Here is a 144,179-nt window from a genome sequence, read left to right on the forward strand (position 1 = left end):
AATGGGTCCCTGGCGGATTAAGGCAAAAGGCAACCATGAAACAAAAAGAAAGCAACAGGTGCTGGAAACTAAGTAACAACCAAAGCCGGCGGCGCAGAAGACAAAGATACAAAGTTGCCAAAAGGTAATTGACAAGACAACAGGAGAGGCGCACCCGAGCTGTCAAAGGGATTAAGAGCCTGATCGCCCGGCAATGAATCACTACTGTTCAGGAAGGCGATCGAGGCGACGCCCGGGGCACAGGGGGGCTGAACGACCTCTCACCTGACAAGGACAATACCGGTGGGATTCGTGGGACGCACCTGGAATAAGGTGGGGTGGAGCGCTGACCGGCGTGGGCTATTTAAATCCCGTTCCGGCGCGCTCCCCTCACTCTCAGCTTTTTAAAGGCATGCACTCTGTTTTCTCAATAAAGCCAGAACCTAAGCCTACGCTAGCATCTGTGTCTTTACTGGTTAGCAGGCAGAGCCTGACATCACAATACTGAAAAAGTGGTTGACCATAAAGAGGCTAGGATCCTGTGGGATTTCCAAATACAAACTGACAAACATTTAGCCCATAATAAGCTAGAGTTGACTGTAGTTACAAAGAAATAGAAGGGCCAATGAGAAAGAACTAGAAAAAAATAGGGAAATATAAAGGCTTTCAAATACAGATTGAGAGAATGTGGAAAAAGGAAGTAGCAGTGGTACCAATAGTGGCTGGCTCACTTAGTGCCATACCAAAAGATCTGGAAAAGCACTTGGACACAATTAGAGTGGATACAATCTCAAGTTACCAATTACAAAAAGTTGCATTACTCAGAACAGAGCATATATTACAAATATCTTTAATGGTGCTAGATCTTTGGGAAGGATCCAATAGTCAAAAGTACCAAATTCAGTCAGGACTATCTAGTACACTGTGGGTAAACAACAACAGCAGCAACAATAATAAACACACAATCATACATACATACCAGAAGGTCTCTTTTGTGCTTTTTTGGAAGACAGTGTTCCTCAGCAAGTTTCCAAATGTTCTCTTCCATGTGTTAGTACTTTTCATTAAGATGGCCAAATCATCCTCTTTATATCGGTTAAGAATTCTTTCGATCATCAGGACTAAAAAAAAAGGATGGTAGAAAACAAACCACCATCATCCTTAGCTCCACCTACAGAAGCTACCCTTGAAGCTGACCCAGAACCTACAGCTGATGTTGAATGCAACTGCCCACTTGCTGGCTGGTGTAACCCCTGTTATCATTTTATTACCTATCCTGCAGGAGGTGCATTGGCTGTCGTAGACTTCCAAGCCCAATTCAGGTTGGCTGTAGAGCTCTATATGGCTTGGGGCTTTGTTACCTTTGTGACTATGATCTCCAGGTGAAAATTGTCCTCCTGAAGGGATGTTCAGCCTCCCCCTGCCCCCCATCAAAGTTCAGGAGTTCTTGGGGGCAGCCCCCTCCCTGTGGAACAGCTTGTTCCCAAAGTCAAGTTAGCCCCCCCCACCCCCCACCTTGCTATCTTTAGAAAAGTGATTCAAGCCATCTTCTTCTGCTGGGCTTTTGGCTCTACCCAGAGTGATATCTCCTTTACTCCTTCAGCTCCAGCCACAGCTGCCCTTCACTTTGCCAGCTTCTACTATTCTTGCCTGCCTTTCTGCTCTCCTTGTGACTGAGTTCAATATCTGGTCTGCTTCATCAAGCTACTTTGCACAAGGGCTGCTGTGCAACAACCGCTGTGAGATAAGAAAGAGGACATCTTTCTCACTGCCATTTTGGGAGGCATACAGTCTATCACGAAGACCAGCAGGCCACTGCTAGGGGCACTAGAGTGTTTTCGAAAGGGGAGCAGGTTACCAGCTTTCAAGGTGTTATATATTCCAGTCAGGACTTTTTCAGTTCAGATATACTACTTATTCTCATTATAATCTAATGAATTTTTAAAGAATTATTTAAAGAATAGATTAAAAAACTAATAGATATGTATTGATTAATTGTATAGCTGCCTAGACTTACCTTGGTGATTGAAAAAAAAATCAGGAGTCTGGTAGCACCTTCTCCAAGTAACAAATTATTATTAAAAGGCATAACATTTGATGAGCTGCAGCTCCCTACATCTGATGAAGGGAGCTACAGGTCACAAAAGCTTTTGCCTATTAATAGAATTTGTTAATTGGAAAAGATACTACCAGACTTCTGATTTTTTGCCACCCTAGCCTAACATGGCTCTCCTCCTAAAGGGTCTTAGTGATTGAAGTGGCATATAACTGATAAACAAATAAATAAAGGGTGTCGAGTAAATGTGACTCAGGATTCGGTTCAATTCAGCAATCTGGTGCAGCTTACTTGACAGCATGGCTGTTGGTCAATCATGGAGACCCACAATTCTGATACACAAGAACTGTTCTAATACTCCTTTAAAAACTTGGTATGTTAGAGTGCCTATGAACCCAATTAATGACCAACATGGGCAGGTACCATTTAATTATTCAAGTGTTCAGTTAAGAATTGTTATTGAACCTCCATCCTAAATATGAACATTAAGCACTTTAGAAGTTGTCAGCTCTAGATCTTACATGCATATCTGAATATATATTATAGGATAACTATAAAGGCTGAAGGAGGTAACCAGAGAAAGTATCTCAGGAAAAAAAACCAAATGCAAAAAAAGATTGAAAGCTTGCAGCAATGACTAACCTTGACACTTTACTATGGTATTATCAGCTTCAGATGTTATTTTAAAGCCTCCTAATATTTTGGAGGAAATTAAAAAAAGAATCTGATTGTTATCTGTGTAAAAGTCATTGCTGTGGAATTACAATAATAAAATTCTTCTTGTTCATATCAGCGGAAGGCTTTCAGATTGGCAACTTTCTGATAGTCTTTGAGTCATTTAATCCTGACAGCAAGAGCCACATTTATTAGATTTGTTTTTTCTAATTATTAAAATATTTACTGTCTAGAAGTCTTTCATTGTGAAAGGAACAGAGTTCCCAACATCAAAGTATCCAATAGTGGAAGTGAGAATAGGTCTGGAAGAATATTTCTCCAGTATTCTAAAAAGGAACAGCCCCTTCGCCACACTCAACTGGATTGATCAGATTAGAAGAGTATTAATGTTGTGCCAAACATTCACCCTCACTCTTAATTCTCCTGTGTCTGAAGGGTGAAGGAAGAAATAAAATAAAATGGGGTGAACTGAATACAAGGGAGGGCAGAATTCTATAGAATTCAGACCTGGTGAAGAGGAACATTCCCAACCCTCAACAAGATCACCCCCAACAGAAGAAGACAGATCCAGCACACAAACCAAGGGCTGCAGTTTTCTACTCTCTGTTCAGAATTAGTTGGTCCACTGATTCCTCTTAAAGAAAAGATGGCAAGAGAAGGATTTGTATGTATCCTGTCAGTGGCAATAGATGAAAAGAGACAAGAGACTTTCTGTCACTGACAGTGCACATACGCAGGGTCTCCTTTTTTCTCTCCATGTTTTCTAGAAAAAAAGAGAAATGAATAAACCATATATGCATGTGTCCTCGTGTGGCTTTGTTGGTATGGACATGTCCTTAGAGTGGAATCTTCCACTGTCACCAAAATAGTTTACCATCTTAAAATCAATGGCCGGCGACCATGTGGGCGACCAAAACAGAGATGGCAAGACACCATCAATAAGGACATGCAAATCGAGGGCCTGCACCCTGAGGATGTGGACGATCAGGCAAAGTGGCATTTCTGAATCCAAAAAACAGACCCCACGATAGCGGGAAAATGCTAGAAAGAAGAAGAAGATATATGCATGTGTCCTCAGAAGCGTAGGATCTCTCCTTTCCCTCCATAGCCAGTTTGGTCTAGTGGTTATGGTGCTGGGCTAGAAACCAGGAGATTGAGAGTTCTAGTCCCGCCTTAGGCATGAAAACCAGTTGGGCGACCTTGGGCCAGTCACTCTCTCTCATCCCAACTCACCTCACAGGGTTCTTGTTCTGGGGAAAAGAGGAGGAGGAAGGAGTATTAGCTATGTTCCCCGCCTTGAGTTATTTATAAAAATAATAAAGGCGGGATAAAAATTAATTAATTAAATAAATAAATATGTTTTAATGAGAAATCAGATGATTACAGGAAGGAAGGAAGGAAGGAAGGAGCTTCTCAGGTTCTCAAGTTAGATGAATACCTACTGTTCAGTAGGAAAATGTCTTCAGAACTCAGCCTTAAACTGACTGACAAGCACCTATTAAACCTCCCCAGTCTGCTTGCTATCTGGCAACCAGCAGGTTAATATTTTTCCTGCACCCTTGCAGTAGCCTCTGCTTAGTTAGCAGGGAGCAGTCACTCAATCACCCACATGGGCAAGTGGCAAATCTCTGCATGCACCCCTGGCAATCAGGACATACAACGATCTTTTTATTCCCCCCAGTTAATAACCTCTGCTGCTACACTTCTGTTAGCTCTTCTTCCTTGATCTTTCTGGGGGTGCCAGACAACAACCATTCTTGTATTGCTTCTGCCTTCCCCTTCCTGTTTTGTTTTTCTTTACTGATCACTATTCACCTTTGACACAAGCTAATTTCCCTCTACTAGCTAAGACTGCCTGTTTTAGATTCCTTTTGCTCAGAACTTTTCACATTATCTAGCTTGCCTGCAGCCTCTCTGCCCACTTCCCCTGTGCCAGTTTCAAAGAAACTTGGGAGATCAATCTGGGGAAAGAGCTAGATGATAATACATGGCAAATGTTGTTTGGGCAGATTTCTCTTGGCTTCTACGCAAATCTTCTATTTGAAGATTTTGCACTGATGGCATGTGACCTCCATAAGAATTGCACAAATATCTCACAATTATCCAGAAAAATGTTGGATCGGTTGTAAAGAGAAGTAAATATTTTTCCACTTTTAGTGGACAAGTGAAAAAGTATCAGGTTTTTGGAAAAAGGTGTTTGATAAATTGAATGTTATAACTAAGCAAAGAATTTGTCAGCAAAATTAGGATTATTACATATATTAGGGTTAAGCAGTTAAGAATGTCAGTACCTTTTTAACTGTTGGCAGCTAAATTGTTAATTACTCAACAGTGAAAATATTTGGGTAACTTATCAATTACAAAATGTTATAATAAAATGTGGTCTACTCAAAAAAGCATTGAGAATTTAAGAGACGATTTAAAGAAATTGCAAAGAAAGGTTCTCAGTGATGCACACCTCTTATTACTGTTTTAAAACTATTTTTGGCAACTCCAGTTGGATCAAAGAAGAAATCTTCGATTTTCCCCTTTTTTCCTTACTGCTGTTCCTTTTCACTATAATTTAGCTTTCTTGTCTGGGTGATCCTGTGTTGTGGAAAATTCAGAAATACAGAGCATAACACTGAGGAGAAGGAACCATGTTTATTGAAAGGATCCTTGGGTGCCTGCTATACAAGAGACAGGGACCCCAAACAATGCGAAAGCAAAGATTTTTATAGAAGCTGAAGGCTACAGGGTGGGAAATCCTAGGAATCTGATGGGCTGGCCAGCTTTAAGGAAGCTAGGCAGGTCCTTGTCAGTGTATCTGGGGTTAGTCCTATGGTGAGGTAATTAATCAATAATATTTATTTGGTCAATGACCAGAAAAAAGGGTGAGGTAAAATGGCTCTTCCAGAAGTGGCAGCAAAGCTGGGGAAGTCCATTGTGAAGGAGACAGAATGTTGAGGGAATCAGGCTGATGGAAGATGGAAGCTTGGGGTTCCTCTAGGTTGCAGTTCTTTCCAGTGAGGCTCGCATGAATCATGAATGGCAGATTAGGTCCATGTGCTGCACTGATTAAAACTTTGCAGGAAGACTTGTGTGACACCAGAGCTCAAGTTCTCAATCGACCACGCAGCTCACTGAGTGACTTTAGGCCAACCACAGTCTCTTAGCCTCTTGTAACTTACAGGACTGTTACAGTCCTAAATTAGCATGTATGCTGCATTGAATTCCTAGAATAAAGGTTGCTAATGAATGTAATAAATAAGTATATGCAACCATTATATGTCCTCTAAGAATATACAATCAAATAGAGATTGTGCAGATTTGGGGGCCCATTCAGCTCAACATACTGATACTGAAAGCTTCAGCCCGTGTAAACTTGTTATGTTACAGTATGTTATGTTGTGGAGATAACATTTAACTTCTTTTGAGTTCTTTTGGGAGAGGATCCAGCATTATTTCTGGCCTTTGAATGCCAGCACCTTAAGTTAGATTGGCTTCTCTTCAGCATAAGGATGCAAAGGCATAGAGGTGCTCTAAAAATTACAACACTATGACTATGATAATGGCATGATTTTTTAAAAAGTTTCATGACCATAACATCAAGGAAATTTCACTTTAATTTATGGATACAATTTTATGTAACTTTAATACAAATGATACCTCTCACACAGTAGAATCTCAGGGTATCTGAACTTTGGAGTCTTAAGTAATAGTGAGGGAAGAAGAAAGTCTACTAAGAGAATTCAGGGGAACATAAAAGTACCTCGCTGAGATATCCAACAAGGATTTGTTTAAACCAAAAAAGGGAAGCAGTAAGATGGCCATATAAAAATTAATTGCACAGAGCACCAAAGCCTTTACTCAGACAGATACTCTGTATTGATATGTATTCTGGAGTTTTTTGAAATGATTAAATTAAATGAATTTCAATTGAATTTAAAAATAATTTGGTAAAATATAGATCTAAAAACTGCAGGGACTGTTTGGTGAAAATGTTGGCCAAGAGAGGTATGGGCCCACCTAGTACTACCAATTATTTTATTTATTTATTTTCTACCCCACCTTTATTATTTTTATAAATAACTCAAGGCGGTGAACATACCAAATACTCCTTCCTCCTCCTCTTTTCCCCACAACAGCAACCCTGTGAGGTGGGTTGGGCCGAGAGAGAGGGACTGGCCCAAGGTCACCCAGCTGGCTTCTATGCCTAACGTGGGACTAGAACTCACAGTCTCCTGGCTTCTGGCCCATTGCCTTAACCACTAGACCAAACTGGCTCTCATTTATTAATTATCAATTATTATCAATTATTAATATACATGAACCTCACTAGTAGTATTAGTACAGATTTCTCATATTTTATTAGTGATATATTTTATAGAGCATTCTTGCCTTCCTTTTTGCAGCTTTGTCTGCAGCATAATGGCCAGGGAATTTATTTTCTTTGCTGTTTAATTCCTCTAATGGTATGAGCTCAAAATAATACCCTGCAACTTACTGATTTCTTGATTTAAGAAAGGTATTTTACTTGTGTTTCAATTCATACACAAAAACTGGTAACTAACAGTGCTTAAAAATATTAACGCTACTCCACTTGTTCACAAATGTACAAAAAATAATAATAGATTTACATTCAACTACGAAAGCTTAATGTCCACACTAGATAATAGTTGCACTGACATTCACATATATAAGCACAGAATAAATATTTTAGGATACTTTTAAGAGCATGTTGCATACATACAGTACTTTAATTTTACATAATGAGCAATAATTGAAGGGTCAGAAATTCATAAAGTCATAGAGAAATTAAACCCAAGAAGATCATGTAGGCAAATACATCAAGACATTGCACAGAGCTAGCAGGTTAGTAGAGTTGCTTGGTGAGAAAGGATTTATTTTGACTTCCCCTGATTATTATTATTATTATTACAAAAGGTGTGTACTAAAAGTGCAGAATAAGGAAAGCAAAATGAGAGCAAGAAAATCTTGTATTTCTTAATGCATGCAAGAGGCAGCCCCCATTCCAAACTAGTGACCTGATATAATAAAGCGATGATTGGCAGATATAATACAGTGTTTCAGGCATTTTTTTTCTAAAGCACTTTATTAGCAGCAATTATATTTTCTGATGGCTGTAAATTTACTTCAGTTTGAGGGTACAGGACATCATATTTCTTCATTTACAACTATGCTCCCTTTATAAATATATTAAATCACTAATAGCATGGATAAGACTACTTCCTTCCTTCTTTATTTTTGCATATGTTTTATGGAACTACTCTGATATTTTCAGAGATGTTATGTGCAAAGGAGTGTTAAATAGAGTGGAAACAAGGACATAAAGGAAACATCACAGTCATTTACATTCCTGAGATGTCAGCCCTTAATTCCTTTGTTAAACTCTGTGAGCATGTCAGCACAGTGGTTTCATAACAGCCTCGGACATGCCCCAGAGGGACATCCAGTTGTCTGGGTTATAGAAACACTTCTGTCCACACAGCTGAACACAAGATGTGAATAAGGAATCCCCACTCTCCAAAGTTATTTGTGTTTTTTTTTCCAAGAGGGAGATTTTCCACACACCCTGTTTAGCTCTACAGTAGTGAGTCAAGGATATGGGAGGTTGCCATGCAGACGTTCCCTGAGGGACATCCTTGCTAGGAGATCAAAGGCCTTGTTGCGGCAATATGGCCAATGGCTTGGAAGCAGACATACTTCATGGTTTCTCATATGAGTTGTCTGAGTTAATCTTTCTTTTTTGCTGGAGTGTGCATATAAAATATATAAAAGCTTGCACTCACAACATACATGAATAAATCTGGTGGAATACAAAATAATCACAAATTTAAGGTAGATCCCCGGGCACACAGCTCTGCACATTAATTTAACAAGTAATTTAATTTGTTCATGTTTTGCGAGTGCTTTTGCATCATATTAATCTGACCTTGCATCACCTAGCCAACCATCAGTGCACAGGAGTTTTCAATCAGATACAGGGTGCACAATAACAAAACTGTTTAACTCCCCACTCCCATATCTGTCATCAGGATAGGGTTACAGAGTCCAATTTTGCTTGGGCTGTGTCGTGAAAAGTTTCCTCTCCAGAGTAGGAGAAAGGAAACAGGTCTGCTTTTTAGATTCTGAAAATAAGCCAGGGTGGAGAAAAACAGTTAATGTCAGGCGTGATAAAGCTTTCAAGACAAAACCTGTTAAGCAAAAGACATTGTGAATTCCCTGCAGATTTTTGAAGTCTTGCACATACAGGAAATTGGTTAACAGTAGGAAGAAGTTAGGAGTTGCTACATGGGAGAGCTCTTCCAAGATTACAAAAATTGGCTAAATCTATTGTTCAGTATAAACCCCTCACTGGTCACTGTTGTCAGTGGCGCTGTTGTTCTTTTCTTTTTTATCCTGAGCCTTGTTTCCCTTCTTCTTTTTCTTCTTTTTCTTGGTCTCTTCCTTCTTGCCAAAGGTTATGAAGTCACTTTTATCAGTTTGGCTGTTTGGTGGATCTTGACGAATGGAGATGATGGCAGGAGATCCTGGGATAATGAATTTGTCTGGCAACTCACTGGGACCGGGCTGCTTGGAATTACCAGGCCCATATTTGAAAGTCCAGCTGTTGCTGTTCACTCCAGCTCCCACTGGAGGAGACACTTCACCAGCTTCAGGTTCTAGGGGGAAAAAAAATAAAATCAAGCATTAAAATGTTTGTTCAGCCAGAAATACATACAGCTAACTTGCAGCTGTTAGTAGTATGTTCTAGTAATTCTTTCAAATAAGAATCAAAATGATGCTAGGGGTACATAACAAATCTTTCACAGGTGGGATTTATCTTTCCTAATCTAAAGAAATTAAATTTCCCTAATATTCTTTCAAAATCCTGGAAATCTACAACCTGAAATGCCAAATCATAATTAAGAGTTATTTTTTAAATATTGTATTGAAAAGCAAAAAACTCGTGCATCTATCAATATGGATTCTACTCCACAAAGGCTTGTGTCCAATAGGTTGAATATTTTGGCATATAAAATCTTCTTTATAAAGGTCAGTGCTGCTTCCTTTGAATTAGTAGTCTTGTGTAGTTGACCAGATAGAAATCAAATAAATACAAAGGGAAGTCTGAAAGAAGTACAATTATTTGCCTGAGTATAGCTCCTTGTGTTTGACAGACATGGATTAAAACAAAAAGCTAAGTAGTTGGTCTGTTATTTGTCATTAAGGACATTACTCTTGGCTAGAGATGGGGATAAATTAACTCAGATTGCATCTGTACTTCCTGAACTAATACATGACACAAATATGCCGTTATTCCCCAGTATTTATACTTCTCCAATTTTTGTGATGTGGTTCTCTGATTAAAAGAAAATGTACATATATACTATTCTGCTGGGTGACAAGAATGGAGAGTGGGAATATATTATTATTCTGCTGTATTGTACATGATTTTGCCAGATGACATGAATGGTTGGGATGGAGCAAGATGAGTACAGAAAAATGGAGCTATTTGGAGACCCAAGAATGAATGAGAATGGTAATTGTTTGACAAATATCTGCTTAGAAAAAGGAACATTTGTTTCAAAAAGTGGTTTAAGCATACACATAACAAATAAATGGAGATAAATCTAAAATCAAGATCCATTTGATTGTTCGTAATGAAAGATTGAAAAGTTACATAGGTGACGAGAGATTCTGAGTGTGGGACAAACTATTTTTTGGACTGTATGAAGAGTAGATCTTCTGGAATAAAAAAAAGACATGGAAGAAAAAAGAAACTACTGTAAAAATAGAATGACTGCAGGAAGAGAAAATACAAGTTCTGTGTGAATAAAGTATTACAGAATGAATGGAAAGTGGACATAAAGGAAGAGATATGGAAGCTGCGTGGAACAGAGTGAAAAATATGAAGTTACAGAAGTGCCACAGAAGTACATGGAGTTGCTAATGGGAAATAAGAAAAAGGATGCTTTTCTGACTATTACAAAGACATGACTAAAATATTCAAAAGTCTGCATTCCTCTTGCAACAGAATAATTTTCACTGATTCCTCTGTAACCAAACATTACCTTTCTTTTTATGTTTCAGTGTGAATTTCTACAGTAACTCTTTTTGTAATATAACATATAACTTTATTTTTTGATAATGTTGCTTTCCAGAGAGTCCAGTATTCCAGAAATGACTTTAATATACAAATTACGTCATAATATATTCAGCCTTTACTGTACTTTGTGTTAATTCAATATTTTTCCATTTAAAGATATGATTAGTGATATGCAAAAAAATCATTTTCCCTCCTTCCTTCCTTCCTTCCTTCCTTCCTTCCTTCCTTCCTTCCTTCCTTCCTCCCTCCCTCCCTCCCTCCCTCCCTCCCTCCCTCCCTCCCTCCCTTCCGCATTGAGGATAACACCCATTCAGAAGATCAAGCTGCAGATTTCCCCCCAACATAGTTTAGAAGAAGGGAGGCTTGATGAAATTGCTCATAATAGCTGAGATCCAGTCACTGCTCCTGCTTTTATGTGCCAACAACACGATTGGTTTTGATCTTTTTTATGTGGCAGATTATGGTTAACTACTGTACTTTATTCACAGAATCAGTAGAGAAGGTGAGGAAAGAAAGATAGGAGAAGGCAAGGAATTAAAAAAAAAAACAGGATAGAAGATTTGCTGTTCCAAGAAGGTAATCAAGACTGTATAGCACTCCCATTTTTCTTATTGTCAGATTTGGAGACGAGAACCAGACCACTAACACATATAATCATACTAGTTGCTTAAGATCTTTATACAGTAATATGAATATAAGAGGCTCCGTTAGGCTGTGATACGGCTGTTGCATCTACGGCAGCGTTCCATGGTGTCTTTTTGGACCTCAGCAGCAAGCTGCACAAGCATGCATCAGTATGCTTGAAAAGATTTTTCCCATCCATCCCTCCTTTGTAAAAGCATTTGCAGGAATCTTATGACCATCCTCACACCATGCAAGTAGGGGCATGGGAGAGGTTCATATGATTCTCCAAGGTGAGAAAGATAAACCAGGCAGAAAGAGCTCCGCTTCCACCTCCACTGTCTTCTCCATCGTCCTCCTGGCTTGCCTGCCGCTTGCTGACCGCAGCCGCATATCCAAGGGCAAAGCAACAGAAACTTCCTAGCCTGCACAGTGAGAACAACCCAACATTTCCCAAAGGGATCCTCCATGGAAGGCTTGCTGCCACCACATGCAGCTGCACCACGGTGTAGAAGCAGGTAGGATGGCTGCTGTACAAATCCCCTGCTCCCTCCTCTCTCTCTGAAGGGAGATGAAGACCAGCATCTTTGCCAGCATCCACAGCAACAAAAAGTTAAACTTCTATGTAGTTAAAAAACAAACAAACAAAGAAACAAAACCCTCCAGTTTTGGGATTAGTTAACAATTACCAGACAAAAAATAAAGAAAACAGCCACAATTATATTACAAAATTTAATTTCTCTGACAGCTGTGGACAATATGTCATGTTCAAATAAATATATGCAGTTTAATACATATACATTTTAAAATCTTAATGTAAAAAGTAGAGACTCCAGTAATAGTTCATACACTGAGTATTACATGGAAGTAGGATCAGAAATAGTGCCAGCTCCATTCTGAGGTGAGGACAAAACAAGATCCTCTTGCATTTTGTTCAGCCATTTTTAGGCAGAACATTAAAAAAGTAATTGTATGTCTATAAAATTGACTTTGTTCAAAGCACAAAATATATATGCTCTTTGAAAATGTATGTTGTTAATCATCTATTTTGAAAGAAGTTCAAATAGGGCAAAAATGGGCAGCAATGAGTTACAGACTTCTGTGTCTCTTTGTTGCTGTTTTATGGTATGTAGTCTGAATTTCTGTAGCCTTGGTAGCCCCACCCTCAAGATGGCTGCTTCTCAAAGAAAAAGAAAGCGACAAGCAGTTGGTTAGCATTGCAGGATTCTGGGAGCAATGCCAGAAATAGATTTTTCTTCTTCTGCCCTCCCTCCCTCCCTCCCTCCACAATCTTTTTCTTGGGAGTGGAACAGGCCATACGCTGTCATCTCTGCATAATCCTACATCCACAGTCTATCATTTCCTAAATACAGTGAGGCACAGAAGTTCTGCTTCAGGTCCCTCTCTGGTCTTCTCTGAATACATTTCTCTACTGAAAAGTGAAGACTTCCAAAATCTGAAAGACTCAGGAATCATGTAACTGCCATTCCAAGCAGATACGTTCTTTGATTGATTGACTGATTGATTAATTTCAACCCAGAATGCAGCTATTTCAAGTCTCCCCATCTTTTTCAATTCATCACATCATATTCCCCTCTTCGTCTCTTACATTGTTATGCCTTCCAAGAGGCCATTCAGCTTTTCAACAAACAAATCTAGAATTCTACTAGGTTAAACCACAATCATCTGAATATATGCTAATATAAAATGCATTTTTAAACCACAGATAGGAAGATGAGCTGGCAGGAAATTACAAGGAGAACCTGATTTTCCTATCTTTTTGTGTTGTGCTGGCTGCTGTTTTTCCCTCTGGCTGGTATGATGAATATTTATTGCTACAGAGAAGTCCTATATTCTCTATATTAATTCTGGAAAGCTCGCAGAGCACAAACATAGCTGGGAAATGTGTGTATGTGCATGTGTGTGTACATGGGCAATATGCAAGTCAGTGAACGACCTTTTCTCTCTCTACAAATACTAAGAATAGTCTTTTTCTAAGCCTTTTCTGGATTAAATTATCCATACAAATTTGTTGCATATCAAGAAAAATAGTAAACATTGGAATTGACAGAAAAGAGGCTAAATACTGCCATCTATTCATTTGCCCTTACTAAAAAAGCAAGCCGTTCTTTTAAGCAAGTGCCTTGTTCTCTGTTAGCTCATGATTTCTTGCCTGAGTGACAGATGCCCCTGAGATCATATAGCTTCTTATGGGATTACGCTGAACTTCTCCATAAGCCATCTGGGCCAGCTTTTCGTGGCATGGATGCCAAAGGTTAAAGCCTGCCATCGGTTAGGTTTTCACTGTCCTCATGAAGACTATCCATGTGATGCTTCTATTTCCATCAAGCCAAGCCTCTCCTGCCTCATTCTCTTCAGACAAAATGTTCTGCTCAGACTATTTAATATTAGAAGCGTGCACTGGATCAGAATGAAGCTTAAGGTTCAAACATAGAGTGGCTTCTTTGACATAGATTTTTGTCAGGGATCACTCCATTTCAAATCTGGGGCTACAGAAAAGTCAATCAGTTATTGCCAAGCTCTGTATGGTGTTCCTGTATAAAAAAGGGGTACAAAACAAAACAAAACCAGTTTCTCTCAATCAAACCTTCTGAAATATCTGTCAGGATTGTACAGCCAAACGAACTCAGTGCATTTGATTGCTGGTTCCCGCCAGTGCCAGGCAGAACGAGAAGCATCGATGCGTGTCAAGATTGTTTGTGCGACATGCAGGGAGGGGGGAATTCCAGCAGGAGCCAGAGCGCTGGGAATCAAGGTCACAGCAACAGCTGAAGCCAGGTGTGAGAGGGGGGAAATGGCTCACTGAGAGGGGAATGTTTTAATTAGGATTTGCGCGCCAATTTCAACAGTCACAGCTTTCTCTTGGAATGCTTACTTCATTCTTCAATTAAAAAGCTTTCCTTTTCTACAATGGAATTGTGTGAGGCTATAGTGTTTGGGATTTGAGTACAGTGATCCTTAACAATATCTGAATTATTCTCACCCTAGGAAAAATATTATTGTAGTAAATTTCATCATACTCTGTTTAATAATAATAATTATAATAATAATAGAGATGTAGATTAGACTTTTAAACCATGTGCTATAACACCTCTGCAATGATTACTATGTAATCTCACATGCTTGTTCCTCTCATAATGATCAAGTTTTCCTAAATAATTCCCATCAGATTGTGGTGAAAAACCAAAAAGACATGGCACATTTAAAAGTCAGATTGTTAAGGGCTATCTCAAATTTAGCAGAATTGGTCCCCTACAATTTGCTATCATTGCTGCAAATTTCATTCTGTTATGATGATAAAACACAGCCACTGACTTTTTCCCATGAATGAACTAGATTTCTACATTACCTACTACCAAAGTCTCTGGATAGTTACAAAATAATAGATTAGAGATTCTGATCTGGAAGCTAAGTGGTTCTGAAATACTGAAAAAATTAGTAGCTCTGAAATACTGAAAAAATGAATTCTGTATCAGCATAATTAATATACTTCAGAAACAGATAAAATATGTGTGTGAATTTTAAAAAAATAGATTTCTGATTCTTTATAATGATTTTAATTCAGAATTATTGGATTCTTTTGTTCTGCTGTTATTCATAGCTTTGAAATTTCAAGGCTTTATTTCATGACCTCATTTAGATGGTGCCATTAAATAGAGAGAACCACTGAAATCCATAAGTACAGTTTCAAAAGATGAATTGATAGCCTATTAGTAAAATGGCCTCAAAACCAAAACTAGAGCATAACAATATACTGTACATCTAACTTCCCATATTATTTCCAATTATTATTTGGCCCAAAAGGCCCAAATCAGACATTTTAGAGCAATAGTTTTTTTTTTTATAGTGCATTTTCCTGTGCAAGCTAAGACAATAGTTTAACTGTTCTTTGAAATCATTCGGCCAGTATTAATTCCAGTTTAGTAAAGAACATAAATGGTGGAAGGTGCATTTAATGAGAGACAAAGGATTGATCCACACTTCCTGCTTGTCCCAGCACAAGAACAGGCCACTTACCATTTTGGGAGAGTAGACATGGATAACATCATCCTCAGCCTGCCCCCAGTCTGCTACGAAGGCAATCTCCACTAGTTTTCTGGCTCCAGTTCAAAAACAGTGTTTTTTACCCTCTCCTGGCACAAGCAGGGCAGTTTAATCTACCCACTCTGCTTCATTCTGTCCTACACAAATGTCTCCATTCCAACTGGCTGGCCTTGAAAGGCTGTATGTTTGCGTGGTTTCATTTTGTTTTGTGTTGGTTTTTAATAGGTTCAGCAGATGGTTTTATTATTTTATTTTTAACTGAGTGAAATTGACAGGACTTCTGTCAACTTTCCCCTTCTAGCTCAAGTGGCAGGTAGAGCTGTAAAAAAACCCAGTCCTCAAAAGACATGCTCACAGAAGGGAAAGCAATTGGCACTTGCTTTCCTGGCATGGTTGGAGAGAAATCCACCAATCTGGGGAAATCCACCGATCTGGGGCTGTGTTCTCTGCACACTGGACAGAACCCCTGGCCATCACTGCGCCCACAATGGAGGAAAGGCCTGAAATCCAGAAACCCATCTCTGAAGCCAGCTTCACTTCCAGTCGGCTTACGCATGGCAGATAAACAGTTGAAGGCTGCAATGCAAAAAAGCCTAGAAAATATTTCCTGACATTTTTAGCCAAACAGCTTCCCTGTTAGCTGACTGGTTCAGTTGTTTTTCCAGAAGGCAGCTTTGATTTTATTAGCTCAGACCAAAGCTCTCCTAATAATTCTTCAAATGAAGACTACTTCCTCAAAAAGTCAAGAAGTAAAATGATTGTTTAAGATATTCTGTCTCTGACATTTTGTTCAGATGATCGAAAAGGGAAGGTTAAAAAAAAGTCCTTAGCTGGAATAACATCAGGTGACAATAAACTCAGAAACAGCAACTCGTAATCCTGATATTAAGCATTTTACTGCCAATATAAAAGGCCTAGCTATTCATTCATTCTAGCAAAAGCCGAACCATTTCCCCTCTTTTTATCATTTTAATTGTCTGGCAGAGTAACAGTTTGCCTGTCAGTGTAGAGAAAGTGAGCAGAATTTTTATTAGGGGTGGGTACAAATCATAGGATTCAATTCATAACCTGATCTAAGCTTTCAGAAATAGTCTAATTTGCTCTGTACAAAATGACAGATGTAGGTGCACACTTTTTCAGCTGGGGTTCCTTTAAAATCTGATTTTAAAAACGTCTGTAATTCTGCTTGTTTTGGAAAATAATTTGACAAAAGTACAAATTTCAGACAGATAGATTGGGAAAGTTGTGCAAAGTGTTGTGAGCCACCCAGAGTCATTGGGAGTTTGGCAGCATACTAATTTGATAATAAAATAAAATAAAATAATTCATATGGAGAGATGATTTTACTTCCTGAATGTTGTAGAGTTTATTGTCAAGAGTTGAACATGGATTTAAATCTGAATATTCAACTGATTTCTTGAGGCAATTAATATAAGACATAAACAGTGAAAGGGAAGAACTCGGAATTATTACACTCGGACTGCCTAGCTGTGGATAAGCAGGAGTTGCTGAAGAAGAGGAACTGCTTGCAAGAGTGTGAGGAAGGGAAATGAACAGCATCATGTAGAACAAATAATTAAAGGAATAGCATCCCACAGGTATGATACTGGGATTGATTAAAGCTGCCTCCTGACTACATACTGAACTGAAGAGATTCCTGCCATTTAATGAAATCTAGTCCCTGCCATCAAAGAACAGCAAATGGTTAGTAATTTAAATATATTATTACTGCATGGTCAGGACATGAGGTACGACACATTCTGAGCTCAAGAAATGTCCAGCGTAAGATCTCAAGCTCAGAATATGCCAAGTGTTCCTATATCTGCGTTCTGAGAGATTTGCTTTAAGTGCAGAAGGAAACTTGTTGAATGTTCAAGACTGTTGCCAGTGCTGTGAGTGGACTATTATTTTTGGCCACATGACTGAGTTAGTTTGTTTTCACATTTTTAGAGGCTGACAGAAAGATTTGGTCTTTTATTTATTTTATTTATGAGATCAATCTCACAAGAGAAAACAAAGCTGACAAGTGGTATGAAAACAGATTTTTTAGGTAACTGTCATATGTTCACGGCAGCAGTGGAGATTATCTATGCAATATGAAAAGTCACATGAGAAGAATTGCCTGTTACAGCAACAAACAGGGTAAGAGATCAGAAAAATCCTTTTTCAAGAGAGCTCTGCATGGCTAGAATAATTAAATGACAATTAAATATGGAAATGCCAATCGATTCCAGTCTCCTCCAAGATAGTAAGGACAGTAGGAGGTGACAGGGAGAGGACACAGCAACTCAGCTGCTACTTGACTTCAGTCTTCTCCCGAAAGTTTCATTTTCAATGCAACAGAACAAAATTTCATATTTTATCAAAATATAGCTTCAAGAATCTATTGGAACTAGTACTGTAGATAGTCAAGATGGATTCATCCATTAAGGGGTAATTTAGGACTATCAGTTCTGGCTTGCAAAAATCCAGATAAACATCTAGATAATAGCAAAGAGTTAGTGTTTTTTTCTGACTTAGCTTATATCTGAGGACTGTCCGGATGTTTGCAGTCTAGATCTGATAACCCCAAAGTAAATAGTATAAAGAACTAGCACCAGTTAAAGAATTGTACTTATAACTTCTTCTGCAAACAGAAAAAAATAGAACTTAAATTGTGGCAACACCTTTCTTCATTATTGCTTGATAGAATGGCCACAATTAAAATGATTTTTTAAATTCTATTATTTCAAAAGAGTTTCAGTTCCTCAGGCAATTACTTGGATTCCTATAGAAAAAATAATTCTGTTTTTATTTATAAGAGTAAAGTCTCCTTCAAGTTCAGCTTAATTTCTGCTCAGTTCATGGAAACAAGCATGTTGTTTTCTTGGCAACAATACAAAAGTACTTTGTAATTGGCTTCTTTCAATATACTATATATAAATTTCCCAGTCTGGTATGGTCTTCCATACTGTTTTTCTCTCCTTAATTTCATTAGCCAATGGAAGTGTAATGGAATGTGAGGGTGACCCTGGGGAACAGAGGGAAGAGATGCTGCCAAGGGAACGATCAGTTTAAAGAAAAGGGAGTCCAAGAGAGGCCTAAAGAAGACACTTAGGAAAGACCTGCCCTGACCACTCAAGCGATAAGTAGGGAGGGCGGGAGGTTTGTACTTTCAGACTTGCAAGATTGTTGTCAGCCCTTCCAGGTAAACCAGACAGGAAACATGAGTAGATGAACTAATTCTACTCTATTGTAAGGCTACATTAACAGAATCTTGCAAGTCTGAAAGTACAAATCTCCCGCCCTCCCTATTTATCACTTGAGTGGTCAGGGTGGGCAGTACTAAATGGCTCAGATACTTTTACACCAAAGCACAGAGTATGGGGAACAAGCAGGGAGAACTGGGGTGGGGGTGGGGGGGAAATATGACAGTGTTGGTATCAGCAAAACAGGGTGGGGTGGAACTCATGACTGGAATATAATACTGGAAGGATATAATCTGTTCAAGAGAAATAGATTCAACAAAAAAAAAAGGGAGGGGAGTCACATTTTACATAAGGAATACCTACAGTATACTTGTGTGGAAATTCATGACACCAAGGGTGGTAACCCTGCTGAAAGTATCTGAGTGAGAGTCAAGGGAAAAAGAAACAAAAATGATAAACTATAGGCCACCCATCCAAGCAGAAGATATAGATGATTTCTTTGTAAATCAAATGGCCAAGGTGTCCAGGAACAATTCCGCTGTAGGATTTCAACTACCTGGACACCAACTGGGAATCAAATTCTGTGGCAAGTGAGAGGGCCAACAGCCTATTGACATCACTGGCAGACACCTTCTTTGCCCAAAAAGTGGAGGGTGAACCTAGGGGATCAGCTATAGTGAACTTAATACTAATTAACAGGGAAGAAATGCAAGCAGAGAGAAATGAAGGTAGTCAGATTAGTGTTCAAGAAAGCTAACTTCAGTAAAGAAAAAATTAGAAGGATCTCATGGATGGACATCTTGAAGGGAAAAATGTTTGGGAGAGTTGGGAAGATAATTAAGGCCTGAACACAAATAATACCAAAGAGAAAAAATGGGAGATACCTGATGATATCTGGTTGCATAAAGAGCTCTTTGATAAGCCGAGAAACGAAAAGGATAAGTTTAAAAAATGGAAAGAGTGACATAAAACAAAAGAATATCAGACAATAGCATAATTCTATAAGAATGGGTCAGGAAGCTAAGGCTCAGAAAGTGCTGAGGTTTGGGCTTCCGGTGGGAATGGCGGACTGAACAGCTGTGCCTGCTGTTTCGGCAAATGGAGCGGACTGCGTGGCAGCTTTTTTTGGGCTCAGGAAGGCTTTCCTGAACCCAGAAATGTTCTCCAGTTCAAAGAGAATACCTGGAATTATCCCATTTGTCCTCTGGAAAGGTGGCTTGCAGCCAGGAGATTGCAAACAGCATTTTGTGGCCAACTGTAAGAGCACCCGGGAGGAAGGGACGTCACCATTTCCAAGCCGCGCTGTAGCCTTAAAGGGATACTAAGACCAGCCACCCCATTTCTAAATCACCCAATTTATTTTTTTTTAAGTATATATACCCCAAGAAAGGCTTTTTACAGTGAGAAGAAGCTGGTTCTCTTGGTGCTTAACGTTATTTTTGGGATTACTTTTTAATTTTTTTTTTAAGTTTTGGGTTTCATTTTCCTTCCAAAGGAAATGTTAAAGATTGAGTAAATAATTGTCTTCCTGTTATTATTTCTGTATTAAATTTGAAGATATTGGCATTCTCCTACATGTTGAATTGGCTGATTTGAACCTTCACCTTTCTGTCTTCACTTTCCCTTGAGAAGTCTGCTATTTACTCTTACTTTGTGTAAACAACTTTCGAACTTTCCTATATCTTTGACTTTCACTGATTAAGTTCCTAGGGGGTACCATAATCTACTGTGTGAGACATGGAGGATTTCAAACAGATTCTTTCTGACCCTCACCAGGACTTCAAACAAATATCTTCTGACTTTTATCAAAACTTTATGCAAGATATCCAGCACATTGTGGAAAATATGAGAGCTAAAACGTGCCATCAAGTTGGGGATGTGGTGGATGAAATTAAGGAATTTAACAGTGATAAAAATGTTTCTTTTAAGAGTGAGATTGGAATTCATATTGAGATGCTGGATGAAGATTGGATAGTGGAGTTGGAAAAATTTAAGGGAGAGAGATCTGCAAGCCATAAATAGGGTTGATCTCCTGGTGGAATGCCATGAAAAGAACCTGGAATTTTGGAGGAGGGCAACTGGGCTGTTTGATTTTCTTAAGAAGAAAGCTCTTCTTTCTTGGGAACATGTAACAGCTCTGGTTTATTTTGAAGTAGGATAAAAGTTGAAGAATGTTTATTTGGTTTGCTTTAAGGATTTGACTGATATTATTTGCATTTAAAGATTTGGATTTACTGTTTTGAATTGGCTTTGTTTTTTTGTGTTTATTAAGATTTTGTGTTTATTAAGATTGGGATTATTAAAATTGTTATACCATTAAGTATAATAGCTGACAACTTATGTGCTTTTCAGTTTGATTTTTATTATAGTAGACAGAAATGCATAGAATAGTGGTAGGAAGGGAATAATTAAATACGTTTTATCTTTTGGAGGGAAGAAAGATGTTCAGGAGGTTTATATGAATTTTTTCTTTATTTTAATATAAGGGGGAGGAGTAACTGTACTTAGTGACTTTTATTATGTGTTAAAGGGGAATGATTTATAGAAATAATGTGGTGTTTTGGTTTAATACAGAGTAAGAGATTGATTATGGAAACTTCGTACATCCTTGCTGTTAAAAGTCAGAAGCCACATCTTCCTTACACGTCTTCCTTTTAAATTTACAATTAAAAAAAATTCTTTTCTTGTGTTTCTGCACTTTTTTAGTTTTTTGTTGTTGTTTTCATTGTAGTTTTTATTCTTCCTTTGAAACTTAATAAAATTTACTATTAAAAAAATTTTACTAAAAAAAAGAAAGAAAGTGCTGAGGCTTGCAATGAATGCCAAAAATTAACAGAAAGCATTCTTTGAACATGTGGAGAATAAGAGGAAAGTTATTGAAGCTGTGGTCCACTGATTGGAGAAGATATGAGATGGTGATGGGCAACAGGGAAAAACTGAGCTGCTTAATACTTTTTTTCATCTGCCTTTTCCCTTAAAGAAAAAAAAATGTTCCAACCTGTCAGAAACCACACCATGGGGGGCAGAAGAAAAATGCAGATTAAAAGAAATAAGAAATTGGCAAGAGAACACCTAGCACTATAATGAAATCAGGTCTTTGGGACCAGATGGATTATATCTCAGGGTGCTAAAGGAACTGGCAGATGTGATCTCAGAATCTCCTAGACAAGATAATCAAGCAGAGAGTTTGCCAGCACTTAGAAAGGAAGAAGGTAATTACTAGAAGCCAGAATGGGTTTGTTGTGGGAAAAATGCCCATTTTAAATAAGGAACCAAACCATTTGGAGATAGATGCAAGAAAGTAAATGTTACTGGCCATGAACAACTTGGCTCCCAGCCAACTGCATGCAAAAGAGCCCTGAATTAAGCAAGGTTATGGGTTATATAATCAAACTGTTACACAGCAGCAATGCAAATCATAGTATGACCTTTACAACCAGAATGTAACATCTGATAATACTATGGGATGACCTTACTGTGGTCTGACCCCGTGCCTCCACATTCTACACTCTTGCAAAGGCTCCAAGCCCACCCTCTTCTACTGATACTAGCAGCTTCTAACATAAACAGTGTCCTTTATTGAACCTACATAGTGTCTCCTTTCACACCTGGGAAAGGGCAACAATCTGGTTTCTGTTATCTGTCTCCTCCCCCTTCAGGGTCGTCAGGCTGTTTCAGTTCTTCTGCTCTATCTAATATACATTTCCAAATCATAAGGAAAGGGTAGAATATTATTTGTCCCACTCAGGTTTGTTTGAAATAGATCATGCAAGCCAAATCTTACTGCTTTTTTTGATAAAGCGACTAGAGCAATAGAATGTTAATCACAGCCTCCTTCTTGATAAAACTGAATAATATGGCATGGATGATCCCACTTCCAGATGGATTTGTAGCTGGTCAAAAACAGGCATGCCCCAAGTGTGGTGCTTAATGGTACTTTTTGGCCCCAGAGTTCTTCAACATTTTCATAAATGACTTAGATGAGGGGATAAAAGGGATGCTCATCAAATCTGCAGACAATATGAGGCTGGGGGGAGATTGCTCACACCTCAGAAGACAGGCTCAAAGTTCAAAAGGATATTTCCAGACTTGAACACTGGGCCATGTACAACAAAATGCAGCTCAGTGATGAGAAATGTAAGGTTTTGCGCTTAGGTACGAAAAACCAGATACACAGGTACAATACAGATGGTTGAATTCCAGAATTTAAAAGCTGCGTTTATGCTTGACATTTCACAGTTGGGAAGAAGAAAGAAGTAAGAAAGAAAAGAAAAATTTGGGGAGTTTTCCCTGAAGATTTTGATGCTGCTGTTTTCTGAAAAAATGGAAAAATGGAAATATTTTGACAATAAGAGAAAAACACCCCAATGAAATTATTTCTTTCATATTAAATGGATGCAGTAATATCAGTTGCCCATATATTGTTATCTCTTATTCCCTCCAATGTTTTCTACTAACTTGTAATAGGAAGATTTTTATCCACAGTGTCACAGCACATTTCCTGGGCACAGACTGCTTACCTCAGGGCTCCCAGATCTAAACTGCAAAAATATGCTGAAGAATCTTCACACTAAAGCCACACTGTGCTTGAATGCATTAAGAAGCCACACCCTTCCTCTTTTTCTAGATAATTTGACTGTATTTGGAAGGGACTATTTATAAATTTATTTAAATTTAAATTTCTATGGCCATTAATAAAGGTTAAAAACAATATAACAATAAAAACAGGAACAAAATGTCCCTAATGAGGGAAGGAAACCATCACAGTTTATGCAATTATGCAATCCCAGTGGTTGATAGACATAGCTCTTAGCCAGAGCCCATGGAAAGGGCCAAGTATTCAAGGCCTTCTTGAAGGCAGGCTATGTGGATCTTGGGGAGAATGCTGATCCAGAGTACAGTGCAGCAACAGAGAAGGCATGCCTCCTGGCTGACGCAAGATGATATTACTTCATAGATGGGACCTGAAGCATGCTAACTCTGTGGGATTTTACTGGATGAGCTGACACAATAAGAGACAAACACTCCTGAAAATGCTAGGTCCTCTGTCATGTAGGGCTTTATCAATAACATCTACTACCTTGAATTGCACTCAGAAGCCCACTAGTAACCAGTGTAGTAGAAGTGTTACTTGGATATGCCATGGCATACCTCCGTAACTACATGTGCTGCCACATACTGGACCAACTGTAGCTTCCAAGTGATCTTCAAGAAGAGCCCCATGTACAGTGCATTGCACCAATCCAGACATGAGATGACTAAGGCAGGATGTAATGAGTGCCTATTCTAAAACACTATCAGACTCATGAGCAGGAATTCAAAGATATCTGATTTATTAAAGAATAGTATGCAGGATCACAGAGAAAGCTGAGAATGATAAAAGCGCGCCAAATGCAAACTAAAAACCCTCAGTGCAAATGAGATCCCTCCCCCCATAGAATCTTCCCAAGCTCACAATCCCAGGTGCTCCTAACGGCTTCTGATGGTCTGCGGGAAAAGTCCTTGAACAGAGCACATAACCCAAACACATTCCATTGTACGGAACACAGATACAGAGCTTGGTACAAGGTTTCACAGCAGTTCCCTCCCAAACAGAAACGCGCGTCAGCGCCATGGCATGTGAAACGTTATGATGTATACTGTACATAGAAACAGTGAACATGACATACTACCCCCGCAAAAGAAAGAAAAGACTAAGCAGCAGGCTTCAAAGGGTAAGCCAAGTGGAAACGGTGAACTAAATCAGGAGCATTAACGGGGCGAGCAGACACCCATTCAGGATGAGGAAAGTGTTTCCATCGGACCAGATACTGGAGGGTGCCTCGAAGCTTGCGAGAATCAACGACCTCCTTGACCTCAAAGTGCTGTTGGCCGTCAATCATGATCGGAGCAGGAGGAGGAGGTTGGGGATGCCAGCGGGAGGAGTGGTGGACAGGCTTGAGCAAGCTGCAATGGAAAACAGGGTGCAAGCGTTTCAAATTGTGAGGCAGGTCCAATTTAACAGTAACTGGCTTGATAAGACCAACAATAGGGAAAGGACCAATGAACTTGGGAGCAAGTTTTTTTGAGGGCTGTGGTGACTTGACAAATTTGGTAGATAGATACACCTGATCCCCAATCTTGAAGTTGTGTTGCAAGGAACGATGATTATCGGCTTGAAACTTGTAAGCAGCCTGGGCATCAGCCAAAGCCTGTTGAATCATCGGCCAGGAATCAGCCAGCTGAACAGTCCAGTCAGAGGCAGAACATGTTTGGGAAGAGGGTTGTGGCAACAGGGATGGGAACAAAATCATGACCAGAAACCACACGAAAAGGGGTTTGCCCGGTACTTTGATGGACAGCATTGTTGTAAGCCACCTCAGCAAAAGGCAGTAACTCCACCCAATCGTCCTGATGGTAGTTAATGTATGCTCTAAGAAATTGTTCAAGAGTGGAGTTTAAAATCTCAGTAGATCTGTCAGTCTCAGAGGTGGACAGCGCTTCTTTGGTGCCAATCGATTTTAAAAATGATTTCCAAAACTGGGAAGTAAACTGTGTCCCGCGGTTGCTGACCAAACGGGAGGGGCTACTGTGGAGACGGTAGATGTGGATGAGAAATAGGTGTGCCAATTGCGGGGTGGACGGGATGGATGCACATGGAATGAAATGTGCCTGTTTGGAAAAAAAATCTTTTACAAGCCAAATGACAGTTTTCTTCTGACTGGGAGGAAGATCCACAATAAAATCCATAGAAATCTCATCCCAGGGACGGGACGGGCTGGCCACTGGCTGTAGAAGCCCCTGTGATTTCCCCCCCTTACGTTTGGACATTGCACAAACAGGACAGGAAGCCACATAGTCTTTTACATTGCGTCTCAAGTTAGGCCACCAGAATTGACGACGAACCAAATGTAATGGTTTAACAAAACCAAAATGCCCAGCAAGTTTATCATCATGAGAACGCTGTAAAATGACAGGTCTTAAACTTTCAGGCACATAAAGGCGGTGTTCCACCCAAGCAAGACCGTCTTCAAAAGAAACATTGTCTCTATTAGCTAGCAACCAAGTGTCAGATTTCAGCGCCTGGAGAAAGTCTTTCTGTAACTGACAAGGAAGTTGCACTTTCCGCTTCCCAGACTGCGCTGGGGGCGGGGTTGCCTGCGCACGGGTCTGGCTCCGAGTGACAGCAACCAAGCCCAGTTGTGGTTCAGTGAGAACAGTCCCAACCACATCTGCCACCTGGTCAAGGTCCTGAGGTAAACGTGACAAAGCATCGGCCAGAAAGTTTTTCTTTCCCGGAATAAATTTTAACTGGAAGTTAAAGCGACTGAAAAACTGAGCCCAGCGAATTTGTTTAGGACTGAGACACCAGGGGGTGCGGAAGGCTTCCAAATTCCTGTGATCGGTCCAAACTTCGAAAGGGCATTTAGTGCCTTCCAGGAGGTGATGCCAGGCTTCCAAATCGGTTTTTACAGCAAACGCCTCCTTTTCCCAAACATGCCACCAGCGTTCAGTTTCAGAAAATTTTCTGGACAGATAAGCACAGGGTTTTAAGTGATTTTCAGAATCTCTCTGTAATAATATAGCCCCAATTGAGGAGTCAGAAGCATCAACTTGGACCACAAAGGGGCGTTCAGGATCAGGGTACTGTAGAATAGGCTCAGCAGTGAAGAGGGTTTTTAACTTCTCAAATGCTGCCTGGCATTCAGGCGTCCAATTCAGCACTGCCCCAGGGTTTTTTACTTTGCGTGTCTCCCCCAAGCCCTTGGTACGGAGTAAATCAGTGAGGGGCAAAGCAATCTCAGCGAACCCCTGGATAAATTGGCGATAGTAATTACTGAACCCGAGGAAACTTTGCAATTGCCTCCAGGTGCGGGGACATTCCCAACTTAAAATCGCCTGAATCTTTGCAGGGTCCATTTCAATGCCCTTGTCAGACACCCTATAGCCCAGATAGTCAAGTTGGGTTTTGTGAAACTCACATTTGGAAAGTTTGGCATAGAGTTAGGCATCTCTAAGCTTGTTTAACACCTGTTTGAGGAGGCGTTCGTGTTCCTCCTTGGTTTCAGTGTAAATGAGAACATCATCTAAATAAACCAGGACCCCTTTAAACAAATGATCATGTAATACTTCATTAATCAATTGCATGAAGACTCCGGGCACCCCTGCCAACCCAAAAGGGAGGACTTTGTATTGAAATGAACCCAGTGGGCAATTAAAAGCGGTTTTCCACTCATCTCCAGCTCGTATGCGGATGCGGAAATAGGCTTCATGAAGATCGAGCTTGGAGAAAATCTTGCCCTTAGACAAATGAGCTAACACGTCCTTCATGAGTGGAAGAGGGTACTTGTTGCAAATTGAGACGGAATTTAACCCTCGATAGTCTGTACAGAGTCGAAGCGTGCCATCTTTCTTTTCCCGGAATAGCACAGGGGCCCCAACTCGGGAATTTGCAGGTTCAATAAACTCCCTTGACAGATTTTTGTCAATAAAGTCCTGTAATGCCTCAAGCTCCTTCTGAGTCATTGGATAAATTTTTGTCTTGGGCAATTGAGCATTGGGAACCAACTCTATTGCACAGTCAGTTTTCCGATGGGGGGGGGGGTAGCTGATCTGCTTCCATTTCCCCAAAAATGTCTGCAAAGTCTTGGTATCAATTGGGCAAGCCTTCTAAATGTGCCAAGATAGGGCGTGGCGTGGCGGTCGCAGCCCTTCCAACCCCCGCACATGAAGCTCTCTCCGCTGTAGGGGCTTGGCAAAACCCATCTTTAAAAGTCACAGTTCTGTGTTCCCAGCTTCGATAGGTCAACCAGGGGATCCCCAGAATTACCAAGGGATTGCTAACAGGTGCTACTACAAATTTTAAAGTCTCACGGTGGCTGCCCATTTGCATTGCGACAGTTCCAGTGAAATGGGTTGCTGCCCCCCCCCCTGCCATTGACCCATCCAACTGTTTGAAGATCAAAGGCTGCTGTAGGGGGAAGCTAGGCAGGTCCAAAGCAGCAACCAGATCAGGGTGAATTAAACACCTGGAACACCCAGAGTCAACTAAAGCCCAGACCTCTGTAGTTTTTGTGTGGGAGCCCAATTTCACTTTTACTGCTAAAGTGGGACAGTCAGCACTCACCATAGCATCTTCATGCCCATCGTCCTCCACCTGCCCGCAGGCGCTCTTCAAGGCAGGTGGCTGGCGTTTCCCGCCGGCTCCTTAGAGTAATCTTCAGCCTCTCCTGAGAAGTAGAATACTTCCTCAGCATTGGCTGCACCCTTGGCTGCTGTCATCCGCCACGAGGGGGGGGGGCGATTTGGTCGGCAGCTTGCCCGCTTGATCTCCAGCCTTGGCTTTTGGGCAATCAGCTGCTCGATGCCCTTCCTTTCCGCATCATAGACACTGACCCCTTGCATAGCACCGATCTCTCTCCTCTTCCCAGGCTCTATAGCCTGGCCGGGCAGCAGTTGCAGCACTTCGGGGTCCCCTCATGGTGGCTGGTGGTTTTTCAGGTCTTCTGGTTTGCATGAAGGTATGCTGGGTGTGCTCAGTTCTTGCCGGCTAGACAGATCCATTCGTACAATGACTCTGGGACTCCCTACACAACGCCCACCGTAGGATGTCCCGGTTGAGTCCCTCTTTAAACCGTTCTATTAAGGTTGACTGAGACCAGTCGGGGATTTTCCCAGCTAAAGCCTTAAACTCCAGGGCATAATCAGCTACAGACAGTTGGCCCTGGGTAAGATCCTTCAGCGCCTTCTTAGCTCTTGCCTTGGCCAGAGGATCCTCAAAATGCAGCTTTAACACCCACATGAAGTCCTCGAAATATTCAAGTTCAGGGGAGTCAGACTCACTTAATTGAACATACCAGTCAGCCGCTCGACCTTTCAACTTGGTGGCAATGGCAGTTATCTTAGCCTCTTCGGAAAAGAAGTATGCTCCAAACTGCCTCATGTAACTTTTAGCATTGTTGAAAGAAAGATAACTTGGTTGGATCCCCATCAAACTTGACAGAAAAATCTCTCACCCCCACTCCTGTTGGAGCAGAATCGGTGGCTGCCTGAGTGGTTGGACCCCAGGTTACAGTAGTTCTCCCTCTTTGGGGTGGGGACACTGGTGGTTGACCCCTGCGGGGTGGAGATTCATCCCGGAGCCATCTCCGGCCCCGCTCCGCTGGCGGTTCAGGTGGGAGGATGGGGGATGGTTGTGTGAAGCTGGGATCTCCTCCGCGCCTCCCCTGCCCCCCCAGTGACAAAGACAGGTTTCTTAACATGTACTCCATCGATTCTATTTTGGCCTCCACCACTCTTAGCTTTTCAGGAGTTTGAGATTCCTCTCTCCCTCGCGTGTTAGGCTGTCTCTCTGTTGATACCGTGGTAGATTCTACGTCTGGGGTCAGCGGGAACCGATACTTCCAGGATGTCTGGGATGTCCCTGGCTGGGGTTCTCCTATTTCATCCCAGGCGATCAACTCTGTGGGCAATTCACTGGGTGCCGGTTGCTCTGGTTCTCCCCCATCGTCAGATTCCTCCACCTCAGGGCTGGAGCTCAATTCCTCCCGGAAATCTGAAGGTTCTGGGGTGAGGCTCAGTTCTCTGCTCTTGACCGTCGACTCGGGCATCAAGCTAGCCATCTCCTCAAGTTCCCCGGTAGTGAGCTTGGACTCGGCCATCGTTAACTATTTTCCCTCACAAGAAACTAATCTTGGTAGGAGCTAACGGTACAACTTTGGTGATTCTCAGCTTTATGTAATGAGTGCCTATTCTAAAACACTATCAGACTCATGAGCAGGAATTCAAAGATATCTGATTTATTAAAGAATAGTATGCAGGATCACAGAGAAAGCTGAGAATGATAAAAGCGCGCCAAATGCAAACTAAAAACCCTTGGTGCAAATGAGATCCCTCCCCCCATAGAATCTTCCCAAGCTCACAATCCCAGGTGCTCCTAACGGCTTCTGATGGTCTGCGGGAAAAGTCCTTGAACAGAGCACATAACCCAAACACATTCCATTGAAATGAACATAGATACAGAGCTTGATGCAAGGTCTCACAGCAGCTCCCTCCCAAACAGAAACGCACATCAGCGCCATGGCATGTGAAACGTTACGATGTATACTGTACATTGAAACAGTGAACATGACACAGGAGTAACTATGATCAGTCCCTCCTGTCCAGAAAACAACTGCTGAGACACCAAGAACACGATAGTTGCACCACTCTGATCTTGTCTCAACCATAGATCATCAACAATGCAATCAGTGCCAGGGTCTAGAGAATCGGATTCCTCCAGGACCCTCTGGAGCTGCAACATCTTCTGGGATGATGTGTTTGGAAGGCCAGGAAGGTGTTTATTTTGTGCCTCTTTGTGAGGAAACATCACTTTCCATAGCAAGACCTTCCCTTTTAGCACTTCTTCATTTTCACACCCTGAAAATGATACCCTGAGCTATCAAATAGTGTCATCTGTTGCTATAATCCAGCACTGGTCAAGACAGTACAGAGCATCCACCTCAACTAGGATGATCCTTTTCACCCTGGCCTTAAAGGCATAAGAACTTCCTTAAGGCTATGAGAACTGGGCATAAAAAGCTTGACAACCGTTAAATGGCATCACATGTGTGAAAACTTTCAGTTTTCAGAATCAGAAATATGGCAAGATCATAAAAATGAAGTTAGTACAGAAAAGAAATGAGTAAATCATCATATTGTTGATAGTTTTTAACACATATATTTTCAATGTCCTAAAGTTAATATGTTCTGTGAAGAAGTAATTACACATATTAACTAGACTTTGAGACAAAGTTTAATATTTTCAGATGCACACATTCTTTTAAATTACTATAAGTAGTATTGTGTAAGTAACTCAAACCATTGTGTCTTTAACTCAAATTGTTGTGTCTTTAACTCAAAATTTGCTACAATTGGCTCAGTTCTCAACTATGGGTCATCTGTAAACTGGACATTCTTAACCCAAGGACTACCTATACATGCCTACTGCATGGAAACTGACAACTGGACAAAGGAGATGGATTCTCAGTATCCTTATTAGGGACAAGGTAGTAGTTCTTCAACAATGTAAGGACAAATTTATGGCCCCTGGCAACCCATCCCTGGCTCTGCCCTTTGCCCAGGGAGCTTGGCTGAGGCTTGTGACTTATGAACTAGTTGCCCGTAGATGTAAATTATGCATGGATCAAATATATTTATCTTTTACTGAAACAGTTATGTAAAAAAACATAGATATGCATATATGCAGGAGAAGCCCTTATATGTACAATTATAGATGGGACCTGAAGCTGCCAACTCTGTATAAATTAAATACAATTTATCTTGTTACTACATTGTTTTTTTCTTTTAGTCTTCTTTGTGATTTTATTTTCTCTTATTTTCTGTTTTTGTTATATAAATGAAGGGGGAGAAAGATGATGAAAATGAAGTCACAGTTGAAGAAGATGAAGAAACTGCTAACAATGAAGATAGATTAGAAAATGAGACTGAACAGAGAACATAATAAAAATGTTAAGCAATACTTCTGTTTATTTTTTCAATTTCCTCAGCTTTTCTTCTACAAATGTACACCGTTGGAGGGGTTTAATTCCAAAATACATAACTGTTTTATCATGTTGATGGTTTCCTCTGCCTTCAACTTTATTTTTTGCTGACTTGTCACACCAACACAATTAAGAGATGGTAAGTTTCTTAGAGTTCTACAGCTCATTGTTTCATTTGTAAAACTTTAAACAATAAATTCTATTAATAAATACAATTAATTTGATTATATTATACTTTTGAATTAATGTACAGTATATAAAATACTAATTTTATGAGCAATCCAAGGTATGCTAACGCATTATGTTCCTAAAGCAGTGAAATGAACTTAAGGAGTGCTATGAAAATAAATATTTCAGGACGTAAAGATATTTACATTTCTGCTAACAATCTTATCAAAGTCAAGTTAAAGTGCACATTAACCCTTAACTGGAGGCCTACTTATTCTGGAACATTTAGGCTTGTTTTTTCCTAAAAAAATTCCCAGTTACTTTGTCTAGCCCCAACTGGTACAGTACTGGATCAAAACTGCTTGCAGGGTTCTTACTTCTCCCTTCTCTCTCTCTCAATCAACAGGTCACAGTGGAAGCTGCTGGCAAATGTAATGTGATTGTGGCCAAACTCCACAATCACATTACATTATGCTACAGTACAGCAAGGCTATTCAGCAGCACCTGCTCCTTGCCACACCCCCCCGAGCAGAATCACTTAGCATGTTAGGACTTTTTCTTTCCAACACCTTTCCTACAGACTACTTTATCTAACCTTTTTTTCCTATAATTTCTAAAGTAAACTGGAAAAAAAAATAGGAAGGCAAGATAAAATATTCAGGGGGATGTCTCCAGTCCCCACCTGTAGCTATAGCTCTGGAGGTCTGAATTGCTGCCTGTGGCTGCCAGAATAACCACCCAATTAAAATGCGTAATGAGACATAGATATGGAAACAGAAATGACCCGATAAAAACAAGTATTTGGCTTTAGTGTAATTGCATGAAGCAGAAAAGTTACCTGTTGCAAAACATAACCTACTGTATATTAATTTGAAGGAGAACAATTATATGAGTCCATGAACCTGGCCACCAGAGCAAAAAGGAGAAACTGAAACAGCAGGTGTTTCTGGAAACAGAAAGCTGTAAGTAGAAGGCAGGGTGACCATATTTCAAAATATGGTCCCCTTCCCCCTCCCTCTCTCTCTTGTTGAACTGCCAAGGGGCAGCTAGATAGGCATGGAACCTTTGCATCACTTGTTATGGTAATTCAGCCCCCAGCAGCTGCTTCCAGAGGTCATGGTATTTGTGGGGGGGAGGGGGACCAAGATTTTTTGACATATTTTTTCTTTTAGCTTTTTCTGGATTTTAAGAAACTTTCATTCCTATCCTATCCTTAACCCCATGGCCTGAAATCACTGCTTTTTGACTGAGTGTTTGAAAGGGATTTTAGGATTGGGATGGAAGTGATTTGCCTCACACTGGCTTCCTTTTCCTATTCCAACTCTCAAAACATCTCAGTGTTAGGACAAATTCCACCTCAGCACAGGAGGAATTTGTCCTAACATTCAACTGGAATTTGTCTTCCTGTAACTAAATCTCTTTTTCCAAGTCCTGCCTTTTCTGGGCTGAGATAGAGGCAGAATGCTACCATATTCCTACCTCGATTGTCTTTCAATGCCAAGCACAAAGCCTCATCAATAAAACTGCACTGGACCCAGTTTTCCAATTTGCTGTTCTCTGCACCCCTCCCAGTCTGCATGAATCCTCCTTAAAATGTGAGGTCCCATACTGTATACAGTACTTCTAATGGGACATGCCCAAAGCAAAATAAAGAATAATTATTATTTTCCATGATTTGGAAATTATACTTCTGCTGATGAATCCCAAAACTGCATTTGTCTTTTTTTTGCAGCTATTTCACACAGCTGATTCACATTCCATTTGATCAACCACAGTACATTTCCAGATCCTTTCCACACATCCAAACCAGTTATCCTCCATCCTATACCTGAGCATTAGATATTTTTTTAAACTAAGTGAATAACTTCAGATTTGTTTCTGTTCAATTCCATTGTGGTATTTTCAGCATAATGACCTATCAAGGCCATTTTGTTCATTGTAGAGTGTTAACTACACACCGAAGTTTGTATCATCTCCAGAAGTTGTGAAACGTAAATGGGGAACCAATGATTCTCATGTGACTGGATTCCAGCTCCTACCTTCACATGACTTGAGAATAATGGGGATGATAGCTAAACAGTATCTGTAGATCCACAAGTTCCCCACACTGTTCTAGAAGGGGTCTGGGTTAGTAAGATAGGAATGTTTAAATTGATCCAATATTTATTTGAAACAAACTAAGTTATATTTCAGTGGTAACATGACACTCCTTTGCCCTTAAATCTTTTCTAAGACAAGGGAAATGTTTCCACCTGAGCTAATAAAACAAACAAGAAAATAAATTACAAGCTGCAGTAATTATTTTGGGTCCTTTCACAAAATAATATATTCTTTTTCACATTTAAGAAATGGAAAGCTAATTTGTAATTACAGTATATGTATTGGGGAAGGTCTACAGTCAAAAAAAGTTTACCAATCATAAAAGTTCCTTCAAGCCATAATTCCTGCCCTGAATCTCCCCAAATTATCATCTAATAAGAATGTTAGATCTCACTCAGCCAGTATCTGCTACCTATTATCTCCTACCCTGTTCCTTTGCTTTAGTTATTCATTTAATGGCAAACAAGCAGATGCTTTCCAAGTCAGTCCAAGGGTGCTCTTTATAGAAACATATATGTGGTATGAAAGGTCCCCTGTCATATCTGACCCTTTGGGGGGACGCCGCTTTCGCGACGTTTTCTTGGCAGACGATGGAGCTGGGTGGTTTGCCATTGCCTTCCCCAGTCGTCACCTTCCCCAGCAAGCTGGGTACTCATTTTACCAACCTCGGAAGGAAGGATGGAAGGCTGAGTCGATCTGAGCCGGCTACCCGAGAATCCAGCTTCCACTGGGATTGAACTCAGGTTGTGGGGAGAGTTTCGGTTGCAATACTGCTGCCTACCACTCCGCACCACATGAGGCTAGAAACATATATAGCTTTTAATCCCTAACCTGTTGTTGCACTGGATACTGTTGGCCACTGCTGCTCGGGTCCTCCTGATCCAACACGTAGGCCTCCTGTCTCTTCCATGTGTACAGCACTAGACAAATCACGTAAGGTTATGATTAGATAGTTCTCAGCAAAACAAAATAGTTCCTTTTGCTATACATAACATCATCCTTCTAGTATATGTTTTCAAAATATATAATAAAGTGATTCAAAATTTGCAAATAGAGTTCTGTAATATCTGAATGGTGCTGGCAGTGAAATAATTGACAAGGCATCAAATATTTCTATTCTAAAAGTTTGTACAGGGTACATCAATTGGCCTTCATTACATATAGCATTTGCATTAGGCAGCAAATATGGGAATGTCAACTCAGGAATGTCATAATGTACAAACATCTTTATGGAATGGTCTCATTTGTTTCCATTAATGATATGTGGCATGTCTCACGTAGCTAGGAAATAACTAAATCTGGGTAATGTCTATACCTTATTGTTCAAAGAAATAATAGGACACTATCCTATCATCTTCAGTCATTCTGCAGCATGCTATTATTACTTGCAGCAAGTATTTTATTGTAATGTATAATACCATTTTGTTGCAACTTTCAACACAGAACTATAAATGTTTTTGGCTAGCTAAAAGAGAGAACAGCAGGCAACATTTCTGAGAGAACACATGATGAACATTCTGTCAATTTAGTTGCCACACAATGAATGACAAAGGACATATGTGCTCAAATAAATCAATGTCAGTATTCAATTATTTGCTTTATTTGCCAATACAGCTGTTTCCAGTTTCAAGCTGAGTTTGCTTAAAGTTAGATGATGATGATGATTAGATTTACATACCACCTTTTTAAAAATATATATTTGGTCAACTCAAGGCAGGGAACATACTTAATACTCCTGCTTCCTATTTTCTCCACAACAACAGCCCTGTGAGGTAAGTTGGGCTGAAAAAGAATAACTGGCCCAAAGTCACCCAGCTGGCTTTTATGCCTAAGGGAGGCCTAGAACTCACAGCCTCCTGGTTTCTAGGCCAGCACCTTCACCACATTACCAGACAAATGCATACAGTAACAATGGGGAGGGTGGGAGTGCAAGAATTTTATTTATTATTAAATTAATACACCGACCATCTCACTATAAAAGTGACTCTAGGTGGTTTATAAATAAAAAGTATAAAACCATTATAAAAAATAGAAAAAGTACAAAAAATGGAAGATAAAAGAGGGAAACTAAAAGCCGGAGAGCGTCCTTAAACCACCAGCCACCCCCAGGGCTGCCTACTGCTCTTGGATCCCCATGCTAGTTGGCAGAGCCAGGTCTTGACGCTCTTCCGGAAGGCCAGAAGAGTGGGGGACAAGCTCACCTCCGGGGCAAGATGTTCTACAGGGTGGGAAAACAGCAGAAAAGGCTCTCCTCCTCAACCCCGCCAGCCAAAATTCTTTAGCCGATGGGGTCCGTAGCATGCGTCTCCTGCCAGACGGGGTGGGACAGGTCGATGTAATTGGGAGGAGACAGTTCCTCAGGTAACCTGGGCCCATGCCATGAAGGGCTTTAAAGGTCATCACCAACACCTTGAATTGGACCCGGAAGCACACCGGCACCCAATGCAGCTCACGCAGAAGTGTTACATGCGCAGCCCTAGAGGTGTCCATAACTACCTGCGCCACGGCATTCTGCACCAGCTGCAGCTTCTGGATACTTTTCAAGGGTACCCCCATGTAGAGCGCATTGCAGTAGTCCATACAGGAGATGGCCAGGGTGTGAGTGACTAAGAGAAGGGCTTCCCGATCCAGGAAAGGGTGCAACTGGCGCACAACACGAAGTTGAGCAAATTTACTTTGTTTTCGTTTTGTAGAATGGAACTGAAGGATCTTTGTCAGTGCAGGACCAGCAACAGTTTAGGTTGCAGTTTCAGCATTTAAAGGATGGGAGATTCAAAGGCAATGACAGATCATCTTCAAACTGCTTTTAAGGAATTTGGAAGTGCACTAAATGGTGCTCCAATTAAACAGGCTGAATCAAGATTTCAACCTTCTCAAGCCTCATCAGAAAATTAGAAAGGCAGAGACCTAGCTAGTGTGCCTGCAGAAATAGAAACTGTCAGACCACAAAAACAAAAATCCCTAAAACTGTTTTCCATTCATTAAAACACCATAGCCTCAAACCTCTTCTGAAACATTTCAAACTTCTAGCACAAGGATATCGTTCTTGTTATTTTTATAAAAAAAATTACACAGAGAAAAACAAAGAATCACTCTTCTTTCACCAAGCTGTTGCTTGTACATTTTACAAATGTGGGTCATCTTCTGGGCTCTTTGTCATGTTTGTAACAATTGCCCAATAAAAATAGGTGCCATTTTTTTAAACACTATGTTCCATAAAACTCGCTAGAAGCTATTCATCTGAAATGTAGCAGGATTGATCCCCACAAAAAGGATAAGTATTTTTGTAGCTACTTTTGATTTAAAACTCAGAAAAAAATCACTGTTGTTCAGAAGCCATCTAGAAGCACTTCCATCTGATTTTTTGCCACTATAGACTAACAAGGCTCTCCTCCTACAGTGCTGTTAACTTCAGTGTTAGTCAGCAGGAAGCATATACTGTAGATTCAGATTTCTTAATTGTGAGTATTTTTTTTATCCATTCAATCATGCCCTTTTCTTGGAGACTGCCTGGAAAAGTCCCTGCAGCTTCCTTGGCAAGGTTCCAAATCATTGAATTTGACATCTCTACTGAATTTGATGGTTGGTACACACTTCCAGTTTTTCTAGATTTTGCAGAGAGGAAGCACAGGCAGGAGGACTGCCTGGGGATTATGTCACACCTGATTTAAAGCAACAAAAGAGCCAAAAAGTGTAGCACTAGTAGTACATACCCTTGCATTCCAGCTCTTAAAGATGCAGAATAACGCCAATCAGGATTGGGCGGTTTTGGCTGCAAAGCAAAAAGAACAAAAACATTAGTGTTAATTTGTACTTGAACATGTTTTAAAGGCCATGCATAGCAACTTCGATCTGAGGACTTGTTTCAATTTTTAATTCTTTGCCAAAGGATCAAATAAATGTACTCACTTCGTTGAATGCAGTAAAAACCTGCCATACCCTCATCCCCAATACCTTTAATAGAGAAAAATAGATGTTTGTAAGTTGCTTTTAGATTTAATTAGTAAAAAAAGAAGATGGAGAAGGAAAAGAAGCAGTTTTTTAAATTTTTTTAATTGTTTAGTTATTTAAACTATTTCCTTCTCCAAATCCATCTTGAAGTGGCTTTCAGATTAAATAAAAAGTTAATAATATTTGAAAACAGATGGAATATTTTAAAACAAGAATGATAGGACAATCAGCACCTAGTCAATTTAGCTGATCTTAGAAAAACTAATCAAGGCCAGACCTGATTAGTATTTGGATGGAGATGACCAGGAGATCCCAAAACTGTAGACTGAATGGAAAAAAGAAAAAACCCAGGCAAAGGCAAACCATTCCAGAAATATCCTGCACAAAACTAAGTTCAGCTCTGGAGCTGAGCTCAAGTGAAGGGTGCCTTTAAGTTTTTATTCCTATGCATTATGTTCTTATTTTCAGAAAGTAAGTTGTTAAGAGACCCGGGCAGATCTTTTAAAGTGCTGGTTTTGCTCACCAACAAATGAACTGGCATCAGACATACCATTGCATCTTATTTTCTTTTTTGTCTAATAAAAGAATAGGAAGTATACTGCAGGTATCTCCTATAGTTTCTCTTCTTTAAACCAGGGTCCTGTTTCACAAGTTTGATCATAAATAAGGTCATGGCATGAAAAGGATAATGAAGAATAAAGACGGAGTAATGGACTTAGAAATGTAAAGCATATAATATGTTTAGGACCACTTGGAGACACGTTTTCCTTTCTCATTAGATACAGAGGACAGAAAAATAAATCTGTTTTATCCGGACAGTACAGCTGACTATTGACCAACAATTGCAAGATGAAATGCATGGATACAGCTGATTTTCCTTTGTTTCAGTAAAGCTAAAGCAAATGTTCAGAAGCACAGATAGGTGCTGAAATGGGGCTTATATTTTTTAACCAATCCCACATCTTACTTTAGGACGCAAGCAAGTATTCAGAGTCCCAGGATATTTGTGGGATACAATACAATATAAAAATAACATTCAAGGATTATGCATTATTCTGCATTGTTTCAGTTTCTCAGGATCATTTGGAAGTGTGGTGTGTATACGCAGGACTCGAAGTGGGGTCTGACCAATGCAAAATAGAATGGAATTATCACTTCCCATGATTTGGAAACTATCTTGTCGTTGAGGCAACCTTTTTAGTAGGCATGCCACACTGCTGACTCTTACTTAGTTACCATTCCAAGATCTCTTTCACTCATACTATGAATCCTATACTGTACTTGTGGATTTAGTTTCTTTTTTCTAAGTTAGGAACTGACCCTTTATTTCTATGAATCTTCATTCTGCAACCTATCCAGATCTTTTATAATTTGTTTTTCATCCAGAGTATTAGCAATCCTGTTAGTTTGTGTCATCCACTGCTCTGATCAGTTTTGATCAGACTCCAAAAAGATTTAGTAGTAGGTCCCTCACAAATTTCAAAGGGAGAAATATTCCAGCCCCAGAATCATTGGGAGTTGGGCAGCATACAAATTTGGTGAATAAATAACTACAGAGTGCTACTCTGCCAGTCTTGGAACAATTATGTCAAATTACAGCAAGAAATTAACCTTGAAAGTGTTGGAAGTTTTGGCAAATCCAGCATGCCTTATTAACATGTAAATTAAGTTGCCCAAAATGCAACTCCGAGGAAACTGTTTGTTGCCACTCCCACTTCCTGTTTTATCTCTTTCCCTTCTTCTCCACCCAGGGGGAGGCAGCATGGATGCTGCTCTCTTCATCAGAGCCGTGTGCTTGGGCCTTGATGAGGGATTCTGCCCCTTTCTTTCATACACCTCTTGGCAGCTGTAGGGCTGAGTTTAGGGCAAACTATGTAATTAGGAAGAAAAGAAGAACAAAGGAACTTCATCTTTTTCCACCAAGATGGATATAGCAGAAGCAACAAAGAATAAAGTCAGTAAGCTTCTTTTTTACTTCTTAACCTAATGTGTCTAAGCATGTGATTGGAGGGCTGAATGTGCAAGATCCATAACCTGTGTTTCTCTGGCATGCTCACTGAAGCTATCTAAGATAATTTTCTTTTTCTGTGCCAGCTTCTAAGCTGTGTTATAAGCTCTGCTCCATTTCAGTGGTTCTAGCAAGCTGCTGAATTGGCTTCAGAAAGGTGGAAAAACTTACAGCCTTCCTGGTTAGGATCAACTGCAATTACAGGTAGTTCTCAACCTACGACTATTCATTCAGCGATTGTTTGAAGTTATGATGGCACTGAATGAATGGTGGTTATGACCTGTCCTTGGACTTCTGGCCATTCCAGCACCCCCGCGGTCACGTGATCATGATCTGGATGCTTGGCAACTGGTTCGCACTTATGACTGGTTGCAGTGCCCCATGATCATCAAGGCCATTTGCAACCTTCCTTGACAGCTTCCTCAGATAGTCGATGGGGATGCTGACAGGGAAGGTTGCAAGTCACTGGGGTAAGTCTCCCCCACCTGTGCACCCTTCCTCAGCTCCTCTGCATTTGCGCCATGCCAGCTATTTGTACACCCTCCCCGACCCGTGCCACACTTCTCATGCACCCCCTTGCATCCTCCCTGGCCCACACTGCTTCTCTCGCACATCCCCTCACACCCTCATGCACCCTCCCTGACCCACACTGTGCCTCTCACGCACCCTAGCATAGCCTCCCTGACCTTCCCCTGCACACCCCCTCACTCCCACCCACCCAGTAGCAGCCACTTACCTGCCTGCTGGCCTTGGACTCGCAACTTCCTGCCAGCTTCCCCACTGACTTTGGTTGTGGGAAGCCAGCAGAAACTTGCCTCGCCTAACAACTGTGGGATTCGGTTAAAGATGGCAACCGGGACTGCAAGGATTGCCATCAGTAAGCAGTGGGGTTGCACTTCGTGACCGCATCCCTTAGTGATAGAAACTTCAGTCCCAATTGCCGTTGTAAGGACTACCTGTATCAAAATGAATGTATTACCCAAGATAAATTATCTGCTTCAAATGGCACCAATTCTAATTCCAGAAAAAACTTTACATGGATGACAAGAAACTGTTAGCAAATTTATATGAAGCAGAAGAAAACCTAGAGTCAAACTTAAAATTTTACAAGACTCAAAAGATAGAAGTAGCCTTGCTCTTCCAAATTTCAGATTGTATGAGAGCCAGTTTGGTCTAGTGGTTAAGGCTTCAGGATAGCAAGCAGGACACTGTGAATTCTAGTCCTGCCTTAGGCATGAAAGCCGGCTTTGGGCAGTCACCCTCTCTTAGCCCACGACATCAGGCTCAGGCGACAAGCTGGTTGGTCAATTCCTGTCTCAACCAACAGTTCAACATTCGGTTGACCCGAAAAAGTGGACCCTGCACCTGCGGGAAAAACACTAGGAAAGGAAAAAAAAAATCACAGAGCAAGCCATTTGTAATGGTTAACGGAGTGGATTAAATCCCTGAACAGTAGAGTTTCAATACTGGAAGGAGCTGGCCTAGCTAATGGGCTCCACAGCTATTTATGGTACAGGGACACAAAAGAGGATAAAAACTTAAAAGGGCACATTGTAAGATGAAGCTTGATAAAAGTATGGAACTCCACAAGGAAACTAATAAGTCCAACAATTTCACCATTAGCCTCTCTCCTAAATGTCTTTCACACTGGAGACATCTACTGTAAAAAAGTATAATTACAAGCATGGTCCACCCAGACCCCACAAATATATCAAAGGCACAGCAAGAATTACTCAGTGAAGGCTGGAGTACACATTCTGCAAATTGCCACAAGAATAAAAACTGAGCTCAGAAATGAGGGAGGGGCACTAAGAAAAATGACAGAATTTGAAAAGCTTACACAGAATCAAGACCACCTCTTAGGTTGTATATATAAACTTCTACTTAGATATGATACAGAGACAGAACAAATAAAAATATGCAAGATAAATTGGATGCAAAACTTTAAAAAAACAGTTCCAATACAACAATGGGAAGAACAATGGAACAAACCTATAGAATTTACCCCAAGTTATGGTTTGAGAGAGAACTGGTATAAAATATTTTACAGATGGTATACAATTCTGTCAATGATTGGCAAAATAAACCAATAGACCAATCATAGAGAGCAATCAAAGAGAGCCAGTTTGATCTAGTGGTTAAGGCACCGGGCTAGAAACCAAGAGACTGTGAGTTCTAGTCCTGCCTTAGGCATGAAAGCCGGCTGGGTGACCTTGGGCCAGTCACGCTCTCTCAGCCCAACCCACCTCACAGGGTTGCTGTTGTGGGGAAAATAGGAGGAGGAAGGAGTGTTAGGTATGTTCACCACCTTGAGTTATTTATAAAATAATAAAGGTGGGATATAAAATAAATAAATATAGTAATAAATGCATGAAATGCCATGAGACAGAATGTCTACAATATGTGGTGGACATGAAAAACCCCCCAAAAGTTTTGGAAAGACATACACAGCACTATTCAGAGAAGTTTAGGGATTAAATTCAAAGTGAAGCTACTTTTTTTTAATTAGGTTTAATTCCAGAAAATATCAATAAAGATGCCATAATTCATTAAGATTTATGCTTATGGCTGCAAGGACAAACTTTGCACAAAACTGGAAAAAAGACATAGCACCAACGAGAATAAACTTGGAGAATATGCAGCAATGGCAAAACTAACAGTATACAATACATATAAAACAGAAGTTTAACTAAATTCAAGAAAGAGTGGCTTCCATATATATTACACACACACACACACACAACACATTATATACTGTGTGTGTGTGTGTATATATATATATATATATATAAACACATTACATGGCAAGGCAAGACAAGACAAGACAAACATTTAGAGTGTGGTCTCTAAAGTTTACACCAATAAGTACTGCAAATCAATTAGAGAACAAAAAAGGGGGAAGTAAAAAAAATCAAATATTTATCCATATTGTTTTTAGGAAAGTTTTTCTCTTCTTTCTTTCTTTTTTCTCCTTTTTTCTCTTTTTAATATTTATAAACAGTAACATAGTGGAGACTTTGCTACTAAGCTCAAAAATTTATATTTCTTTTTTTTCCTTTTTAATATTATGAAAACAACTCAATTTATTTTGCTAGGTATATTTTATTAATATTATATTGAGTATCAATTGTACAGTCATAGCAACTATCTATAGTCATTATTTTTTTTGAAAATATATCTCAGTTTTAAATTTTTTAAAAAAGTTAAAATCATAAGAGTTAATATTCCAACTCCCAAACTGCATTTCCTACAGCACGGAGTTGTAATCAATCCTTGTTAAGCCTTCTTTGAAACTCCATTAATTATGTACTACAGTACATAAAAAGAGTTCACCACTTTTTAAAAACCTGCTACTGATTTACAAGAACGTCTGTGGCTAGCCCAAAAAAATACCAAAAAATGATAAAATGTAATCTCACAATGCAAGTCATACCCTTTCTCACTTGCCACACACATTTCATCACTTGCCCTGTTAGCCCTCATGCAGATCCCATGAAAGGTCATATAAGTACATATACTTCTTCAACTTCCGATGTAGATAGTTTAAATAATAATTTCTAAATCCTTAATGAATGTGAAATCTCAGAGACAATGACAACATCAAGACCAAAGAGACCAGTTAACAGATATTTACGCTTAACAAACTGGCAAAAAGTAGTTTTTAAGTTACACATAAGTTTTAAAAATAGAACTAATGAGAGGCCTACTTTCCCCAAACAATAGTTTGGCATAGTATTTAAATAATGTATGATTTTCATTAGTAAAAGGATCAAAACTATGTTTATGATTCAATACTTTCCATACGTATGAAATTGATTAATGAACAAACAAGATTTTAATATCTGCCAAGGTTTCAGACAAATCAAATAATAACTCTCAAGCTGAACCCAAAAGAAAACTGAACTCTGAAAAGTATAAACAGGAAGCAAACCCCATACTCACTCACACTGATTATGTTACCTAGTCAGGTAATGAAATGTCTGCAAGCAAACAACCAAGCTCAGAGGCCACCATGGACTCCACAGTTCAACCCTGAGCTACATACATTCTCTTCTACTGAAAGTAATTTTGCAATAATTTATTCATTTATTTATTCAATGTGGGTTTTTACCTAAAAGGCAGTTAAAGGGCAATATTAGAAATGTGTTGAACATCTTGGAATATCAGGAGCAACATAATAAAAAACAAGCCGCATTGATTTTCTTAGATGCAGAGAAGGCCTTTGACAATTTGAACTGGGCTTTCTTGTTCAAGGTTTTGGAAGATACGAACTTTGGAGAGAACTTTATAAAATGTGTAAGGTTGATTTATACTTCACAGAAAGCACAATAATTGTTAATGGAGATCTAACAAAGCCTTGTGAGATACAAAAAGGAACAAGAGAGGGACGCCCATTGTCTCCTCTCTTGTTTATTTCGGTTCTTCAAATACTGAATAGAGATATAAGACAAGATGAGAAGATTGTGGGAGTAAAGTTTAAAAAGAAACTTATAAGTTAAGGGCTTTTGCAGATGTCTTGATACTGGTTTTGGAAGATCCTTTAAAGGGAATTGAAACATTAATGGGAAAATTAAAAGAATTTGGTATGTTAGTAGGTTTGATCAACAAACAGAAGATGAAGATGTAACAAAAAACATGAAAATAAAGGATCAAACAAAACTGATGAATAAACGGATTTCAGTATTGAAAAGAAAGTAAAATATCTGGGTATCACTATGACAAATATGAACTGTATATTATTTCAAAATAACTATGTTAAGACATGGAATGAAGTTTTAAAAGACATGTTAAGATGGGAGAAACTACAACTGTCATTGCTGGGGAGAATTTCTGTGATAAAAATGGATGTTTTGCCTAGAATGATGTTTTTGTTTCAGACAATACTTGTTTTGACAACTGATGCACCGAACAGTGGCAAAAGGATATATCTAAATTTGTGTGGCAGGGAAAAAAACCACAAGTTAAATACTGTATAAGGTGTTACAAGATGGAAAGAGAAGAGGAGGATTAGGTTTACCTGATTTGAAATCGTATTTTGCAGCTTGCCATTTGGTTTGGATGAGAGTGGATGCTGCTGAGAAATAGAAGGCTTTTGGAGTTAGAAGGACATGACCTGAGATTTGGGTGGCATGGGTATCTGTGGTACAATAAAGGTTAATGTGGATTTTTAAAATCATGATGTTAGATGTGCCATATTGAGAATATGCAACAAAAAAAAAAACCCCAGGTTTTGCCCAAAAACACCTTTGTAGCTCTCATCACAAGAAGCATTTTATAGACAAGAAATAATAGGCAAACACAAATGGCTAACTTATTGTGAGATACTAGAATTTTGTTAAGGGGAATACAAAATAAAATCAAGAGAAGAGCTTGTGGCAGAGGAATATAGTTGCCAATGGTTTTCTTATTTACAGTTATTAAAGTAGACAAAAGAGTTTATGGTCTTGAACATTGTAAGGCTTGAGTTTGAAACAGAATTGTGTATAAATGATGAACATGTAATTGCTAAAATGTATAAATTTTTACTGAAATTTGAAACAGAAGAACAAGTGAAAGAATGTATAATACAGTGGGCTAAAAAAATTGGTTATAATATACAGATAGAACAATGGGAAAATATGTTCCCATTGGATTGGAATTCACATTGTGTTATAATCTTAAAGAGAATTTTTATAAAATAATGTACCATTGATATATGACACCAGAGAAATTGACTAAAATGTACAAAGGGACTTCAAATTTATGTTGGAAATGTGAAGGGACATTTTATTATGCTTGGTGGACAGATAAAACAGCTAGAAAATTTTGGATTCGAATACATACGAGAGGATTTTAAAGATTAATATACAATTGAGACCAGAGGTCTTTCTTTTGGGACTGATGGACAGACAGTTGGAAAAAAGTCATGGAACGTTGTTTTTGTATTATGATAACTGCAGCAAGATTACTGTATGCACAAAGATGGAAAGATTTGGCATTACCCACAGTGGAGGAATGGTTGGTGAAGATAATGGAACTTGCTCAAGATGGCCAAATTGACTTCTTTGATCAGAGAAACGACAATATCTATATTTATTGCTGGCTAGAAACCCCTTATGGACTTCTTGCGTAAAACAGAAAAATATGAACTTATGATTTATGGTTTTGATGATTAGATAGGATAGATTATAGAAAGAAAAGAGTCATGATGTAATTTTAGAGAAAGAGGTAAATTTATAATTGTATTTATAATTGCTGTAAAGAAGATCAGAAGCCACTTATTTGTACTTCTTTGCATCTTTTTTCTTTCTTTTCTATTTTTCTTTTTTCTTTTTCTTGCACTTTTAGCTTTCTCTTTGGATTCTTTCTTCTTTTTTCTTTTTACTTTATATTAGTTTGTATTAGTTTTTATCTTCATTTTCAAGACTTTTAATAAAATTATATATATAAAAAAGACATTCTGATCCCAATTGCCATCATAACCCGAGTACTACCTATAACTGGTTCCACTGATGAACTGCTCTTACCATTAAGAAGATTTTCCCAACATTTAACTGGTCTTTGTCTTCTAATAACTTAGAAGTTATTCCATGTCCTACACTCTGGGAAAACAGAAAACAGGTCTTAAATTTCTTGAGTGTTATAAATTATATCCCTTGAAGTATTTTAAAAGTGCTATTATAGTCCCCCACAATCATCTTGTCTCCAGGCTAAACATACTCAGTTTATCTGTCTTTCCTTGTAAGACTTAATCACTAGTCCTGTGATCATCCTTTTTGTCCTCCTCTGAACTCACTGTAGTCCCTTCAGCTTCTTCCTTGTAGGGTCCTTTTTCAGCTGCTAGGTACACTTCATTGATATAATCAGGCTGGGTCTCCATCATCATGAGCATCTGTAGATTCCAAGTCAAAGAAACATGTTTCCTCATCATCTGCCTAGACTGTCCTCTACCATTACTATTGGATTACTAGTGACACTCATATCCTCAAATGCCCATCAGCTCAAGCCTGTCTCCCAACTCCCCACCTAGGATAGAAACCATTTCTCCACAATATACTATCCGCACAAATAGCAAACATATGAATACTGTGAGTTGGGAGAAATTTCTGCACAATATTTAAAACCATTGAAGGAACTGAAATGCAGCTATAAATTTTCCCCTCAATTTTAATGCAGCTTCAGAATTTTCCCTCCAAATTGTTTTTGATACTCTGCAACCACAACCTACAGCAGATGGCCCTTCCTAAGAAAGAGAATTGAAGATGGCAGCAAAGGGAGGCAGGAGTGGAACTGATTTTTATAATTTTGGAAAAATGTTTGATATGCTATCTGATAATATTTCACAATCCATCTTTGCAGAAAGCAACAGTGTTAAATGATTTTTTTTTGTCATAATAGTTGAGGCAAACTGAGTACAGCAGGTTAAACTGCAGCTGAGGTGAGCAAGAGATGGAAAGGATTAAAAAGCACATCAGAAGACAGTGTTACTTAAGTACGACAGCCCTTGTGAGTGGGAGGAGCAAGCCCCTTGGGCTTTTAAAGAGCTCTGAATGGAGCAAACCCACTGGTTATATGAGAAACCCAACAGTCGGAGGAAAGAAATTTCATCTTTCTTTCCCTGCAAGAGCATGACTGCAAATGATTGCAACCTCACAGTATTTCATTACAGAAGCCAAGAGAGTTTGCCAGAGCTTGTTGTCGCCTGATGTGGTTTTCCTGCCCTGACTGCTCTGTTCACCCAGCAGTGATGAATTCGAACTCTGCCATTCCTGATATCCTGAGCCTTGAGCCTCTGACTGAAGGTCACCCACAAACACTCTGCCCTCTGGTGGATATTGGCTATTAATACCTTAAAATGCCCCAAGCTTTGTGTCTCTATTTTCTTTTTTTCTTTGCAAATACTCATCATGCTCTATTTAAAACTATTGTTCACAGACAGACTAAACACTTCCAACAGCCTCAGCACTTTTTGTGTGGCGGGAGGGGGGAACCACTGAATTACACATTCGAATTCATGTCCTGAGGGATATCACCAGCAAGAATTCCTAACAAAGAAAATTATTCCTTCTGCTCTAGATGATGCTAGGATTTAGGGACAGACAAATCTAATTTGGAATTTTGCAAAACAAAAAATGCTTATTTAAATGGTTTTTAGTCCATATGCAATTATGTATTTAGGTACATATTTCTCTATTCACGTGTATATTTTACGTACTTACATTGCTGAAAAGTATAACTTAACATTCAGAGAAGTGTGAAATTTTACTGACAGCTGAATTTTGGTCTGTACCTTATTCCAAGGCAACATGGATTGATGGCATTTTCCAAGGCACATAAAAGCAATAGTTGCTCTGTTAATTTAGAAACTAGGCCAAGCCTCAAACTCAAGATGGTGCTGGTAGATGGAATTTGGCTGTTAGAATTCTGTCAGTACCTAACTCCCTCCAGCAATGAGATCACAAATACCATTAGCCCCCAATTTCTTTCTCACGACTAGCAAGGCTCAATGTAAAAGTGCTGCACTAGGAATAGTGTGCTACATTGCACTAGACAGATCAGGCCTTCTGCACTGGAATTTGCAAGATTCACTTTCACCCACACTATTTCTACTCCCCACCCCAAACTTTTAAAAACAGTATGGAAATTGCATTCACTGTTGCTGATCTAATAATGCTGACAAGAAGCAAAACAAAAACACTCCCAGGGGAATAGATTAATTGCTTGCAAATCATTTCCCCAATCAATCCCCTTGCTTTACACTGCCTGTATTCACCAGACCAGCCATCTTTCTTGAGAAGCTAGAACAACAGAAGAGCTAGGAAATGGAACTTGGGATCTGGCAATAGTTCCAGGAAGTGGGTAGATGGATTGTTCAGAAGCTCAGCAAAGTCACAGCACTGCAGAGCAAGCACTACCTGCTCCACTGGGGATAAAAAACCCTCAGCACTCAAAACCAGTGGTGGTCCTGAATTGACCCAGATTTCTTGAGAGGTGATATCAGTGGACTAAATGTTTGTCTATGGGTTTGGGTGTCTTTTGGAATTATTTGGGAACTTTAGCCTACAACCTCTATGCCCTAAAACTGCCCAGGAGCAGACTGAACGCTTGCTCTATGCCAGCCTTCTCTAGTTGCTGCTGGGTTAAAGCATCCCATGCCCAAGGTCTGGACTAAGCAAGCTGTAATGACTGGGGGAAACTTTAGCAGGGCATTCAGGCAGGGAGAACTTCCTAACAGTAGCAGTTTTTATTAACAGACTCTAATTCTCTGTTGCATATTGATCTTTCCCTAAGTAGTTACTATTACAAAAGCCCTACTCAGGCACCATAGTTAATAGAAGGTGAAGATGTAAATGGTGAACATGTCATGGCAAAGATCTGTATCCATGGAAAAACTCCTCCTCTGGGCATCTGTACATGCAACACAAGCCGCTGCAAAGAGGGAAACCGATGCAGTTGGATGCCAGTGCCAAACTGCATGAAACCCTTTCTTCAGCTGTGTACCTGAAGCTCTTTATGCAAAGATCCTCTCCCTGAAGATACTCCTGTTCTATATGCAGATATCAGAGGAGAAACCACATACAGGATTGGGGTGGGACCTACCCAGTGGTGTTACATTTATTATTAGTGCAATATCTGAATAGGGCTGATCTCAAAGGCTGCCAAAGATACTGTGGGACCAATCCCTCTCAAGCCTCAGTACTCGGTTCTTGATATTTAGCACAAATCCATATATAGCTTTTCTCAAATCCCTCAGAAGAGACATCAGAAATACCTCGCAGCAGCTTATTGCCCAGTTAATGGCTTTCTTTAATCTAAATCTGTGTTCTGATCTCTGTTTAAGCACCAATTATTTCTGACAGGTTTTCCTATCTTTCAATTACTTTGTATTCCAAGATTTCCTGAAAAATCAGAACACAGGTGATGCTGGAAGATATGCAAACTCAGGCCCCTGTACAGGTAGAATGAGGGAGGAGAAGAAAAACTGGAGCATCATAAAAGTAACGTCTCCCTCAAGTCAAGCTCAAATCTGGTGACTTCATGGACTTGTCCAAGTATGTTTCTTGGCAACCATACAGAAGTGGTTGCCCATTGCCTTCCTCTGGGGGTAGAAGGTGGGGTGGGGTTTGTTTTTTTGCTTCTGAGATACACATTTAAAACCATGATTATCACAGTATATCTCAAGCAGATTATTTCTTTTTATAGAGCTAACATGGTATACTAACCCAAACAAGAGCCTCTCTTTTACTTCTGTTGTTGTTGTTGTTGTTGTTGTTGTTGTTAATTATATCCTCCCTTTTCAAGGCAGCCAAGTGGGAATCTTCACTTGTTTTATCCTCATACTAACCTTGCAATACAATCCTGGCCCAAAGCCAGCTAATTAGCTCCATGGTTGTAGAGATTTGAACTTGAGGCTCCCAGGTCCCAGTCCAATACCATAACCAGTAAGAAACCACAGAATTCTTACATTACAGCTGCTATTTTCACAGTGTAAAAAATATACCAATATAGTGTATCTAAGGGGCTGCCCAGTCATTAAGAAGTAACTTGTCTGGTTAATAAGATCTGCAGAGAAAGCCCCTTCTGCTGCCTGGGGAATTCTGGGAGTTGAAGTCTACACATCTTAAAGTTGCGAAGGTTGAGAAACACTGATCTATTTCCTCTGCAGCCTTAGAATTAACTTGCTGGAACCATAAATTAACCAGGAATTAACCAGGAATGTTGTATTAAGTTTCATCTTTGTTTTACTGTGCTTTGCTAAAGTCTGATGTACATATTTCTTTATGCAAATTATAAAATTGAGGTTGTACTGTGCATCTCAGCCTTGCATTCCATCCTTCAGGCTGGGCAGGAGGATATTATTTTTATTTTAATCTTCTGATGGTCTGTATTTTAAATGTCATCATCTCCCATCTCACAGGGAGAATGTTTTATTATTGCAGACCAGTCCTATCTTATGTTAGAGAGCCAGTTTGGTCTACTGGTTAAGGCAACGGGCTAGAAACTAGGAGACCGTGAGTTCTAGTCCCGCCATAGGCATGAAAGCCGACTGGGTGACCTTGGGCCAGTCACTCTCTCAGCCCAACCCACCTCACAGGGTGGTTGTTGTGGGGAAAATAGGAGGAGGAAGGAGTATTAGGTATGTTCACTGCCTTGAGTTAGTTATAAAAATAATAAAGGCAGGATAGAAAATAAATAAATAAATATGTTCTGTCTGGAACACTGACTTTTTTTTTGTAATTTTCAGGACTTTTATATTTTATTTCTATTTTTTCTAACAAGGTTTGATTTTGTTTATCTTCTGTGAGATCACTATCTCACACAGGAGGAGTTGAAGGAAACTCTGTATCCTGTAGTCCTTTGCCTCTACAGTTAATCCTCGTTTAGCAACTGCCTCATTTAGCAACTGTTTGCAGTTACAATGGTGATGAAAAAGTAACTTTGCAACCAGTCCTTGCATTTACGACCTTCCCAAGTGTGTAAAGGAAAAGAAAGGTGAAGTAAGATCATAAGCACAGTCAGTTTCACTTAGCAACCGCTTTGCTTAACGATCGAGTTGCCGGTCCCAATTGTGATTGCTAAATGAGGACTACTTGTCATGCTATCTAGCCAACAGGTTGCATTATAGTGTTTTGTTTTGTTTTTTAATTACCTTTTCAATGCTGAAAAGGCAACATGAGTTGTGAGAAACCTGTCTCTGTCACACACCTACTCCTGGAAGATAGATGGTGGCAATTGGAATGACCAAGCCACAGGAGGAGATGGGGCCAGGGAATGAAGATCCAGTGGGCTTCTGGGAGAGGGAGATGGGCTGAGCCATTCTACTACTGTTGCATTGTCATTAATTCGTTTCATTTTATTTTCATGTACCATTAGTGTATTAATATTTTCTCTTTGGAAAGAACATCTAGTAAATAAAAATACAGATCAATGAAAAATGTGGATTATTTGATATATTGAAATAAACAAAATGCAGAATGTAATAAAAGCAGTTAACTAATTTAGTTATATATCTAAAGCCAATGCTTATATATATATAACCTCAATATTTTGTTCTCTTTTATTAGCAATGAACAGCGTGCACAAGATATGTATCTGCAGGGAGACATCTGCTAAAAATTATTTGGATGTTCATTGTGTTACTGCAGCATAAATTTAACAAAATGTTTTGAGATTCCAAAGGATTGATTTTCCAATACAGAACTATTAGAAATCTCTATACATTTTGAAGAAACCATGTATAACAGAATTTCCCATCCAAGTAACATTCAGAATTAAGCACGCTTAAATGTTATACTTGCAACAAAAGTTAATGCAGAGTATTCTTGTTTAGGATTTCAGCCAACCAGCCTCCAAGATACTCAATTTCACTCCCACTCCATCCTCCAGTTTTCCAGTTTTCCAGGTTTTCCCTCAGGCACTGAGTACCCTTGGGACAAAACTTCTATGTTCACTTCTCACTGTGTTGATTTGGGTTTTTGTTTTGCCCCCTAAGACGTTTCTTCAAATATTTATTGTATTTCTGCAAATCTTAAGGTTCCTCTGAGCCTCTTAGTTTTGGCTACAAGGCTATTGGCACTCAACAGCTGAATTTGCTATTAAAGAGAGTGATTGTAAGCAATGGAAATTAGGAACTGACTTGATAGGACAGCAGAGATCCATTATGCACGCTCATTAAATATTGCTAAATAGATTCTCCTGAGGTTCCAATCCAGACCAGGGACATGGAGAAGTCCTATTAAGGAAAAGTGATGTGCACTTGCAGAATTGGAAAAAAAATCATCAGGAAATTGGTGTGGAAACAAAGGTTTATCCCCACTCCTTCCACCAGCATCACGGTCTTTTGTAGGTGTTTTCTTACAGCTGCTATTTACCAAAACGTAGAGAGACAATAATCGGACAGATCTCTGATACCTCATCTAATTGAGTCTTTCTTACAATAAATGGATTTAGGATTGGAGCACCAATCAGTATTTTTATCTGGATTTAGGTCAATCTAAATAATATATATTGATTCATTTTAGAAATTTGGAAATTAGGAGGCTGTAACAATAGTTTCAATAGTTTGTCTAGCACACAAAACCCATTAAACCTGTTAATAGCATAAACTGTGTTTATCACAGTATAGATGAGGGGGAAATAAAACTATTTTTAAAAGGAAAAATTTGTTAGAAAAAGTGTAACACTAAAACAATTTCATTACGGAACATTTAGTTTGAAGATTTATAAGCATGGATGAACTTACTTTTTTGTGTACTGATTGCCAATTTTCAACTGCACTACTTTTATTGATTCTACTATTATATAAAAATATTGAAACCGAATACATGTTATTTTCTACTAGGTATGTCTGTTTAGAAAGAATGGGTTTTAAACTGATTGACTATAATCAGTTAATTCACTATAACCCTATAGTCTATTTTAAAATAAATGCCAAATATTTCAGTGAGCCTTACATTCCAATAAGTAGGTGTAGGAGTTCAGCCTAAAATTGGTGATTTTCATTCCATTCATTCACTGAGTTCAATACTATCTGTAATCAACAAACGTTACTGTTTGAGGCTAGTTTCATGAGAAACAGAAGAAGTTGCAGAACCTTTAAAATGAAAATGCTGTAGAATGTGTATAGCATATATTGGAAAGAATTAAATTCACCAGTGTATCACTACAGAAGAGCATGATCAATTAATGACCAGACTACTGTATAGATATTAAACCACAATAGCAGTTTACAAGCTACTATATGGCGCAGCACACGCCAGCAAGGTGGATGTTGAAATACATGATTAAACTTTGAAAGGAAGATGAGAGGCAAGAGAAGAAAAATGATATGCACCAAGTGAAATATATTAAAACTCAGGATCATTCAACGTACATAATCACAAAGCCTAATCTATCCCCACCGTGACCTAGAAACCAGAATTTAGAATAAATAACTAAGCAGTTCAGGCTATACTGCTATGGACATTTCCCTAGAAATAAGCTCAGCTAGTAAACACTTGATACTGTACGTTCATTATATGGCATATTCATTGCCAGGCTGTTCCTGCTTTGTTTTCCTATACCTAACTTTGTGCTGCTGAAAAGTCATTTGTCTGAGCTAACACACTGGCAGAAATATAAAGCCTGCCAAATTTTTACCTGCCAAAATGGTGAAAGGCATATCTTAATTTTTTTCACTCTCCAATTTTCCCATGACTTGTTAATTCTGAACACTCAACATTTACGTTTCAGAGGAAAGTGATTTAATTAAGAAAATATCATTTATACCTTCAACCCTCACCTCATTTGGAGCAATGAGATCACTTTTAAGAATGATCAGGTTTGGAGAGCTCAATCCACTTTGTCCAGTCATCACAGCATGCGGGTTGATTCCTGTAGGCCCCCCCAGATTATAAAACATGAAGGTGTCACTTTCTGAGCCTGCTGACACACAGGCTTTATAGCAGTAAGTCTTGGAGAGAGACCCATTGCCTCTCACTTCAACCAAATGGGGCTGTAGAATCCCAGTAGCAGTGCTGCTGTTTGTCTGCTTGTCTGCTTCAAATGGGCACCTTTCCCTAGGAGCCCCACAGAAATCTGCACAGCAAGGGCCACTATACAGACTGTCTTTGTGGCACTTCATCACAGCAAGGACAACAACACTCAAGAGAAATATAAACGAGACAGCACTTAGAGCCACAATGAGATAAAGGGTTATTTCAGAATAATTTCTCGAACCTGTAATGTGCCTTCCAATGTCAGGAATGATTTGGGAAGTCCTGTCCACCACAACAATGACAATTGACACAGAGGAAGACAAGGATGGCTCTCCATTGTCCCTCACTACGATGGTAAGGTTGAATGTGGCCTCAGTGGCCTCCTTCAGTTTTCGAGTAGTCCGAATTTCTCCACTGTGAACCTCCACTCTAAAGATGTCTGGAACAGAGGCTTGGGCTAGATGAAAAAACAACCAAGCATTTTGCCCCGAGTCTCCATCAATGGCTATCACTTTAGTGACTAAGTATCCAGAACTGGCTGAGTGAGGGATCATCTCTATGGCTGCTGAATTATTCATAGAGATGGGATATAAAATCTGTGGCACGTGGTCATTCTGATCCACCACATAGATGTGCACAGTGGCTGTGCTACTGAGAGATGGCATCCCAGAGTCTTGGGCCTGCACAACAATCTGGAATTCCCTCAGTGTTTCATAGTCAAAGGATCTGACAGCATAAATGTTGCCAGTATCAGACTGAATGGAGACATAGGAGGACACAGGTAGCCCCTGAATTTCTCCCATTATCAAAGAATAAGAAATGTAGGCATTTGCATTAGCATCAAGATCAATGGCCTTTGTTGTGCACAGAGAAGATCCAGGAGCCTTGTTCTCAGGGATATAAACAGAGTAAGCGGGTTCTTCAAACTGTGGTGAGTTGTCATTGATATCAGAAACATCAACTTTAATGACTTTATGGGAAGACAGTGGAGGTGTCCCAGCATCTGTGGCAGTGATCGTAATGTTGTAAGTGGAAGTCCTTTCATGATCAAGGAACTCCTGAGTGACAAGAGTGTAAGAATTTTTGAAAGAATTAAGTTTAAAAGGAAGATTGGCAGGAATGCTTAAACTGACTTGCCTGTTCAGGCCAGAATCCAGGTCAGTGACACTCATCACAGCTACTACAGTTCCAGGCTGGGCATCCTCGGAGACTGGGCTGTACAAGGAAGTCAGCACCACCTCGGGGGCATTATCATTGGCATCCACAATGTTAACTAGCACCTTGCAGTGACCAGTCATAGGAACAGAACCCTTATCAGTGGCTTGCACATAGATCTCATAGGAGGTGTCTTCCTCATAGTCCAAAGTCCCATTGACCCTCACCTCTCCTGACACTGGATGCACAGTGAACAGTTGACGCACTCTCTCTGGAGTGTAACTGCTAAATGAAAACAGCAAGTCACCATTGGAGCCCTCATCTGGATCCAAGGCCTTCAGTTTTACTACTAGCATGCCTGGGTCTGTGTTTTCCAACAGGGTCACCATGTAAGTGCTGTGATCAAATTCTGGGCGGTTGTCATTGATGTCTAAGACCTGCACAGAGATTTGGGCAGTGGCAGATTTGGCAGGATTGCCTCCATCCAAGGCAACCAGCGTCAGCTGCTGGTGAGTGCTCTGCTCACGGTCCAGGGGCTGGAGCAGCACCAGCTCCAAGAGTTTGCTGCCACGCTCCAAGTCCCGCAGGTCCAGCCCGAAGTGCTGACTGGGGGTGAGGTGGTAGTTCTGCACCGAGTTGGAACCCACGTCGGGATCTTGCGCGCTCTCTATAGGAAAGCGAGACCCCGGCACAGCCGATTCGCTGATCTCCAAGCGGTACTCCTGCCGGGGGAACCTGGGGGCGTTATCGTTGATGTCCAGCACCTCCACCTCCACCTCGTGCACTTGGACAGGCTGCTCGACCACTAACTCAAAGCTAAGGAAGCAGGAAGGGCTGAGCTCACACAGGGCTTCCCGGTCGATGCGTTCCTTCACCACCAGGAGTCCGCGGCCCGGATCCAGAGATAAGTACTGCTTCTCGCTTCCCGAGGTCAGCCGGGCCCCTCTCGATGCCAGGCGCCGGGGCTCCAGGGCCAAGTCGTCTGCCACCTTGCCCACCACGGCGCCTCGCGGCAGCTCTTCCCTTACCTGGTAGACGAGCTGCCCAGCGGCGGGTCCCAGGCGCAGCAGTGGCGGCAGCAGCAGCAGGAGAAACCCGAGCGTTTCCGCCCGGCGGCGGCGCCAGGAGCCGGGCGGCATCATAGAAGCGAGGAAGCGCTTGGCCCTTCCCTGGGAAGGCGCCGTTTCAGCTTCCCGGCAGCAGCGGGAAGGGCATGTCAGCGCCTACCGGGCGCCGTCTGGAGCCCCTGGCGGCGCCGCCAAGCCGCCGCTCCCGCCACCACCGCCGCTCTGCGCTGGGGCCGCCCATCCGCCCATGTCTCTTAGTCCCCAGTCTGGCCCGCAGCTGCAGTAGCCTCTTCTCCACTTCCCTCGAGGGCAGCCTGGCTGCTCCGCTCTTCCTTGTTTCCTTCCTTCCTTCCTCGGCGGGTGACGCGGTCCTGGCCCGCTCGCTCTGCTGCTGCTGCCGCTGCCGCTGCCACCGCCACCGCTGGGTTTAACCGAGAGTGAGCGGAGAGGTGGGGCGCGCGGAGCTCGGCTGACTCCGCTTCAGCACTTGGGCTGGGAACAGCGACCTCGAGGCGGGCGGGAGGCAACCGAGAGCGACGACCCAGACAGGCAGCGCGCAGACGAGACGCGAGGAGGGAAGGCAGGCGAGCGAGGCGCTCATTCCCCCCTCCTCAGGAAATATTCGACAGGATCCGTAAGACGCTGTCCCTCCGCTCACTGCAGCTATTCCCAGCCTTGCTCCCGGGGAGCTTTTAAGGGACAAACAGCAAGGGCTGAAACGGAGTCCTTTGCCGCCAAGAACTCTTGCTATAGCAACTCCCTGCCCCAGACCGCGAACCAATCCCCAAAAGACACCCCCTACCACTCAAACGGCAATTTCAGGGGTGGCGGGGGAGATGCCTGATCTCCAAACATTGCTTCTTCCAGACCCGACTCCAAATTTAGGATTCAGTTAGCGCATATTCTGTTTATCCTGCATTCTTCTTCTTCTTCTTAGCATTTTTCCCGCGCTATGGCAGGGTCCGCTTGTCGGCATATCCGTCTCCATTTGGCTCGGTCCAAGGCATCTTCAGGGGTGGCGTTCACGCATTCCATGTCCTCCTTAACGCGGTCCATCCAAGATCCCAATATTAAAGCCCAAAACAATATTTTATATCTGACAGATGGCGTGCTATCTAGTCCAGCATGTTAAGGCCCTGGACTAGGATGGGGAGATCCAGGTTCCAGCCCATCCACCCTCAGCTGTGGAGGCTCACAGGGCGACTTTGGGCCAGGCACCCTCTCAGTCCAACTTATTTTACAGGATTGTTGGGGAGAAAAACAGAAGGCAGCACGATGTACACTGCCTTGAGCTCCTGAATGAAAAGCAGGGTATAAATCTAATACATGAAGAAATAAAATATATATTAAACAGAGACAAAGCATAGGAAAAGGGAGCATCAAAGTCATGGAAAGAGTCATAAAAAAAAGAAACCATTGAAGTACTGGCATTTATACTGACTTTTTGCTGATTGATTCCTAAAGCTCTAAAAAATTTTAAAAAACATAAATTCAGTGAGAGATATTACGTGCACCACCATCGCCCAATCTATTTCATGCTATTGAAAGGTCTTACAATCTTTCCACAGAATACTGCCAAGGGAGAGAATGTTCACTAGAACATTCGCTAGATGTTGTTTAAGAATGTGAAAAACATTCTGAGCTTAACATACTGTAGTCCAAGGTTGGAATAGCACTTCTAAGTCCACTTGGGAGAGGACATTAGCCAATAAAGCAGCGGGCATAGGGTTTATTAGTGCTGCCGCTAGTTAGAGCTAGCTAAGAAGAGGATATAAGGATGATGGAGAGCCAGACAAGTACATAATCAGAGACTAAGAACCATAAAGAAGAGACTGTTTCTTTTGCTTGGGTAGGTAAGTTCACTGTTTTTAATTTCTTTGCTATGGAGAAATTAGAGCTATAGTATAATCTTGCTATCTGTTATGTTTCATATTCAGGTAGCTAGGCAGGTAGGTATATGCAAACCTGTACATTGTGTGGTTTACAAAGCTCTTGACTGAACTTTGTGGTGGCTAAGAAAAAAACCCCGTGATTTTGTATCTGTTTTGAATTTGCCAGTGCACAAGTATGCACTTGTGTGCATTAACACCTGTTGAGCTTTCAGATGAATAGCTAAATGTAAAAATTATGTTGCTCTGTTTCTGTTTGTTGCCCTCTGCAGAAAGGTAGACAAGTGTTATTAGGTGACAAACAAACGAACACCCTCAAACCAATAGCCAGAGAAGTGTACCTTATGATTACAGTTGTAGTGTTTATGGACTGTTGAAGTGGACTCCCCTGCTGTTGTTTACATTCTGCAGAGCTCTCTTCTGTGGCTCTCTGTGCGGAGGAGGCTGCAAAATAGTGCCTACAGTAATTTTCCCTTCCATTGTAAAATCCACTGCAAGGATTTTGAAAAGTTTTTTTTTAATTTCATCATTCCTTGAGCCAATTTTTCTTTACTTTGAACTACCACATCACCTACCTTTATGGTCACAGGTTGAAAAATGAGATGGCACTATTTTTTCCAAGTTCTCATATGCTCCCTCTGACAGAACCCTCAAAATATTTGAGGTTTTTATTCTGTCAGGGTGCAAAAAATGCTTTGCCATAAACCTGGGAAACAGGGTTTTTCCCTCTCCTATCTCATTCACTCCCTAAATACTCCTAAAATCTATGAAAGATAAATGTGTAAAGTTGCTTTCCACCACCACTCTAATTTTCCATAATCATTTCAAGACAGACTTCTCCATACTTCTATTTGGCTTGAATAAAGAGGTAGAGAGAATACATATCAATCTTGCAGGTGACACAAAAGTAGATGGGACAGCTAATATCCTAAAAGACAGAAATATTTTTCCTAAAATTAAAATAAATAAGGGCAAATACGAAGAGGCAGAGTTTGATAACCCAACTGTCCTAACAAGCAGGAACCACGCTGAGATGAGGAATAAGTCTCTAGTGTTTTATTACTGCTACATTAGACAGAAAATCCTAACAAACTGAAGAAGCGTGGGAAAAACCCATACAGATAAACCCCAAAAGTCAAGGCGGGTCTGTTCTGTGTCTCTTTAAATGACTGCTCAGCTCCTCACTACTACACATGCGTTTTCCCCCCTCCTGCTCACTATCAATGCTCATGACACCAACAGGCTGCATTATCAACAGGATGGTATTTCTGATAACTGGCTCAAAAATTAAAAAAAAACAAACTCTTAAGAGTCCTCAATGATGCTTCCTCAGCAAAGTGGATGAAGGTATTATCTGGATCCTACAAACAACATTTTGATTAATTATTTAGATAAAAGATGGAGAGAATACTTCTCAGATTGTGCTGGTTGGGGTAACTAATACCTTAGAAGTCAGAAATAAAATTGAAAGCAATCCTGATAAATCAGAGAAACAGGCTTAGAATAACAGAATGAGATTTAATAGAGGAAAATGCAAAATTCTTCATTTAGGAAACAGAAATCAAATGTACAGACTAGGGATAGGGGATTCCTGGTTTGATATACTACTGTAAAAAGATCCTTGAACTGATTCCATTGATCACAAACTAAGTATGAGTCAGCAACGTAAAGTGGCTTCCAGAAATGCAAATGCAATCAATATAATTTCCAAATGATAGGAAGTAAATTTCCAGGCAAAAATGGGCATGATCAAAAACAAAGATGGCAAGGACCTAACAGAAGAAGAAGAGATCAAGAAAAGGTGGCAAGAATATACAGAAGACCTGTATAGGAAGGATAACAATATCGGGGATAGCTTTGACGGTGTGGTCAGTGAGCTAGAGCCAGACATCCTGAAGAGTGAGGTTGAATGGGCCTTAAGAAGCATTGCTAATAACAAGGCAGAAGGAGACGATGGCATCCCAGCTGAACTGTTCAAAATCTTGCAAGATGATGCTGTCAAGGTAATGCATGCTATATGCCAGCAAATTTGGAAAACACAAGAATGGCCATCAGATTGGAAAAAATCAACTTATATCCCCATACCCAAAAAGGGAAACACTAAAGAATGTTCAAACTATCGAACAGTGGCACTCATTTCACATGCCAGTAAGGTAATGCTCAAGATCCTGCAAGGTAGACTTCAGCAACTCATGGAGCGAGAATTGCCAGATGTACAAGCTGGGTTTAGAAAAGGCAGAGGAACTAGGGACCAAATTGCCAATATCCGCTGGATAATGGAAAAAGCCAGGGAGTTTCAGAAAAACATCTATTTCTGTTTTATTGACTATTCTAAAGCCTTTGACTGTGTGGACCATAACAAATTGTGGCAAGTTCTTAGTGGTATGGGGATACCAAGTCATCTTGTCTGCCTCCTGAAGAATCTGTATAACGACCAAGTAGCAACAGTAAGAACAGACCACGGAACAACGGACTGGTTTAAGATTGGGAAAGGAGTACGGCAGGGCTGTATACTCTCACCCTACCTATACAACTTGTACGCAGAACACATCATGTGACATGCTGGGCTTGAGGAATCCAAGGCTGGAGTTAAAATCGCTGGAAGAAACATTAACAATCTCAGATATGCAGATGATACCACTTTGATGGCTGAAAGCGAAGAGGAACTGAGGAGCCTTATGATGAAGGTGAAAGAAGAAAGTGCAAAAGCTGCCTTGCAGCTAAACCTCAAAAAAACCAAGATTATGGCAACCAGCTTGATTGATAACTGGCAAATAGAGGGAGAAAATGTAGAAGCAGTGAAAGACTTTGTATTCCTAGGTGCAAAGATTACTGCAGATGCTGACTGCAGTCAGGAAATCAGAAGACGCTTAATCCTTGGGAGAAGAGCAATGACAAATCTCGATAAAATAGTTAAGAGCAGAGACATCACACTGACAACAAAGGTCCGCATAGTTAAAGCAATGGTGTTCCCCGTAGTAACATATGGCTGCGAGAGCTGGACCATAAGGAAGGCTGAGAGAAGGAAGATCGATGCTTTTGAACTGTGGTGTTGGAGGAAAATTCTGAGAGTGCCTTGGACTGCAAGAAGATCAAACCAGTCCATCTTCCAGGAAATAAAGCCAGACTGCTCACTTGAGGGAACGATATTAAAGGCAAAACTGAAATACTTTGGCCACATAATGAGAAGACAGGACACCTTGGAGAAGATGCTGATGCTAGGGAGAGTGGAGGGCAAAAGGAAGAGGGGCTGACCAAGGGAAGGTGGATGGATGATATTCTAGAGGTGACTGATTCGTCCCTGGGGGAGCTGGGGGTGTTGACGACCGACAGGAAGCTCTGGCGTGGGCTGGTCCATGAAGTCACAAAGAGTTGGAAGCGACTAAACGAATAAACAACAACAAAGGAAGTAAATTGGTTTAACTCTATTGTGCATGGTTTAGATCTCTCCCAAAGTTATTTTGTCCAATTATGGGCCCTATGCTTTAAAGACTCAGGGAAACTGAAATCATCTAGTCCAGCATTTTGTATCCATACTGTAGTGGCCAACCAAGTATCATAACAACACTCTCCCACCCAAGTTCCCATCAACCGATATTGAGTAATACAGTCACAATATAGTCATTACATGTAGCAACCATGTAATTTCTATAAATAACATTTTAAAAATGGTATATGGTTTACAGTGCCATTAAAAATACCAATAATCAATGAAGATTTTTCTAAAACAACTCACTATATTTATTTACCTTAGCTCCCATAATATACTCTACTATTTTCTCTTTCTCCCTATGTGTACTTTATCAGGAGTGAGAAGCAGCATGTCAAGAAGCAATTCTTAGGTGTATATTACACATTTTATGACCTAGTTCTCACTATGGTGGTATACAGTATCTGCACCTATCTTTTCAAAGTACTGTTGGATGAAATCACACAGAAATGCTTTTCCACATAGAAAATAAAGTTAGAATGAGAAATACGTTAGCTTTTCCCTGACAATTTTGTTCCCTTCTTTATTGTACCTTGTTTGTTTCATTACTGTATTATTTGTTTCCAAGTCATTATATTCCAGGCCCCTTCTACATATAGCTGAAGCATGGCTTACACCTCAGAGAAAAATTGGGGGGAAAGTCTGTTTCCTCATGAATCTAAATAGTCTTGAACAATTTCAATAAATAATAATGGTTTTCATTATGATTTTGTTTATCTATTTGAGGAGTTATCGTAGAAGACAAGGTTCAACTATATTAAGCAGTACAAGTTAACTTTTGAACTAAAATTAAGTTCCTTGTACTAGCACTGCAGACTCCTTGCACCAAAAATTTCTTTTGAAAGCATCTGATCTTAATTCTTTCCTCATCTGAATTTTTTTCCTCAATTTGTTGCATAGCTGCAGAATTATTAAATTGATCATTAGCACTAATTTCTTACTCTCCTTATTTTTAATTCAAAGCTTATCTTTAGTAATTAAAGTTGCAAGCCAACCTGAAAAAATCACTACATTTACAATGTAAATTATTCATTTCTGGAAATCCTTTTATAGCTTTAAGTGTAGAAAAAACTGTGCCCTTGTCTTTAACCTATATCAACCCTCTTCCTTAACATTTTTTCAAGCATCAACCTGGGAAAACTAAAAACAGCTGTTGAGGGTGTTTCCACTTTTTTGACAAAATGGAATAAAATCAACAAAGATAACAAGCATTTCTGATAGGTTAAAGACTGACCATTCATACATATGTAACACAAAAATGTATACATACAACAGTATTTTCAGTATAGTGTAACATCAGAATTGATTTTTATATAAAAGACAGAAAGAAGGGGAAAGATCTGAGAAGTTCGGAAAATAAGTTTAAAAACTGAAAAAAAATTGCTCACAGACTTTTTTGTGCCTCTTTGTTAAGTAAAAAGCAAACAAAAATACTAATAAAAATATTGACAAGCAACACACAGCAACACTACATTGCTTCAGATCAGATACAGATTTCCCCTTGATAATACTACATTTGACCAGCTCAGTGCCCCAAAGAACTGTCATTTTTCATATCTTAATAAACTCCAAACACAGCTGATGTGTCTATCACACACAACATTTAATCCAAAGCAGCAAAGGCATCAGGACCAAAGAATCCAAATAATAAATTCAATGCAATTCCAAGAAGCACCGGAATTGTAAATGAGGTAGATCAAATTCAGTCTGTAATTTACATAAAATAACTGTTACATAATTCTTAGCATTCATCTTTATCATGGATAGAGGTCCATAATTACAACATATAGCACATTGCCTGTTGGGTTGGGAATGACTGTGATAACTGAGAATTTATTGGAAAAAAGATGGGACAGAAGTGTCTAATTTGCTACACCCCTGCTTAAATTCCTCCTCAGAGCTTCATCTTTGATCAGTAATAGGATTAAAGAGCTCAGTATGCTGGAAGGATGTCATGCCATGTGACAAAAAGGAGGGGGAGTAAAAACACCTTTTGGTGGTTGCTCAGATAATGAATGAATTAGTGTTCTCTCTTGTGAAAAGTGTATTTCATTACTCCCTCATTTTCATTCCCATTCTTGTTTGATCCTTTTTCAGTTGGCTTGTTTATCCAACCCCCATCTTATTTCCCGTCCCTTTCACAACATATTCCAATATTTTATTTTCTTTAAAACCAGTAATTTTTAAACAGTCTTTTTTAACTTGCTCCTTTTCCCTTGTTCATGTATTACTCCTAAAAATCATTCAGTACATTGCTGATTTTTAAACTAAATAACTGTGCCTGGCTTCATCCATCTTTTGTCCTTCATTGGCAAAAGGATTACTGGGAATGCTACAATAGTCTGAGCAACCATTGGCTATGATGGCTGCTTTAAACCCCTGCCTTGGTTTCTATAAAATCTGGAACCTTTCCACTCTCATAAAGATCTTGTACGAAGATCTTGCAGGTTTCATCTCACGCTAGCAACAGGCAAAAAGGCTATGGAGGTACAATCTTCATAAACCAGATTGTAAAGGAATGGAACTCAAAACCCCTGCACTTATTCCTATGACATTTGAAGTTATAAATTTATCTGATGATGACCTAAAAGATAAAAATATAAAGTCTTCTTTGAATTGAGCATTATTCCTGGTGGTTTCATGGACACATCTGTAGTTTTCTTGGGAACAGGAAAGAAATGGTTTGTTGCAAACAAGCTGAAATGTTTTTTGACTTTTCACTCTAGCCTACAACCCTAGGACTTCCTGGTAGCTTTCCATCCAGGAATGAACCAGGCCTGACCCAAGCCCAGACAAGAACAACCAGATGTTGTAATTGGCTATGACAGTAATAGTCTAACTTTCCTGCAACAATAAACAGACAAAAAACATTACAGGCATGTTTATATTTGGCCCATGTTTGCTAACTGGAGGGTAGGGCTCCAGTTTTCCTGACTAATTGCAGAAACAGGACTAGGTTTGGATGAGCTATAATCCCTTGGACTGACACAAGACGGTTTCAGCTATTTTCTGAGCTGAGGATTTGGTTGCAAAGTGAGTCAGGCGATTCTCACAGAGTCCTACTGCTTCTCAGTTTACATTCAAAATGTAGTATTGTAGAATTCAGTAATTCCACAGAGTAAGTTCCCAGTAAATCTGCTTTAACTGGGACATTTATAAAACTTTCATTTGCTCTATAGTTAGGGTTAATGGCTAATTGCAGGGATGCATAATTACAGTACTGTCAGCTTGAGAGCCACACCAGGATGAATCCTATCAACCAGAGGTAAAACTCTGAAATACTGAGGCCCCTTAAAAAGGGAATTACAGACCCATAAGCCTTATTGACATAACAGCTAAGATGTATGCAAAACATCTCTTGAGAAAAATAGAGGACTGGGCAATCAAGAAAAATATACCAGTGGAAGAACAGGCTGGGTTTAGACATGGGCACTCCACAATAGACAATTGCTTTGTTTTACACCATCTCATCACTAAATAAACAACAGATGGAAGGCACCTGTTTACATCTTTTATTGATCTTAGCGCGGCATTTGATTCCATAAATAGAGATATCTTATGAAAAAGCTGGCCAGGTTAAATATGGAACCCAGACTTTTATATTTGATAAAGGCCCTCTATACAAATACATGCCTGAAAGTCCATATTGGAGTCAATGGCTCTCTTACACAGAGCGTACCCACCCACAAAGCTGTCAGACAAGGATGTATCTTGGCCCCGATGTTGTTTAATCTCTGTTAATGACATCCCAGGATTTCTCCGTTCTAGGGATGTCCACATGCCAAAGATCCTCAACAGACATATCAATATCCTCTTGTATGCAGATGACATGGTTTTGATGGCACATTCCCAAGTAGGCCTGAGAAGACTGATGGGGAAATTTGGTGCTTACTGCGCTGCAAACTTCTTAAACATTAACAAATCCAAATCCAAAGTGGTGGTTTTTGGGAAAAGACGGGCCAAATACAATTGGCACTTGGATGGGGAGCCTATAAAACAAATAGACTCTTTTTCATATCTAGGGGTGGTTTTTACAGACACAGGGCCTTGGGCTAATCATTACAAGCAAAGCTCTGCAAAGGCCACAGCAAGTTCTAAAACATTAATTAAACTACTCAGCTACAACCACCCTTGCTCTCTGCTCTCCATTCTGAAGGTCCACAAGGCAAAGGTTGTACCCGTGCTAACATATGGTGCTGAATTGTGGGGCCTATCAAAGGCCTCCTTACTTGAACAAAATCAAGCATGCTTCTTAAGAACTATTCTGGGGACCAACAGGAATACACCTGCAGCAGCAGAAAGAGCTGAAACAGGCACCCATTCCACTTATAGTCTATCAGTAACCAAAGTTTTCAACTACTGGTAGTGGATTCTCCCAATGGAACATGATAGACTACCAAAAATGTGCCTTGAAGAACAGATGGGCACACCTCAACCCACCACATGGATCAATCAACTCCTCCAAACTATCGCATTCCTCGGCTTTTCATCACAATACTTACTTTCAGCCGGAGACCAGGCCAAGGCAATATTCAAACAAAGAGTCTTGGATGTTAACGCCCAAACAGACATTGAGTCACTTGCACACAATAGGTTGTCGAAATGGCTGGCCAAGAATAAACTGTCCTTTCAAATAGAAAAGTACCTGACAATGGGTCTGACGCAATACCATAGGATAGCTCTTACTAGAGCAAGATTTGAGCAGTTAGATTCTATGGTCAAATATGGACGATTCCACCACGTGCCTTACCTTGAGCAGACATGTGTTTGTGGAGCACCCGAAGTAGAAGACATTGCACGTGTCCTATTTAACTGCCAACTATATGCCCCAGCAAGGGCTCAGTACCTTCAGACACTAATTGACAGAACCACATACTGGGATCATAACAAAAGACTATGTTACTTCCTCCAGGGCACAAATATGTATGTGGTCAATAGAACTGTTAAGTTTATAGTTAGGGCTGTCCAACTGAGAACGCAATTTATAGAACGCATTGGGGTGGCATGTAAAGGTGACAAATTCATCTAAACTCACATTGTTTCTGTATTTTATTACCTGTTTTATTACATCTTGCATTTTTATCTTACAATTTTATCTCCATTTTACCCTACAGTATTTTATCGTATTTTATTGCACCATAGTATATTTTAGCTAATTTTACTGTATTTTAGTTCTTTTATGGCATCATATTTTATATTTTATATCTCACAGTGGCTGATGCCCAACTTTCTGATATGGTCATTTGACTAATCAATAAAGCTACTTACTTACTTACCTTAAAAAAGGGAATACAGGAACATGTGGAAGAAAAACATGAATACAACCAATTAGGTTGGGTGAGAAATAAATATGCCACTTACTAACAGACATGTATTTGCAGGACTGACTCCCCCCCAGTGTAACCTGATGGGACTCAGAAGGCATGCCTTTTCTGTATCAGCCTCAGCCCTTCGGAATGATCTCCCTCACCAAGGTTTGGTTGGCATCAACTCTGCTGGCCTTTAAAAAGGCCTTAAAAACTTAGCTATTTCCCTGGGCGTAAGGGCTGGAATGAGTAAATTCCCATTGGGAGAGGGTATGAATGTGAGCCAGGGCACCTATTAATGATTTTTTTTGCTGATTGTTTTTATCTTGGTTGTTTTTTGTTTTAAGCCTCCCAGAGTCTTAGAACACTACCAGGGGTATTGGTCATCTTTAACTTTTTTTCTTACTATCCTACAAAAACTTTTCTTTTAAAAAGATAAAAATTGAAAACAATTCAGAACTTCACTAACACAAACACATCTACAAGCACTCCAAAGATGGTTCATAATATTACATGCCTTGCTCAAAGTCATCAGTGGGAATCCATCAACCCATCATAGCACTGGTGTCATTGGCAGAAGGGTTTGACAGATGGTTTAGACATCTCTCAAAGTTCACTCAGGGCTTCACCCCCTGCTTTCCCTGCACAGATGAAGCAGGAATAAGCTTTGACAGTATTTCTGCATTGCTTGCACAAGCCTGATCATTTAAAAAAAAACTGCAGGCCCCCAAAGTTCCTTATGTCCTCCTTAAGGGTCATGATCCACCATTTAAGAACCCCTGATTTATTTATCTAGGATACGCATACCCACATGGTGGAACCTAGCTGCACATAAATCAGAATGTTAAAGCCACTGGCTTGAGGGCAGCATCAGCCTTTGTGCAGTATGTCAAGAGCCACAGATGTTCATGGGTGACTTTGATCCAGCCACTGTCTCTCAGCCTGCCTACCTCACAAGTCTGTGAAAAATCTGAGTGCCTGCTGAAGATCCCCACCTCTGGAGTGTGATGGAAAGGGGTTCAAAATCGGGCATTCTCTCCTGTGAAACAGCTGTTCCCCCCAACACAAGAGCAACTCCCACTCTTGTGGCCTTCCAGAGTTTGTAAAAACTTGCCTTCCAGAAGGCATTACAGACTTGTATTTCTTTTATTGTATTTTATCGTTACTATTTCCATTGTCTATGACTGCTGCTTTTGTACTTGACTGAAGCAGTTTATAAATTCAATAATAAATATAAAAAATAAAAATACATCCTCAGAGCAATTCAGACAAAGGATTGCTGATCCAGTTATATGAACTGATGACTGGAGAAGGAGCAAACTATTAACTAATGATTGTACATGTTACCCAGTTAAATATAAAACCTTGAAATAACAGAGGGAATTTTCTATTGTTTACAACAGGAATAGCAACTCTTTCTGATTGTGCTCCAGTTCTATTATAGCTCTATAATTCATTGTTAAATGGAGGTGAAATGTCATTATTAGAAGTCTTTGGGTTATAGATAACATTTCCAAAGAAACAACAAAATTATTTTTAATGTAATAATCAATCAGAACCTAACCTGTATTGCATAGGCAGGGGTGCTCGCTAGCCAGCCCAACCCAGTCCAGTCCATGCACACACTACACCTAAGCTCAGACTTGCCTTTTTGCTGCTTGGCTAGGCAGAGTGGGAAGGACAGCCTGGCATGTATAAAGTTCTGACACAGTTGACTCAATAAAATTTTGATTCATGCATCCAGATGAAATGCAGATTTCAGATTTATTGATGATGTATACAGATGTTAAGCAAAAAGCCATGACTACAAACGTTCTCACACAGCTACCTGATAAAAGACACACAGGCACGTCAAAACCTCCTCCACACTCCCCCCCTTTTCCCTTAACAGTCCAGCATTCCACTCCTGGCTGGCTGGCTGGCTGATACAACCTTGGATTCCTTCTCACTCTCAGAAACTTTTCCCCTCCCATCCGGAGCCTGACACGCGTTGCTTCAATGGCAGAGAACACAGTTAACAGATCTAACAACTCGTTGATTGTGGGTTCTGACAGCATGAACCTGTCTGGGATTGGGCTGTGCCTGTACCAGCCAAGCCAGAAAGGATGGCACTCATGTCTTTGCAGTCAACCACACTGTCCAAGCAATGGGGGAAGACATGTAAGTTTATATCTTCCTTACCTCTAATTGTATGGAAAATACTGAGACTTAAACACCGACTAAGGAATTTAACTACTCTTCATTTGTTTTTAATAGAATTTGATGTCCATAATTTTGGTTTATGGGTGAAATCTCTCTCCATTTTTTATATGTACATATACCTATTTAGTTCAGTAGAACTCTACTGACCAGAAGTGTGGCCAGTGAATTTAGGACTCCAGCTGAACTGATGCCTCTTAAATCCTTAAAATTGTTTTAATTACCTGTGTTCCTTATCAGCAATATTTAAAAAGGGGAGAAGGGGTTAAAGCAAATACAGTGAATATTCAAGATTTTCACCATTCACACTCTAGAAGGATGGCAAGTTATTTCTCCTTCTGGGTTCAGTTCTCTGGGTAAAACAAATTTGTTTTAGGGCCAAATTTTCTAACCTTTAATTATCAGAAAATGCCATCCATCTAAACAGGAAGATTTTTTTCTGCCTATCTGACTGTCTTGCAAGCCCATTACATTTCTCAAGGGTTTCAATTTAAATAGAAATATATCAGTTGCAGAACTCTAAGCTTTTTCTCAGAATTGAAAAGCAAATCTAGATTCATTTGCTAAGAAACAACAGGCAGAACCAGCTGTAAGTTCAGTTATAATAAAATTAACTACATTGCTGGAGATGATGATGATGATGATAAGATTGTTATGTCTGCTTTGTTCTTCTTTTATTGTTTTACTGTATCTCCAAAACTATTTCTATGTCTTGTCTTTCTTGAAAAATGGCATATCCTCTGGAATATGCCAATTTTTCAAAATAGTTTCCTAATGTTCATACTAGTCTTGTATATATTAATTTGAGTACTTATCTGTTATTAACTTTCCATTATGTCTCTGCTCTAGATCTCACTTTCTCATGGGGAGAAATCACACTCGGTCACTACAATGTGCCATTTCAATGCCTTTTTTCTGGATAACCCTTTTTCGAAAATTACTCTTTTTTACAGTCTTCTATTGCTGCACAGTTCCTGCATATGGTTGTAAAAACAGTACTTTCAAATGCGAGTACAGTACCCAGTAACAGCTGAATGAATGAAACAGCCTTTTTATATACATGAGAAGATTAGCATTTTAACTCTCCACTCACCAAAAAATAGAATACAGTACAACCTTCCAGCTTCTCTATCATGTTTAAGAGATAAATATTATTTTATTTAGAATGTAATACTAACTGTTTCTATGTAAATAAGGACACATATACAGGTATTGTATTTGCTATTATAGGATCTATACTGAAACAAAATGTATGATATGCACTTCAGAAGAAATAGTTTGAACTTCAGAAGAAAAAAAACACACTGCAGGTTCAAAACATTTAATTTGTGCAAGCAGTGCTGTAAATTCAAAGTCCATCCAAGAGAACATTGTTCAATTGTTTAAAATACCTGCCCAGAAAAAATGGAAATTCCAGACTACCCAATTCTTTTAATTTGATATGTAGAATAAATGCATTGTGGTTTGTTTCATCTTTCATACAGCTATGAGGAAGCCTAGCACTGAATATGGTCATAACGTGTATCTGGACATTTCAGTGCAAACTTTGAAAACCTCACTGTGAACTGCTGAGATGCACAGAAAAGATAAGGATCATGCTGTATCAACCAAAACACATTCTTTTTATTTATAATTCTGCAGATGGGTCATCTGATACTACTCTTTATTTATTTATCATAATGATCTTTGAGTAATGAATGACAGCAAGAATAAATCAATAATTCATCTAGAAATATATAGTTGTCTGTTTAAGATATGAAAACTGCACAACCATGCAAAACAAAATGAATTTGCCATTCATTTCCATGGAAGAGGAGAGCATGTGCCAAAATCTGTCCCACTCCTGTAAATAATCTTTTAAAGTTTAAAACATAATTTTACTTGTACCCTTAGAAGTATACATGTTGAATTTGTGATTTTATTCTTTCCATTAATACATCTGTGGCAATTTTCTTAAAAGAACCTGAAACAATGAAAAATAAAAATAAATGAACACCCTGATTCTCACACAGACTTAAATATACATGAACACACAGCCCATCAGTCAGTCATTCAAAAGATTTATTTGTTTCAGCCACAGACCATAACAAATGTAAATAAACACAACTAGAATTAAACAAGAAATACGATAAAAAGGCATAAACCATAAATAAAATTATTCATCTAAAATATATAAATTATAAATAAATAAAAATACCTATACCATTCCAGTGCCAGATATCTATAGTGATATAGGAGTGAAGGTACTGAGCTAGTGGCAACAGCAACAAAAAAACATCTCAAACCTTTGTTGTTGAATACCTTTACACAGATTCACTGTACCACTGTCAGTATTCACTGTATTTGCTATCCGTGACCATAATAAAGACTATTATCTTGCTAGAATATCAGTGTGTGGCCCTTTATGGTGCTTTTATCTTGAATTAGCCTTAAATCTACATTTGTAGAATAATACAAGTAATTTGACTGCAACCCTTTAAACAAATAAATAAATCACCTAGAATATATTAAAATGTCTTATATGAATAAAATAACAAGTACAATGCATGTTAAAGACAACAAGTCCCTGAGTCAAATCCTGATCAACTATGAATTTCCTTGGAAAACCATTTTCTTTCCCTAAGCTTGTAAAATGGGGACATTAATTTTGACCAGCTTTTCAAGACTGCAGTGGTAAGGATTACTGAGATGAGAAATGCTTGGAATGAAATGTTGATTATAATACCTTCATTTCAGAGCTACTATGGTGCTGAGGATAGTCCTTATTGGTAATGTAATCTAACACCATATTTTGTGCGAATGTTTCAGTTGTATGGACTGTGGTTATATCAGTTCTCCTGTTCAACAAGATGACGTCTTCAGTGGATGGTACAGAACAGAATTTTATGGACATCAAACTAATAGTATGATTTTAATATTTTTTTTAAATTATTAGATTTTATCTAATGAGTTATCTCTGTTGAAGGATGAAAACGCAACCACCAAGCCTAGATGGGTGCAAATATGGAGAGGCCCTGAATTTTATTCTAGGTTAGCTATGCTTCAGCTTTGTGAAGTTAATAAGTGTTAGTAGCCATGACAATTTTAGTGAGGTCACACAAAATTAAAGGCAACCAGACTCTACCAGAAATTTGACAAGTGATTTATTGACAGAACATATTCTACCTTTTGTCCAAGCTTGTTCTAGAAAAATTGTAACTAATTTAGTATAAAACTCAAGAGTTCTTCCAGCTTTCCAAGATGATAAACCAATTCATTATCTTCTAGAATAAGGTTGGGTGAAAAGTAGACAGTCCAGATCCAGTACTCTCAGACTGCCTAGCCCTGGATTGGTCTGGGGATTGCAACTCATTCCCATTTCTGGAACTTAATTCAGGAAAATGGAACTCTTTCTTGCTGGGAGGATTCTCCTTGTACAATTTAAAGAACTCATCCCTCCTCAGAGCTGTTTCTTTCTGCTATTCGTTAATAGAGAAATCATTAGAGCCCAGTCACTGTATACAGCCAAGGCCTTTTTTATCCCTCCTATCTTTTTTTTTTTCAGGAAAATAGTAATTTCACTGTCTTCTAAACCTTCAGCCTGAGTCTAGCACAACTTCTCATAGACATCTTGTATTTAAATATTTGCTTGCACAACAACCTACTTGCTTGGATCAGATCCACAACATTTCCAAAGCAATCAGTAATTGTTTCTGGGTGCAGTTGGACTGGTTTTCTGAAAATTTTGCTGGTTGATCCCCTGCACTACCCAGTATCCAAAGGATCCTATTATCATGATCTCACCAGCCATCCCAATAATGAGTGGTCTGCGTTAGGAGAAACCCAATAATGACTAGATCCAATTGCCTTTCCTCCCTTACCCTTCCCACCAAGGAACTTTGATAGGCACATATCAACATCTTCCTCATTTTCTCCCCTTTCTGTGCCATGTAGGACCACCACAACAAAAGTTATCATGCAGAACTTTGCAGAGGCTTTTGAACCGGAGCAGGGTAAAGTGTCATTTGTTTAGCCTTTGGAGAGTACAAATTTGTTCTGAATTCAGACTTTGCCCTAAGGCAGAGCACAGCTCTAAAAATACCCAAAGTTCCTCAAGGAATTGCTGCATGTCAGCATGCCTGATTTGTGCTATAATACATGTATAGGGGGTTTTGCAGGGAGGGAAGTTGTGCCCTCAAGTTACTTTTGACTCCTGATGACCACACAAACATATCCCAGGCAACATTTTTGGGAGTGGCTTGCCTTTGCTTTCTTCCTAGGGCTGAGGGAGAGTGACTGGCCCAAAGTCACCCAGTTGGCTTCATGCCTAAGAGGAACTAGAATTCCCAGTGTCCTGGTTTCCAACCTGGTGCCTTAACCACCACACCAAACCAACTCTCTATAGTATAATAGAGTATCTGTTTTATAGCTCCTCTGTAAATTTTATTTAAAAACAGACAAGCATTTTGTCTTTTAAAAAAAATGAGCAACTATAACCATTAATTTTGATATAAAGTGGCACAACATACAGCAATTTCAATAAAAACCAAGGCAAGAAGAGCCTGGATGGACTGGAACAAGGATTAATTTAGATCAGATTGGATTTCAAAGCATTGCAAACCAGATGGTACTTGGAAATTCAAAAACATGTGAATACAACAGCACTTCTACTTTTCTATCTACCAACTGCTATTCCTTTGAGATGGAGTCAATTAATATCCAATGAAAACTCTAGACAGTACTATCATGACAGAGGGGAAGAAATATAAAACTATTTGTTCTATTTGTCATTGGGTCAGTAGAGCAATTAAATGAGGCCCCAAATTTAATATTATTATTTGGGGTTTGCTTTTTTAGTTGGAAAAAGACCCTTTTGTTGCAGAAAAAATAAATACTAAAATGAGCATTTTTCATTATAGAATCATCAAATATAAATATTGGAAGGGATCTTGGAGAACATCTCCAACCCTTGGCCCAGTGCAGGAACCCAATACTACAGCATCCCCGACTGATGCCATCCAATCTGGGTTTAAACATCTCCAGGAAAGGAGACTCTAGCACCTCCCAAGAGAATTCCATTGTTGAACAACTCTTACTGTTATACTTCCTTGTAATTTAAACCCATTGTTTCTTGGTTCTCCTGGAATAATTCTGAAAAATTCTATCCCATCTTCCACTTGACAGCCTTCCAGAAACTTGAAGAGAGCTATTAGGCTTCTCCAGCGTCTCCTTGTCTCCAAGCTGAATACACCAAACGTCTCCAACTGTTCATCGTAAGTTTTTCTTTCCACACTCCTTCCTACCTTAATCACTCTCTTTTGGACCCAATCCAGCATGTACAGACCTAGTTATCTCCTTCCTATGAAACATTTCTAAAAGTAAGAAAATACACTGAGGGGAACAGTGTCACTTTCATCATGACTTGTCAGCCCATAGGCTGTTCCTGTATCCATCCTGTTTTCTGGATTATTGTTTTAGATATTGGTCAGTGTAGGACCCTGGATTTCAAGCTGCCACACTTCATTTATTGTTTTTAATTTGTAAGAATTTAGGAGGGCAATCCATGTTCCCTCAGTAAATGAAATGACATCCATTCCACCCCTTTCTTCTCTAAATTACTTTCTTAATCTTTCAGTTTTGGATCAAAACACATACACACTCTTTAGTATATGCTTTCCCATCCCACCCAGTACCAAGAAAGACAATAGATATTTGAAAGAACTGCTTACCACCAGAATGGCATTAAAATGGTCACTCTTCACCTTCTGTACTTGAATGCAGGATGCTGGCACTTGCAATAATCCCGCCCCCTTGGAAAGGTTCCCGGCATCTCTGTTGGGCATCAAGTTGTTATTGCTAGTTCCTACACCTAAGGCTGCCCTATATAAATAGGTGTGCGTAAGCTTCCCCATCCCTGCAACCTCAACCATCTCTGGGGTAAAATGAGAGCTTGGGAGCATGCGCACATTGTACCGGTACTTCTCATACTCATCCGTGGGGCAGCAACAACTGCAAGAGGGGTTAGTCCTACAATGGAAAAGTCGAATAGCAAAAAGGAAAATGATAAATCCAAAAAAGACAAGGGAAAGGCAGGCCAGAGCAATGATCAAGTAGAAGTTCAAGCTGGACAGCTGCTGCCCATGTGCTTCCAGACTGTCATCAAAGTCTGGGAGTGCTTGTGGGAGTGTGTCAGCTAGTAGGATGCCCAGAGTTACACTGGAGGAGAGGGAAGGCTCCCCACTGTCTGTCACCAAGACCACCACTTTGTGCTTGATAGGGTCACTAGATCTCATTGAGCGACTAGTCCTAAGTTCCCCAGCATTTGGTGAAACCTGAAATAGGGTTCTGTCCGAACAGTGCAGGAGGTGGTAGGAAAGCCAAGCATTCTGCCCACTGTCTGGGTCATGGGCCACCACCTTGGCCACTAAATAGTTGGCATCTGCCAAGCGTGGCACAATTTCCACTGCCACTGAACCATTCCTCACATCTGGGTACAGGATGACTGGGGCATTGTCATTCTGGTCTAGGATTGTAATACTGACAATAAAAGTGGCAGTCAGTATTGGGAAGCCATTGTCCTTTGCCTCCACTTGGAAATGAAAATTCTGGAGTTGTTCAAAGTCAAAAGTGTCTTTTGCATAGATGATTCCACTGTCTGCATCAATGGCCAAATAGCTGGACAAGGAACTGCCCTGGATGTCAATGTCCCTGAGAAAGTAAGATACCCGACCATTCTCCCCAAGGTCTGGATCAGAGGCTGACATCTGGAAAAGAGACACCCCGGGCTTATTGTTTTCTGTTATGTAAATTTCACGCATCTGGTTGAGGAATTTGGGAGGATTGTCATTCACATCTGCAATTTGCACCCACAGGGCTTTCTGAGTGGCAATGGGAGGGGAACCCAGATCAGAGGCAGTGACCATAATGTTGTATTCACTGACCTGTTCCCGATCAAGAAGGCCACTAGTGACCAGACTGTAGTAACTATCAAAAGAGGACTTGAGTTGGAAGGGGATGTCAACAGGAATCTTGCAAATGACTTCCCCATTCTCTCCAGGATCTTCATCAGTAATGCTCAAAAGAGCCACCACTGTGCCCAGTAGAGAATCCTCTGGGATGGGGCTGGACAGCGAGGTGAGTGTAATCTCGGGGGCATTGTTGTTCACATCAGTTATTTCCACCAACAGTTTGGCTACACTGGACATGCCGAAGACTCCTTTATCCCTTGCTTCAATGAACATCTCGAGCAGGGGCTTTTGGATATTTAAAGCACCACTGACTTTTATCTCGCCATTCTGGGGGTTGATGCTGAACATCTTCTGTAGCTCAGGGGACGTGCTGTTGCTAAATGAGTAGAAGACCTCTCCATTCTGACCTTCATCTAAGTCTGTGGCTTGCACCTGAGTGACCAGAGTGCCTCTAGGAGAGTTTTCCAACACACTGGCCCTGTAGACAGAATGCTCAAAAGTAGGGGCATTGTCATTTGTGTCCAGGACGGTTACCACAACCTGAGCATCTCCAGACCTCTGGGGGCTCCCTCCATCTTTAGCTGTGATAGTAAGCCTGTGTGTGGCCTGCTGCTCCCGGTCCAAGGGCTTTTCTAGTACCAGTTCAGGATATCGGCTCCCATCCCCACGAGTCTGCATTTCCAATCGGAAATGCTGGTTGGGGCTTAGCGTGTAGCTCTGGACGCTGTTGATGCCTTCGTCGAGATCTTGGGCAACAGGGAGGGTGAACCGAACTCCCGGAGCCAGGAACTCGGCCACATTCACATGATATTCATCTAGCAGAAAAGTGGGAGCGTGATCGTTCACGTCCAATATTTTAAACTGCACTTTATAAAGCTCCAGGGGGGTTTCTAACACGAGCTTGTAATTCAGAGAGCAGGTAGGCTTTTGTACACAGATCTCTTCCCTGTCGATGGGTTCGTTAACAGACAAAGCTCCGGTGCTCGCGTTGAGGCTGAAATATTGCTTACTTGAGCTGGTGATCATGCGGAATCTGCGGGAGGGCAGCCTAGCCGCATCAATGCCCAAATCCTTTGCAAGGTTCCCGACTGGCGCGCCGCGCTCAGTTTCTTCGGCGATGGAGTACTCTACTTGTCCATGCACGGTGTAGAAAATAAGACAGCACACCATTAAATAGACCCGCATTCTTTTTCCCTGGCTTCCTTCCCGCTCAGCTCCCGGCAGATCGAGTCAGTCGTAACATAATCCCCCGTTTTCAACAAAGAGCCGAAGTGAGCGATGCCGGAGCGGATGAGAGAAAAGGCAAAACCATGAAGCCCGCTTGCTTAAAACCACGGGGGAAGCACGGGCTCTTCCAGGCGCCGGCCGAAGACATGGCTCGCCCTTGGTCCTCCCGTGCTGAGCCAGCTAGAACTAGTCCTCCGCCAAGGCAGCCTCTCCCGCCGCCGCCGCCGCCAGAAGATGAGATCATGTGTAAAGAGAAAGCTCTATTGCTACAGGAGCCGGCACCACCCTGGGCCACAGCGCCGCTTAGAGGCCTCTTCCACAACGGCGAGATCCGTAGCCCTTCCTCCTGTATCGCGAGGGTCTCCGGGAGGGAGAAGGCACTGGAGCGGCGCGGAACTAGGCGCACAGAATCGCCGAATCTGCAAAATAACGGGATGCGGAAGGGGCGTCCTCTTCTTCTCCGTAACTGAGCAAAGATGGGGCCGGGGCCGGGGCCGGGGCCGTTCTAGAAAAGGAAAACCTTTTCCGGCCGTGGGTCCTGGTTTCTCCCCCAGTAGGAAAACGACCAGCCAAGCCACGCGGTTTGCTAGTCGGGGGTAGTGCATGCAGGGGAGGGGCGGGTAATTGCGACGCGTATCCCGAAGGAGCAGTGGCCCGAAAGAGACCCAAGATCAGCAAGACCCTTCTGGGGACTTCATCCAGAGAAGCTGCCCGAGCAAATCTGGAATGAGCAGATTTTATTGAGTTAAAAATGGGCCCTTTAGGCCACTAAATTCAGCCCAAGCATCCAAATTAAAGTACCCCTGACAGATGACTGTCCAGCTGCCACATTCATAAGCACATCCAAACAACGTTCAGTCAGAATCTAGCGTCCTGCAACTTAAAATACATTATTCTATATCCTACCCATGAACACGTCTTAGGGTCTTTTCCCACTTCCAGCTAACACAGCATAGACATGCTCCAGCAACATTTTTTTTTTCTGCGTCCTCATGAAACTCCCCTACTTGCTTTTCCAGATGCGCCTGCACAAAAAACTTGGTGCGACACCAGAGCAACCTACCAGTGTAGCTGTTTGTCAAAACTTAACTCCTCTCCACTCCAGCTCCATCCCATGAGAAGGAGAGTGAGATGGGGGATGTTTTCCCACTGGCTGGTGAGTTTGGTGTGAGGGAAGTGAAGCAAAGGCAGGGGAATCCTCCAATCTCTGCCCTGAATATGCCCTGTACAGGGCAAATAAGAACAGCACCACTAGGGATTGCCAGTGCATTTTATGCCAGTGTAGTTTTCTGCCAGCTCAAGGACTAGTGGTTAACACTTCAATTAATTCATGAGAAGAGGCCTTAGCCTTCTTCTATGTGAGATTATTTTGTGTACTTGAAGATCATTATTCTGTGCCCTGCACTCTGAAAGAGGTTCTGGAATTCAGATGTCTCATCTCAAGGCTAAACATCCAGTTCCATAAGTATCCTAATAGCAACTAGTTGCAAAATTGGTGACGTGCTATCATCTCACTTTCATAGCTTGCAAGAGATTTTAAATGCAGGAGGAATGGTTTTGCTTTGTGACAGAAGACTTCCTCATAACAATCAGTTTTTATTTTTTATTTTTTTACAAATCAAACACATGCACATATAATGTATCAAAAATAGGAATTGGAGGGGCAGGTGATAACCATTCTATTTCCCTTTATTTTTGCTGCTTCAGGATTAATAGCAGATTGGGGTAGAGCACTAACTGCATGACATACTTTGCATTCTCCTGTGGTTAGCTCAAGAGAACATCGTTTGGTTCCCTACACGCTAACTCACTCCAGTTCAACGTGGAATGATTGACGAAAACTCTGAGTATGATTTTTGAACAAGCCAAGTTTCCATTTCAGTGTTATGCTGTCCAGCGACTCGTAAATCAGATGGACTACCAGATAAGAGGAACGCTATCCCGATCGTTCGTACAGCAAATCTGGCTTTCACGCTCAGCCTCTTTGCGCTCACTGTAATTAGTGCTGTGCCAGTGGCATGAGTGCTTAGGGAAAGAAAACAACTGTCAAATAAAACCAAGTTATATAGAAAACCTACTGATTGTTACACCTGCTTACATGTTTTCTTATTGTAAAACATACTATAAAATCCATCATGGCCAGTCAGGCCTTTGATTAAAACCATATCTCTGTCCCATCTGACAGGGATATACTAGATTCAATTTTGAGTCGGGAGTTACAGCTTTTTCTATTTCTGTTCTCTTCTTTTTCTGCACTTCTCTTTATTAGTTTCTGTTAGATTTTATCTCTTTGTTCTAAAATTTAATAAAATTATTATTAAAAAAATTAAAGGATTAAATTTTGCATTTGAATCCTTTGGTATATAACTGTCAGATGGGACTATAGAGATGTGGTTTTAATCAAAAGAAATCAAAAATTTTATTAAAGACATTTTTAACAATAAAAACAATACAAATTTTGAGAAAAAAGTAAAATAAATTGAAGTGAAGGAAAGTAACATAAATCAAAAAAGATGCAAAGAAGTAGAAAGGAAAGGAAAAGAAAAGAATATATAAAGCAGCTTCTATCTTCTTATCATCAGTTATAAGTACATTTCTCTCTACCCTTTCTAATCATCAAACCCATAAATCACAAGTTCATTTTTTTCTTTTTTCAGCAAAAAGTCCATAAGGAAAGATGCAAAGAAAGAAATTTCTACCCTTTGTAATCATCAAACCCATAAATCACAAGTTCATTTTTTTCTTTTTTCAGGAAAAAGTCCATAAGGGTTTCCAGTTGCTAATAAATTATTTATTGTCCTTTCTCTAGTTAGACAAGTCAATTTTGCCATCTCTTCTAATTCTGTCATCTTCACCAGCCATTCTTCCATTGTAGGTATTTTAGAATCATTCTTTCCATTTTTGTGCATAAATAGTCTTGCAGCAGTTACCATATATAAAAACAATCTTCCATAATCCTTTTCTAATTGTCTATCCATTAGTCCCCGCAAGAAAAGTTCTGGTGTTTATTTGCTTATTTATCAAAAGTGTATACCACTGGATTCACAACAGATGTCCTGCAGTTTATACCTCAAACATCAATGCCAAACCAATATAAATTGGAACAACCATAACAAAATGATAAATCATAATCATTTTTTAAAAATACCAGTAACCGATAAATACAACCAGTGGCTTCAATCAGTTGAGCCCAAATGCCCTCTTAGCTTGAGGGGCTGATGTTCAGTCGGGTTCATATCATATGAAACCACACCACAAACTGACAGATGATCTCCCCCAGCAGCTTCATATACTAGATATTGAAAAGCAGGTGGGAGAGGATTAAACCCTACTGCATCCTGCATTAGAGCGGCTACTGGGCCAACCTCTTTTCCCCCTCTGCCACCAACTGGAAGTGGAGCAGAAACACTGCAGAACAGTGTCTTTGATCACCAGCCTTCATGGCTGATCCAGAAGGATACCATATTTGATCATATCAAATGCTGTTAAGAGGGGTAATAGAAAAAAGAGGGGTACTCTATCCTACCCATTTACCAACAGAGTACCAGGGCAACCAATACTTTCTGTAATGAATGCCTATTCTAAAACACTCTCAGACTCATGAACAGGAATTCAAAGACATCTGATTTATTAAAGAATAGTATGCAGGATCACAGAGAAAGTTGAGAATGATAAAAGCGTGCCAAATGCAAACTAAAAACCCTCGGTGCAAATGAGATCCCTCCCCCCATAGAATCTTCCCAAGTTCACAATCCCAGGTGCTCCTAACGGCTTCTGATGGTCTGTGGGAAAAGTCCTTGAACAGAGCACATAACCCAAACACATTCCATTGAAATGAACATAGATACAGAGCTTGGTACAAGGTATCACAGCAGCTCCCTCCCGAACAGAAACGCGCATCAGCGCCATGGCATGTGAAACGTTACAATGTACAGTGCACATTGAAACAGTGAACATGACACTTTCTCAGTCCTATGCCCAAACCTTAATCATGATTGGAAAGGACCAAAATATCTTTTTCTTCTAAGTTCTTGAAAGCTGATTCACCATTTGTAACAGATGGGCTGGCCACTGGCTGCAGAAGCCCTTGTGGTTTACCCCCTTTCCGTTTTGACATGGCACAAACAGGACAGGAAGCAACATAGTCTTTCATGTCACGCCTTAAGGTCGGCCACCAAAATTGACGCCTAACCAAATGCAAGGTCTTGACGAAACCAAAGTGTCCAGCAAGTTTGTCATCGTGGGAACGCTGCAAAACATCAGCCCTCAAAGCTTCAGGCCCATAAAGGTGGTGTTCCACCCACGCCAGACCATTTTCCAAAGAAACACTGTCTCTATTAGCCAGCAACCAAGTGTCAGATTTCAGTGCCTGGAGAAAGTCCTTCTGTAACTGACAAGGAACTTGCATTTTCCGCTTCCCAGACGGGGCTGGGGGCAGGGTTGCCTGCGCACAGGTCTGGGTCTGGGTGATGGCAACCAAGCCTAGTTGTGGTTCAGTGAGAACAGTCCCCACTATATCTGACACGTGTGCAGAGTCCTGAGGCAGACGTGGCAAAGCATCGGCCAGAAAGTTTTTCTTCCCTGGAATAAACTTTAATTGGAAGTTAAAGCGACTGAAAAATTGAGCCCAGCGAATTTGTTTAGGACTGAGACGCCGGGGTGTGTGGAGGGCTTCCAAATTCCTGTGATCTGTCCACACTTTGAAAGGGCATTTAGCACCTTCTAGGAGGTGACACCAGGCTTCCAAAGCGGCTTTTACAGCAAAAGCCTCCTTCTCCCAAACATGCCACCGGCGTTCAGTTTCAGAAAATTTTCTGGACAGATACGCGCAGGGTTTTAGGTGATTGTCGGAATCTCTTTGTAATAATATAGCCCCAATTGAAAAGTCAGAAGCATCAACTTGCACTACAAAGGGGCGTTCAGGATCAGGGTGCTGTAAAATAGGCTCAGCAGTGAAGAGGGTTTTTAACCTCTCAAAGGCTGTCTGGCATTCAGGTGTCCAATTCAGCACTGCCCCAGGATTTTTTACCTTGCGTGTCTCTCCCAAACCCTTGGTGCATTGCAAGTCAGTGAGTGGAAGAGCAATCTCAGCAAACCCCTGGATAAAGTGGTGATAATAGTTACTGAACCCCAGAAAACTTTGTAGTTGCCACCGGGTGCAGGGGCGTTCCCAGTTTAAAATTGCCTGAATTTTTTCAGGGTCCATCTCAATGCCCTTGTCAGACACCCTATAGCCTAGATAGTCAAGACGTGCTTTGTGAAATTCATGTTTAGAAAGCTTTGCATAGAGTTTAGCATCTCTAAGCTTGCTTAACACCTGTTCGAGGAGGCGTTCATGCTCCTCCTCAGTTTCAGTGTAAATGAGAACATCGTCTAAGTAAACCAGGACCCCTTTAAACAAATGATCATGTAACACTTCATTAATCAATTGCATGAAGACTCCTGGTGCCCCAGGAGTCACCCAAAAGGGAGGACTTTGTACTGAAATGACCCCAATGGGCAATTAAAAGCAGTTTTCCACTCGTCCCCAGCTCGTATGCGGATGTGAAAATAAGCTTCGCGAAGGTCGAGCTTGGAGAAAATTTTACCCGTTGACAGATGGGCTAACATGTCTTTCATTAGAGGCAGGGGATATTTGTTGCAGACTGAGATGGAATTTAACCCCTGATAGTCCATACAAAGTCTAAGCGTGCCATCCTTCTTTTCCCGGAAAAGTACAGGGGCCCCAACTGGGGAATTTGCAGGTTCAACAAACCCTCTTGACAGATTTTTGTCAATAAAGTTCCACAATGCTGCTAGCTCCTTCTGGGTCATTGGATAGATTTTCGGCTTAGGCAATTGAGTGTTGGGAACCAACTCTACTGCACAGTCAGTCTTTCGATGGGGGGGCAGCTGGTCCGCTTCCACTTCCCCAAAGACATCTGCAAAGTCCCGGTATAGGTCAGGCAAGCCTTCTAAGTGTGGTAAGCTGGGGCGCAGCGTGGTGATCGCAGCTCTTCCCACCCCCACACGTACAGTTCTCTCCTCTATAGGAGCTTGGTAAAACCCATCCTTAAAAGTGACAGTCCAGTGCTCCCAATTTATATATGGGCTGTGCCAAGTCAACCGGGGAATTCCCAGAATTACCATGGGATTGCCAACAGGCGCCACGATAAATTTTAAAGCCTCCTTGTGGCTGCCCATTTGCATTGCTACATTTCCAGTGAAATGAGTTGCCGGACCCCCACCCGCCATTGACCCGTCTAGCTGGGTGAAGATCAAAGGCTGCTGGAGAGGAAAGCTAGGCAAGTCCAATGCAGCAATCAGATCAGGGTGGATGAGACACCTTGAACACCCAGAGTCAACAAGAGCCCAGACTTCTGTAGTCTTAGTGCGGGAGCCCGACTTCACTTTCACTGCTAGAGTGGGGCAGTCAGCACTCACCATAGCTTCTTCGCGCCCATCCTCCTCCACCTGCCCGTAGGCACTTTTCAGGGCAGGTGGCTGGCGTTTCCCACCAGCTACATAGAGGCAACATCAGCCTCTCCTGAGAAGTAAATCTCTTCTTCGACGTCAGTAGTCCCCTTGGCCGCTGTCATCCGTCGCGATGGGGGTGGGCGATTTGGTTGGCGCTTTAGTCGCTTGATCTCCAGCCCTGGTTTTTGGGCAGTCTGCGGCTCAATGTCCCACTTTTCCACATCAGATACACTGGCCTCGCGTGTAGTGTCGCTGCCTCTCCTCGTCCCACGTTCAGTAGCCTGATGGGGTAGCAGTTGCCCCAGTTCGGGGTCCTCGCATCGTGGTTGGTGGTCTCTCGTACCTTCTGGCTTGCATGTAGGTGTGCTGAGCATGCTCTGCCTTCCCGGCCAGACAGATCCAGTCATGCAACGACTCTGGGTCATCTCTGCATAGCGCCCATTTTAGGACATCCTGATTGAGCCTGTCTTTAAACCCTTCTACTAAGGTTGACTGAGACCAATTGGGGACCTTGCCTGCCAAGGCTTTAAATTCCAGGGCATAGTCGGCTACCGACCTGGGGCCCTGGATGAGATCCTTTAGCGCCTCCTTAGCTCTTGCCTTGGCCAGAGGATCCTCAAAATGCAGCTTTAATGCCAACAAGAAGTCTTCAAAGGACTCGAGCTCAGGGGCGTCAGCCTCCGTTAATTGGACATACCAGTCCGCCGCTCTGCCTTTAGCTTAGTGGCCACTGCCGTTATCTTAGTCTTTTCGGAAGGGAAGCATGGCCCGAATTGCTCCATGTAGCTCTTCGCATTAGTTAGGAAAAAGGATAGCTTGGTGGGATCCCCATCAAATTTGATAGAAAAGTCCTTCACCGCCCCTCCTGCTGGAGCGGAACTGGTGGCAGGTTGAGTGGTGGGACCCCAGGTCACGGTAGTGGTTCCTCTTCAGGGCGGAGATTCATCCTGGAGTCGTCTGCGGCCCCTCTCCGCCGGTGGTTCGGGGGGGAGGATGGGTGATGGTTGCATGAAGCTAGGACTTCCATCATATCTCACCTGGCCGCCCATCGCCGAAGACAGGTTTTTTAGCAGATACTCCACCGATTCCATTTTCACCTCCACTACTCTCAGCCTCTCAGGGGTTTGAGATTTCTCCCTCTGTCGCACGCCAGGCTGCCTCCCCGTTGCTACCGTGGTAGATTCCACCTCTGGGGTCAGCGGGAAACGGTGCTTCCACGATGCCTGGGACGTCCCTGGCTGGGGCTCTCCCATCGTATCCCTGGTGATCAGCTCTGCGGGTGATCCACGTGGTGCCGGTTGCTCTGGCTCTCCCCCATCGCTAGATCCCCCCAGCTCAGGGCTGGAACTCGACTCCTTCGGGTAATATGAAAGTTCAGGTGGGGGGGGGGCTCGGCTCTCTACTCCAAATTGTCGACTCGGGTAATGGGTTAGCCGGCTCCTCAAGCTCCCTGGACGCTAGTTTCGACTCTGCCATCGCTAACTGCTTCCCTCACAAGAATTGATCTTGGTAGGAGCTAGCGGTGTACTTTGGAGATTCTCAGCTTTATGTAATGGTTGCCTATCCCAAAATACTCTCAGACTCACAAGCAAGAGCTTAATAAAATCTGGTTTATTTAAGAATAGTATGCAAGTACAAAGAAAGCTGAGAATGGGAAAAGCACGCCAAATGCAAACTAAAAAACCCTCGGTACAAACGAGATCCCTCCCCCCTGTAGAATCTTCCCAGGCTCACAATCCCAGGTGCTCCCAATGGCTTCTGATGGTCCGCAGGAAAAGTCCTTGAGCCGAGCACATAACCCAAACACATTCCATTGAAACAAACATAGATACAGAGCTTTGCACAAGGTCTCCCAGCAGCCCTCTCCCAACAGCAATGCGCGTCAGCACCATGGCATGTGAAACGTTACGATGTACAGTGCACATTGAAACAGTGAACATGACACCATTTACCTCTCAACAATCTTCCTACAACTGGGTGATATTTGCAAGAACAGCTGGATCCAGAGATAGCCTCTTGTGTAGGAATTGCTCAACAGCCTTTTTAATACTGCAGGCAACACCTCCTCTCAGGGAGAGATTTAATTCAGCTAATCACATTTCCTCCTCCAGCCCCAAGAAGGATCCAGAGATCAAGCCCACAGGTGGCACAGGTCATACTTTCCACCTCTATAGGGTTGGAGGTCCTAATTACAATGAATGCCCCAAAAGGCCAGATGGATTCTAAGGGGGCCTGGAAGGATTTGTGATTGGTTCTACCCATTATTATACTGCTGCCTTGGTTGAAACCTAGAAGAGGGAACTCACTAAGTTGATTGTCCCAGGGAACTAAACTTGTCTGATTAGGTTGGATCAATTTTTATGTATGACATTCAAGTATATGACAAGCCACTGGATGTTGTACATTGTACTGTTGGTCTTTGCCCAACATAGTTTGAAACTTTTAGTCAAGAGGTTGTAAGAGATGCCTTAACCAACATTATAAATGCCTCTTGGAGAAGTAGGAGGTATATACTTTCTTTCTGGTTAAAGTAGACAATCACTCAAACTTATCTTAAGGGATTTTTCAGAAATGAGCAATTATAGGTAATCTCCAACTTCCTATGATTGGATAAAGTGATCCTGAGAGTGGTAATTTCCCTTTTAGAGGTAATCCTAGAGAAAGCAAATGGACCCATTTCAAAATGGCATTGGAGCAGATTATGGGATTCAGACTACTTTGGTCAGACTGGTAGATGATTTTTATCTGGAGTTCAACATTCATTCATTCACTAAATGTATATGCTGCCCAACTCGCAGTGACTCTGGGGTACCCCTTTTCTTGACCTCTTAGTGGCATTTAGTATCACTAATCATGCTATTCTTCTGGATTGCTGGGAGATTTGTGTATGGGACACATTACTTTCCAGGGGCGTTCTCTTTTTCCCTTTCAAGGCATAGCCAGACTGCCAAGTTGTCCTGTCACAAGTATTGACAACCACTGTCACCTCTGGTTTCCAAACCACTCAAATGCACAATCCATTATCTACAGCCCATCCTAAATAATGACATCATTCTTTCACAGGCTTTGATGGCTGGCCTGTATTTGCTTACAGACAGCTGCCTAGTCTAATATAGCTACTAATGAGCAGCATTAACAGACAACGACACAATGATATAGGCACAGGGACTGTGGTAAATTCACTGTAATTAATTCAGGTGCCAACATCTGAACTGGCAACATCATTACAAATCCTAATCATACCACCAACATTAGGAAATACACATTTGCTCTTCTTTCAACAGAATATATTTAATAATCTCTTAGTGAGCCAAATCATACTTCATACTGAACAATGGGCCAGCCCCTATACAAAAGAATAGGTGGGCATAAATCTGCCATCTGAAATGGTAATATCCAAAACAGAGTCTTTCTCCCACTATCCTATCTATTCTCTCTTCTCTCCCCACATCCAGCAATAATTGTGAGTTCATAGAAATTCCCTCTCTTGAAACCCCATTTCATATAGCTGATGAAGTGGACTGTGATCCATGAAAACCTATGCAGTAGTAAGTTAGCTTTTAAGGTATCTTTGTTGGTTTTGCCAAAAATTCACATGGCTGAACCCTTGAAACTAAACAATTCACCTGATGAAGATGTTTCTTGGACAAAGGTATTTTCAAACCCTATTTGTAACATTCAGTTTTTACAATTTTATATCAACTTTATCCTAAAATAATTGCTGTCAAGTATCCATAAATTGATGAAAACATAATTGAGTAAAATGAATGAAATAAACATAAAACCATAGAATGTAAAGGCTTGAAGTTGGAGATAATCTGGTATCTACCTATTGCCCAGTGCAGGATTCTACCACCACAGCACTCCTAATCCATACAGAAATGTACTACTACTATTACTACCACTAACATCCACTCCATTGCCATTCCAGCAACATTTCTGTACTTGTCATATTATAGCAAATGCAATGGGTTTCCCAATGTTGTTGGCTCCTATTTTGGAGAAGCAGAGAGTGAGTGAGAGGACATCCATCCACGCTACTACCAATAGCCCCAAATTTAGGGCAGACATTGTTACTCAATGGGATCAAAATTCTCCAGTTCTGAAGTTTTTATTTGTATTTATGTATTTTTTTTAAATTTATATGGCTGCCCATCTCAAAATACATAACTCTGGGCAGCTAACAATACCTTAAAACAGAATAAAAGGAATATAACAAAATATACAGGTAGTTCTTGCTTAACAATTGCCCTGTTTAGCGACTGTTCAAAGTTACAACAGCACTGAAAAAGTAACTTTATGACCAGTTCTTGCACCATTAAAGCACCTCCGTGGTCTCATGTTTGAGATTCAGGCGCTTCACAATTGACGGGTATTTACGACCATTGCAGCATTCCACAGGCATGTGAGCTTCACAGCCGGCTTCCAACAAGCAGAGTCAACGGAGGTGCTGGCAGTAAAATCGCAAGTAGCGGTCATGTGATGTCTCACTTAACGACTGCAGGTGATACGATTAATGACCACAGCAGAAGTGAGGATGTAAGTCTGTCATGGTGATGTGATGTCTTGCTTAATGACCATGTCACTTAGTGATTGACTTGCCAGTCCCAATTGTGGTTGTTAAGTGAGGACTAGCTGTAAATAACACAAATAGCACCCAGGAAAGAACCAACCAATCACAAACTTTAATATGACTGTACAGTGGGCTTCCCCACACCATCATAGCCCCAAATTCAACAACAAATTCAAGGCTTCAAGGCTTCACCAAGTTTTAGTGGATGTGGATGTTTATATTGCTCAAGCTCAAAACAGCCATCTGCAGACCCATGCTGTTGCCAAACCTTATTTTTAAAAAATCCTGTTAGCCAATATTTAATATCCTTCAAACATCAGCCTGAAGACCACCTGGAAATTGCAGCTGGTGTAAAATGTGACCTGATACTTCCACATAACCACTGTACTGCAGCAGCTGCAATGGTTACCAGTCTGTTTCCAATTGCAACTCAAAGTGCTGGTAATAATCTATACAGTCCACCCATCCGCCTATCTCCCCCCCCACAATCTCTGCCCTTTTGGCCACCCTGCCCTCTGCCATCCTTGCCTCCCCTCGCTGTCCCCAGCTGACTTTGACCATCTTCCTCCCACTGCTGACAAGATGGGCCCAGCCAAGGCAGCTTCTGGCCCTTCATGAGGCAGCTACTATCTGCGCAAGGCCTCCATGCGGCCCCGTGTGGCCAGCAGCTGCCTCACGAAGGGCCAAGCCAGACATGCCTTGTCAGCAGTGGGAGGAAGAAGATAGCAAAGATTAGCTGGGAGTGGCAGGGGGCAGCGGAGTGGCAGAGTTCAGAATGGCAGGGGTGCAGGGCAGTGGGGGTAGCAGGAGCAGCGGAGTGCAGGGTGGCAAAAAGGGAAGAGATGGGGGGAGACAGGCGGGTTGGGGGAATTAAAGTGGAGGCAGTGCAGCAGGGCAGGAGAAGCGTGAGGTCCTTGCCTAACGACAGTACAGTCCTGACCTAATGACCATAACCGGGACTACCAGAAGTGCCATCACTAAGCAATGCAGTCATGTGATATTTCACCTAACAACCACTTTGCTTAGCAACAGAAATTCTGGTCTCAGGGTTAAGTGAGGACTACCTGTACATACTTAAGGCCAGCATGGAGGATGTAAGCTGGACTAAAAAAATGATGGGTTTAATTTTTTTTAATCATAGAGGAAAGGGTTGCAGTCAGCAACTATATTTCCTCTATTCCACATTAAAGAACAGAAGTCAGAAATAGCCTGAAGTGCTAGAATTTTTTACTGCTAGAGGGAGAATCCTCCCAGCAAGAATAGAATGCTTTAGGGGCAGGAAGGCAGGATATAAATCAAAGAAATCATCATCATCATCATCTCTGTCAGAACAGCATCATGAATTTGAATTCTTAAGTTACTCAATATTTTCATCATTGATAGATTCATACAGTGGTTGTTTCCTTCTCCTCACCCCTGAAACAAATTTCTTACCAAACAAAATTCTAACAGGCTGAAGAACTTTGTGTTTGGAGAAGCATGTATGCAGTAGAGAGCCAGTCTTGTGTTGTGGTTAAGGCACCAGCCTAGAAACAGGGAGACTGTGAGTTCTACTCCCAACTTAGGCCCAAAGCCAGCTGGGTGACCTTGGGCCAGTCACTCTCTCAGCCCTAGGAAGGAGGCAATGGCAAACCACTTCCAAAATCTTGCCAAGAAAACTGCAGGGACTTGTCCAGGTAGTAGCCAGGAGTCAACACTGACTCGAAGGCACCAAAAAAAAAAAAGTATGCCATAAATGAGTATGGTCAATTTCCTACCAAAAAAGGAGTTGGAAAAATCAATGCAGTTTTATTAAAATCCTAATCTCCCTCCCATCAATAAATCACTGTCCCGTCACTAGAAAATGCATTTTCTGTACATACGTATTTACCACAGACACACACAGCATACTGAGTGACTTAATATGATAATTGAATCAGACAAATTAAAGAAGACAAAGTTTGTTTTGACTTACCTGCCCGAGTGAAGCTGGGATTAGTTCCTTCCTATTGTACTCTTCTTCATTGTCTGTAAACCCGGGAATATTGGGGCTGAAAACCATCAAGTCGTTCTTTGCACTAGCCTCCCTGGTAGTAGCTGTCAAGATGTGGCTGTGACGATTTGAATATGACCAGCTACCCACTTCACTGGCACAAACCAATGTAGCTGTACCAGGACCATATATTGCTCTCCCGTTGGGAAGAGACTGACATTGCAGGGCCATGCATAATACAGTCACCAACAGGAATAAGCTAGACACTAAACAGATGGCAATGATTAAGTAGATGTTGGAATTGTCTGCCAAAGGCCCTGGGTTCATTCCCAGCCCAAGATGTTGGGTATCCATGTGAACAGCTTGAAGATTAACTCTCAGTGACACACTGAATGTTGCTGTGGCAGACAGCACTGGTTGGCCATGATCTTTCACCAGCACTAGTAGATTCTGACTGCTACTGCCTTCTCGTTCATCTAAGTTACGTGTGGTACTGATCTCACCATTATATAGCCCAATTTGCCATAGGCTGTTTGTTGCTTCAAGCAGTTCATAGCACAGCCATGCATTGTAGCCTGCATCAGCATCAACAGCATGGATCTTGCCCACCACGTGGCCAGCGGCCAATGGATATTCTAGTAAAACAGGAACCTCTTCTGATCCAGACACTGCAGGTGCATTGTCATTCTCATCCATCACAAATACTTGCACTGTCACATTTGCACATAAAGAGGGCAGTCCAGAATCTTTGGCTCTCACCTGGAACTCCAGAAGTTTCACTTCCTCATAGTCCAAGGGCAGTAACACATAGAGCTTTCCACTCTCTGAATGTATGGAGATGTAGCTGGACAGTGATCTGTGTGTCTCATCTATCCAATAGCTGACCTGCGCATTTTCAGCCATGTCTGGGTCTGAGGCAGATATCGTGAAAATGTGAGCACCAGGTGGATTGTTCTCCTTCATGAAGGCAATATAGCTATGCTGTGTGAATATAGGTGCATTGTCATTTATGTCACTGATGGGCACAATCAGGTTGCTGGTGGTTGAAAGCAATGGATCCCCTTGATCTTGGGCCACCACTACTATCCTATATTCAGATATCTGTTCCCGATCCAGGGGCTCAGTCAGCACCAGTGAATAATAATTCTTAAAACTAGATGAAAGTTTGAATGGAAGGTCAGAAGGCCACAAGGAGCAGCTTACTTGTCCATTGCTACCAGAGTCTCTATCAGAAATACTGAGCAGGGCCACCACTGTCCCTAGTGGGGAGCCCTCTGACATTGGTACTGATAGGCATGAGATTGACACTTCTGGTGCATTATCATTTACATCAAATACCTCAATCAGAACTTTACAGTGTCCTTTCATTGGAGGGGAGCCTTTATCTATTGCCTCTATTCCAATTTCTCCTACTTTAATGCTTTCAAAATCAAGCTCCCCATTTAATCTTATTTGTCCATTGCTGGGATCTAAATTAATCAATGCACCTAAATGGTGTGGATTAACGTTTCTAATTACATATGTAAGGTCTTTGTTAATCCCTTCATCAAGATCAGTTGCACTGAGACTGATAATTAGTGTTCCCTTTTTTGCATTTTCAAAAAGTTTTATTTTATACACAGTTTGATTAAAAACTGGTGCATTGTCATTTGCATCTAGCACATTGATCACCAACAGAGCAGTTCCAGTTTGCTCTGGTTTGCCTGCATCAGTAGCTGTGAGCAATAAATTATATACATGGGTTAACTCTCTATCAAGAGGTTTTCTTAGCACAAGGACTAAAGACTCACCGTGTTCCTCATTGTTTAGAACATCCAAGGTGAAATGTCCATTTGGGCTGATTTTATAGCTGAGCTGGGAGTTGGAACCTATATCATCATCAAAGGCTCCTTCTAATAAGAACGATGAATCTGGAAGCCTAGATTCAGAAACACTCAGGTTTTGCTCAGCTGCTGTGAATATAGGAGCATTATCATTGATATCTTCAATCTCCACCTCCACATGGAAAACCCTCAGAGGTTTATGCAGGATCACTTCTAGGTGAATGGTGCATACAGCAGTCTTGGCACACAGTTCTTCTCGGTCTATTCGGGAATTAACAAATAAAATTCCCTTCTGCATATCTACCTTTAAGTAGTTTCCACGGCCTTGAAACTTCATCTGAAACATCCGGGGCATAAGCTCCTCCACCTCCAGTCTCAGGTCCTGGGCTAGCTGGCCCACAAAAGTACCGGGCTGGGATTCTTCTGGTACAGAGTAACGCAGCTGCCCTCTCCCCATTTTCCAGGCTTCATGCAGCAGGAACAGCTGTAGTAACCAACTGTTCTTCAAGGGCCTTTGGTGTAAAATCACCATAGTCACAGTGAGTTTTATTCTTAAAAAAGCCCCAGACCTTTCTCCAGTCTTAGCATTCAGTGGCTATACTCAAACATCCCTTCCAACACCTTCACAATCTGCTCTTTGTATTGTGCTGCTGGGAAGAGCTTTGTCTGGAAAGAATGTTGTAATTTTAAGTCGGTAGCGACATCTTGTGGTAGTCAGTATAAATGCGATGCTGATTTTTATTTGTGAATCTCCGTTCTGTAATTGTTAGTTTGAAAGGAATATGCTGCTACTACTTTCTAATATTTTTCTTTCCAATCCAGCTAGTGATATGGGAGAAATAATTTTTAAAAACTTTGAATAATTGTAGCTCAAGGAAAGATTAGGCAGAATTCATGTTGCCTTCTCTTAGCCAGATGGGCTGAAATTAGCTACATGTATTATTATTCACATAAAACTAAATTATTCACACAATGTCAAAAAAACAACAACCCTGAGCAATAGGGTAAATTAATTGGTGGATAAATGCTATAGCACTGTAGAATGATGCTTTTCAGTTGAAGCCCTGTAGATTTGATTATTCAGAATATCTTATTGCCATAATATCATAAAAAACAGAAAAGACATCATAACACTTACCTGTGAGGTGACATTATAAACATTTCATTTGATATTCATATCTGATGTTTTCTTGCATCTTTACTATTGAGTCAAACACTGGTGTATTCTAATATTTAAAAATCTACTTCTGTCTTAATTTGCATTATTTTGTCTCAATTCCTTACTGCCTTCTGCAAAAAGAACTGATGGGATTTAGAGGAAAATATGTTTTTCCACACATAGAAACAGCCAAATTTGTTTTTGTTTTTTAAAAATTAGCATTCTAGGGATATAGATCAATAGTATGCCAGTCACTTCCTAAAACACCTTGTCTACTCTTACATTAATGTCTATTATTTCTTTAGAATTTTGATCTGCTAAAGCTGACTGTTGCTTTTAAATCAAGAACTGAAGTTGATTTGAAAACATGCATTCTGAATCTGTATATTTATTTATTCAATTAATATAGTCACCCATCTCAAATATGTCACTCTGGGCAGCTCACAAAGTTAAAACATACACACACGCACATACACAATACAAAAATAACCAAAATCATACAGTAAAAAATATTAAAATACATTGAAAACAATAAAAAATATTAAAAACATAAAAAACATAATCTGTGAAGTACAATCCAATTTACTAACAATATAGTCATTTAGCAGGCTCTACACCACCGCTATCAGATCCCCAGACAAGATGGCAAAGCCCAGTCTTCAGGCCCTTCCTGAAGGCCAGGAGGGTAGGTGCCAATGTAAGTTCTGGGGGAATGATATTCCAAAGGGCAGGTGCCACAACAGAAAAGACTCTCTTCCTGGGTCCTGTCAAATGACATTCCTTAGTAGATGGGACCCATAACATGCCTCTCTTGCTGGTTGTGATGGGATGGGTAGATGTAACCAGGGAGAGGTGGTCACTCAAATATCCTGATTCCATGCCATGTAGGGCTTTATAGCTCATTATCAGCACCTTGAATTGCACTTGGAAGCACACTGGTAGCCAATGTGGAGCATATTCAGGAATTTATCTCAATTGTCTTTATTTTGTATGTCATATTGCCATAATAATTGCCAAGTATGCCTAATTGAAATGTTTGTCTAGCCTTATTGTTGGAAGGTCCACTTCTTCAGCAAACTCAGTATAATTGTATTTGCTGTCAATACAATCATACTGTACTTCCTTGTCATTTGGGGTCTCTGTGCTTGGCAATGCTCCCTTTTTGAATGAATTCCTGCTTCTCAGTTGATCTATTCTCACTGGGTTCCTTCCTCTTCTTTAGCGACTTTGTTTTATCCAACTTTCTGTCACTTTCCTTTCCTACAGCTTAACTTCCTCTCTTCCTTTTTCAGGAATAATAAAAGATATTGCAATCTTTTAGTTTGATTTTACAGACAATCATTTGATTTATCAAGTCAGTTGATTGAGTCATCCATCCTCATTCAGTAATTTATTGTATTACTACATTAGCTTTAGTTTGTGTGCATTTTAATAATTATAAATATACTGTTTAGGGTGTCTCCGTTTTCTGTCTTTTGTTCTTATAACAAGTGTTCTCCCCATCCCACACTGGCCCTACAGGTAAGTATGGGTGTTATGTGTCTTATATCTAGTGCCTATCAGTGTAATTTACAGTGCCTGGAGAAGAGGTAGAGGTGATAGAAGAAAAATCAGATCAGGGTCATGACATGAGAAAGAGTTACACTTCCTTGGCCCTAATATTGGTGCAGATACTGGGTGAAATATTCTGGGAAAAGCAAGGAAGAGGGTGGTACTCTTGCCATCACTAATCCAACAGTAGTGACAGCCTTCAAGGTTGTCCAAAACCATGAGTACTAATACTACCTTTCTTGTAAGGTTACAGTAACAGAATCTTGTGAATCTGAAAGCACTCCCCCCTTCCCCCACCTTTGCTTTCCAGAGAACTAGGGAGGGTCCCTTCTGAGACGCTATCTTCACCCCCATCTCTCCTTTGGACTCAGATTTCTCTTATCAGACTGTTGTCTAGGTTGCAGCTCTTCCCCTTGTCTCCCAGGGTTATTCTCACAAGTAGCTCCTGAGGAAGGGCAAGGTAGCCTCATGCTAGAGGAGAAGGTTGTTATGAGAAAGGAGATGTTTAGCATTTATCATGTGCACTACCAGGATCCTCCATGAGAGGATTTTTCTGTAGCAAATGACCTTAGAACACAGTCCTTAGATTTGGTGGAGCAACTGGTTTTCCTAAATTGGTTTCCCTGGTCTCTGAGCATGACTTGGCTCATTGCACCCTACCCAGGATCTAAGATTTGGGCAGGTTATAAATATTGTAAAATAAAATGGTGGACCATACAGGAAGAATAAGTATTGTAGGAATTGCGTATTTCACAAAGCAAAGGCTGGCTGACAGTTTAGGTCCAAAGGGAAATTGAAAGCTTTACTTTCCTCTATGCAGTATTTCTCAAGAAGAACCATGCGTGACTTGGGAAATTTCACAACCTAAGTAGGCTCCAGCCCAAAGTAAGCATGCCAGCCACAAAGTAGGAAATCCACTTGTAAACTGGCTCATAAAGCTGTAAATCAGGCTTCAGCCTTTTGAATTGGTTGGAAGGGGCAGGCAATAGCAGTTTGATGGAATACCCACACTGCACCATTAAACTACGCTTATCCTATGCTGGTTGGACTCTAAGAAGGTGTAAGGAAATTCTATCAAGATTGGGACACTTTGGGAGCAACTTGCTAGTTCAGAGTACCAACTACCCTAACCTTCCAATGGACAATTCCTCTGCTGCTGTGCCCTCCCAAATTTCTGGGCCAAGAAAGCAGTTGGCAATCTTCTTTCTTTCTATGAGAGGGATTTACTGGACACAAATTCTTTTATATACAAAGTTAAATTTACATACAAAATTTAAAGCACCACAAAGCACCAAATGCACTTTCACTGCACTGCACTCTTTATATCTTAAGTGACTGGAATAATTATGAAACACTGTCCTGGTAAACTTATTTAAAAACAAAAACAAAACAAAAGTTCTCCCCCTCATCCTCATCTGAAGACATGTCCAGCAGGACCATAATACAGACAAAAAGCTCAGGAAAAAAAAGTAGCAATTAAAAAAAATCTGATAGGTTTCAAGCCAGTGTCCCTCTGCATATCAGGCAAGTGTTATAACCACTGTGCTATTGGAACATCATTGATAACAGTAGCTGTGCAAAGATCAGAGAGCTACAGGATCCCTGTGTGCCTAGCCAGTCACTGATTTGGAGCATTTTAAATTGATTTGAGGTGTGCCTGCCTTTGCACAGTAACCAGTAACCAGTCAAAGTCCAGTCGCCTAGAAGAAAGTAAACTACAGCAGGCAAGTGGAACACTAACACTTGAGCTGAAACACAGTCTGGAAAACATGACTTTTAATGCAGAGCAGGAGAACACAATGGAGGTCTCATTTGTGGTGGGCTGGGGGTGAATAGAGGACTCTATTTCTCCTCTCCAGGAATAGTTGATCACCCTTACTTGCAGTGGAATAACTTGTTAGTGAAGATAAGTCTATGGTTGGAGAGTCAAAACTCTAACTATCATTACAAGTCCTATGACCAATTTTCAAGGGGGAGTCAATTGCCAATCCAGTCCACAGGTCAAGAGTTGATCTAGCTTCAAAATAAGTAGTTTTGATCTAGCTTCAAAATAAGTAATTTTCCTAAGATACGATCTAATCTCTGGCTTAAACAGCCAAATCTCCTGAAACTAAGCAGCCTTGATTTATTGGATTCAGAGTCTACAAACTTCAGCTGCCACAAATGCCTTCCTCTGCAAGCCACCATTCCATTTTTTTCTATTTTATGGCTTTCCATATATTGCTGCTAGTGCTTCTGAGCACTGTGGGGCCTTGCCTTCAGTTCCAGGCCAGAACCATCTATTTCAAAGAAAGTAGTATCTGCTTTTATTTTGTCACTAGTACTGGAGCATGGTTCCTAGGTTTCTGAATTGACAGCTTCCTTGGCTTCCTCAAGGAAGATGGCATGTCCTGATGCTCCCTGCATTAGCCTGGAAAAGAAGCCTAGCTGTACATTCAGTAACTAAGGTCTGGTTATCTCAGTAAAAGAATAGTGAAACAATAACATGGCATCACAAATCTTTTTGCACTGCAGCCAACACTCTCCCTGGATCTCTAGAGAGTTGGAGCAGTGAACTAGATTGCATAAGGTAGGGACTGACCAAACCGACATAGAATGGTTGTGTCATGTTCACCGTTCCAATGTTGCCAGTACATCGTAACATTTCGCATGTCATTTGGCTGATGCGTGTTTCATCTGGGAGGGGAGGAGGATTCCATCTCGTGGGATTGTTATATGTTAGTAGCTGGATTGGAATGTGTTTGGGTTATCTCGTGTGTTCGAGGTTCCTTTCCCAGGACATCAGCAGAAACGGTTACCAGCACCTGGGGGGTGGGGGGGGAGTTTGCAACGGCAGGGCGAGGGGAGGGAGTACGTTTGAGCCGAGGGTTTTTAGTTTGTATTTTGCGCGCTTTTGCTCATTCTCAGCTTTCTCTGTATTTGCATACTATTCTTTAATAAATCAGATATCATTAAGTTCCTGCTTGTGAGTCTGAGTCTATTAGGGTAGGCAATCCTTACAGGTTGCTTCCCAAGATTTGGAAATTATACTGGACTTTGCTTGTTGCAGTCTAAAGGCTTGTATTTGCCTTTCCTGCAGTCCTATCACACTGCTGGTTCATGTTCAGTTACAATCAGCTACTATTCCAAAATCTTTTTCACAGGTATCATTACCAAAGCAAATATCTCATATCCTCTACCTGTATTTGATTTTTGTTGCTGAAAGAAAAATCTTGCACTTGTCTATGCTAAATCTCATTCTATTACTTTCAGTCCATTTCTCCAACCTATTCAGATAGTTTGGAACAGTAATTCTGTTTCCTATGTATTAGCAATACCACCTAATTTTTATGATCTGCAAATTTGATAAGCATTACCTTGGTCTCTTTATCCACATCATTAAGGAAAATACTAAAAAGTTAAGGACTAGGGACTAATCCTTGTGGTACTCCACCTGAATCTTTTCTCCAATTTCAGGAGGATTCACTGGTGATCACTTTTTCAGTACTATTTACAGTATATATATATCCAGGGCATTCATCCCACAAGTAACTAGCCATTCCACATGATTCTGTTTATTACTGCTGTGAGTTTTATTAAAATTTGACTTTTGAAGTTTTGACTACACTGTTTTAGTGACTCTTAAAAATCAGTAATTCCAGCATGACATGGCCATTTCCTCTGTGATTCTGGTATTTCCACTTCCTCAACAAAGTCTTCCCTATTGATTAGTATCAAGTGAAGGATAGCTGATGCTTTTATGACTCCCTCCACTGTCTGAAAGAGAAATCTGTCAGCAAGACAAGTCAGGAATTTTCTGGAAGGACCATACTTGGCAGATTTCATCTCCCAAAGTGAGTTGGGGTAATTCAAGTCTCCTATCACTGCAACCTCATCCCTCTTTGAAAGATTTTCAGTTTGCTTTTGGAAGGGATTGTTCATTTTTTTCTTAGTTGGGTGAATGATAGTAAACACCAACAAGGACCCTTGGAGCAGAGAGGTGAGAAGCTGACCAGTATATAAGCGAAAGCAAATACTGGATTTTCCAAAGAGTATAGAGAACCTGGTGACGTTTCTTCTCCCCAGTCCTCCCTTGAGTATTCAGAGACGTGGTTTGAAAACAAAAGCAGACACTTTGGAGCCTCAGCAGTCCAAACTAAGAATTCAAAATAGTAGTTAAAATAAAATGCCTTACCATGGATAGGAACAGTGTTGGCAGTGGCAGTTTGAGGCTTCTATTTCTGCTCTCCCATAAACCGTCTCAACAGGCCCTCCAGCTTCACCTCTGTGTAGGTAGCACCTTACTTATGTAGTCTCCAGCTTCCTTTACTCCCTCCTGACTTTCCAACTTGAGGAACCAACTTTACTCTCTACCCAGACAAAAAGTTAATGCAAGGCCAGGCAGCATAGAAGGAGATGAGGCAGTTTGCTTGTACAGCCTGATAAGAATAGTCCAGCAGCAGGTTTCTGTCTATAGTTTCCTTTTTGCCAACCACTGGCATCTGCCATCTTTCTCATCCTTCTTTTCCAACCCCCGCCACCTTTCTCATTCATCAGAGTAGTCTTTATGTTCAGCAGGCACTGAGTCAGCAAACACTCATTCCTTGTTGATGTTGCTTACTCACAAGTTTTCTTGTGGAGTTTTCTCTTCACCACAACCCCTTTTCAACAACAACTCACACTTTCTGCAGTGTGCAAGTCTTCCTTTGGGATCCTTGTTTCAGGTTTTCATTTCCATCTCTACAGGATTCAGTTCAAAGGCCGAATCAAACTCCCCATACTTTGGCCAAACCGATTTTTACATTGTGAGATGTAACCCATTTCATGCCAGTCTATCATTTAGGTAACTCAGACTATGTTCCTGGAGCAAAATCTCTCCTACTGACCCCATGTGCCTAGCCAGTCACTGATTTGGAGTATTTGTTTTGCCCTTTCCAATCCTCTTCCATAACTGGAAGTATAAATAAAAATACCACCTGAGCTCCCAGGGCCTTGAGCTCCCTCCCAACATTTCAATGTATGTGGTGATACATTGCACAGTTCTATCTGTGCTTTACTGTATTATTTATCTCACAACTATTAGAAGAAAGGGATAACTGTCAGTGGACTTGGAAGTTATTTGTCATGTCCTTGATCCTTGCTTCTATCAGACAGCATCCTTCATAGGCTGACGGGCCTAGTCTATTTCCCATAGTAGAAAGTCACCAACTACCATGATTCTTCTCTTTGTTTTATTCTGGAGTACAACTGCACCCTCTCTGCCTTTTAGAAATCCACCATCCTGTCTCTCATTCTGTGGTTCTCTTTCTTCCTCTGAAGGCTCCCAGGCTATTTCATCTGCAAGGGCCTAAAAACTGTATCCAACTTCCAATAGAACAGAATATATTCCATATCTCTCGTTTCTGATTGTTAAACTCATTCACTGAGCCTTGCTATATTTGACCATTTTCCTTATGGAGAGTTGCGCCCATTGTCAGGTTCTGTTGTAGAGGCTCCTACCTTTGAACTGATAAATCCTCATCTTTTCTCATCAGATGGAGTAGATGCATTCCCTGCTCCAATCCTTTGATATTTGCTTCAAGGGCTTGCACTTGCTACAAATATAGGCCAAGTTGATCTCAGGGAGGCAGACAAACATGATACAAGTACTGCAGATCTCCATTGCAGGTTCCTGTCTACAGCTTAATTTTTGCTTCTTAGGGAACTACCAATAGAAAGCCTTTTTTTTTCTTGTTCCTTTTCAAAGATTCCAGGTTCATCAAATGCAAACTCATGAGTAAGAGGGAAAACCTCTTAGGGACTCCTTTTAAATTTCCCTGCTAAAATCCTCTGGCAAAGTACTATTAGCTCACGCTGCTCATTTGCACAGTCTAATAAAAGGAATCAATCCTTTATTGCAAAGAAAAAACTTCCAGTTTCTTTTACTTGTCCTTGCTTAATTTTTGGGTTTGCATCCTAGCATGAATGTGATCCTCAGCCCAGAAAAACATATACTGCTCTTAACTGTTTTTGAAATGATGACCCAAAAGAATTGACAATACAGGACAAACAAAGGTATAGCCAACCGCTTAGAGCTAAGAGGGTTGTATCCAGATGGGGAATAGGAATCCTTGCTATTCCTATTCCTTCCCTTTTCTTTATTTCTAACGGTAACAGCACAATGGTTTGACCTAAACTAGGAGCACACATGCACAGACATGATTACACCACTCTAGTCATGCATTTCGGGATGCAATGAACCATAAGCAGACTGTAACTATTAAAAACAAAATTGCCTTGCCATTATTATACATCATTCCAAATGTATCCTTTTCAATAACTATTTTATATAATTGAGTGGACCTATGGAAAGACCGACAGGAAGCTCTGGCGTGGGCTGGTCCATGAAGTCACGAAGAGTTGGAAGCGACTAAACGAATAAACAAATGGAAAGCTACAAAGAACCAACACTGGATGGAACCAGCAGAGGAGCTGGCACCTGGGTCTGGCGAAAGTTGGGAAGTATAGAAATCATTGAACAGACTGTGCACGGGCATAACAAGATCCAGAGATACTCTGAACAAATGGGACTATCTGGTGGCCTCTGCCCTATGTGACTGTGGAGACATGCAGACAACAATACATATATACACTTGTCCTTTGTGCCCTGATCAATGCACATTTGAGGACCTCATGACAGCATGACAGAATGCAATTAATGTTGCCAGTTTCTGGGCAAGATCTGTTTAACTTTTATATATTTTAACTTTTATATTTTATATTTTAAATTCTATGTTTTACAGTATGCCTTATTTTAATTGTGATGCTTCTGACATGAATAAATAAATAATATAATTGATTTGATGCAGTTTAATAATAACATTATGAAAACTTTAATCGCAGTGGATTCAACATTCCTACATTGATGCTTGAAAATATATTTTCTTGGATTAATCTCTTCTAGCAAGAATATGTTTAAAGAATATATGATATACTCATATATCATTTAGTTCAAAGCCCAATGAATCTTAATAACACATCTCCAAATGATGTCAATAAATTAATTTTAATAGCATGCTTCACATATTAGTACGCATGGCTATATAAAACTTGATCTTCTACACTGTAGCTCACATTCAGTTAGTAATCTGGATTATCTACTTATAAGAAGATTGTGTATTGCATGATGTTAAGTTTTGAAGGTATTAATAGTTTAAAATACAACATTTATGATAAAGGGCTTACATTTATTTCTGAAGTAAATCAGCACATCATGCTGTCATGCTGACAGAGCTGCTTGGATCCAGACTTCATTCACCCTAGTCAGTGCTAGAAAGTCTACCAAGAAGGCAAGAGATGATTTTGACAATCTTTCCTTTTCTCTGTAGAGACTGAAACTCCCTGGAATTCAAATCAGAACGGTTGGGGACATGACCCAAAGACTAGAAGCTAAGAGGAGGATCAGCAAGTTGCTTCCCTCTCCTTTCATTGGTGGGATCCCTCCCCTAGATCAAAAGTTTCCATGAATTGAAGATCTTCCATTTGTAATAGATTCAATTATCCATAAAAATAAAATATGTTCAGTAACTGAAAATTAAGAAGTCAGTCTCTAATGTTCTGTTGCAGTTTGGCTTAGTCCCGTGTGATCAAGTAATGTGACTCAGACCCAGAAAGACACCAGGCTGAACAAATAGGAGGAGACTTAATTCTAAATACCAGGGTAAAAATTCAGTGATGTAGTATCACTTACTCTTAAGGGGAAAGGTTTTCATGGAAAGTGAATCTGTCCAGTATCTTCCTATATGGGCTGGCTCTCATTTTATAAAGGAGGACAACTGGTAAGGCCCAGGGACCTGAGAGAAATAGTGCATTTTCCCCATTTCTCAGCTCCTCTACACACAATTCATCCCTCTACTCACTCCTTTTTTTATAATAACTTTATTAAATATTCAGACAAAGAGATAACATCTAACAGAAACTAATACAGAGAAGTGCAGAAACAGAAGAAAAAGAAGAAAACAGAAATAGAAAAAGGAGTAACTCCCAACTCCTTTTACAACAGATATAAGTAATACTTGTATTAAACTCTTACTCTAAGGTTACAACATAACATCCATTATTTTCTATTGTCAGCTAATACTATTAATCAACAAATCTGTATATCATAATTTCCTTCTTTTCTTTTTCATGCAAAAAGTCCAAAAGGGGCTTTCAATTCACCATAAATAAGTCAATGTCTTTTCTCTAATCAAAGCTGTCAATTTTGCCATCTCAGCCAACTCCATCAACTTTACCCTCCATTCTTCATTGTAGGTAATATCCAGTCATCCCTCTACTCACTCCTTGATGACCACAGACATGTTTCTAATTTGCCTATATTTCTCACTTAAATTATATTCACCATCCATCATTAATATAACAGTATCATCTACATTTATTTATCAGCTTTTTAGTCTATAGAATATCAACTATTTCAGGGGATACCCTAACAGTTCTTATAATCCTTTCAGGACAAAAACCCTACATTGCTGGTTAAGCTTGCATCCCCATCACCTTCAAAGAAATATCTGATGGCATCACTTTAATAAACTTCTTCATTTGCCAGTAAGAAGGTAAAGCACAAAAATGATCACTGTCTTACCAACATTCTGTTTAAAGACCTACTGAAGGGTCTTTAGTAGAATTCTAAAGACTAAAGAGTAAATAGGTTTCAAATCAAGGAACACAAGTCAAAATAGAGTAACTGTCTGAAGGATTATGATACCAACTAGCATAACTCTTTGTATGTTTTAATATATATATACACACATACACATACACATACACACACATATACATACATACATACTGTGTGTGTGTGTGTATATGCAGTATATTTTAAAATTTTTGATAATATTTTTATTTTAATAATTATTTTTATCTTTTTATAATTATTTTTAATCTATTCACTATTTTATTCATTGTTGTACACCACCCAGTCGCTTTATGTGAAATAGGTGGTTATATAAATATGATTCATAAATTAAAAATATAAATAAATAAACAAACAAACAAACTCACCTGTCCAGAGTAATTTGGAACTTGCTCCCTCAAAATTCCCACTTCCACAACATCCATATAGGCAGGAATGTTGGAACTGAAAATCATGATTTTCATGAAAGTCACTCTTGATACCAGCCTCTGCTCTCACACCTGCCAGGATGTGGCTGTGGAGATTGGAATAAGACCAGCTGCCCAATTCACTGGGACAGACCAGGGTGGCCATCCCAGGGCCATACAGCATGGTTTCCTTTGCCTTGCAGTGGCATCGCAGGGCCAGCAGGAACAGGCTGGAAACAGAGCAGATGGCAATGATCAGATAGACACTGATCGAGTCCACCAGGGGCATGAAGCTCTCCCCTGACCTGGGGAGGTGAATATCTGTTTTGATGGCCTGGGCATTTGTCACCAGTGACACACTCAGGGTGGCTGTAGTTGAGAATTGAGGCTTCCCATGATCCTTCACAAGAACCAGCACACTCTGGATTTTGCTTCCTTCTGACTCATCCAAAGAATATTTGGCACTCACCTCACCACTAAACTGGCCCACGGACCATGGCCCACTACTTTCTTCAACCAGCTCATAGCTTAGCCATGCATTGTATCCAGAGTCTGCATCCAAGGCATGGATCTTGCCTACTATATACCCAGGCATCACAGGGACCACGAGAAGAATCAGGTTCTCTTCTGATGATCGTGACACAGCAGGTACATTGTCATTCTCATCCATCACAAAGACTTGAACCGTCACATTGCCACGTAAGAAAGGTAGTCCAGCATCCTTGGCTCTCACCTGGAACTCCAGCAGTTTCAACTCCTCATAGTCCAAAGGTTGCAAAGCATAGAGCTTTCCACTCTCTGAATGTACAGAGATGTAGCTGGACAACGGCCAGAGCTTCTCATCTATCCAATAGGTGATCAGGGCATTCTCAGCTACGTCTGGGTCTGAGGCAGATACTGTGAAGATGTGAGCACCAGGTGGATTGTTCTCCTTCACAAAGACTGTGTAGGAGGGCTGTGGGAAAGCAGGTGATCATTTACATCACTGATTGAAGGTATTAGAATTCTGGAGGCAGACGGTGATGGAGTCCCTTGATCTTGGGCAGTGATTTCTAGACTGTACTCAGCAATATGTTCCCGATCCAGGTGCTCATCTAGCACCAACGAATAGAAATTTTTGCCAGTTGGCACTAGCTTGTAAGGGATCCCAGGTAGCCACAAGAACTGCTCACTTGTCCATTGGCACCAGTCTCTCTGTCCAAAACAGTAATCAAAGCTATCACTATCCCCAGTGGTGAGTCCTCTGGAACAGGTATCAACAAAGACATTAGTGTAATTTCTGGAGGATTGTCATTGAGATCCAAAATCTCGATCAAAACTTTGCAGTATCCTGATAATGGAGGATTTCCATTATCTTTTGCCTCAATTTGTATTTCATAGAAATTTCTTTCTTCAAAATTCAAATGCCCTTTCACATAAATCTCACCTGTTGGATGATCAAGGATGAACTTTACTTTTCCACTTGTAGGAGAAAAAGTACTTGAGTTCTATGTAATTTCTTTATTTTTCCCCTCATCTATATCTGTTGCATTTACCTTAGATACTAACTCATTCTCTGAGTTTTCTAAAAACTGGGCTTTATAAACCAACTGGGTAAATACAGGAGGGTTATCATTTGCATCTAGCACTTTGACCACTAACTGGACCATGCCAGTGAGTTGAGGGATACCTCCATCAGTGGCTATGAGAAATAAGTGATGGGCAGCACATTCTTCTCTATCAAGAGGTTTATTTAAAACAAGAAATAAATGTTCATAAGTTTCAGTTACATCTAGACTGAACTGCAGGTTAGGGCTAAGTTTGTAGCTAAGCAGAGAGTTTGCAGCAGTGTCAGCATCAGCATCAGCTCTAGGGCAGAGCTTTCCAAACTTTTCATGTTGGTGACACACTAACACACTGCAGGTGCGGCCGTGTCACTGGAAGTCACGCGGAATCAGCTGTTTTGACCCGATTATGCATGCTGCGCGTGCACAGTACCTGTATGATCCCTCGACTGCTCAACACACCTACACACTGCAGCCAACACACTAACGTGTTGCGACACACAGTTTGGAAAGCTCTGCTCTAGGGGAAAACGTGAATCACGAACATTAAACTCTGCAGTAGGAAACTGAGTCTCTATAACAGGGAAAACTGGGGCATTTTCACTTATGTCTGTAACCTCCACTTCTATGTGAAAAATCCTTAATGGTTTCTCCACGAGGGCATCCAGGTGAACAGTGCACACAGCACTCTTGTCACAGAGTTTCCCCCTGTCAATCTGAGAATTCACAAATAAAATCCCATTCTTCTCATTTACCTGGAAGTATTCCCCTTGTTCCTTGGGAACCGATCGAAACATCCGAGAGACGAGTTCATCCAGCTCTAGCCCCAGATCCCAGGCCGTGTGGCCCACAAAAGTGCCCGCTGGGATCCTCCTGCACCAAGTAATAGAGCTGGCTGCTTCCCATTCCCCAAGTGCTGTGGAGGAGGGCCCGCTGCAGCAGCGATGCCTTCCTAAAATCTGCTTTCCACACCAGCATGGCAAAGCTGGAGACACGTTTTTGTTCTTTTCTAAAATTAAAAAAATAAAAAATCCCTTTCTTGCAGGATTCAGGAGCAGAGCCCAGGTCCACTTCTGAACTGGTGGTGCTGGAATCTCTTCTGGTGGTTTTGCAGCTGAGAACTGGTGTCTTCAGTGATTCTGGGAGTAGGAGTTTCAGCCTTACTTGAATATTCAGCTCGACAACAGTGACCCCTTGTGACTGCCTTTTGAAATTCTTCCATGGTTTTAATACAATTATTATAACAATTTTATAATTCTTATAAATGTAAACTTTTCATATAATAAGGTTATGATAATATTATACAATACATTTCATTTTATACACCTTTCTTTTTCGTTTATACTAATTTGTCCACCTCATTATCTTAGATTAATCCAGCAGTTTGACACTTGCTTAATCTGTCTGTTTTCTCTTTTTAATAGATTACAATTTTTTGATGTTTGCAAAAGGTTATTGGGAAATCCTACAGAAAATTTAACACGTTTCAGATTAATGAAATTATGGGATACAACTGAGATGTGGAACAGTGTAGTCTCATGGTATCGCAAAGAAATACTACTGAAATGATCAGGATAGAATGCAGTACCATGTGCTTTTTATGACCTCTTAGATCAATTTCTGTTTATTGGATGCAATAGTATTTATGAGTCATATTTATTAATCTAATTTGAGACATACTGAAAAAGAGACAAACAAAGATTTACAGGGGCAAATTTCTTCATTAGATCTCCAAGTAATTGATTTTTTTTCCAGAAGAACCTTGAACATGACAACAACAGTTCCAATCAGCTGAAAGCAATTCATGTCTATCTCCAAGGATCTCCACTTAATGATAACAGGTTCACATGTTCTGGTCAGAATAATGCCAACTTGTAGCAGTATAAGAAAACTTTTGGAAATCTTGCACAGGAAGGATGAGAATTCTCAGATGCTTTGTGTTCTGGTTGGAGGTTACTCCTTTCTGTACAGGGAAATATGATTTAGTTCTTTTCTTGTTGGAGCTGTTACATTCCTACTGCACTTCTGCATAATATATAGATATAAAAATGCTTCTGAATTATCTGTGTGACATCAAAAAAAGTCAAGCTGGAGGTTGTGGCAGCATGATTGAAACTCATCCTTTTGTATGTGCATCAATATCACACACATGAACGAAAGGAATGGGGGTTCAATTGCATTGCCATGACCACCATCTTGACTTTAATGATACCCCCTCCAAGGATGTTGCTGGAATGATTATATAATCTGAACAGTAGATGTTACTGGCAGGAGAGAGAGAGAGAAAGAGAAAGAGAAAGAGAGAGAAAGTGTGTGTTCTAACTGACCATTAAACCTTGGTGGAAGCTGTTTAATTGAAATCTACTATTATTGCAATCCAGAGAGCATTTTTTAAAAAATAAAATAAAATTTTAAAATTCTCGGTTCTTATTTCTTGGTTTCCAGATCCAAACAGAAAGAGCTCCTAGAGTTTTTACAATGTTTTTTCACCTGTGTCACTCAAGTACTGGAGAATGGAGCACGTTGAAACCTCTCTTTCCATCTCAAGTACTATAAATAATTTTTTAAAAGCCTAGGGCCATCTTTGCCTGCATTTGCTTCACATTTTTAATAAACAATTTCTTAATCTTCAAGGTGTCACAAAATGGTCCAAAGACTCTCTGGTGGGTTGCTGTTTTATCCTTGTTATAACTACCCAATACTGCTATTTTCAAAGAGACATTCCTATATGGGACCAAAGATGAGAAAAGATGCAGGCATGATCAGACACCACTGATTTATTTTGAGTGAGCTCAGATCTCATCAGAGCCAATGAAACACATCAAGTTATAAAAAAGCATGTCTGGAACTATTTTTGAGAAACCCTTTCCCCTGTTTTTGCTTATTCAACAAATGAAAAATAATAATAGTAATGGTGAAAGGTCCCCTGTGCAAGCACCGAGTCATGTCTGACCCTTTGGAGGGACACCGCTTTTGCGACGTTTTCTTGGCAGACGATGGAGCTGGGTGGTTTGCCATTGCCTTCCCCAGTCGTCACCTTCCCCAGCAAGCCGGGTATTCATTTTACCAACCTTGGAGGTAAAATGGCTGAAGTCGACCTGAGCCGACTACACGAGAATCCAGCTTCCGCTGGGATCGAACTCGTAATAGTAATAGTAATAGCAACATCATAAATGTGAAAAGAAAAAGATTGCAATATTACATTAATCTTTTAATACTATTCAAAAAACTAAAACTAAAAGATAATAGAAAATTGCTGATTAAGTCATACCAGGGAACACAAGTTAGAAAAATTTGTCTAGATTCTTTGCCCTTCTGTTGAAAAGAAAATTATTCAGGTGTTGACAAACTGTACATATTACCAATTGTCTGCTTCAAATCAATTATAGATTTATTTTCTGATGTTTATTAATTCTTTTGGCTATCATATACATCTGAATTGTTTATACTTCTTGATGCATTGATAAAAACAATGTGCTAATGATATACCCAGGGAGAATATACAAGTAGTCCTCACTTAATGACCATTCATTTAGTGATGGTTCAGACTTATAATGATGATGAAAAAACCAACTTACAACCAGTGCTCACACTTACAGTATGACCATTGCAGCATCCCTGCAGTCACGTGATCATGATTTGGGCACTTGGCAACCGGTTCACATTTGTGACCATTGCAGCATCCTGTGGTCACATGATCACCATTTTCGACCTTCCTGGTGGGCTTCTGTCAAGCAAAATCAATGGGGAGCCCTGTGATTCACTTAACAACCATGGTGATTAGCTTAATGACCGCCAGAAAAAGGTCATAAAATCAGGTTGGATTTGCTTAATGACTGCTTCACTTAGCAACTGAAATTCTGGTCTCAATTGTGGTCATTAAGGACTACCTGTATAGTATATGTAACTAAGAAACAGTAATAGCAATTTATGTAGATAATCCTATGAATTTCAGAGCAAAATACTACAATACAACAAGCCCAAACCACATGAATGTTCCTACTTCTGAATTGCATCTACAACAATACAATCAATGTTTATCGAATAAACTTTTAGGAAAGTTCTGGTTGCATTTCAAGACAAAAATATCTATTATGTTTTACAATAAAATACGTAACTCTCTACATTTACAGTTTTAAAACAACCTGCTACTTAAAGCATTCAACTGTGTTATTCTAAAGTTCACTTAAATAATTAATACCACTGTCATTTACTTTATTTAATTTCTAATTCAGATTAGTTTAGGACACTCAATATGTCCAAAATGTTTAGCACAAATAGTATTTCAGAAGAAGCAATAGCATGAGAACCAGAGTCCAAGTACGGAATACTTATGTTAAATAAATTGCCAGGAAGCATTCTGAGGTAACTCAAACTTTGTTTTAAGCTCTACAGACTTTTTAAAAAATGCTTCTGTACTGGCCCCCAAATTGCTTCTAAACTAGCCCTAGACAATAAAATTATGAGACGCCAGGTTCATATTCCAAAAAAGATTCTACCAACAATTCTCTCATTCTCTAGCTATTATCTTATAATGACAGCTTTTCATGGGTAACAATGTACAGTATTTTTCATAGAGATCCATTCTGTAGCATTAGGAACCCAGGGAGGATTGAATAATAACCATAGGTGTCCACAAGGTGGGGAGAAGTAATAAAATGTGCATCATGGTGTCACAATGCAAACTCTGCCCCTTGCGTACTTGTATGTGACATGTGACATCATGGCCCAAGTATGAAAGGGTGGAACTTGCATCACAATGTCATGACACACACTTCATTATGTAGTGGCAATGTGGAAGACCATTGTTATTTCAAGGAGTTTAAGTGACATATTTTGATTTTCTCCCTCACACTAAGGAGCTTAGAGTCTATTTTGAGTTATACTAAAGTTTAGCTGGCTTGTTTTTTATTTCTGTTTGAAATGTGGGGGAGAAGAGAAAACCCCAAGATTGTTTATGTTAACACTAGCTTATCTGTATAGCTTCCCAGGCTCTTAGATTATATCATAAACAGGTGCTCCGGATCCTGGGAACTATCCAGTCAAGGTCAGATCCTGCAGTCTTAGTACCATGGAAACAGGGTCACGAGGCTTTAGGGCCAGACTTTGATAAAAAATCTTAGGATTGTCTTTTGAGTTTGGGAGCTTCTGCACAGACCTGAGCGCTGGGTGCTGTGGAAATTGAGCCACCCTGGGGTATCTCCGCTGTCCTTACTAGCTCCCGACAGCCTATGGAGATAGGGTTTCAACTTGCTGGTATGTAATGATTTTCCTTTCTTTATGCTATGCTTTTTATGCTTTTGTTTAATCTGCCTAAACTGTGTTTCTGGTTAAACTGTGTTTCTGTTTAAATCTGTTTGTTTATAATAAAGCTTAAAATCTCTTTATCCACTGGTGTGCCTATTGTCTCTGGATCTAAAAGAACCAATTGTCTGAGCACCTAATCACTGCTTGGACTCTTGGCAGAACACATTATTATAATGACACTTCGATTAGGAATACATGCCTATGATAACTCTAAATCGACAGTGTATAGGTGCTTCGCCAGCCTCAGAAGCTGAGAATGGAACAAGAAGAAGCAGAAGCCTTCTAATGATAGGGCCTTAGACCACAGAACACTACATTTCTATCAGCATTTCAAAATCTTAATCTTTAGCAAACATTCTATTAAGATACACAAATGCATCTACTTGCTCTAATTTTTCATCATCTATGTATAACTTGCAATAATTTACTTCATTTTCCCATCAAGCACAACTGCTTTTTATATGCATAAGCATTTATATCTATAGTCCTTGTTGCATCATACGATGTATCTAACATTTGCTGCAAATCGTTTGGGTTCTCAGCCAACAACATGGCATCAGCTGCTTACAAACAAGTACCTTCACACACACCACCAACAGATGTCTTATCCCACAACAACCATTTTTATACATTTATCCATATATACATTCAACAGCCAAGCGTTATCAAACATTCTTGTATTATTCCATGCTCAAAGAGGACTCATGCACTAAGCCTTCAGTTTCTTCCCTCATACATTCAACAACTAACCTTCAACTCCATATTCATGCAATAATACATAATTCAAGCCTATTCAGTTTATCATACAATTCCTCTAAACTGACAAATTTGCAATACACTTTGTAACAATGTACATTTCTCTTTTTTATTTAACTTTATTAAAACATTTTCAAAATATACATAAAAATTAAAAAGACTGAAACAAAGGAGCCTACAAAGAAAAAGAAACAAAACTAAAAAGATGTGAAAAAACACAAAACAAACTACTACAAAGTGACTTCCGACTTTCCACAACAAAGATATACATAAATCAATATCAATCTCTTTCTCCAATTCATATTATAGTAAACGTTATTTCTATAAAGCATTTAGATTCTCATTATTACATTCTGTTCTAAAACAAGATTGTGAAAGGTGAAAGCACCGAGTCATGCCTGACCCTTTGGGGGGACGCAGCTTTCGTGACGTTTTCTTGGCAGACTAAAGCGGGGTGGTCTGCCATTGCCTTCCCCAGTCGTCGCCTTCCCCAGCAAGCAATCTGGGGACTCATTTCACCGACCTCAGAAGGATGGAAGGCTGAGTCGACCTGAGCCGGCTACCCAAGAGAGAATCCAGCTTCCGCTGGGATCGAACTCGGGTCACAGGGAGAGTTTCGGCTGCAATACTGCTGCCTGCCACTCTGCGGCACATGAGGCTTAAAACAAGATTACCCTCCCAATTAAAGAAAAACATATAAAGTCCCTTCAAACATAATTTGAAACCTAATATAGTAACAAACACTATCCTTCTTTACTATAATTTGCTCCTATCTGCCAACTAAACTAACAAAAAATAACCTAATTATATACTAATTAAGAAATAAACAAATTTAAACAATTATCAAAATGAAGCAAAACATTTAAACTACAGCAAAATAATCTACCAACTTCTTATTCATAAAATTAAAGAAAAAAATAACATTGTTGATACTCTTTAACCAGAAACGTAAGAATTGTCCAAACAGCATAAACGTTTATCTAAACCCTTAAAAAACCATCCTGATAACCACATTTAAACAATAACCTAGGCATTTACCAAAAATGTAAGAATTTTCAAAACAGCATAACCATTTATCCAAACCTTTAAGAAACCATCCTGATAAACACATTTAGACAATTACCCCACTTCAAAATAAACCAAGGCATTTACATGTCTCAGGATTATGTACAGAGCTTTCTTCTTGTCAATTTCAAAGTCTACAACCTGCTTTAAAAAAACCCAAATATTTGTCCAAAATCTTCCAGCCTCTAGAATTTAATTCTCTTCCTTGATCATGTTGTGGTGTCAACACAATCCTCCTATCTTCAGCTTTCCACAACTCAATTTTCCTTTGACTATTTAAATGTAAATCTCCAATTCTCATTTTTTTCTTTGGAGAAGCCACTTTACTCTTAAGGTAGTTTTCAGCCTTATCAGTTTCTCTCAATTCTTGTGACAATTTGGACTCCAGAAATTCTGAGAAATGCTCCAAGACTTGAATAATAGCATTGTAGAGATCTTTAAATATCAAATTAATTTCCTCCATATTTCTTAACAAGAAGGTAGATTATGGTGCCCTCTAGTGCCTCAGATTATGGCGTCCATTAATACTGTAACTGAACACTCTCTCCAGCCTTTTTAATCTCCAGTGTGACCAATCAGGAAAATAAAAAATAATAACAAACAGCAGTCCCATGGGAAAGTGAAAGCAAATAGATCAGAACTCCAATCCGCAGATTCAACGAAGAAGAGAGTTTTATATTCCTCAAAAATCACTTTAATAAAAAAAAATTAAACAAACTTTTAAAATCTCAATTTAACAAATTATATATAAAAAGCCAAATTACCAAATTAATAATTTTCAAAAATAATGAGAGTCACCAAGAGATTCCGCATTTGTTTGTTGTAGAAAGCCTCTCTTTGGTAAAATTCAAACAGAAAAAATTTAGTGCTATAGAAATGGGGTGAGCAGCTTTAAGGTCCATTTTTGGCTCCAGAGCAGCTTGGAAAGAAGATGACAGCCCTGCCTCCCAGCTGATTGCTTACCAGTCGATCGTGAAATGCTGTTTTGCGGTCTTCTGGCTGTAACCAGCCATCTGGAGAACACATGGGGTGATTCCTGGGGTTCTCCTTAATCCAGAGAACACTTCTGGGCTCTAAGGAAGCCTGCCTGAGCCCAAGAAAAAAAGCCTCTCTGACAGGGCAGTCCACAGACAGTGGAAGGAAACAGCTCAAGCCACCATTTGTCCCCACCAGAAGTTGTTACGTTGTACATTTCTCAATGACAAACTGAAAAGCAAATCTTTAGTCTTCACACACTCTTCATAGCCCCTGCTTAGCTGGACTGTGCTTCTTTTATTTATTTGTTTATTTATTTATTTCTCACATTTATATGGCTACCCATCTCACACGAGGCAACTCTGGGTGAATAATGTACAATTTCATTCATTATCACCTCTTGCACCCTTTTGACCAACACCTTTCCAAGCACACCATAGTTTTTGCATTTACTCTTGCTACCTTTCCTTTTCTATAGGGGAAAGACAATGGCATTCTTCCAATCATCGAGGACAGCTGCAGTCTTCACACACATTAAAAAAAGTTTCCACTCTATAAGCAAACCCCATCCATATTTTAACATTTATACATTTGTACCATCTATACCTGCAGCCTTACAGCATTTGTGGCTTCCTTTCATCATTTTTTTCTGGGATGCTAACATTTATAGCTTTTGGTTCAATTCCACTTTTTCAACAAATCACTATCATTCTAAATCCCTCAGTGCAGTTTATCCCAATTTAGTTCATCATTTTTATTCTGAATTCCATTTAGTCTTCTGGAGGCTCCTTGTTTAGCCCTTCTGACCCACCTCCACCCACTTTGTATCATTCTACATTTTTCTCGTCCTCTTGATCTAACACATTCCTTGCTCTCCTTGAGTACATTCTTTCAAATGATTGTTTCTTCTTTATACACATTATACAATCTCTTTCTCTCATTGTCCTTTTATTTGCATACAATATCACTCTGTTATATGGATTTTCCTTATCCTTTACTTCATTATACCAGTATCTTTGTTTCATACTTAGCTCCATGACATAGAAGTAGCTCCACACACTTCTATGTCATGTGCATATTATAATCCTTTTCACTCTGTTCTAAGCGATTTCCATAGCCTTTTTTCCTATGTCTACCTACTATTCATTCTGTTGGGAGATTAATCTATCTTCTAATACTTTTAATACATTTCTTCTATGCCAATTTAAAATAATCTCATTTATAAATTATGTAACTTCTATAGTAGACTGTGGGAATGCTGCTGATATAATACAAGTAGTCCTCACTTAACATCCATTCATTCAGCAACCATTCAAAGTTGCAACAACACTGAACAAAGGGACCTATGACCAGTCCTCAAAGTTCTGGCTATTGCAGCAGTCCTTCTTTCACGCTGGTGCAGCCAGGGGCTTCTTTTATGCACTGGCCTTTTTTTTTTTTTGCAAAACAAGGCCCTGGTGGGGGGGCACAGAGGCCCTGGCCAGTGTGCAAACAGAGGCCCTGGCTGCTGCGTGAGAAAAAAACCAGCTTCACCGGGGCAAAAGAAGGACCCAGGTAGAAGAAAAACCCAGTCAGACTTTTGCACTGACTTCTTTTGTTTGCTGGCCTTCTTTTGTGAAAGAAGGTCCTGGATGGCATGCAAATGGAGGCCCTGGGTGGGCCACAAACAGAGGTCCTGGCTGGTGTGTGAATGGAGGCCCTAGGCAGGCCGTGAACAGAGGCCCTGGGTGGGGCACGAATGGAGGCTGGGCCAGCATGTGAGAGAAGTCCTGGCTGCACCAGCACAAAAGAAGGCATCGTGAAAGAAGGTCCCAGCTGGTATAGTAGTGGCATGCAGTGTGGCAGGTACGGCGGTGGCAGGCAGGGCTAGGTAGCAGGGGCAGCTAGTGGCAGTGGGTAGGTGGATGGCCAACAGGGCAGAAATGGGGGGATAGGCAGGTGAGGAGAGTTCAAGAGGAGGCAGAGGAGGAAGTCCCTTACTTTACCAAGGCTCGGGGTGGGGAGGGAACAAGACAGGAATGGCTTGGATTGGGGTGCGTCCTTGCCTAACAACCAGTGGGATTTGGTTAACAATGGCAATGAGGACTGCCAGGATTGCCATCGCTAAGCACTGCAGTCATGTAACGTGCACTTTACAACCGCATCACTTAGTGACAGAAATTCGGTCCCAATTACCAATATATCTCAAATAATACTTTGTATTTCAGCAAAGTACTTGACAAAGTACCCCATGGCATTCTGATTACCCAGCTAGATAAGGATGGCCTGACATGACAATCCCCTGGCTTGAAAATCATACTCAAAGATTTTTCATCAGTGGTTTTTCTTTAAACTTAAGGGCTGTTTTGACTGGATGTCATGAGTGAGGATGGCGAGCAGGGGGCTCCCATCCGGACTGTCAAGCGCATGCGTAGCACTGAGGAATTGGGCAGCCATTCCAAGAGGCACCGATCGGGACCGCCTTAGCCTTTGGGGTTTATATGGCTGGGTTTTTCCCACGCTTCTTCAGTTTGTTAGGATTCCTGTTATGTACTAGCAATAAAACATTAGAGACCAGTTCCTTGTCTCAGCGTGTTTCCTGGCTGTTAGGACACTGGAGTTCAGTATAGCAAGCCTGTACTCTTCAATTTTTTTTAATTAATAATTGAGATGAGGAGGTAGAAGGAATGTTTTCAGATTTTCACACAATATAATACAAAAATAGGATAGAAAGCTACTATCCTAGAACATTTGTTCTTAGCTACAGTAGTAGTAGTACGATTTGGTAGTGTAGGCAGGGCATGTGGAAAGTCTTTAAAATATGCCATAATTCATAAATATAATAACAAAGCACCAGTGAACACCTAAATGTTCTTAGATAAAGTGGGGGCTCTTTTTCTACAGTGGTGGGACTCAGGCTTTTTGACAGTCTTAAGACATAAAATATTGAGCGTGCCAGAAGACATGGAAAAAAATCATAACTACCTTAGTAGGTTAGAGAAGTAAACGGAGAATAGCAAAATGAAATTTAACAAAGACAAATGTACAAATATAGAATAAGGAAAGAAGAACTTGAATAAAAACTGATTATAAATTAGTAATGTGATTTGGCTGCAGAAAAGGTAAATGAAATTTTAGGGTACATGAAAAATACCACTCCCAACTCACAGGAAACAATCTTCAGTATTGTATCCAATTTTGGGCACCACACTAAAACAGGATTGGAGAAGGGCAACAAAGATGATCACGGGACTAATTCTTTGCAGAAAAGTTGAACGAATTAGAAATGTTTACACTTAAGAAGAGAAGACTAAAGAGGGATATGATAGCACTGTTCAAATATCTGAAAAGATGGCACCCAGAAGACAGCCAAGACATGTTTTCTATCACTGCAGAAGCGAGACAAGATAATGGATTTAAGTTTCAGGAAGACATATTTCAACTGAGTATTAGGGGGGGATGTCCTATTAGTAACAGCAAATCAACAGTGGAAGCAATTACCTAAATAGATGATGGGCCACCCTTCACTGAATTACTCAGACTGAACCTAGGTAACCATTCATTGGGAATGTTTTAATTTGGATTTTCTGCTCTCAGATGGAACTCATGGCTAACTAGCCCATTTCTAACTAAGTTGATCCTAAGAAAGACAAGAGAAATCCTGACATTTCTAAATGAATACCCAATGAGAACTCTCAAAATGTGAAACATTAAACTTCTTTTCTTATCTTGCAATTGTAATTTGCCAAAAAGAAGTGTTTAGTACCTTATCACTTCATTTAAAATAGGGTAGTAAAAGGTAAAGGTTTCCCTTGACGTAAAGTCCAGTCGAATCCGACTCTAGGGGGCGGTGCTCATCTCCGTTTCTAAGCCTTGGAGCCGGCGTTGTCATAGACACTTCCGGGTCATGTGGCCAGCATGACGACTCGGAACGCCGTTACCTTCCCGCCGAAGCGGTACCTATTGATCTACTCACATTTGCATGTTTTCGAACTGCTAGGTGGGCAGGAGCTGGGACTAGCAACGGGAGCTCACCCCGCCGCGCGGTTTCGAACCGCCGACCTTCCGATCGGCAGCTCAGCGGTTTAACCCGCAGCGCCACCGCGTCCCTAAAATAGGGTAAAAGTCTACAAATATAACCCCTAAAATAAAAACCAACCACGGCACTGCCAGGTTGCTCCATCACCAGCATGACCAGCAACCATTTTGGAGGGCAGGAATGGACCATGTCACCTTCTACTCGACCCTTGCCCACTGCAAATGTGACCTCCAGGTGTGTTTACCTGCTCCCATTTCAAGGCAGTTTTTTTCTGCTTTTGTCAGTTCAGGTGCTGCCAGCCAGTTTGCCTAAATAACTTTATTTTCTTTTAGGCCAACCCCTCCACTTTGGCTACTTTGCTGGGCCAGGAATACCCATCACCACATTTTCCCTACTTTTCCTTAATAAATTCTGTTGTATATTCTTTTATTACAGGAACATTTTTATTAGCATTATAGTAAAAACCCAATAGATTTTTAAAAATTTGTTTTTCTTTCCACTTTTCTGCTGGTCATCTTCCTCCCTTCCTTTCCCTTCCCTTCCCTTCCCCTTTCTTTCTTTCTCCCTCCCTCCCAGTGCATCACTTCATCATAACTTCAGATACTCAGCAATTTTTTTTAAATTACTATTTTTCTTTCCCTGGGCTACCTACTGACCTGCTGGGCTTTTTCTTTTCTTTTTTTAATATAGACAGTGATGCATCATTTCATCATTTTTTCAGTAGTGGGAAATATCCAGTAAGACCTGCCAGCAGGTCTGGAACAGAAAGCAGGGAATCCTCCAACCAGAGAACATGGTAGTCTGCGGTCCAGATTGAATTCCATGCAAAATGCTGCCAAAAGGCCTCGGTCAGAGACAGGAGTTTGTTAAGCCAATTTAATGTCAAGCCAGCATAAGTAGTTTAAGGATGCATTTATCTTGTTGCAGATATTCCAATGAAATTGCTTTTGTTTTCCACCAAAATTGGAACTAAATTTAAATGTCTCAGTACAGAAACTTTGTAGGAATCATTACACTGAAGTTTCAAAAACAATCAAAACACCACCCAAAATTACATACCATAAATTTATCAGAATTATTACTAAGACCCAATAGCATCAACACTGATTTCTCCTAATTAATATCAAACACTAATACTAAAAAATAAGATTAGGTATAGAAATTTCTTGATTATGTATAAAACATAGGGCAACATCTGGGTGCAAGAGTACCTTATACTCTTGTTTCCTGCACTAAAATGCTTTTACTGTATTTGGAATTTAAAATAGCATAAGGAAGATTAAAAGTTTTATAGAGGTTAAAAAGAGAATAACAGAGAAGGCATCATTGCCATGCATCATATCTTAAAATAAAGAAGAAAACACACTATTAGAAATTACTTATGATTTGGGAGTGCAATAAAAGTGGCTGAAACTTTACTTTTGGATCAGAATGGCTTTAAACTGAATTCCTGGACAATTGGATAAAAAAAAAGAATCCAGAAATAAGATTTGAGGAAGCTAGTGGGAAAAAAACCTCACTGTCAAAGCTCGCAAAGTGAAGAAAATTTTTTGTAATACTAATAACAAACAGCTTTCTCTTTATAGGATATACAAGTGTGGAGGTTTCAGATACCCATCTAGATAAGACATGATTTAATTTGAATTTCTGCACTGAGTGGGGGGTGGGATTTCATGGCCTGAATTACCCATCCCAACTTCACAATTCTATACTTCTAAATTATCTTTGACATCTGAACCAGTACCTACCTTAATGAAATTAACAAACAAATCAACAGAATTGCTATTTTCCCTATTGCAACTAATTCATGAAGCTCTGATATGTAATTCACAAACACTGTGTAAACTAAAAAGAAATCATAAAAAATACTGTAGAATGCCAGCTTTTAGCGAGTCATGTATTTATAAGTCTTCTATTACAAATCTAACATTTAATTATGAAAAATATATTGTATCAGTAGTGATTCAAAATTGGTATCAAAGAAATAGAATGTTGACTGAATGTCAAGCACTAAAAAAAGGACCAAAACTCACCTCTTTAGATAGATCTGGGGGCAGTTCTGTCCCATTTCGAAGTTCCCCATTATCTGCAAAAACAGGAACGTTGGGACTGAAAATCATGAGGTCACTCTTAGCACCAGCCTCTGCACTCACACCTGCCAGGATGTGGCTGTGGCGATTGGAATAGGACCAGCTTCCCACTTCACTGGCACAGACCAGGGTGGCCATGCCAGGACCATACACCATGGTTTCATTTGCCTTGCAGTGGCACCGCAGGGCCACGTAGATGAGAATGACCAGCAAGAAGAGGCTGGAAACAGAGCAGATGGCAATGATCAGATAGATGTTGACCGAGTCCACCAGGGGCATGAAGCTCTCCCCTGACCTTTGGGGATGAACATCTGTTTTGATGGCCTGGGCACTTGACACCAGTGACACACTCAGGGTAGCTGTGGCTGTGAGTTGAGGCTTCCCATGATCCTTCACAAGAACCAGCACACTCTGGATTTTGCTTCCTTCTGTCTCATCCAAAGAATATTTGGTACTCACCTCACCACTATACTGCCCCACAACCCACGGGCCACTGCTTTCTTCAACCAGTTCATAGCTTAGCCATGCATTGTATCCAGAATCTGCATCCAAGGCATGGATCTTGCCTATTATATGCCCAGGCATCACAGGGACCACTAGAAGAATCAGGTTCTCTTCTGATGATCGTGACACAGCAGGTACATTGTCATTCTCATCCATCACAAAGACTTGAACCGTCACATTGCCATGTAAGAAAGGTAGTCCAGCATCCTTGGCTCTCACCTGGAATTCCAGCAGTTTCAACTCTTCATAGTCCAAAGGTTGCAAAGCATAGAGCTTTCCACTTTCTGAATGTACAGAGATGTAGCTGGACAACGGCCAGAGCTTCTCATCTATCCAGTAGGTGATCAGGGCATTCTCAGCTACGTCTGGGTCTGAGGCAGACACTGTGAAGATGTGAGCACCAGGGGGATTGTTCTCCTTCACAAAGACTATGTAGGAGGGCTGTGTGAATGCTGGAGCATTATCATTTATGTCACTGATAGGCACTAAGAGGCTGATGCTAGAAGACAGTGGTGGAACGCCTTGATCTCGCACTGTTACTACTATCCTGTACTCAGCCACCTGCTCCCGATCTAGAGGTGCAACAACAATCAGGGAGTAGTAGTTCTTGAATGTGGACTCTAGTGTGAAGGGTAGCCCAGTGGGCCATAGGAAAGAACTTACTTGTCCATTGGTGCCAGAATCCTTGTCAGAAGCACTGATGATAGCCACCACAGTCCCTGGTGTGGAGTCCTCTGGCAATGGCACAGAGAGAGAATTCAGAGATACTTCTGGAATATTGTCATTCATGTCCAGCACTTCAATGAGAACTTTACAATGTCCAGACAATGTACCCTTATCTTCTGCCACAATTTGAAGTTCATAGACCTTAGTGTCTTCATAATCCAATTTTCCAATCACCCTGATTTCTCCAGTGTCAGAATTTATACTAAATATCTTTGTGACATGTAGATGTAGGCTATTACTAAAATAATAAGAGATTTCCCTATTGATCCCTTCATCTAAGTCTGTAGCATTCAGATCAATAACTAATGTCCCACCAGCTATATTTTCCAACAACTTTATCCTGTAAAGAGATTGATTAAATACAGGAGGGTTGTCATTTACATCCAGCACATTGATGACTAGCTGAACAGTTCCTGTGAGTTTGGGTTCACCCCCATCTGTGGCTGTCAGTACTAAATGATGCACAGGGCTCTCCTCTCTGTCAAGTGGAATCTTCAATACAAGTACTACAGATTTACTCTCATCTTCATCACTTCCTGAATCAAGAGCAAAATGCTTGTTTGGGCTGAGCTTGTAAGTTAACAGAGCATTGGTACCAATATCTGCATCAGAGGCTCCCTCTAAGGAGAATCGGGTACCAGATGTTATCAGTTCTGCTATGCTCAGAATCTGTTCCCTTACAGAGAAGATGGGAGCATTGTCATTTATGTCTTTGACTTCAACCTCTACATGGAAGAATCTTAGAGGTTTCTCTACAATCACTTCCAGTTGAATGACACAGTCAGCATTCTTGGCACACAGCTCCTCCCTGTCTATCCGGGAATCTACAAACAAGATCCCGTTCTGCATGTTTACCTCAAAATAGTCCTTCTCTCCTTTGGACAGCATCCGGAACATCCTAGGGACCAGATCGCTCACCTCCAACCCCAGATCTTGGGCGATGCGGCCCACGAAGGTGCCGCGCTGGGATTCCTCCAGCACAGAATAATGGAGCTGGCCGCTCCCCATTTTCCAGGCGGTGTGGAGCAGAACCAGCTGCAGCAGCCCCTTCGGCCAGGTAAGCATTGCAAACACAGGCATCACACCAACTATGTCTTCTCTTTTTCTCTAAATAGCTTGTCTTAACGGAGTCAGGAGTCCATATCCCTCATCCATACTAGCAATGCTTTCATCAGTTGAATCTTGGCTTATTGTGCATTCTCTGTTTTTTGATATTCCCGTTGTGGATCCAACTGGCAGGAATCTCAGTCCCTTTAAGGGAGGAGCTCTGGATTTTCAGTTTCACTTGAAGGTTTCGTTAGGAAACACTGACCTCTTGTGACTGAATTTCAAAATGGAGAAACAACTTCCATTCTGTATTCATGACAGATTTCTAATAATCATCCCATCTTCAAGCTCAGATGAATAAGACTTTTCTATACAGTGCTTGGCTTCATTTGTATCTCTCTCATACATGCATTTATTCTTCTTTCACTGTGTACACCTTATAATAATTTACCTTATACATTTATGGATAGGTATTTTCATTTCTATGTATAGCAATGGGGTGTGATAGGATGTGTACTTGTTTGCCTCTCTTGACACCTTCTCTATCACTCAAGGTGACTGTGATGCCATTGAGAGAAATCTGGATTGACTTCAAAAATTTTAACCAGAATTTCAGCCAAGATGTGGAGCAATGTAATGTTAATGCCAAAGAGGTATGTAATAGCTATTAAAAATGCTATTACATTTTTAAAATCTCTGGTTCATTTCTGAGTTTTTACCAGGGGATTCAGCTCTGCAGAGTAAGATGTAAGTTCTAGAATATGTCATTCAATGTCTAAACTGGCCTTATTCCTGAAGTAACTTTGCATATGTAAATAAAAATCCAAATCTGCCTCAGGCTTCCATTGGAAGTTTAAAAAATTATCACACTTGTCTAAGCATAGGTATCCATTTCCTTCTTACTTACCCTAATAATGTGAATGACATGGCACAAAGCACAAGTACTTGATAATCCTTACGAATGGGATAAACATTACATAGACATCTCATCTTATTTGTTATCCGATAGGCTGACATAGATTGCAGTCCACTTGATCATATGCATAGTCTATATCCCTGTCCAAGGAATATTCTATATTGGGAAGAAAAGTTTTGAATCTTGCATGAGCATAGCACCTCTATGCTACTCAATAAACTAGCCTGTCTTTGTCAGGTCTCCTTGCAAGCCTCAGGAAGAAAAAGCTGCTTCAAGAATGGCATTTCTGATGTTGCTGCTTTAATGAGCTTTCCAGGCAACAATACAGAAGAGGTTTGGATTAAGCCTAAGTTGGGTGACAGCTCTCCTCAAATAGGTGCTAACATCTTGACTAGTCAATAGAAGTAATGAGTAACCAGCTTTCTTTACATCTCAGTATATAGTTTCCCACTGCTATATATAAATATGTGCTCCTCATTTGGAGCAGAATGGATTACCTGAACTAATAAAAGTTAATTCTGAATGATGGCCTTCCCTGATTGCATCTCTGTTCCCGCCCATGGATTCCCAAGGTTTGGATTGTAGCAGTTGTATTATCAATATACAAAAAAAGATAATAAGAGCAATCTACTAACTACTATCCACTTAGCCTCTTAAGTATAGTTTATTGATTTATTAAATTTGTATGCCTTTTGACTCCCAAGTCTCTGGGTGGCTCACAAGTAAAAACATTAAAGCAAGGAAAAAATACAGTAAAAGGCAAAAGTAAAAGAAAAAAAGATGGCAATAATGACAAGAACCTGGCAGCAACAAAAGAGAAACAAATCCACACAGTCCCAGGGGGCTTCACGCACCTTTGCCAAAGACCTGGGCAAAGAGCCAGGTCTTCCTGCCTGGCCTCTCAGCCCTCTGGTCCTACCCCCACCCTCTGTGTTTCCCTCCCAAGCCCAGGCATAAACAAAACAAAACAAAAAACAGCATCCACACCAAGCACATCACCGATCCAGTTGTCATAGTTAGTAAACTAGATGCAAAAAATCTGAGCCACATGTGCTAGATAGACTAGAATTAAAAATATATACTTGGGGAGGAACCAGCAAGATTTGGCAAGGAACTTTCAAGCAATATATTAGTTGTGCACAGTTTGGTAGAAAAATACGGTATATTAAAAAAATTAAGTCTATTTTTATGTAGCCTTCCCCAGCTTCAAATTCCCATTTGATTCAATCTCTAGAGCCATTCTATAGGAAAACCGTAGAAATACCACAAGTGACTGGCGCTTACTCTTTCTAATGCAGAAATTACATACTAATGCAACCTTGAAGTGAGATGTAACCCACAAGGGTTACTTTCAAGCTCAATTTCATCAAATAGAATGGTTAGGCAAGGATACATTTTGGTACTCTTATTGTTTAATTTTTATACCAACTCTATAGCCAGCAATGTAGCCAATCCTCACTTCCATTCTCTGTTATTAACAAAGAAACAGTCTTGTAACTCCTATATGTAGATGATGCAGCTGTCATCTCCTGTACCCCAATACATCTTAAAAGAGCATTGTGAACCTATTGCAGAAAACATAGACTAGCTATGAATTTCCAAAAGAACAAAGTGATGTTCACAAACAGAGCTAAAAAAACTAAACAGTGGAAGGTAACAAGATAGATCAGCATTATCATTTCAAATAACAAGGAGAGGTGTTCAACCATATCAGGATCTGGAGCGTGCGCACACACACACACACAGAGTATACTAAGCAAATATATCTAAATCCACTATCAAGATAAAGAAATTTTGCTTTATTAGAGGTGAAGAATTAGCTTTAGCAGCTGATAAAATTTTTATACCAAATATTTGGCCCAAATTCTGTATGGAAGTTGGGATATGTCATAATCAGGAGACAATCTACTCTGTCCAAATTAATTTTTTGAGGTATTGTCTTGCTGCAGTGAGATGTATCTCAAAATGCTGTAGTTAGATTAGAAACTGTGATGTCCAAAATAGAGGTGACAGCTTGGGAGAGCATTGTTACTTATTGGCTTAAGAAGCAGGTCTGTCTGAAAGGACTAACTTCATTAGTTCTAACAGATGAGTATCAGTTGAACTGGAAAATAGTGGTAGTGAAGAAGTTAGCTTATTATTTAAGATTTTTCCAAAGGCAAAGAATTATATAAGGAAACTTTTCAGAAGTTACAGGTAGATACTTGATTCCAATCTGCTGCTCAATACAAGAATCCAAATTAAACCATCACAAACAGATGTCTGTCTAGCCTCTGCTTGAACACATGTGGTGAAGCGGCATTTATTACCTCTCTCAGTAATTGTTACCATTGTTGAAGTAAGAATTTTCCCTTTACTCCAAGTCTGCTTTCCTATAACTCAAAACCATTATCCCATGTCCTCTATTCTTGGACAACAGACATTTTCACCCAATGTCTTTTTTCCTTAAGGTTAAACTTTACCCACATTCTTTAATCTTTCCTCCTAAAACTTTCTTCACAGTCTCTTGATAATTCTCATTTACCTTATTTGCACCAATTTGATAGGAAATGTTTTGTCCAGAACTGAACATACGGTAATACATGAAGTGGGGTCTGACCAATTCAGAATAGAGTGGTATTACTGCTCCCCATAATTTGAAAACTAAACTTATATTAATGCAGCCTAAAATTATATTTCTCTTTTTAATTTTTATGACGCACTACTATCTCATATTCACCTTCTAACCCAATCACATTTCTGCCCTCTAATTCAGGGTTTCTTAACCAGGGTTCCTTGGAACCCTAGGGTTCTGCAAGAGGTCATTAGTGGGACCTGGGAGATCATGATTTGTTTAAAAAATTATTTCAAATTCAGGTAACTTCACATTAAAGAGGCAAGTTTCATTCTTTATTTTTAGTTTAAGAACACTGGTAATGCATAGATACAGGCCTACCCATGAAACGAATATAATAATTGTGTAACTTCTGGCCTATACTTGAGCCTGAGTGTTCAGGGGTTCCCCGAGGCCTGAAAAATATTTCAAGGGTTCCCCCAGGGTCAAAGGGTTGAGAAAGGCTGCTCTAATATATTAGTTGTCCCACCTAGTTCTGAATCATCTGCAGATTTCATTTTCTTTTACCTCCTTGTTCAGATCATTTACAAAAATGCTGAGAGTAGTAAATCCACAGTCAAACTCGGTGGTACCACACCTCATTTGAGAAGTAAGCCAAGAGCCAGCTGTTCTCAGGCCTGAGTTATTGTATAAATACCAAGCAACTATTAACTGCACATTTTCATATATCTTTATTATGGTCTGCAGTGAAGTTCTTATCTAGCTGAAGTATGTCTCTGACACATCTGTGAAGTTCTCACCTAGGGAATAAGTTTATGGACTTCTACTTGGTAATGGTGATATGCCAAATTTAGGAACTGAGTTCTCCCTGAGTTTAAGGGGTAACTTCCTTTTGTCTTTGTTTACATTATGGCTCTGTAATGATAAATTTGGGATCTGAAGTTAAGAAGAGAAAGAAAATAAAAATCATCCCGCTCATCCAAGGTCATACAGTTAGTTGGAATTGAAAATATATATGTGTGAATGACTCCTTACTCACAAAAGAATGTATCAGAGGAAGTTACACAGAAAGAAAACTGCATAGAGCTGCTTATCTCTTTAAAAGTTGTTTCTCCTGATTTACAGTTTTTTAAAAGGACAGAATTTATGCAGATAAAAACTGTAGTGGATAAGGGAAATAACATTTTGGAGATGAAGCAAAGACTTGATTCTTCCTTTCAGACAATGGAAGAATTAAACGCTTTACATAAAAAAAATATCACACAGCTTGACATTTCTGCAGGCAATGTGTCAGTGATGAAAGTGTTCAGAATAAAGTTAACATTTACAGTGTTAACTTCCCAGAAATAATATATGATTTGTAAATATTCCTTACAATGCCGGGCAAGATCTGTCTATAATTTTCTTTATGGAGAAATTTATATTTGAGATATTTTCACTACAGCCAGAATACAAGCTGGAAATTGAAACTGCTTATTAGATACACTTCTGTTTCCACTCAGTACAAAAACCCAGCCTTATTTGGGAGAGATTTTTAAGATCTACAAGATGGGATCATATGTTGGATTTATCTAAGCAAGTTGGAACTTTCAGTGAAATTTAAAGAAGGTAATGATTTTTCCAGATCTGCTTTCAGAAATGGTTCAGAAATGCAGGCTACTTAACAAAATGTGTTTGGCAGGAAAACAAAAGGCAATTAAACATGTTTTCGTTTCTCCACTGATTTTAGAGTATCTCTGCGTTCTGAAGCAAAGAGGTTGTTGCTTTTTTTTTTGTCCAGCTACAAAGAAGTTTATTGGTCTCAGTTCCATTGCAGTACAAAAGGAACAGTTTTTCTCTTAAATTTCTTACAGGAGTTGGACCACCTGGATAGGCAGGCGGAGGAGAGGGAATTCTGCACTGTATTTTCAATATGTTTAAAGTCACTATAGAATTAGTTCTTTGTTTTTAGTTTCTCTTTTAGTTTTTGCTTTGTATTTGTGTTTTGTATTTTTAAGTCTCACTATTGCATATTGTTCCATGTAAGAAAGGTATCAACAACATCTGAACATTAGAAATTTGAAACAAACCAAAAATCATCAACTTAGGTATGCTTTTATATACCTAACAGCTTAATAATATTTTAAAAGTTTGCAATCCACAAATATTGTTTTAAAAAGAGGCATTATTGTCTGCCAAGGAGTTTATTATCTGGATGAACTGTGTCTATGATACTTCTGGGGAGTCCTTGTCAAGGAAAACTATTCTCCCTTATTCAAAGAAATGAAAGAAGAAAGGATATCATTACTAATGTCCCATCTGTTTATTAGATGAAATATGAACAGAAGAATGATAACTATTGATATCTAAATCAATTTCTTGATTCACAAAAGAACTGATGCACCCAATTTTGGCTATTCATTTATTACCAAGACTTGAAACCTACTTTATGCAAATATGTATAGTTAGTCCTTGTTTAGCAAACAAAATTGGGAATGCAACTCAGTTGTTAAGTGGTCATTAAGTGAAACTATGATTGTGCTTAAGTTCTTACTTCAGGTTTCCTTTACTTTACAACCTGTGAAGGTCGTAAATGTAAGGAACAGTTGCAAAGTTACTTTTTCATCAGTGTCGTAACTGTGAACAGTCACTATACGAGGCAGTCACTAAGGTAGGACTACCTGTAGTGCAAAAGCAGCATTCTTGTTCCCACTTTGACTGAAAAGGATTTATTACTTTTTTAATTTAAAGGGATTTTAATGTATTAAAATAATTTTAATTAATTATTCAATTACTTAAAATTTCTTAAATTATTAAAATTAATATTATTTATTTAAATTAATTTGTAAATTAATTTATGATAAAAAGCGGAGATGACACAAATTTTTAAAATCAAAAAGAATATAATAATTAGAATGCATCTGTTCAGTAGGTGAATTATAAACAAGAGATTAAGGTGGCAGGACACAGTGAAGACCTTGTTTACTATTCTGAAAAACAAAATTGCTTACTATTAAATAAAATACATCTTCAAAAAGTATCATTCTTTACCATTACCATTCCAAAAATATTTCCCTAAAAATAAGAATTCCTATCCTTTTATTTATAGATTGTCATTTTAAGTATAACATTTATCAGAAAAAATATTTTGTATAAAGACTGATTCTAAATTGATAGCACAGAAATATGATTTTGAATGAATGTCAAAGTTCCAAAACCAGACCAACTCACCTCCTTAAATGTATTTGGGAGCAGTTCTGTCCCATTGATAGGTTCCCCATTATCGGCAAAAACAGGAATATTGGGACTGAAAATCATGAGATCACTCTTGGCACCAGCCTCTGCACTCACACCTGTCACGATGTGGCTGTGGCGATTGGAATAGGACCAGCTGCCCACTTCACTGGCACAGACCAGGGTGGCCATGCCAGGACCATACACCATGGTTTCCTTTGTCTTGCAGTGGCACCGCAGGGCCACGTAGATGAGAATGGCCAGCAGAAACAGGCTGGAAACTGAGCAGATGGCAATGATCAGATAGATGTTGATTGAATCCACCAGGAGCACAAAGTTCTCCCCTGACCTTTGGAGATGAACATCCGTTTTGATGGCCTGACCACTTGTCACCAGTGACACACTCAGGGTAGCTGTGGCTGACAGTTCAGGTTTCCCGTGGTCCTTCACAAGAACCAGCACATTCTGGATTTTGCTTCCTTCTGACTCATCCAGAGAATATTTGGTACTCACCTCACCACTATAACGCCCCACGGACCATGGACCATTGGTTTCTTCAACCAGTTCATAGCTTAGCCAAGCATTGTATCCAGAATCTGCATCCAAGGCATGGATCTTGCCTACTATATGCCCAGGAATCACGGGGACCACTAGAAGAATCAGGTCCTCTTCTGATGATCCTGACACGGCAGGTGCATTGTCATTCTCATCCATCACAAAGACTTGAACCGTCACATTGCCACATAAGGAACGTAGTCCAGCATCCTTGGCTCTCACCTGGAATTCCAGCAGTTTCAACTCCTCATAGTCCAAAGGTTGCAAAGCATAGAGCTTTCCATTCTCTGAATGTACAGAGATGTAGCTGGACAACGGCCAGAGCTTCTCATCTATCCAGTAGGTGATCAGGGCATTCTCAGCTACGTCTGGGTCTGAGGCAGACACTGTGAAAATGTGAGCACCAGGGGGATTGTTCTCCTTCACAAAGACTGTGTAGGAGGGCTGTGTGAATGCTGGAGCATTATCATTTACGTCACTGATAGGCACTAAGAGGCTGATGCTAGAAGACAGTGGTGGAATGCCTTGATCTCGCACTGTTACTACTATCCTGTACTCAGCCACCTGCTCCCGATCTAGAGGTGCAACAACAATCAGGGAGTAGTAGTTCTTGAATGTGGACTCTAGTGTGAAGGGTAGCCCAGTGGGCCATAGGAAAGAACTTACTTGTCCATTGGTGCCAGAATCCTTGTCAGAAGCACTGATGATAGCCACCACAGTCCCTGGTGTGGAGTCCTCTGGCAATGGCACAGAGAGAGAATTCAGAGATACTTCTGGAATATTGTCATTCATGTCCAGCACTTCAATGAGAACTTTACAATGTCCAGACAATGTACCCTTATCTTCTGCCACAATTTGAAGTTCATAGACCTTAGTGTCTTCATAATCCAATTTTCCAGTCACCCTGATTTCTCCAGTGTCAGAATTTATACTAAATATCTTTGTGACATGTAGATGTAGGCTATTACTAAAATAATAAGAGATTTCCCTATTGATCCCTTCATCTAAGTCTGTAGCATTCAGATCAATAACTAATGTCCCACTAGCTGTATTTTCCAACAACTTTATCCTGTAAAGAGATTGATTAAATACAGGAGGGTTATCATTTACATCCAACACATTGATGACTAGCTGAACAGTTCCTGAGAGTTTGGGTTCACCCCCATCTGTGGCTGTCAGTACTAAATGATGCACAGGGCTCTCCTCTCTGTCAAGTGGAATCTTCAATACAAGTACTACAGATTTACTCTCATCTTCATCACTTCCTGAATCAAGAATAAAATGGTTGCTTGGGCTGAGCCTGTATGCTAACAGAGCATTGGTACCAATATCTGCATCAGAAGCTCCCTCTAAAGGAAATCTTGTACCAGATGCTGTTATCAGTTCTGATATGCTCAGAATCTTTTCCCTTGCAGAGAAGATGGGAGCATTGTCATTTATGTCTTTGATCTCAATCTCCACATGGAAGAATCTCAGAGGTTTCTCTACAATCACCTCCAGATGAACAACACAGTCAGCATTCTTGGCACACAGCTCCTCCCTGTCTATCCGGGAATTTACAAACAAGATCCCATTCTGCACATTTACCTCAAAATAGTCCTTCTCTCCTTTGGACAGCATCCGGAACATCCTAGGGACCAGATCGCTCACCTCCAACCCCAGATCTTGGGCGATGCGGCCCACGAAGGTGCCGTGCTGGGATTCCTCCAGCACAGAATAATGGAGCTGGCCGCTCCCCATTTTCCAGGCGGTGTGGAGCAGAACCAGCTGCAGCAGCCCCTTCGGCCAGGTAAGCATTGCAAACACAGGCACCACACCAACTATCTCTCCTCTTTTTCTCTCAATAGCTTGTCTTAACGGAGTCAGGAGTCCATGTCCCTCATCCATACTGGCAATGCTTTCATCGGTTGAATCTTGGCTTATTGTGCATTCTCTGTTGTTTGATATTCCTGTTGTAGATCCAACTGGCAGGAATCTCAGTCCCTTTAAGGGAGGAGCTCTGGATTTTCAGTTTCACTTGAAGGTTTCGTTAGGAAACACTGACCTCTTGTGACTGAATTTCAAAATGAGAAACAGACTTCCATTCTGTATTCAGCTTCTATGAATCCTTTTTCCTTACAGGGTTTGCTATTCATTCATGTATCTCTGATGTGCAGTTTTTCTTCTTTTGTTTTTTAAATATTATGTTAATTTACTTTATATATTTATGCCTTGGTATTTCCATGAAAATGCACTACAATGGAATGGAAAATTCTCTTTGTTACCTTAACCCTGTTTCAGGACCCCACAAGAAATCCTTCAGTAACTAAATCTTTATGAGATAGGTTTTTTGGAACAAGGAGCACTTTTATCTAATATAATCATATATACTGTAAAATAGACATTTAATTGTCTGCATTAAAGTTTACATTCCCAAAGGGCAGTAGATCTTGCTCCTTTCCCCTATTTAGTCTGTTGAAAGATGGCTGAGTGACATATTTCAGTGTCACTCAGCCATTGCGGAGTGTATAAAATGTTTTTCCTTATTACTGTTATGTTGGCCAAACAATGGTTAAGAAAACAGAAGACATTCTAAGTCAGTGGTGCAGATCCTGCCACAGAATCAATATTAAATGAGCTACTGAATCCAATTTTGAAATTTGGTATGAATTGTCCATGGACAATTATATTATATTGGTATAAAAACTATGTATATCATGCTGTCTGTCTCTGTGCATATCCTTTCCTTTTTCATTCTGCATCAATTTTTTACTTTCATGGATCATCATCACTTTTTTCCACAACATTCCCATACATTCCGTTTTGCATGTACAATTTTACACTAAATCTGTTTTAAAAAAAACAGCTGTCTCACAGTACAAACATTCAAACATTTACTCTCTCATATTTTGTGGCATGGGACTTTGGTAATCAGTCACTGAGTAACCTTAGGTAAGATGTCTTTCATTGTTTCCTTCACATACACTTACGTAGACACTGAACGTTAAGCCAGTTAAGAATAAGCTGTACTTTCACCTTTTGTAGCCCAGACAAAAACAATGGCAGACCACTTTTATAACTCTAGGAAGAAAACTGTATGGATGCAACCATCTGGAGTCAAACTCAACTCAAGAGTGTCTATCTACCTGGGTTTTTTTTTAGATTTGATTGCAGTATTTGTTTGCTTAGATACAGTAGCCCTAGTATAGAAAGCATCCAGCATCATTTTTTTCTATGTTCTTGCTTTTCTTTTTAGTTTTTTTTTTAAAATAATTCTTTTCTCCTTTTTTTCCTTTGCTGGTTTTTATATGTTCTGTTTTTCAGTTTTGTTGCCTAGTTTGGTTCCTAGAATGTAAAAGGCCTCAGTCGTTTTTCCCAATGGAAAGAGATACTTTTTAAATTGGGCAATTTAAAACTTAAAGTGTTAGTTTTGTTTTGCTTTGCTTACAAGCTCATATCCTTCCATGAGAAAGAACTCTTATCTGAATGATAGACTAGATAGGGAGGGAGGGAAAGGTAAAATTTACTAGGGTGCAATAACTTTGATTGGGGGGCCTTTTTTCCATTTTGTGTCTTTTGGGGGTATCCCTTTTTCTCTTTTTTTCTCTATAGTAAAGCAATAAAAAAAGGGAAATGACTTCAGCCATGCAAACTCAGAAGGCTTGCAATTTACTGCTATATACTGTTCATGGGAACTTCACACTTCCTCTCTGCCTTCAGTCTGAGATTTTGATCAGCATGGTTTAAATACAGGTTTTAAGCCAACTGTAAATATAGGTATGCCATCCAGTTCCTATTTATGTAGCTTATTAATCAAAATGTTATGCGGCTCTTTGTCAACTGCTTTGTGAAATCAATATATAAGATGTTTGTAGATCTACCACAGTCAGTGTGCAAAAGGTGGCAGCACCCTCTTGGCCTTGGCTGGTACCAGAAAACTAAGCATGGTTAGATCTGGTGAGAGCTTGGATGGGAAACAACCAGGCTATCCCAAGGTTATAGACTAGATTGGGATATTTTTGAAAAACTCAGACAAAAGTAATGGCAAATCACTTCTGCACTATTCCCAAGAAAACTTAATGTATTCACCAGGAGTAGAGCTTGGTTTAAGGGAATCTTTACCTATTCCCCCGATCTACTGAGATAACAATTTGTTTAAAAGGATTCATGCAGATTTTTCTTCAGTTACACATCAATTACTTCATGAGCTTCTCAGGCATAAATCAGATAATTAGTGAGCAAGTTATTTGATTAAAATATGAAATATTAGTCTAAAAAGATTTGTTCCAAGAAAATGCTATCCTGATTTCCAATACATTCAGTACTTACAGATAGATATTTCTCTGAGCTACTCTAGAATACTCTTTCCCAGCTTTGGCAAATTCCAGGAGTGTGGACTTCCACTCCCAGAATTCCCTTCCCAGCATGACCCTCGCTGAGAATCTGGAAGATGACATCCACATATCAGCAAATTGAAAAGCTTGGGAAACACTGCTAGAATCTTCCCAACATCAGTGTCAGGCTGTCCTGTCTGTAGTCCCCAAATCCTCCTTTTTTGAAGATTGTGGCAACACTTTTTTCCCTCCAGGGATCTCTCTCCAGAACTATTGGTCAACAGGTTCAGCCAGATGCAATAAACTCCAAGTTTTTGGTCTAGGAGAATAGGGCCCCCTAAAATACTTTCTGTGTTCACAATATGCTCAGTCTGAGTTTTATTTGATTTCTTATGTGCCATCAACTCAGTGTTAGTCAGACAGACAGGATGATCTGTCCCCAACCTGGTTCCTCAGGTCTTCCAATGGTGCACCAATATGATTGAGTCCCACCATCTTACTGATGGTCATCCTCTTTTTCTACCCTTCCTATTTTAATTTTTCCTAGCATTATAGACTTTTTAAGGGAGCCAGGTCCTTACATTATGTGTCCAAAATATTATAATTTGAACCTGGTTATTTGTGCCTCATGTGAGCCTTCTGGATGGTTTGTTCTATGATCTATTTATTTTCTTGGCTATCCAAGGTATTCTCAGGAGTTTTCTCCAATAGCAACATTCAAAAGGCTCAGTACTCTTCCTATCCTGATTCTTTAAAATCGAGTTTCACTTCCATAGAGTGTCACAGTAAAAACCATTGCCTGAACACTTCTGATCTTTGTAGGGACAGACACATCCTGGAATCTGAATATCTGTTCCAGACCTTCATTATTGTCCTACCAAGTGCTAGTCTGTGGCTGTAATGGTATGTGGGAATGACCTTGGGAGACAGGTTGAAGAGCTGCAGACTAGACAACAAACAGATAAATGGCAGCTGAGTCCACAGAAGGAATGTGGGCATGGCAAAGCCTCAGAAGGGATTCTCCCTAGTTTCTTGGACTATAAAGATGAGGGAGACGAGATGTACTTTCAGAGTTGCAAGATTCTGTTAATGTAACCTTACAATAAAGTTAGAGCTAGTACTTCTGGGTATATTTCTTGTCTGGATTACATTGTAAGGCTGACATCAATCTTGCAAGTCTGAAAGTACATCTCTCCCCCCTTGCCTTTACAATCCAAGAAACTAGGAAGGGTCCCTTCTGAGACATTTGCCATGCCCACATTCCTTCTGCAAACTCAGCTGCCATTTGTCTGACCTTTGTCTAGACTGCAGCTCTTCTACCTGTCTCCCACAGTCATACCCACATACCATCACAGTGGTATATTTCTTGACTGCTGATTCCTTTGTTGTTATAGTCAGTCCTAAAAGGCAGAAGCTATCCCAACATCAAAATCTTCATTGTTGTCATGAGTAAGGATGGCGAGCAGGGGGCTCCCATCCAGACTGTCAAGCGCATGCGTAGCACTGAGGAACTGTTCAGCCATTCAAAGAGACACAGATCGGGACCGCCTTAACCCTTGGGGGTTATATGTCTGGGTTTTTCCCACGCTTCTTCAGTTTGTTAGGATTCTTGTTAAGTACTAGTAATAAATATTAGAGACCAGTTCATTGTCTCAGTGTGTTTCCTGGTAGTTAGGACAATTGTCAGTTCTAAGGCTGGTTGCTGTACTTGTTTTCATTAGTTTGGTCTTCTTTATATTTAATTGTAGTCCCATTGTTTTCACTATGCTGCTTGACTTTCATTACTAGAGTTTTCAGATCATTTGGATTTTCACCTATCAAAGTAGTATCATCAGCATAATGCAGGTTATTTATGTTTCTTCCTCCAGTTGTAAAATCACATTCATTTTCTTTCAGTCCAGCTTAAATAATACATATTCAGAATATAGATTAACTTTTTTTTTTCTTCAGCATTTTTCCTGCATGTGCAGGATCCGCTTTTGTCTCACTCTTTTGCTGATCTGGAGCAAATCTGTTTCACCATGCACCTTCCAGATTGTGGCTCCTGACCTGTATATAGGTTTCACATTAGGATAATTTTCTGGGATTTCCATTTTTTAAAGTACATTCCACAGTTTAACCTGGTCAAACAACTGAAGGCTTTTCTATATTCGGTGAAGGACATGTTGCCTTCTTTTTGGTATTCTTTGGCTTTCTCAATTATCCAGCGTGCATCAGCAATAATGTCTCTTGTTCCTCAGCCTTTTCTAAAGCCAGACTGAACATCTGGCATCTCACTTTCCATGTAAGGTTCTAATCTGGGTCAGATCATCCTAAGCATGATTTTCCTAACATGTGAAATAAAGGATATTGTGTGATAGTTTGCACACTCTATTAAGTCTCCTTTCTTTGGTATTGATATATAGACTGGCCTCTTCCCATCTGTTGGCCATTGTGCCATTCTCCAGAGTTACTGGCATAGTTTGGTTAGAATCCTTAGAGATTCTTCTTCTGTTGCTTACAGTATTTCTGTAGGTTCTCCAACAATTCCTGTAGCCCTCGAAATTGGTAATGAACTAGGGGTTCTTAGAAGTAGAAAATATCTTCTAAGGTATTTTGGATGTAGATGTCTTGTACAGAATTTCAGTAGACTCTTTCCATCTTTGATTTACTTTGAATCAGTTTCTCAATGTTCAATGGCATCCTTTAGCATACCAATTCAATGCTGGAAGCTCCTTCTGAGTTTGGAGAACTTCTGGAAGACCTTCCTGTTTTTCCATGTCTGTTTCCATATTCAGCATATTTACAGATGTTGTTGTAATACTGCTTCTTGTCTCTTCTTATAGCTTTCTGAAATTCTTAGTTAAGTTCCTTCCTGAAATCTTTGTCTTTCTCACCTTTGACTTCTCTTTTCTCTTTGGCAATTTTCAGAGTTTGTTCTGATATCCAGTTTGCTTTCTTCTGTTTCTGGGTCTTTGGCAATCTCTTTTCACATTCATCCTTTACAATTTCTTTGATTTCATTCCACAGTTCCTCTGCTTCCTTATTTATGAGGTTCAAGACTTCAAAGTAATTCTGGATGTTCTCATTGAAAACAGTAGGTATATGGTCATGATCTTATCATGAAAATTGGTTGGCTTTCTTCTTCTTTGCTTGGAATTTGACTTTGACTTGGAACTTGGAATTTGAATTCTGTGTACTTCATGGGATGATACCCATGTATATAGGCATAATTTTGATTGTTGGAATACTATGTTAGCTAGAAAGAAATCTTTCAATTGGCAGAAATTGATAACTGCTTCATTTTGGTTTCCTAGGCCATACAGTTCAATTACATTGTCCTCCTTAATTATTTCCAGCTGTGGCATTCCAGTCTCCAATCATAAGCAACACTTCTTACTGGAACTGTTCTGCCTATTTTAGTCTGAATTTAAACATAAAATTCATCAACCTTCTCTTCTTCTGCATTAGTGGCTGGAGCATAAACCTGGATAAATATCATATTAAAGGGTTCTACACAAAGTCTAATTATTCAGTTATTGACTGCATTGAACCCAAGTAATTTCCTTCACATAACCTTCCTGATTATGAAAGCAACATCATTCCTTCCTTGTCTTTCAAATCCTGAGTAGTAAACAGTATGATCTTCAGACTGAAAGTGTCCAATTTCCATCTATTTCAATTATCTGATGCCTAAGATGTCAATGTGTAGTTGATTCATTTCATCTTTCACTATGTTAAGCTTTCCAGTGTTCATGGTTCTTCTGTTTCATGTTCTCATTATAATTCCATCTTTACAGCTTCAGATGTTCTTTTCCTGCAGGGCAACATCAGCAATTAGACATCCTGAAAACTTTAATATAGCCATGTCATAAACACCATTCGTGTTCCAAAAGGTCCTCAGCTCTTCCTCAGTAGCACGTTGAGTGTTATCCAACTTAAGGCATCTGGCACTGTATTGTCTATCACTTTATATTGTCTATCGATGTGGTTATTTTGGTAAAATACAGGAGTGGTCTACCAGTACCTTTTCCTACACAATATATAATGATGGCTTTGCCATTGTCATGAAAATAATCATCTGCCTCCTGCATTTTCATACATGATTGCTGCTGCATATAGGTGCTGCTTGCTTTAGTTGGGCAACTGGGATTACCTTCACACCTTGGGTGACCCTGCTGGGATTATAAACCCTTGGCATAGACTGCTGGTGTTCTTCACTTATCTCTCACAGGAACAACTCCCTAGCATGATGAGGCAGCACAGAGGACTTGAGGGGGCAGAGACTCAATAGAAGAATAGAATGTAAAGGCTTGGAGGAATTTTGATTCACAAGTCTCAAATGTTTATTTCAAAATCTCTAACATACCATAGTCCAGATACAGCATAGCATCAGGGTCAAATAATCCATATAAGAAGAATTTAATTTAACAAGGCCATTTAAGTGCATAAGTGCACTGAAGAAAAATTGAGCTCTTGTGCAAACTGATCTTGGATGTCTTTTATTCCAGAAATATGATAGTCTGGTCAACAGATATAATTCGAGTACTGTCAATGTATCATTTTTTAATCTGTGAGGACCTTTACAATACAGGTAGTCTTTGCTTAAGGACAGTAATTGGGACAGGCAACTCCATTGCTAAGCAATGTGGTTGTAAAACCATGATGTCACATGACCATGTTGATTTACGACAGCAGTTGCCACACTTTCAGTTGCCATTGTTAAGTGAATCCCACATGGTTGTTAAGTATAATATCATGTGATCGCCATTTGCAACCTCCTGCCAGCTTCCCCATTGACTTTGTTTGTTGGAAGCCAGCAGTGAAGGTCACAAATGGCAATCATGTGACCACAGGACATTGCAACCATCATAACTGAGAGCCAGTTTCCAAAGTGCCAAAATTGCAATCACATGACTGCAGGGATGCTGTGATGGCCACAGCTATGAGGACTGGTCATAAGTCTCCTCATTCAGCAACATTGTAACTTCAAAAAGTCACTGAACAAGTGGTTGTTAAACAAAGACTACCTGTATTAGAAATTCTATTTTTAAAGATACCAACAACATTTGAACGACATGAGAAACTTTAAAAAAACGCCCAACAAATTTTTTTTTAAAGATTATTAAAACATTTGTTCTTGGGTGTTCTTTAAAAAATTTCTCATGTTTTGTGAACCATGCTTCAGTCACAGTTTTGTTTTAAAAATAGGTATAAAACTGAAAATCTGTACTCCATTAAAGAATCAGAGTGCTGACAAAACTAAAACTATTACTGTACTAGAGTCCCAACTAGGATTTTATATATGAATTACAAACCAAAGAATTAGGAGGCAAAGAACAATGATGATCTATGACAAACATCTTTCTTTATACTATGAGTAATATAGAAGACAAATTTGCTCACTATAAAAAAACAAATTTAAGATGTATTTCCCTGTGGCCATTCCCATTTCAAAAGTATTCATCAAATTTATTTATCTATTTATCTAACAAATTTTGTCACCACCCATCTCCCTTATTTAACCAGAAAAAAACTACTATGCATATGTAAATGATTTACTTAAGTTAGGAAATAAATAATAAGCACATTTTCAGCAATGCATTTCTATAAAATACTGTGATTTTAAATATAAGATACAATTTTAAAATAGATACTGTATTAAAACTGATCCTAAACTGGTAGCAGGCTAATAAGAGGTTGAAGAAATTTCAAGCAGCACAACTCACCTCTTTAGATGCATCTGGAGGCATTTCTTTCCCATTTCTAAGTTCCCCATTATTTCCTAAAACAGGAACGTTGGGACTGAAAATCATGAGGTCACTCTTGGCACCAGCCTCTGCACTCACACCTGCCAGGATGTGGCTGTGGCGATTGGAATAAGACCAGCTGCCCACTTCACTGGCACAGACCAGGGTGGCTGTTCCAGGACCGTACACCATGGTTTCCTTTGCCTTGCAGTGGCACCGCAGGGCCACGTAGATGAGAATGACCAGCAAGAAGAGGCTGGAAACAGAGCAGATGGCAATGATCAGATAGATGTTGATCGAGTCCACCAGGGGCATGAAGGTCTCCCCTGATCTGGAAAGGTGAATATCCGTTTTGATGGCCTGGGCACTTGACACAAGTGACACACTCAGGGTAGCTGTGGCAGAGAGTTGGGGCTTCCCATGATCCTTCACAAGAACCAGCACACTCTGGATTTTGCTTCCTTCTGATTCATCCAAAGAATATTTGGTACTCACCTCACCATTATGCTGCCCCACAACCCATGGGCCACTGCTTTCTTCAACCAGTTCATATCTTAGCCATGCATTGTATCCAGAATCTGCATCCAAGGCATGGATCTTGCCTACTATATGCCCAGGCATCACGGGGACCACAAGAACAATCAGGTCCTCTTCTGATGATCCTGACACAGCAGGTGCATTGTCATTCTCATCCATCACAAAGACTTGAACAGTTGTATTGCCACATAAGGAGGGTAGTCCAGCATCCTTGGCTCTCACCTGGAACTCCAGCAGTTTCAACTCTTCATAGTCCAAAGGTTGCAAAGCATAGAGCTTTCCACTCTCTGAATGTACAGAGATGTAGCTGGACAACGGCCAGAGCTTCTCATCTATCCAATAGGTGATCAGGGCATTCTCAGCTACGTCTGGGTCTGAGGCAGACACTGTGAAGATGTGAGCACCAGGGGGATTGTTCTCCTTCACAAAGACTGTGTAGGAGGGCTGTGTGAATGCTGGAGCATTGTCATTTACGTCACTGATAGGCACTAAGAGGCTGATGCTAGAAGACAGTGGTGGAACGCCTTGATCTTGCACTGTTACTACTATCCTGTACTCAGCCACCTGCTCCCGATCTAGAGGTGCGACAACAATCAGGGAGTAGTAGTTCCTGAATGTGGACTCTAGTGTGAAGGGTAGCCCAGTGGGCCATAGGAAAGAACTTACTTGTCCATTGGTGCCAGAATCCTTGTCAGAAGCACTGATGATAGCCACCACAGTCCCTGGTGTGGAGTCCTCTGGCAATGGCACAGAGAGAGAATTCAGAGATACTTCTGGAATATTGTCATTCATGTCCAACACTTCAATGAGAAGTTTACAATGTCCTGACCATGGTAAACTGCCTTTATCTTCTGCCACAATTGGAAGTTCATAAAACTTACAGTCTTCATAATCCAATTTTCCAATCACCCTGATTTCCCCAGTATCAGAATTTATACTAAATATCTTTGGAACATGTACAGGTAGGCTGTCACTAAAAAAATAAGAGATTTCCCTATTGATCCCTTCATCTAAGTCTGTAGCATTCAGATCAATAACTAATGTCCCACTAGCTGTATTTTCTAGCAACTTTATCCTGTAAAGAGATTGATTAAATACAGGAGGGTTGTCATTTACATCTAGCACATTGATGACTAGCTGAACAGTTCCTGTGAGTTTGGGTTCACCCCCATCTGTGGCTGTCAGTACTAAATGATGCACAGGGCTCTCCTCTCTGTCAAGTGGAATCTTCAATACAAGTACTACAGATTTACTGTCATCTTCATCAGCTCCTGAATCAAGAATAAAATGGTTGTTTGGGCTAAGCTTGTAAGTTAACAGAGCATTGGTACCAATATCTGCATCAGAGGCTCCCTCTAAGGGGAATCTTGTAACTGATGTTGTTACAAATTCTGCTATGCTCAGAATCTTTTCCCTTGCAGAGAAGATGGGAGCATTGTCATTTATGTCTTTGATTTCAACCTCCACATGGAAGAATCTCAGAGGTTTCTCTACAATCACCTCCAGATGAACAACACAGTCAGCATTCTTGGCACACAGCTCCTCCCTGTCTATCCGGGAATTTACAAACAAGATCCCATTCTGCACGTTTACCTCAAAATAGTCCTTCTCTCCTTTGGACAGCATCCGGAACATCCTAGGGACCAGATCGCTCACCTCCAACCCCAGATCTTGGGCGATGCGGCCCACGAAGGTGCCGTGCTGGGATTCCTCCAGCACAGAATAATGGAGCTGGCCGCTCCCCATTTTCCAGGCGGTGTGGAGCAGAACCAGCTGCAGCAGCCCCTTCGGCCAGGTAAGCATTGCAAACACATCCACAACACCAGCAATCTCTTCTCTTTTTCTCCAAATATCTTGTCTTAAAGGAGTCAGGAGCAGAGTCCAAGTACCTCATCCATACTGGCAATGCTTTCATCGGTTGAATCTTGACTTACTGTAATGTGCTTTCTCTGTTGTTTAATATTCCCATTGTGGATCCAGCAGACAGTCTCAGTCCGTTTAAGGGAGGAGCTCTGGATTTTCAGTTTCACTTGAAGGTTTCCTTAGGAAACACTGACCTCTTGTGACTGAATTTCAAAATGAGAAACAGACTTCCATTCTGAATTGAGCTATGAATCCTTTTTCCTTACAGGGATTGCTAATCATTCATGTATCTCTGATGTGCAGTTTTTCTTCTTCTGTTTTTTAAATATTATATTAATTTACATCATATATTTATCCCTTAGTATTTCCAGGAAAATACACTACAATGGAAAGGATACTTTTCTGCATCTCTGGCCACCTTTTCCATTGCTCCAAGAGATGAGTATCAAAACAGTTGGGGAGAACTTGAATTAGTTCAAACCATTTGAATCAGACTTTTGACCAAGATTAGAAACAGTGTAACATTAATTCCAAAGAGATGCATAATGGTATTAAAAATGCTATGAAATCAGGAATACTTTTCTAGTTACATATCTGAGTCTTGGCTGGATATGTTGCTCTTGAACCTTTTAGGCAAATGACAAGCAGGGCAAGTTCTCAGAACTCCTGTGGTGTCTAAGCTGGCTTTATTCCTGAAATACATTTGCATATGAAGACAGAAATTGAGTCTTCCATTGGAAATAGGGTTTGTTTTTGTTTTAACTGAGGGCACTTGTCTAAGTTTAGTTTTAAAATTCTCCTCTTTCTTCCCATAATCTTGTGAATGACATAGCACAAAATCTGATAATCCTTAGGAATATGATAAGCTTTACATAGATAGATCACTTTGTTACCTTAACCTTATTTCAGGACCTCACAAGAGATCCTTCAGTACCTCAACCTTAATCAGGTAAGTTTTTTGGAAGAAGATGCAGTTTTTCCTGATGCAATCGTATATACTTGTGAAATAGACATTTAGTTATCTCTACTGAAGTTTATATTCCCAAAGGGTAGTAACTCTTGGTCCTTTCCCCTGATTAGTCTGTTACATCACTTTTTTAGCATCACCCAGCTATTACTGAAGTTATAAAATGTTATTCCTTACCACTATTATATTGCCAAAATGATTTTTAGGAGACTCTAGAAGACATTCTAAGTCACTAGTGAAGATCCTGCCTCAGGATCAATATAAAATAAATTAGTGAAACTAGTTTCAACGTTCTGTTTGTGTGATCCCTTGAAAACGATGTTATATTGGTATAACAATTGTGCATCTATGTGTCTGTGTGTGCTTCTGCATTCCTTTTTTTTTTTGTTTTTATTTAACTTCCTTTTTCATTCTGCATCACTTTTACTTTCATAGATTTTTTTCATCACTTTTTTTACAACATACTGAATCTCCATATGACACCTGTTTAGCATGCACAATTCTGTACTAAAACTTTTGAGAAGAAAAATACAAAACTTCTAACATTTACTCTTTCATATTTCACGGCATAAGTAACTTAAGGAGATTGTCACTGAGTAACCTTACATAGGATTTTTTTTCTCTCTTTGTTTCCTTTATACACACACACATACAGACACACTGAACATCTAACCGTCATAAAACAAGTTGTACCTTTACTTTTCATAGCCCAGAAGAAAACAATGGCAAACCATTTCTATTTGCCTGGGAAGAAAATTGCATGAATGTAATCACCACTAGTCAAACTTGACTCAAGAGTGTCTACCTGATTTTTTTTTAAAAAAACCTTTACTGTAGTTTTTGTTTACTCAGATACAGTAGCCCTAATATAGAAACCATCCAACAACAAATGTGTGTGCGTGTGTGTAACAGATAGTAATTGTCCATTATTTTATTTCCTCTACCCTGGGACCAAGAAAACAAGTCACAGATTTCTTCTGTATGACATTCCTTCCGCTTCTTTAAAGGATGCTATTAAATGTGCCCTCAATCAAGTCTTCTTTTCTCAAGGTTAAACACATTCTTCAATTTCTCCTTTCTTTCCAGCCCCTATAATCCTTATTGCCCTGATTTGCACTTTTTCCAATTTGTCAGAAACTGTATTTCCCAAAATTGGACACAGTACTTGAGATGGGGTTTGAATAGAGTACAATTATTACTTCCTATAATTTGGAAAATATACTTATTTTGATGCAGCATAAGCTTTCATTTCCCTTTTTTTGGGAGAAGACTACCAGGCACAGAACCAACTTTATGGTATTATACTATTTGTAAAAAGTAAGCCAAGAGCCAGTGTTGGTTTTTATGTTAACACTCAACAACCACTCAGTTTCAAGGCCACCAAGAGCTACACAAAGGGCTCATTAATTCATGAGAAGGGGAGGAGCTAAGCATTTGAATCACTGAAGTAGTAGAGGAACTTACATTATAGACAGTCAGCTGTTTCATATAGCTTAATTATTGTCTGCAGTGGAGTTTCCTATCTGGCTGAACTGGGTCTGTGACAATTCTGTGGAGTTCTAGCCAAAAACTGTGTTTAGGGACTTCTACTTGATAATGGTGATGTGTTTACTTTAGGATCTTTGTTCTCCACCAATTTATTGGGTTGAGTTATCTCCATTTGTCTTGGATTAAGTTAGTGGTCTATATAAATAATGGGCCTGAAATTAGGTAGTGAGAGAAAACAAAAATCATCTCACTCATCCAAGG

General features: G+C 40.2%; 2 protein-coding genes and 1 pseudogene across 2 annotated transcripts; all 3 read right to left on the bottom strand.

The window, feature by feature from the left end:
- Positions 1–8,092: 8,092 nt before the first annotated feature.
- Positions 8,093–92,549, bottom strand: LOC134494667 (uncharacterized). The gene is made up of 8 exons (XM_063299914.1): positions 90,144–92,549; positions 84,654–84,803; positions 83,665–83,897; positions 77,443–77,579; positions 74,695–77,165; positions 37,179–37,237; positions 34,297–34,385; positions 8,093–9,375 (listed from the first exon to the last, which is right to left on the bottom strand). The coding sequence occupies exons 1-8, from the start codon at positions 92,514–92,516 to the stop codon at positions 9,065–9,067; spliced, it is 5,823 nt and encodes a 1,940-aa protein (XP_063155984.1). The 5' UTR covers positions 92,517–92,549; the 3' UTR covers positions 8,093–9,064.
- Positions 92,550–94,798: 2,249 nt separating this feature from the next.
- LOC134494668 (protocadherin alpha-2-like) lies at positions 94,799–106,273 on the bottom strand (annotated as a pseudogene).
- Positions 106,274–139,024: 32,751 nt separating this feature from the next.
- LOC134494669 (protocadherin alpha-5-like) lies at positions 139,025–141,546 on the bottom strand. The gene has a single exon (XM_063299916.1). It carries the CDS (start codon positions 141,401–141,403, stop codon positions 139,025–139,027), a length of 2,379 nt encoding a protein of 792 aa, XP_063155986.1. The 5' UTR covers positions 141,404–141,546.
- Positions 141,547–144,179: the final 2,633 nt, after the last annotated feature.

Source organism: Candoia aspera, chromosome 3 (assembly GCF_035149785.1).
Source record: "Candoia aspera isolate rCanAsp1 chromosome 3, rCanAsp1.hap2, whole genome shotgun sequence".
In the NCBI taxonomy this organism is placed as follows: Eukaryota; Metazoa; Chordata; class Lepidosauria; order Squamata; family Boidae; genus Candoia; species Candoia aspera.

Coding starts and splice junctions, on each gene's coding strand:
- LOC134494667 (XM_063299914.1), bottom strand. CDS start 92,516: ATGGTGATTTTACACCAAAGGCCCTTGAAGAACAGTTGGTTACTACAG. Junction 83,898..84,653: donor CTTCGGCGATGGGCGGCCAG/GTGAGATATGAT, acceptor CTACCCCATCAG/GCTACTGAACGTGGGACGAG. Junction 77,580..83,664: donor GAGGCTGATGTTGCCTCTAT/GTAGCTGGTGGG, acceptor GTTATTTTGCAG/ATTCGGCGATTCTGTGCGCC.
- LOC134494669 (XM_063299916.1), bottom strand. CDS start 141,403: ATGCTTACCTGGCCGAAGGGGCTGCTGCAGCTGGTTCTGCTCCACACC.